Source organism: Neoarius graeffei, chromosome 10, assembly GCF_027579695.1.
Source record: "Neoarius graeffei isolate fNeoGra1 chromosome 10, fNeoGra1.pri, whole genome shotgun sequence".
NCBI classification, from domain to species: Eukaryota; Metazoa; Chordata; class Actinopteri; order Siluriformes; family Ariidae; genus Neoarius; species Neoarius graeffei.
The window spans coordinates 85,682,047-85,814,584 of NC_083578.1; the positions used below are offsets into that span (position 1 = coordinate 85,682,047).

Here is a 132,538-nt window from a genome sequence, read left to right on the forward strand (position 1 = left end):
GAATAGTCATTTACCACATTAGCAATGTATAGAGTGGATTTCTGATTAGTTTAAAGTGATCTTTAAACTAATTGAAAAGAACAGTGCTTTTCTTTCAAAAATAAAGAAATTTCAAAGTGACCCCAAACTTTTGAACGGTAGTGTACAAGCTATATATAGGAGCGATATCCACCCTAGGAATACCGACCTATTTACCAGAATCCAAAATGGTGAGGAATTGACTGAGAAAAAGCGGTTTTTCTTTGTTGAACTGCTCATTAAGGCTTACAGTAATTAGTCCATAACTTCATTAATAATTGTAATTATGCAAATCGGGGTAGAAGTTCTATGCACCCTCGGTACCCCTACCTTCATGCCAGAAAGAATCAAAATCGAAGGAATGAAGAATTGAGGGAGAAAAAGGGTTATTAATTTGTGTGGAAACTGCTTGTTATGGATTGATTAATTATACCATATCGTCATTATTAATTGCAATTATGCAAATCTGGGTTGATGTTATATGCACCCCAGGCAGACCCACCTTCCTGCCAAAGAGAATAAAAATCGGTGAAGAATTGAGAGAGAAGAAGCAATTTTCGTGAAATGTGGACGACGGATGACAGACAGGACAATGAACAATGGATAACATATAATAGCGTAAGGTCATCGCCTGTCACCTGGATGAGCAAATAACCAATACGTTGGAGTTTAGTACCACACACGTACTCACTTCAAGGGTTCTTTAAGGGTTCTTGTGCTAATTAAAGGTTTTTAGCTTCAACAAAGGGATTAACATTGAACCTTTTCTCCAAGATGGACAACTGAAGAAGCTTAAAAATTTTTTTTTTTTAAAGTGTAATGGCATGCACAAAAAATAAAAAATTCAAGATGACCAGTTTCATCTCAAGGGTTCTTCAAGGGTTCTTGGGCTAATTAAAGGTTCTTAGCTTCAACAAAAGGATCTACATTAAACCTTTTCTCCAAGTTGGACAAATAAAGAAGCTTTAAGATTTTTTTTTTTTTAAAAAGTGTAATGGCATGCACAAAAAAAAAAATTCAAGATGACCAGTTTCATCTCAAAGGTTCTTTAAGGGTTCTTGGGCTAATTAAAGGTTCTTAGCTTCAACAAAGGGATCTACATTGAACCTTTTCTCCAAGATGGACAACTGAAGAAGCTTTAACCTCCTAAGGCCCAAGCTGTTTTTTTTACATGCATTTTTTATTTCTCTTTGCTATTTGGGCTTATTAGAACCTGATTAGAATAAAAACTAAGCATCATCTTTTGATAAGATGTACTTTTAGAGAAAAAGTATGTCCACATATGTGGATTCTTGTTCCGAATTTCCATAAAGTGCTGTCCACGCATGTGACCGCTAAGCCCTAGGAGGTTAAGATTAAAAAAAAAAAGCGTAATGGCATGAACAAAAAAGAAAAAAAATCAAGATGACCAGTTTCATCTCAAGGGTTCCTTAAGGGTTCTTGTGCTAATTAAAGGTTCTTAGCTTCAACAAAGGGTTCTACATTGAACCTTTTCTCCAAGATGGACAACTGAAGAAGCTTTAAGAATTAAAACTTAAAAAAAAAAAAGTATAATGGCATGCACCAAAACATTCAAGATGACCAGTTTCATCTCATCTGGTTTGATTCCAGCCAAGACGTTTCAATGTTTGGATTTCTTTCACAACAGTTCAGACAAACTCCAGAACCTGTTAGCAGAGTAAAGTGTTCAGGAACATGCTGCACAGCACCGGGGTGAGGACCAGCAGAAAAGCCTGCAGACAGAAAGCAGTCAAAAAGGCCAGTTTAATGTTATTATAACGAGGCCAGCTCCAGAGATTATCTCAGCACATTGTATTAATTGTTTGAACAGAGAAGCGCAGTGCTTTTGGAGACCAGATCCTTTACTGAAATCTCTCAAGTTCAATAGTTTCAGGGGGGAAAAAAATCCAAGCCCTCCAAATCTCCTTCTTCTTCCTCCTCCTCCTCCTCCTTCGTCTGCTCTCTAATCCGAGCTAATGCCTTTCTCTCTATTGGCTAATGGCCGAGGGAGGACAGAGTGCCGCGTCTTAAATAGTGTGGCTGCTGTTTGGGCTTTACAGACTTTATCCAGAAACACACACTCAGGAGTGTCGGATTATTGAGAGTGAGATTATTTTTCAAGCCTTTTTTAACTCCTTCTCCAGGTAAATGTTTATTAATATTATATTATATTATATTATATTATATTATATTATATTATATTATATTATATTATATTATATTATATTATATTATATTATATTATATATTTAGTGATGTACTGTATACAGCATCCTTGAACTACAAGCTCTGAAAGAAACTCAATAATGTGCTGTCATTATTTTGTTATTTATTTGCTATATATGACATAATAACTCAGTATTTCAATGATATGTTCTTACAGTATATCAGTGTAATATCTTATTTTGATATTAAGTCTTTTTTTTTCAAAGTATTATCTCCTAATTTTGACTTAATAACTTATTTCAAGAGATTATCTTGTTGTTGCAGCTTATTAACCCAACTGTTATTACGACTTAATAACTCATTATTTGGATCGTTATTGTCCCTGAATCTGCAAATTGAATGGAAATAAAGTTTTATTATACAATAACAGATAACAAATAATAATTTGCAATTTTAAGCTATTATGTACAGTAGTCATGTTATCTTAGTATCTTGTTATTATCTCATTATTAAAAGAAATTACACCATTCTTTTTGCCTTAATCCCTTCATTTCAGCGTATTAACCAGATATATTTGGTTTCTTTAAGTAACAGAGTTCATTTTTGAATTATCTTGTTATTATCTTGTCATTGTAATATTATAAACTTAACATTTAACACAAGCTCACAGTCTCACAGCAGGCTGTCTCAGAGTCAGAAGCTTTAAACCACAAGAAAAAAAGTAGTGTTTCAGTTTCAAGTTTGGGTTTCAGGGCAAAAGAACAACCTTAGGAGCATCTCACGTCTAAATCTTTGTCTTAGAACGTTTTAATGAATTAATGAAACATTTTTCTGTCATTTCTTTACTCTGACTTTATAACTGGAGGTTAACTTGTGATGTTGGGATGTGTTGACAGTCAGGAGTGATGAATTCTGCGTATTTTTGTGCTCTTCACCCTGCGCTGTGTTTGGACCTTCACCAGCAGATGGCTCAGCAGTACCAGCTTCACACTAACACCGTCACCATAGCTGAGAGACTGGCAGGTAAAAAAATTTAAATAAATAAATTAAAAAAAAACCACACACACAACCTTGTTTTACATTTTACACTTCTATAACAGAAACATAGTGCAGGTGAGGCTGTGGTTGAGTGCAAAAGTTTGTACACCCATAGGGCAAAATAATAAAACACACATTAAACAGTATCTACATTAATGCTAAGAAAAACACAATTATATTAGTTTAAAAGTTTCCAAATGTGACAAAGTTCTTGAATAAATAATTAACATTATTATGTTATCTTTTGGACTTTTTTTTTAAGCTTTTTTTTTTTTAAACCCAAATGTTAGAGGGTTTTTTTTCCCCATTGGTTCATACCAAGCTCTATTTTTTGTGATAGAACTTTTTATAAATGCAAACTATTTTTAAAAACTATTACGTTTATTAAATTTAACATTTGGTTTTAAACACGTTTTAAAAAGTCCAAAAGATAAGATAAGAATGTTAATTATAAGAATGTTAATTGTTTTTAAAAGGGGAAGCCATGGCCTAATGGTTAGAGAAGCAGCTTTGGGATCAAAAGGTCATTGGTTCAATTCCCTGGACTGGACTGGCAAGGCAAGAATGGCTGAGCTGCGCTTGAGCAAGGCACTGAACCCCAGGCTGGTCTGGGTGTGTTGTATGTTGCTCTGGATAAGAGTGTCTGCTAAGACTTTTTCTAATAAATGTAAAAAAAAAAAAAAAAGCTTCTATACTTTTATTAATTATATAATTTTAATGATACAATAAACAGCTGTGATTTGCAAAAAATACATGCAATGGATCTAGTTTACTAAGAAAAAAATAAAATATCAGTTCAAAGGTATTTCAGTACATTAACGTTGCTACAATAAACATACAAATCGATTTTTATTTCTAAAAAAATGATCTTTATATATAGTCTAGGTATCGAGACAGACTTCTTTTTTTAATTTAAGACTTTTTAATTTTAGTTCTACATATATATTTGAAGAATCCTTATTTATTATTTATTTATCAGATGTATTTTATTAGTTTTTAAACACAATTTGCCTCAGTCAGTGGCAAGCTTTTTTTAATTAAAGACTCAATTTATAATTTTTTAAAGGTTTCTGTGCATATATTAATCTCAGGATTTTGCATATATGTTAAACAATTGTTATTCATAATAATATTATTCAATAGCTCAAAGTTTTATTTTTGGTTTTTTTATTTTATTTTAAATTTAGGCTTCTGTTGGCAGTTTTCTGGCCCAGAATAATTAGCCCCACCTCCAGCTGGTATTTAGCTTAACTATTAGTTGCCTATTTCTAATTAATTAATTAATGATTGTTGAAAAAACCCAAATAATTGCAAAAAAAAAACAACAAACAAATGAAAAGTGAAAAAGCAAGTGAAAAAGTGATTAAAAAAACAAATTAAAAAAGAAACAAATAAAAAATAAATCATTGCAAAAAAACAAAAAAATGAAAATTGAAAAAAACCCAAGTGAAAAAAAGAAAAAAATGAAACAAACGAAAAAAAAACAAATCATTGCAAAAAAAACAACCAGACAAATGAAAAGTGAAAAGCAAGTGAAAAAGTGAACAAAAAACAAATGAAAAAAAATGAAACAAATGAAAAAAAACCATTGCAGTGAAACCTTGCAGTTTGCCTCACAGGCAGCAGAGGGCTCTAAAAATCCAAACATTACAAATGGCACCTTTAAGAAACCTCAGAAGAACTAAAAATCATCATCAAGTGTCACATTATTAGATTTCATCATATAACACACAGAGGCACGCACTCAGAAAGTCTCCATTTTTCTGTTTAGCATCAGTGAAAGTCTAATCAGTGTGTCTGTGTGCACTTCAGAGCTGATCCTCGAGGCACGTGATGGGGGTCAGCAGAAGCAGCGGAGGAGCAGGACGGCGTTCAGCGTGTCCCAGCTGCAGGCTCTGGAGAAAGCTTTCCAACAAACCCAGTATCCTGATGTGGCCATGAGGGAGAGGCTGGCCGTCTGTATCAACCTCCCTGAAGCTCGCATTCAGGTGAGAACACTGTCCACAACACTGCAAGCTTCCTGCATGTTCTTCATGTTCTTCATGTTCTTAGACACAGCATATTCCTGCGAGTCCAGACTGCAAAAGTCTGATGTGAACACATTTCTTCACTCTGTTTGGCATCTTAAAGCTCACTCTCTTTGAGTTACTCTTATAGCTCCTAAACATTCTGGCCGATATGACAAAAATATCACATCGCGATACTTGAACAAATTTCTACGATCCAGGACTGCTAACAAACCTCAAGCAAAACAATAGCATTTAAAAAAAACTATAGAACTGAGTCTGATTTCGTTTAATGTTTGTAAAATAAAATTATTAAAATGGAAAAGGTGAAAAATAATATTTGATTGTTATAAATCAAATATTTAACAGTTATTCCACGAAATCGAGTCGTACATGAGCTGATAGCTGATGAGGCGCGTAGCACCGAGCTGGCTATAATCCATGTACAACGAGATTGAATGGAATAACTGTTTTATTCTATCCACATTCACTGGATTTTGAGAAACAGAGTGTTTTTATTTTTTGCAAATTCATTCATCTCATCTCATCTCATCTCATCTCATCTCATTATCTGTAGCCGCTTTATCCTTCTACAGGGTCGCAGGCAAGCTGGAGCCTATCCCAGCTGACTATGGGTGAAAGGCGGGGTACACCCTGGACAAGTCGCCAGGTCATCACAGGGCTGACACATAGACACAGACAACCATTCACACTCACATTCACACCTACGGTCAATTTAGAGTCACCAGTTAACCTAACCTGCATGTCTTTGGACTGTGGGGGAAACCGGAGCACCCGGAGGAAACCCACGCGGACACAGGGAGAACATGCAAACTCCACACAGAAAGGCCCTCGCCGGCCACGGGGCTCGAACCCAGGACCTTCTTGCTGTGAGGCGACAGCGCTAACCACTACACCACCGTGCCGCCCAAATTCATTCAATAAATAAAATATTTATACAAAACATCCGACAAAATCATTTACGCTTAGAATGTAAACAAACCGGTGAAATGACAGGAGCAATTTATGTAAAATGCTATAATAATAATAATAATAATAATAATAATAATAATTCTTGAAAAATAAAAAAAGATACGTTCTTACCATCAAATACTTTCATTCCAAATTTCGCTACATTTTTATTGTATTTTTTGAAGTTTTGTTTTCGAGTCGAGTTTTTATTTCGTCCTCGGTTGATTGAGCAACACGCTCCGCCATTTTGTTTTTCTCTCCTCATAGTATATGAGCTGATATCTTCGTAGTAGAGGAGCCAATCAGAGCGTGCGATTGCTCATATCCAGTGAACATGGCTAGAATAATATAATAATATCAACAACTATGTTTTAGACCAGAATTATAATGGCATAAAGGCTATCAGATTCAAATATTCTGAATCATTGGAGAGTTAATCCCATAACACTGAGCTGCTACCTGTTCTATCACTGTATTCCATCTGTCACTGACGAAAAGCCTAAATGTTGCTATGCTTGTTTTTTTCCAGGTGTGGTTCAAGAACAGGCGTGCAAAGTTCCGCAAAGGACAGCGATTCACTCCTTTCCCGAAAAGACGTACTCCAGAAGACACCAAACAAGCGAAAGCTGAGCTCTCAGAAGAAGAGAAAAGCAACAAGCAAGAAACAAGACTTTCAGACAACAATCAATGCTCACGTGCTAATTGTGTCAGCACTTCCACAGACAACATGGCTCGTTTCCAGACTCCGTGTCGGCTAAGTTCTCTATCTTCTCTCCAACCGTTCGTATTTGGAGAACAGCACAAGCATCCAAGCCTTGTCTCTACTAGTCTGCCTCTGCCGTTCTCTGCTTCCTTCTTACCCTTCATGCAGCCTCACAGCAGTACACCAGATGTCATGCCAATGCATAAATGCAGCAGCCTTGGGCTATACATTAAATCTATGGCACATCCATGTCTGGACTTGTAGCTGCACCACCCAAAAAAAAAAGAAAACCCAAAACACAAACCTTGTTGAGCCAGTTATTGGCATGAGGAGAGGAACAGGTGCTCCTGGGCTGTAAGAAAGTTCACGTTAGGGCTGTAGTGTTCAAAACCGCTGTTAAACGACCCCTTGACTCAAACGTTTACACGTCTGCCAACATGACATGATTTTTTAAAAGCATTTTTTATACAGTGCTCAGCGTAAATGAGTATACCCCCTTTGAAAAGTAACATTTTAAACAATATCTCGATGAACACAAACAATTTCCAAAATGTTGACAAGACAAAGCTTAATATAACATCTGTTTAACTTATAATGTGAAAGTAAGGTTAATAATATAAACTTAGATTACGCATTTTTCAGTTTTACTCAAATTAGGGTGGTGCAAAAATGAGTACACCCCACAACAAAAACTACTACATCTAGTACTTTGTATGGCCTCCATGATTTTTAATGACAGCACCAAGTCTTCTAGGCATGGAATGAACAAGTTGGTGACATTTTGCAACATCAGTCTTTTTCCATTCTTCAACAACGACCTCTTTTAGTGACTGGATGCTGGATGGAGAGCGATGCTCAACTTGTCTCTTCAGAATTCCCCATAGGTGTTCGACTGGGTTCAGATCAGGAGACATACTTGGCCACTGAATCACTTTCACCCTGTTCTTCTTCAGAAATCCAACAGTGGCCTTAGATGTGTGTTTAGGATCATTATCATGTTGGAAAAATGCATGACAACCAAGGGCATGGAGTGATGGTAGCATCTTCTCTTTCAGTATAGAGCAATGCATCATCTGTGAATTCATGATGCCATCAATGAAATGCAGCTCCCCGACACCAGCAGCACTCATGCAGCCCCACATAAGGACACTGCCACCACCATGTTTCACTGTAGGCACCAGGCATTTTTCTTTGTATTCCTCACCTTTGTGACACCATACAGTTTTGAAGCCATCAGTTCCAAAAACATTTATCTTGGTCTCATCACTCCAGAATATAGAGTCCCAGTAGTCTTCATCTTTGTCAGCATGGGCCCTGGCAAACTCTAGGCGGGCTTTTTTGTGCCTGGGCTTTAGGAGAGGCTTCTTTCGTGGACGGCATCCATGCATGCCATTCCTCTGCAGTGTACGCCGTATTGTGTCACGGGAAATAGTCACCCCAGTTTGGCTTTCTACTTCTTTAGATAACTGCAGTGAACTTGCATGCCGATTTTCTTCAACCCTTCTCATCAGAAGACGCTCCTGTCGAGGTGTTAACTTCCGTGGACAACCTAGACGTCTCTGTGAGATGGTTGCAGTTCCAACTTTCTGAAATTTTTGTACCACTTTTGCAGCAGTATTCTGACTGATAAGTAAAGCTTTGCTGATCTTCTTGTAGCCTTCACCTTTGTGGTGTAAAGAAATTATTTTCTTTGGGGAATTCTGAAGAGACAAGTTGAGCATCGCTCTCCATCCAGCATCCAGTCACTAAATGAGGTCATTGTTGAAGAATGGAAAAAGATTGATGTTGCAAAATGTCGCCAACTTGTTCATTCCATGCCTAGAAGACTTGGTGCTGTCAGCGAAAATCATGGAGGCCATACAAAGTACTAGATGTAGTAGTTTTTGTTGTGGGGTGTACTCATTTTTGCACCACCCTAATTTGAGTAAAACTGAAAAAATGTGTAATCTAAGTGATATTATTAACCTTACTTTCACATTATAAGTTAAACAGACGTTATATTAAACTTTGTCTTGTCAGCATTTTGGAAATTCTTTGTGTTTATTGAGATATTGTTTAAAATGTTACTTTTCAAAGGGGGTGTACTCATTTACGCTGAGCACTGTAAATACAAACCTCATTTTGCAAATTGCAAAGAAAAAAAAAGCACTGTAGGTATAACATCCCGTTGTTCTCATTATGCTGGAAAGTATTGGCACCTTACAAAACTGGTGCAACTTGATCAAATGTTTGCCTGGGCATCTGCTGCTGATGTAATAATGTAATAACCAGACTGATTGTGTTCATGAAATAAAGTTTACCCAAATCCTAGCCACAAACAGGAGCCAGTCCTTGGATATGTGTTTGAACAAACTTAAACACCACAAAGTGCTGATCATTATATATACATTCATTTTCAATGCCATTGAGCTACTCCGATGACTGATATTCCTATTGTGTGGTGACGCACATAAAGCTGGGTATTACAATACATGCAAACTCTTCCTGCGTCAACAGGCTGCTGGACACCATGACATCATCACAGGTGGGTAAAAAAAAAGAAAAGAAAAAGATGATCTGTGTTTGAGCACTTGCTCACTGGTTGCCACATAATAAGTACACACAAGTAGAGGCAATGAGTCATCGTTTTTATGCAGGCAGTTGTTTTGTTTATATGACACTAATTGCAGAAAGAAGATTTCTTTTGCATGCTCATCTCATCTCATCTCATCTCATCTCATCTCATCTCATCTCATCTCATCTCATCTCATTATCTCTAGCCGCTTTATCCTGTTCTACAGGCAAGCTGGAGCCTATCCCAGCTTACTACGGGGGAAAGGCGGGGTACACCCTGGACAAGTCGCCAGGTCATCACAGGGCTGCACATAGACACAGACAACCATTCACACTCACATTCACACCTACGGTCAATTTAGAGCCACCAATTAGCCTAACCTGCATGTCTTTGGACTGTGGGGTAAACCAGAGCACCCCCATGCAGACACGGGGAGAACATGCAAACTCCATCCAGAAAGGCCCCCATTGGCCACTGGGCTCAAACCCAGAACCTTCTTGCTGTGAGGTGACAGTGCTAACCACTACACCACCGTGCTGCCCTGGAGCAAAAATGGATTTCTTAAAATATTCAGATTACTGTCTGTCGGCAAAACCAAAGTTTTAGGTTTTAAGACAGATATATAGGGCGGCACGGTGGTGCAGTGGTTAGCACTGTTGCCTCACAGCAAGAAGGTTCTGGGTTTGAGCCCAGTGGCCAATGGGGGCCTTTCTGTGTAGAGTTTGTATGTTTTCCCTGTGTCTGCATGGGGTTGCTCCGGTTTCCCCCACAGTCCAAAGACATGCAGGTTAGGCTAATTGGTGGCTCTAAATTGACCGTAGGTGTGAATGGTTGTTTGTCTCTGTGTGTCAGCCCTGTAATGACCTGGCAACTTGTACCCCGCCTCTTGCCCATAGTCAGCTGGGATAGGCTCCAGCTTGCCTGCGACCCTGCACTGAATAAGCGGTTATGGATAATGGATGGAGGGGCGGCACGGTGGTGTAGTGGTTAGCACTGTCGCCTCACAGCAAGAAGGTCCTGGGTTCAAGCCCAGTGGCCGATGAGGGCCTTTCTGTGTGGAGTTTGCATGCTCTCCCCGTGTCTGCGTGGGTTTCCTCCGGGTGCTCCGGTTTCCCCCACAGCCCAAAGGCATGCAGGTTAGGCTAATTGGTGGCCCTAAATTGACCGTGAGTGTGAATGGTTGTCTGTGTCAGCCCTGTGATGACCTGACGACTTGTCCAGGGTGTACCCCGCCTCTTGCCCATTGTCAGCTGGGATAGGCTCCAGCTTGCCTGCGACCCTGTAGGACAAGATAAGTGGCTGCAGATAATGGATAGATGGATGGACAGATATATAACTTACAATAGTATTATTATTAGTATTACTTTTCTATCATTTATTTACAAATTGATGCATTTTAATTGCTTGTCAATCAAATAAACCACACCCATAGTTCATAGAGATGTCACAACACATGTAGATCTTAACCCGTGCTTATACTTGCTGCTAATTATGGATACGCAAAATGGTAGCTGTATATAATACCCCATGTTTATTTGGAGCCTTGACTGCATTTCTGGAAAAATTCACACAGTTTTTCAGTATTTATGCAAAGCGATTTCCCACGTTAGGGTTAGTGTTTGCATTTCAAAACCACTCATGTAGCTTTCAAACCAACCTGATGATGATGATGATGCTCATCCTGCGGGGTCAAAGATGACCATGACTTTAATTTGGTGGGTGGTGGTTGTGGGTCTGGAGGTGACTGATGAGGCCAATCTGGGCTTTGAAGGTATGCCCACATGCCAGCGTTCCATGTGCCATGGTTGAGTCCCTTCATTATCTTTTTGTTGTATTTTGACTGCTGAGTGGGATCCCCTCCAGCCTTGGTGTACTGGCCAGGGTGAGGTGAAGGTGAGGTGCTACATTTGAGGCACCTCTTCTAGCCCCTTCCTCCATGGAGGTGAGCAGAGCAAATCCTAAACAGGGCTGCTCAAACACCCAGGGGGCTTCTGAACTCCGCTGCTGCTTTGTTCCAGCAGAGAGCAACCCTATGCCCTGGGCTGCCTGTGTGCAGGTTCACAACTACAGCTTCCAGTGTTTCTGCACCTGCTGCTTCATCACTTGTCCATCACCACAGGACTTGAATTTGAAGTCATGACTTGCGCATAACTTGGATTCGAGTGAGGGAGAGTCACACAGCCGTCAGCCTCACTCTCTTGTCCCAACCTAACTGGGGCAAGACAGATTCAAGATGGCTGGAGCTAGGTCAGGATGCAGTGGATGGCCAACAGTGTTCTAAGTGTTGCACTGTGCCCTGATTGCACTCTACAAATGCTTTGCTGGGTCCTCCTTCCTGCCCGTTGAACCACCAGGTGACGGTCTCCTCGGCGCAGTCTGCCAAGTCCAGTCTTCGGTCGTAACCATGACCAGGGGGAGCGAGGGGTTGCTAGTGCTTGCTCAAGGCACTACCCCAGGCTAGTGGAGGGAAGAAGACACCTTACTACTCCATTGCATGGCGGTCAAGGACGACACATGCCCACTGCCCAAACCGACCTAAAAGTGTTCTGGGCACCAAATACTCTGGATCCTGCATATTTGTAAATACATTTCAATGTAAAATCAAGGGTTTCAATTCAAGACAAAGTTCATGGCAACTATCATGACAGCAGCAAAATGTTTTAAAGAGACTGCTGTTAATTCTTAAATGTACAAAAGGTATGCAGGTACCTTTTGTACTACCTCACAGCTCCAGGGTCACGGGTTTAATCTTGAGGTCAGGTTAATGTCTGTGTGGAGTTTTGCATGTCTCCCCATGAGGTTTCTTCCTCTCCTGGTTCACTGGTTTCCTCCTCCTCCACAAAACATGCCAGTAGGTGGATTGGTGGAGCTAAATTAGCCCAAAGTATCAATGTGTGTGTGTGTGTGTGTGTGTGCATGGTACCATGAGTTGAACTGTCATTACATCTAGGGTGTATTCCTTCCTTATGCCCAGTGTTCCCAGGAATTATAGTGAATCCACTGTGAGCCTGACCAGGAAAAAGTGATTACCAAGAATGAATGAATGAATGAACCAGACCGTCAATGACAGTGTAGCTCACTCTGGCCCTGTCTAGTCCAGAAGGAACAATCTAAAGTGGGCCACCTTGTGCAATAAATGTTACAAGCTAATTACACTATATACAAGCTATACAGGGGGCTGCAAAAGTAGGTATACAGTAAGGATTATTCCAGTATTATAATAGTGGTGCTAGGTTTCATTTAATACTAACGTTTTATGCAAATGGTTTGTTTTTCATTACTGTATACCTACTTTTGCAGCCCCCCTCTATATACACCCTAGGGATACAGACCTATTTGCCAGAAAGAATCCGAAATGGCAAGGAACTGACTGAGAATAAGTGATTTTTGTTGAACTGCTCATTAAGGCTTAATTAGTCCATAACTTCATTAATAATTATAATTAAGCAATTCTGGGTAGAAGTTATATGCACCCTAGGGACTCCTACCTTCATGCCAGAAAGAATCAAAATCGGTGAAGAATTGAGGGAGAAGAAGCAATTTGTGTGGAAACTGCTCGTTAGGGCTTAATTAGTCCATAACTTCATTAATAATTATAATTAAGCAAATCTGGGTATAAGTTATATGCACCCCAAGCAGACCTACCTTCCTGCCAAAAAGAATAAAAATTGGTGAAGAATTGAGAGAGAAGAAGCAATTTTCATGAAATGTGGACAGTGCCGGACGGACAATGGATGACGGACAACACATGATGGCATAAGCTCATCGCCTGTTGGCCAAAGGAACTAATAATGGTACTCGCTGTTGCTCCCACCCACAGATGGAGCCCTATGTCACTCTTCACAATTCAAGTTTTCTCAAAACTAGAACCATTAAAGGTTATTTATTGGAGGAACCCTCAGCACTTCCCTATCACCAGTTGGCTTTTTTTTGGGGAGCTAAGAATCTTGAACAATGGATAACAGTGAACCCTTATTTTAAAAAAATATAGATGTATATCAGTGTCATTGATTGTTCGCATGGTATATTTATACTATAAACATTTAGAAACTTTACACCTCCAAGAACCTGTGAAGAGACTATATAGAACCGTACAAGAGAATGAGTTCCAATCAGAACTTATTTTGAAAGGTACAGTACTGTGCAAAAGTCTTAGGCACCCTATTTTTTCATACAAACTTTGTTATTGATTTCTATTTTATGACTTCTATGTTCGGCGGCACGGTGGTGTAGTGGTTAGCACTGTCGCCTCACAGCAAGAACGTCCTGGGTTTAAGCCCAGCGGCCGGCGAGGGCCTTTCTGTGTGGAGTTTGCATGTTCTTCCCGTGTCCGCGTGGGTTTCCTCCAGGTGCTCCGGTTTCCCCCACAGTCCAAAGACATGCAGGTTAGGCTAATTGGTGGCTCTAAATCAACCGCAGGTGTGAATGGGAGTGTGAATGGTTGTTTGTCTATGTGTCAGCCCTGTGATGATCTGGTGACTTATCCAGGGTGTACCCCGCCTCTCGCTCATAGTCAGCTGGGATAGGCTCCAGCTTGCCTGTGACCCTGTAGAACAGGATAAGCAGCTAATGGATGGATGGACTTCTACATTCTCGAGTCAGTACAAAGAAAGAAAGAAAGCACAACTTTATTCATCACACACTTGTGAAATTTCCTTTCTGCATTTAACCCATCTGACGCAGTGAACAGACACATGCACACAAACGTGAGCAATGAGCACACACACATACCCAGAGCAGTGGGCAGCCATGCTAACAGTGCCCAGGGAGCAGTTGGGAGTTCAGTGCCTCACTCAAGGGCACCTCAGCCCAAGGCCGTCCCATATTAACATGTCTTTGGATTGTGGGGAAAACCGGAGCACCTGGAGGAAACCCATGCAGACACGGGGAGAACATGCAAACTCCACACAGAAAGGCCCTTGCTGGCTGCTGGGTTCGAACCCAGAACCTTCTTGCTGTGAGGCAACCGTGTTAACCACTACACCACCGTGCCACCCTATTTTTAGGAGTTCCAAATGTTCATTTTCCAGCACAAAATTAAATGTTCCAGAAAAAAATGTTTGTATCTGAGCAGCATATTCCAAAAGAGAGCATTTTTCAGATTAAAAAAGAAAACATAATGAAGGCTGCTGGGTTTTGGTGCAAAATTAAGAAGCAAGTGTGACAGTCAAAGTGTCCAGAAGAACTGTGGCTGGTTCTGGAAGATGCTCAGTAAAACCTCCAGCTCATTTCCTTATAAAATGGCACTAACTGTACCCGGGACTACTTTTTTTTTAAAGCAAAGGGTCGTCTCACATCAAATATTGACTTTGTTTCATTTATTATGGCTTACTGATTATAGTATTTTTTTCATGTTGAAACATTTCACTTCATTTCATTCTTATTTTTTAGTCTCTTTACATGTGCCTAAGACTTTTCAACAGTACTGTCAACGCATTAAACACCTCCATAAAGAACTCTCAAGGAGAACTATTTGGACGGTAAAGAAAGAAAGCACAACTTTATTCATCACACACTTGTGAAATTCCTCTCTGCATTTAACCCATCTGAAGCAGTGAACACACACATACCCAGAACAGTGGGCAGCCATGCTAACAGGGCCCAGGGAGCAACGTACCTCGCTCAAGGGCACCTCAGCCCAAGGCTGTCCCATATTAACCTAACCGCATGTCTTTGGACTGTGGGGGAAATCGGAGCAAACCCACGTAGACATGACAGAACATGCAAACTCCACACAGAAAGGCCCTCGCCGGCCGTGAACCCAGAACCTTCTTGCTGTGAGGCGACCGTGCTAAACACTTACACCACTGTGCCGGTACAGCAATGGACTCAGGGATTCCTGGTTTGAACCTAAGTTCAGGGTTTCACATCTTGTTCTCTCTCCATATCTGTTTCTTCCAGGTTCCCTTCCAAAAGCATGCTGGTAGGTGGACTGGTGTGAAAGTGTGTGATGTAGATTGGTGTCCCATGGGCGTACCTTGCACCCAGCATTCCCAGGATAGACTTTGGATCCACCACAACCCTGACCTGAAGATGAGAGAACATGCAAACTCCACACAGAAAGGCCCCTGCCGGCCACGAACCCAGAACTTTCTTGCTATGAGGCGACCGTGCTAACCACTTACACCACTGTGCCGGTACAGCAATGGACTCTGGGATTCCTGGTTTGAACCTAAGTTCAGGGTTTCACATCTTGTTCTCTCTCCATATCTGTTTCTTCCAGGTTCCTTTCCAAAAGCATGCTGGTAGGTGGACTGGGGAATGGTGTGAAAGTGTGTGATGTAGATCGGCATCCCACGTGCCCAGGATCCACCACAACCCTGACCTGAAGATGACAGAACATGCAAACTCCACACAGAAAGGCCCCTGCCAGCCACGAACCCAGAACTTTCTTGCTATGAGGCGACCGTGCTAACCACTTACACTACTGTGCCAGTACAGCAATGGACTCTGGGATTCCTGGTTTGAACCTAAGTTCAGGGTTTCACATCTTGTTCTCTCTCCATATCTGTTTCTTCCAGGTTCCTTTCCAAAAGCATGCTGGTAGGTGGACTGGGGAATGGTGTGAAAGTGTGTGATGTAGATCGGCATCCCACGCGCCCAGGATCCACCACAACCCTGACCTGAAGATGACAGAACATGCAAACTCCACACAGAATGGCCCCTGCCAGCCACGAACCCAGAACTTTCTTGCTATGAGGCGACCGTGCTAACCACTTACACTACTGTGCCAGTACAGCAATGGACTCTGGGATTCCTGGTTTGAACCTAAGTTCAGGGTTTCACATCTTGTTCTCTCTCCATATCTGTTTCTTCCAGGTTCCTTTCCAAAAGCATGCTGGTAGGTGGACTGGGGAATGGTGTGAAAGTGTGTGATGTAGATCGGCATCCCACGCGCCCAGGATCCACCACAACCCTGACCTGAAGATGACAGAACATGCAAACTCCACACAGAAAGGCCCCTGCCGGCCACGAACCCAGAACCTTCTTGCTGTGAGGTGACCGTGCTAACCACTTACACTACTGTGCCAGTACAGCAATGGACTCTGGGATTCCTGGTTTGAACCTCAGTTCAGGGTTTCACATCTTGTTCTCTCTCCATATCTGTTTCTTCCAGGTTCCTTTCCAAAAGCATGCTGGTAGGTGGACTGGGGAATGGTGTGAAAGTGTGTGATGTAGATCGACATCCCACGCGCCCAGGATCCACCACAACCCTGACCTGAAGATGACAGAACATGCAAACTCCACACAGAAAGGTCCCTGCCGGCTACGAACCCAGAACCTTCTTGCTATGAGGCAACCGTGCTAACCACTTACACCACTGTGCCAGTACAGCAATGGACTCTGGGATTCCTGGTTTGAACCTAAGTTCAGGGTTTCACATCTTGTTCTCTCTCCATATCTGTTTCTTCCAGGTTCCTTTCCAAAAGCATGCTGGTAGGTGGACTGCGGAATGGTGTGAAAGTGTGTGATGTAGATCGGCATCCCACGTGCCCAGGATCCACCACAACCCTGACCTGAAGATGACAGAACATGCAAACTCCACACAGAAAGGCCCCTGCCGGCCACGAACCCAGAACCTTCTTGCTATGAGGCGACCGTGCTAACCACTTACACCACTGTGCCAGTACAGCAATGGACTCTGGGATTCCTGGTTTGAACCTCAGTTCAGGGTTTCACATCTTGTTCTCTCTCCATATCTGTTTCTTCCAGGTTCCTTTCCAAAAGCATGCTGGTAGGTGGACTGGGGAATGGTGTGAAAGTGTGTGATGTAGATCGACATCCCACGCGCCCAGGATCCACCACAACCCTGACCTGAAGATGACAGAACATGCAAACTCCACACAGAAAGGTCCCTGCCGGCTACGAACCCAGAACCTTCTTGCTATGAGGCAACCGTGCTAACCACTTACACCACTGTGCCAGTACAGCAATGGACTCTGGGATTCCTGGTTTGAACCTAAGTTCAGGGTTTCACATCTTGTTCTCTCTCCATATCTGTTTCTTCCAGGTTCCTTTCCAAAAGCATGCTGGTAGGTGGACTGGGGAATGGTGTGAAAGTGTGTGATGTAGATCGACATCCCACGCGCCCAGGATCCACCACAACCCTGACCTGAAGATGACAGAACATGCAAACTCCACACAGAAAGGTCCCTGCCGGCTACGAACCCAGAACCTTCTTGCTATGAGGCAACCGTGCTAACCACTTACACCACTGTGCCAGTACAGCAATGGACTCTGGGATTCCTGGTTTGAACCTAAGTTCAGGGTTTCACATCTTGTTCTCTCTCCATATCTGTTTCTTCCAGGTTCCTTTCCAAAAGCATGCTGGTAGGTGGACTGCGGAATGGTGTGAAAGTGTGTGATGTAGATCGGCATCCCACGTGCCCAGGATCCACCACAACCCTGACCTGAAGATGACAGAACATGCAAACTCCACACAGAAAGGCCCCTGCCGGCCACGAACCCAGAACCTTCTTGCTATGAGGCGACCGTGCTAACCACTTACACCACTGTGCCAGTACAGCAATGGACTCTGGGATTCCTGGTTTGAACCTCAGTTCAGGGTTTCACATCTTGTTCTCTCTCCATATCTGTTTCTTCCAGGTTCCTTTCCAAAAGCATGCTGGTAGGTGGACTGGGGAATGGTGTGAAAGTGTGTGATGTAGATCGACATCCCACGCGCCCAGGATCCACCACAACCCTGACCTGAAGATGACAGAACATGCAAACTCCACACAGAAAGGTCCCTGCCGGCTACGAACCCAGAACCTTCTTGCTATGAGGCAACCGTGCTAACCACTTACACCACTGTGCCAGTACAGCAATGGACTCTGGGATTCCTGGTTTGAACCTAAGTTCAGGGTTTCACATCTTGTTCTCTCTCCATATCTGTTTCTTCCAGGTTCCTTTCCAAAAGCATGCTGGTAGGTGGACTGGGGAATGGTGTGAAAGTGTGTGATGTAGATCGGCGTCCCATTGGCGTACCTCGCGCCCAGTGTTCCCAGGATAGACTTTGGATCCACTACGACCCTGACCTGAAGATGGATGAATGAATGACTGCTTAGTTTTGTGTAGACTCACTATAGATAAGTGGTAATTAAGGTTCTGATCATGTTCTTGTCATGTTTATTTTGCCTGGACCAGTGAATTAAACTCAATCTGCAGGGTCATGTGGAGGATACATCATTACTCCAAATAGCCTAAGGTTCTGTCATTAAGGTGTAATGACTTTAAGTGTTTAATTAATGCTACAGGACACACAAAAACATGGTTCTTTCTTTGGGCTGTGTGTAATAGAGACATGTTGGTAAGAGCTGAGCCTCCAGTCCGGATGTGTTTGGTCTGATGGGGACTGACTGACTCTCTCACTGCTGACGCCTCGCGCTCACCGACTTCACCAGGCTTAAAGAAAATAAATAAAACACAATTTAAAGCTATGAATACAGGAATATACGCGCTGGCGCCATCCAAACTCGAAACCTCAGGTAAACTCGTCTTTATTCTATCCGTTTCCTGAACAGACTAGTCAGAATATTACCAGAAAATACTTCAATCGAAATGCTAGCTAATTAGCTTGCTAGCCAACCCAGGTAGCTAAGTAGCTAAAAACTAACGATGCAACCATTTCGTTTCATGTAATTCCCGCCCCTTTCACTTTCGCGCCCTAGGATTGGCTAGTTGTACTCGGAATATATTCTCTCAACCAATTAAACGCGGTTAGCTGATATGACTAGCCAATCGCAGCATAGCAGGTGGGACTGCCAGCGACCTAGCCGTATGAGCTTAGCTGCTATTACCACCAGTGCTATAAGAAATGGATTATTATTATTAGCTAGCATGCTAAGTTTTTAGGCTTAATTTGTTAGTTTTATTTTTAATTATTTGCAAATAAATTAGGATTAGGTTTTAATTCACCACGACGGGCGTTTAGAAGGCGAGAAATATGTTTAAGAGCTGAGGTAAATTTTTTTTTTTTTTTAATTTCTGTAAAATTCGTTCTGCTAGCATTTTAGCGCTAACTAAAATGACAAGCCCACTAAGTTAGCTAGCTAATGGAGTCCTATGTTATGGTAGATACCAAAATACTGTAGATATTAAGACATGTTTTTATTCATCTTTGTGTGTTAACTTTTTTTTTTTAAATCTTGTGCGTCATTAAATCCTGAAAGAAGTGCACACTTGTAAGCTAGAGGCTTAGCTGTTAATATTATCTCTGTTATTAGTGTTGTTGTGAGTGACGTTGTTTAATTACACAGAAACCGGAATGACTTCTCTCGTTATTGGTTCTAATAATGCAGGTCCAGTAATACTCATTTCATGCTTTTGCCTTTTTTAACCGTTTGTTAATGATTTTAACATTGTTTGGAAATGTTAGTCAGGTTGCTAGGCTCCTTGCTAGGTTGGATAGCCAGCAAGCTAACTGCTATCTTGCTAGCAAACCTGCCTAGGATTTAGTCTTGACAAGTAACGCTGTTTTTAAAGCCTTGTCTTGTCTTGTTAGAATAGAATATAATATAATAATGCATACAATACAGTGCAAAAGTTTTTGGCACATACAAATAAATACTGTAGACCAAACAATAAGCCATAATAAATGAAACAAAGTCAGTATTTGGTATGAGACGACTCTGCTTTAAAAAAAAAAAAAAGTCTGAGGTCCAGTGAGTGCAGTTTTATGCGGAAATGAGCTGTAGGTTTTACTGAGCATCTTCCAGAACCAGCCACAGTTCTTCTGAACACTTTGACTGTCATACTCGCTTCTTCTTTTTGCACCAAAACCCAGCAGCCTTCATTGTGTTTTTTTTTTTTTTTTTATAATCTGAAAAGTGCTCTCTTATAAATAATGTTGAGTGGTAGATCACTTTCACTACGTTCACACTGCAGGCTGAAGTGACTCAAATCCGATTTTTTCGCCCATACGTGACCTGTATCCGATCTTTTATTGACAATATGAACGACACATCCGATTTTTTTCAAATCCGACCCAGGCCGTTTGGATATGTGGTCCTAATTCCGATTCCTATCCGATCTTTTCATATGCGACTTCAGTCTGAACCGCCAGGTCGCATTCATCCGACTTACACGTCATCAACAAGCCACAAACGTCACTATTCTGCGCTGAAGTAGGCGGCGGGTCTATCAAAAAAAGTTACAACAACATGGCGCATGACATCAATGCGACTCCGCACCCACACGTTCCTTTGAACGGAGGTTGCAGTCACTACCCCACAGAACGCCTGAGCCAGAACCCTTGCCCTCTTCCTTCTCAACCTCCTCCTTAACATCAGGCTATTGTGCATGTTCTGGCTCCGTCGCAACAACAACTGCATCATCGCCAGGTACTCCATGCTGGCTACTGTCATACACAGGAAACTTTAGGTTACTTCCGTAAACACTGGCCATGCTCAGTGCGTGTGACGTCGTCGTATCCTGCAATGTGCATGCGGAACACTTTTAGGTCGCTTTTCGTTCATACTGAGGATCACATACAAGTCGCATATATTTGTTAATGTGAACGACCTCACAAAAAAATCGGAATTGAGCATTAAGCCTTGCAGTGTGAACGTAGTGTTTGACTCGTTCAGGATCATGCTAGCTGAATGGAATATATCTGATATACCATGAAAAAAGCCAGCCAATATTATCCTTTTTGTACATACACATTCCTTTCAGCTGTTCAACACGTCTTTCGCTTTCAAAATTCTCTCAATGTTACGTATTTAATGAAGCAAACCCGGTGGCCATGTTTGTTTTGTTTGTTTGTGTACAAATCGTCCCAGTTGCTCACTAGCATGGAAGTTTTGCGTCTCCGACACGTCTCTTTTCCAGTTTTTCAATGTCCGTTGTTATGTTTTTCTTGTGTAAGTATGCATGAAGAATATCTAATGAAATTTTGATAGCCTTTCGGGTGTTCAATGCATCCTTCTCTTTGGAAATGCTTCTGCAGAAAACTTTCTCGTTGGATATTCACATCAGCTCCAATGTGTGACATGTTGTCTTGACAACCATGCAATATCGTAAACCATATTCAATGCTCATTCTCCATTGGGTAGCGTGATGTAATACATGTAGGATAAGTGATATGCTAAGAATATTGCATGCTATCAAACTAAATGGATGAAACCTGCTAGAAGGGAATAGAACGCATGTTTTTATTCCATCGAAAAAGTGTCCTGTATGTACGATAGTAATATATAATATGTTGCTTGGAGAAAAAAAAATTATGTAACGTTTTTAATTTAATTAAATAAAATGAATGTTTGGAGCGCTAAAATGTTTTTGTAGTGACTTGATAATGTAGAAGCAGGCTTTTAGGCAGGATTTTTTTTTAGGGAGTCTAACTTTTTTGCAGGTGTCACTGTATGTGGCGAGGTGTAGCGGCGCGTTGAGCGCCGCTGGCACGAGTGTTTTAGGGGGTTCCGGGGGTACTCCCCCGGAAAATTTTGAAATTTCTAATGCTCTCAAATGCTATTTCCTTCATTTTGACAGCAAATTTTGAGCAATACAGCCAAGTGTTTTTGCCTTTGTTACAACATTCTTGTATCAATAGTAAGGCTGGACTGGGGGGAGGCATGTGTGCATGGAAAAATTCAAGCCAGATTCATTTTAGGTAAAACAACTTTCTTTAATGTCTTAATGTAAACAAAATGGTTTCACTGCAACAGTCCACTGGCAACAATATGTTTACAACCGCCTGGGGGCCTTGAGGTACAACTTTCTGGCGGCAGCGAAGTCGAATTCCGGCATGGGAATTCGGGCATAGCTGAGCCTGATGAGCCGATCCAGCTGCTCAATGCAGAGGAGAGTGCGTGCTATAGGGTTGGTTGTCACAATGTTATTTCAATGGGGCGGTACAGGAACCGAAAATACATACATATTTTTGAGAATTATGTAAAAATGTTAAAGAAAATGTATTCAAAATACATGTAGGTATAACAGATTGGTAATACAATATCAACTTTGGGAACACCAAAACAAAATACACTGCAAACTGCATATATTTTTAATGAATATTATTATTAAAATGGGTATATTTCTGGGATTTTTTGAGCTGGAGTTGCATATTAAGCATGACAAATTAGCTATAAAGCTTTCTGATCGCAGAATACTACATAAATAAAGCTTGTTGTAGCTGTGTTTGTCTCAGTCAGTAGTGCACCTATTGCAATTGCATTACATGTGACAACCAACCCCGAACACAGTGTGACAACCAACCCCGGCTGACCAGTTTTGCTTTCAAAGCCGCTAGCGTCCAAAGATTTAGTATAACAAAGAAAAAAACACACAGGAAATACACCAAATTTATTTAATAACCCATTTATTTATAACGAGGGCTCTCACAACTTTGAAATTAGTGCAGCCATAGAAACGCGTGTTTCTGTAGCTCTGCGGCGGGTGCCTATATTTTGTACTCTGGGCTCGTGCTGTTGCTATGGTAACCCTGGGCGTCTTCGGGAAAGACAGCTGTCAAAGCGAGACTTCTGAAATTTCCAAAATGGCGGTGTCAACAAAGCTTGTAGATCCTCGGAAAGCTCAGACTCGGCGATTTTTTAACATATTCAGCTAAGTTACCGGACATAACACGGGCGGAAATATTAGGGCGTCTTTAGGGCGTCGTACTAAAAAGTAGGGCGTCCAATTTCTTGTTTTTTTCAGTACAGGGCGTCGAAAAGACGCCCAGACGCCCCTCTATCTAAAAGCCTGTGTAGAAGTCATACGGGGAAGGGATGCCTAAGATTTTTGCATAGTTGTGTGTAATTTCTGATGCCTAGCTGAATTAAAGAATACTACCGCACGTTTTAGCAATCCAGTTTAAAACTACTCTTATAGTCCAGTCAAATGTCTGTATAGAGCACATTAAAAAGATTCTTTACATAGTAGAGAAGAGAATAAAAACCTTGAAGGAAGGACAACCGAATCAGCCAGATTCAAAAACGTTTCTCAAAAATGTTTTCAACTTTGATTGATTTTACCAATCTGTGTCCATGTTGTAAGACCTGTTTTGTCTCCATCACCAAGATATGGCTTGTAAAGCTGTTTTATGGCCCATGTACAGTTGATTTATTAAATAATTCCATGCTTGCTATTATATTTACTTTGCTCAATCAGGATTACTTGCGTTTATCCTCGTGTTTGACATTTAAAGCTCTTTGTAGTTTAAATTGTGTTCGAGTCGTTTGTGCTTCCTGTTTGGCAGCTCGCCATAAAGGCCAGAACAAACTTCTCGTAGTTCTTCTACAGTATGTTGTAGTCTAAGCTTTGATTTTTCTTTTTTTGTTTGTAGTGACTATGAATCCTAGCTGGCAAACCCGTTTTGTTTTGCTTCCTCGTTAGACTCGTTAGTCAACACAAACGGACAGCTTGAGTCGTGCTTTTGAGACGGCTTTATAGTTTTGTACACAGAATTTGAAAATCACGTCTTAAGCTTGTTTTTTTTTTTTCTTCTTTTAGGAAGCTTTGTTTTTGAGCCATAATTGGGATAAAGGTTTAAGAGTCAAGTTGTTTTTGCTGTTTTCATATGGACCGTTGAGTCTGATCTCAGGCTGTTTGATGACGTGTAAATGCTGCTTTTCGTTCAGATCCATGGTGGTCTGGAGTTCTTGTCAATCGAGCCGTGGTATGACGTGGAAGTTATTCGTACTCTGGGACGTGTGCCGAGTGATGTGATTGGTTCAACTTGTCACATTACTTCCTGGGTCGACTTTCATGCTGCTAAAGTTATTGATATACACTGTACAGCCAAAAATCTGTAGACATCTGACCATCACAGACGTATGTTCTTGGTGAACAACATCTTAGTGTAGGTATTTGTGTTCATTCAGCTACAAGAGCGTTAATGAGATCAGGCACTGATGTTGGGCAGGACGACAGTCAGAGTTCCAGTTCTTCATAAATGTGCTCATTGGGGTTGAGGTCCAGGCTCTGTGCAGGACATTTCAAGTTCTTTCCCTCCAGCTTCAGCAAACCATGGAGCAAATCATGAAGCTCACTTTGTGCACAGGGGCTTCTTGGTTCCAGTGAAGGGAAATTGTAATGCATAGAAGGATATTCTATACAATTGTGTGCTCCTGACTTTGTGGAAAGAGTTTGGGGAAGAACCACATGCCCTGCATCTGGGAAAACTCGACCTATCATTTTGGAAACTTGCATGGAATTGTGAATTGAGCTACGGTTCTGAGTCAGAGTTCTCCTATATGAACGCAAACCTGTGATTATAAGCCCCGCCCACAAAACGAAACCCAGAAGTGCAGTCGGTCCATTTTTTTCAAGCAGTGCTTCATCATGTGCATGGATTGGTCCATCTGAATCAAACCGTGGCGTGCTTGGTTTGTTTTTTGAGTCCGGTCTGAACACGGCGATTGTTTTGCGTCCAAGAGCGTCTGAGTGAAGTGATCTCGGTCTGCTTCTGATCAAACTCGAGCTTGGTTTGATTGCATTGACAAACTGAGTCACCTCTGATTCTCATGCTACGTATTAAACATTGATGCATACAGTTCATTTGAGCATTTCGTCTGTACCATGCAAGAAAGAAAGAAGGTTGTGGTGTTTGTTGTCCATGTCGTCCCGACAGAGCTACGTGTCTGCAGTATATTTCGAATGCACGTATGCAGTCGTATCCAGACAGCAGAAAGATGTCTTTTTCCTGGTTGGTTCTCTCTACGTGGCTTTCGAGTGCTGCTGTTGTCTCTCGTGGGTGTGTACCGTATGTCCATGGTACGTACAGTGCCCTCCACAATTATTGGCACCCTTCGTTAAGATATGTTCTTAGGCTTCTAATAAATTCATTTTAAAAAAAAAAGGACAACAATACAAAAAAAGAGAGAAATCCAACCTTTTATTTCAAGTGCATTTATTCAGTGGGAAAAACCCCACATTAAGAAATGATTCTTTTACATGAAATCGTGTACCACAATTATTGGCACCCCTGATGTTAATACTTTGTACAACCCCCTTTTGCCAACAAGACAGCACTTAATCTTCTCCTATAACATTTCACAAGATGGGAGAATACAGAGAGAGGGATATTCGACCATTCCTCTTTGCACAATCTCTCTAAATCGTCCAGAGTCCTGGGTCCTCTCCGATGCACTCTCCTTTTCAGCTCACCCCACAGGTTTTCAATTGGGTTGAGGTCTGGGGACTGAGATGGCCATGGGAGGAGCTTGATTTTGTGTCTGGTGAACCATTTTTGTGTAGATTTGGCCACATGTTTAGGGTCATTATCTTGCTGAAAGACCCAGTGATGACCCATCTTCAGCTTTCGGGCAGAGGCCACCAGATTTTGATTTAAAATGGCCTGGTATTTCAAAGAGTTCATGATGCCATGCACCCTAACAAGGTTCCTGGGGCCTTTGGAAGAGAAACGGGCCCACAGCATCACCGATCCTCCCCCATACTTCACAGTGGGCATGAGGTGCTTTTCCGCATACTCATCTTTTGTGATGTATTAGGCTACGTTCACACTGCAGGCTGAAGTGACTCAAATCCGATCTTTTCGCCCATATGTGACCTGTATCCGATCTTTTATTGACAATATGAACGACACAGATCCGATTTTTTCAAATCCGACCCAGGCCGTTTGGATATGTGGTGCTAATTCCGATTCCTATCCGCTCTTTTCATATGCGACTTCAGTCTGAACCGCCAGGTCGCATTCATCCGACTTACACGTCATCAACAAGCCACAAACGTCACTATTCTGCGCTGAAGTAGGCGGCGGGTCTCTCAAAAAAGTTACAACAACATGGCGCATAATCACGGGCGCAGATAGAGGGAGGGACGGGTCATATTTAAATTCACCTCGTTCGGTCCCCCCTACTTATAGGGAGGAAAAAACGTCTATGCTGTCTTTCTTTGCATAAGGCAAACCTCACGGAAAAATCAAAAGACTAATTACCATTCGGTTTATTGAGGTGCACGGCAGTGTATACATAGTTGCAACAACTCACATAAAACAAAACAAAGACTGATATTCGGTTGGTTGAGCTGCGCAGACTGCACAGGTTGCGAGCTCGAGCTTGGTTGCTATGGTTACTAACAACAAGTTTGACAGGCATATCGGGGTTGGGGTTGGTTTGCTGGCAGCTTTGTCCCCCCCCCAGTTCAAAAAACGTATCTGCGCCCCTGCGCATGACATCAATGCGAGGGACGCTTCGGGCTGTGAAGGTTCTGAATCTTCTCAATGGAAGGACGCAGAGGTTAGGGAGCTGATTTCCATTTGGGGGGATGCAGCTATTCAAGCTAGATTGGATGAGTCATACTGCAACCGGGCGGTTTTACTTCCATAAACACTGGCCATGCTCAGTGCGTGTGACGTCGTCGTATCCTGCAATGCGCATGCGGAACACTTTTAGGTCGCTTTTCATTCATACTGAGGATCACATACAAGTCGCATATATTTGTTAATGTGAACGACCTCACAAAAAAATCGGATTTCACAAAAAAATCGGAATTGAGCATTAAGCCTTGCAGTGTGAACATAGCGTTAGTGTTTGTTGCCAAAAAGCTCTATCTTGGTCTCATCTGACCAAAGCACGCGGTCCCAGTTGAAGTCCAAGTACTGCTTAGCGAACTCCAGACGTTTACATTTATGCTTGTAATTGAGAAAAGGCTTTTCCCGTGCATGCCTCCCAAACAGCTTGTTGGCATGTAGATAGCGCCTGATGGTTGTTATGGAGACTTTGTGACCCCAAGATGCTACTCTTTGATGCAATTCTCGAACAGTGAGCTTTGGAGAACTTTTTACTTCTCTTTCCATCCTCCTCACTGTGCGTGGTGGCAAGATAAACTTGCATCCTCGTCCAGGCTTGTTTGCCACTGTTCCAGTTGTTTTAAACTACTTGATGATTCCTCTGACTGTAGACATGGGCCGGCGTAGGCGAGCGGCTATTTTCTTGTAGCCATTGCCTGAGTTATGAAGGTCGACGCACATCTGCTTTACTTGAGTGGTGTGTTCTCTTGTCTTTCCCATGTTGAAGAGTGGATAAGAGAAATAGGCCTCTGTGTCGCATCATATTTATACCCCAGGGAAGCAGGATGTGATGAATTACTAATTAAAGGTTCCTAGATACTCTGATCAACTTTATAAACTACAGTAGAAATGACAGAAATGCTTCATTACATTTATTTTCTAGGAATTATGGGTGCCGATAATTGTGGAACAGGTGATTTTTATGAAATTATTTCTTAGTCAGGGATTTTTAATTTTTTTTAAAATTCGCTCGAGTTAAAGGTTAAATTTTTCTACAATTTTCAGTGTGAGATTATGCTTCTGCAATAAAAATTGAATTTATTTTAAGGCTTTTAACACATCTTAACTGGGGTGCCAATAATTGTGGCGCGCTGTATATCTGTTCGTGTGTGTATATGTATACTGGTATTCATGGCTGAATACCAGTATATTGAGCAAGCTATCTGTACTTGCTATATATGCTCACTAGAGGCGCCAGTGCTACTCTTTCGACTTCCTTCCAAGATTTGTGTAACATCTCTGTACACCTTAATGAGACGTCATACATGATAATGGGATAAAATATTTATTCGCTAATCTGTCCATACGGCCGATGAGTTATTGCTACGGCGTGGCGTCCGTCATCCTTCGTCCACAATTCAGTTAAATTGTATCTCCTCCGTCAGTTCTCCTCGGATTTCCGTTCCGATAATTTTGTTTGAAATAACTCATCACTTCGTACAAAACTTGGTCATTGTTTTGTCAATATTATTTATTTATTTATTTAGCTAATGAGTTACTAATTAGGCCAAATTAACACATTTTCCAGGCCTCTCACTAGAATTAAAAAAAAAAAATTATCTTCTCTCTGATTTCTCATCCGATTCCAGTTCTGATCGATGTTTTGGGTCGATCTTCCCTCAAGGAACAAAACTTGGTTGTTTGTTGAGTTTCCTGTTTGTTTACAACTTTTGTTTATTTTCTGTTAAATCATATCCCCTCCCTCCCTCCCTCCCTCCCTCCCTCAGTTCTCAATGGATTTCAGTTCTGATTATTTTATTTGAAAGAACTAGACCTTCTGCACAATACTTGGATTCATTAGATTGTCAATTGTTAATTAGCTCAACTTAAGAGATTTTCTTCTGACTAGAATTGTATCTCCTCTCATTTATCATGCGAATTCAGTTCTGATCAGTGTTTTGGGTCGATCTTTTCTCGGAGAGCAAAATTTAGGTAATCCTTTGTTTGATTTTCCTGTTGTAAACAATTAGTTGTGAAGGTTGGTCCTCTTTCACATTGTCACATTTCAGTTCTGTTTGATCTTTTGGTCATCATGGTGGTTTTGATGGCAGGCCAGATGAGCGACTACGTCCTTCTGTGTTTTTTTTCCAATGGTGTGTGTCAAACAGTATATGGGAACTAATTGGAGGAAGGAACTAAGGCTACATCCACACGACAATGGCAGCGAGATGTTATTTAAAAATATATCGCGTCCAAATGGGCAACAATCAGTAAAATATCAGGTCCATATGGCAACGCAACGCTTGCTGAAAACGATGCAATACACATGCCACACCTCTAGGGGCGCTGTAAGACGGTCCCTTCGGAGACACCAGAACAATAGAAGAAGGAAGGACGCATGCGCATAAACTATTATGCGCGAGACTTCATATTAGCCACAAAGTCAGGAAAATCTGTTTGTAAAATTACATTATAATGACCAAATACAATGAAAAGTATTTTTCCAGACTCACCTGTGAAAGGTAATCCCATGTGATCTCGTTTGGACAGCAAACCTGTTGGTACAGTTAAACGCAGTTAATCTTTATTCTTCACTTTGACCTCTCCAAAATGGCGGCGAGGATGACGTGATTCTACGCGGAAGGTGGCGTCTTTAATGGTCCGGAATAAATTGAATGATACACGTTGATGGATTAATTTGTTGTTTCTCACCCGTGAAAGGTAATCCCATATGATCTCGTTTGGACGGTAAACCTGTTGGTACAGTTAAACGCAGCACATGAATCTTTATTCTCCGCTTTGACCTATCCAATATGGCGACGAGGATGACGTATGATTCTACGCGGAAGGCGGCGTCTTTAATGGTCCAGAATAAATTGAATGATACACGTTGATGGATTAATTTCTTCTACGCCCTTTTTGAGGAATGTATTGTAGGACTTAAACCCACATCTGAAGAGGTGAGATCGCTCCTTTTTTTTTTTCCTTATTTTTGCTGGCGGGATTGACTCTGCCCTAAGGGCAGAGTCTCTCTCTCTCTCTCTCACTTTGCACCATTACACAATAAATATTCACAGTGAAAATATTTTGTAAGCGCGTTTCATGAACCAAGTTATAGGATTTGTTGACAACTCGCATCGAGTTCGTTACACTTCTACCCGGCGTGAAGCACTCACAGTCATGTGGTTGTGACGTCATCGTAAACAAATCCGTTCTACTCATCCAGACGACTTCACAACGGCAACGTTGCCAGATCTTTCCACTCTGGAGCCCGTTCTTAAAAAGATTGCGTTTTGGGCACCCAAAACGCCAGTGCCGTGTGGACGCCAGGCCTAAACGATAAGCAATTGTATCGGAGTCACCTGAATCCGTTGCCGTGTGAACAGGGCCTTAAGCTGGGGGGAGAACTGAAGGAACAACGGGCCGCTCGCGTTGTAGGATTGGGCCGAGGAATCGTCCGAGCAGTTGATATGGATTTTCAGAAAATAAACGGTCACTTTGTCTCTCGCAAGGATAAGGAGGAAAATCGGATTTATAGCACTTCGGTCTTGAACCGTGAACATGGTTACGTTTCCTGACGTGGGGTCTGTTGTAGTTAAGGGTAGAGCAAGTTGTTTATTAGGTATGTATATTTTTGCATTCTGGACATGCTTCTTTAATCAACGTCTCGATTGCTCTCTTGCCGAGAAACTTCCATCACATTCTTCATCACCTGGCGTTGGGTGAAGGGGCGCAAAAGGCACATGACGTAAACACACCTGAAGCGTGGCTGTGTACTTGAGACCGTCAAATAAAGAAAATAATTACCTCAAAATTTGCCTTAATTGCTGCTTGGCCGAGCAATGTCATTTTGTCGTTGATTAATATTTCAGAAACCCCGAGTGGTGTTAAATATTACATGACTCACGATCACGCAGGAAGACTTCAGGCACACACATGCCGTCTCCTACGAAAGTATTGGAACAGCAGGGTTCATTCTTTTGTTTTTGCTACACACTGACGACTTTTGGGTTTGAGATCAAAAGATGAATGAGGTGATGGATCAGAATTTCAGCTTTCATTTCCTGATATTGACATCTGGATGTTTTAAACAACTTGGAACGTGGCATCTTTGGTTGCAGACCCCACACTTAAAAAAAATTCTATCCACATTCACTGGATATGAGTGATTGTGCGCTTTTGATTGGCTATTCTGCTACTAGGATATCAGCTTGTATATCATGAGTAGAGAAAAACAAAATGGCGGAGCATGTTGCTGAACCAACCGAAGATGAAATAAAAACTGTACTCGAAATGTATTTTTTTTTTTCCCCAATAAATGTATTATTATTATAATTATTATTATTATTTATTATTATGGCATTTTTCACAAATTGTTACTGTCACTTTGCCGGTTTCTTTACATTCTTCATCTTTGAGCATTAAAATTTGTTGAATATTTTTAGACTGGTTCAAAAGCTCAAAGTTGTTTGAAAATTACAGAACTGAAATGTCCAAGGAAGAATTAAATAAATGTCTAAATTTGTTCTATACCTCAGCAAGACAGCACTTTTCTACAAAAAAAACAACACTCAAGTCAATTCATGCAGCCATCGATAGGTTTTTAAGACGTCCGTCTAAGTGGAAATGATTTTGTCGGATGCTTTGCATAAAGGTTTTTATTGATCGGATTTGCAAAAAAATAAAAATAGATATGCTGTTTCAAAATCTACTGAATGTGGATAGAATAAAAGTTATTCCACTCAGTCTCGTTGTACATGGATTATGGTTTCTTCCTTCAGTCTCCTTTTCAGGAGAGCTCAGCGGGAATACTGGTTTACCTCAGTCCATCTGCATCTCCGTCCATCTGAAACACCCTTTTTCTCAGCAACCACAAATCGTAGCCTAGCCACTTGGTACCAAACTTCAGCTTGGGGTTCTGTACCGTGTTTACTGTTTTTAGGTCCGTCGCACATCGACTTCCTGTTTACCAACTGAATGTATTTGGGTCCGTCTCAGAAGCTGGTCTCTCATTTGGGTTGTTATGGTCAAAAATTTTTTTTCTAAATTTACTTCTTTTTTTTTTTTGCATTTACCTAACACTCAATGTTTCTTTTGTTATGTTTAATAAGAATAAAAATAGCATCTTGCTTTATCTGGCCTCCACTGTGGAAATTTTTTTTTTGATTACAATTCAAATGCTTTTATAAAATTGATGTTATTTTATATGAAAAATCAATCATGAAGAATTAAAGCCCCTCCTTCACAGATGAGTGAAAATATTGAATAAATTTCCTCTTTTTGATTGCTTGGGTTAAAAATGCCAAGTTATGATGACTGAATTGATTATTCACTTGAATATGAATAATATGATACATTTTGGGTATTTGATATGGCGAAATAGGACACGATGGAAAAATCAAGAACACACTGGAAAGATGAGAATAACAGCGGTGGTAAAAAAAAAAACGGCGACTGTACCGGCTGAAGGTCGCGCGGGTCTCTGCTGTGGCGTGCGAGCAACTGGACATCACTACCGCACCAGACGGAGCGCGAGGCAGGGGCGGGGCAAAATGACTGGCCGTAGATTCTATCAAAAGTTTGATCTAAATTGACCATGGTTGCAAAATATTGGCCAAAAATACGCAAACACCACGAAATATGAAAGTAAGATGAAAAAGAAACATTCTATTGCTTTATACTGCAAGACTAAAACAAAATAAAACTCTCAAAACTCACCTTTTCAGCGATAACGTCCGAACAGATCACCCGCGTAACAGAAAGACCGCAAATGGAAGCACGATCAACTTCTACCTGTTGGAGTGGAAAATTCCATTCTACACATGCAAATTGTTAATGTGTGTCCTTCCCGGCACACACATAACACGCTACGGTAAAAAATAGACCACGACTCATTTTATAGCTCAGAAATTCATACAAGACCAGCTACCATCGTAACATATTCTGTAAGAAACATTTTCTATACCTAACTTTCAGCTTTTCATTTTAAAAAAACAAAATCGCAGATTTATAACTAAATTTTTATACGGCGTAGTGATTTTAAGTTACTACTTTTGGTGAGGTAGTGACCTTGACCCTGAGGCTTTCCGTTTAGATCAAAACACACGATCGTATTGGTTTTGGGTATGTGGAAAACGGAGTTACAACGGTGATCAAATATTCTGCATGATGTTTTATTACGGTTATGATTATTCTGTGAGCGCACCAATCCTTAGGTGTATAAAGTTACAACTTAAAATACAATTAGTGATAACTGTAGACTTTTCAGTGGACTACAATCTTTTTAAGGGAATGTGATGATGTCAGCCATTTATCATGTCCCGGATCAAGCCGCCATTTTTCCACAAATTTGCAGGATTTTTGCCAAATTCTGAATATTCACATCAAAGATTTAGTTTTATCTGTATTATTTCTTTCATCATTTTATTTCAAATTCAAACCAACATCACCATTCAAAACCGTATAGTTTATTGACTGAGTGTATTTAGTGGGGTTCCCCCACAGTACCCAGTTTCTGAGACGGACCTATTTACGAAACATGTAGGGTGGATTTTGACACTGTTTCAAGAAGCAAAATGCTATTTCAAAACGACAGTTTACCAGGATGCTATTTGAAATCCCTGGGGAGAGACACTGCTCTTTACTTAATTGTTTCAGGGTTCATTATTTGTTGAAGTCAACATTCATAATAAGTGTTCTGTTCCTTCGATTGCTTGCATTTTGATATAAGCGAGAGCGGGGTTGATCTTGTTTCCACTGATGAAGTCCTTTGTTATATCGGCAGTATGTTTTTGTTCCTTGTTCTGCTGCATGATAAAGTTCTTCCAAATTGGATTGGATGCGTTTCTCTGTAAATTGGCAGACAGTGTTTCTGCAAACTTCTTCTGAATTCATTCTGATGCTACCATCATCAGTAAAGATTAGTGATTCCGTTCCATAAACAGCCCCTACCTCCAGCATGCTGGATGATTATTTTTTTTCCATCTTTTTCTCAGCTTCAGAATGGTTTGCTTTCTCCCGTAGACATCTCTCTACTCTTCATGTTGGTTTATCCTTTTAAACAACAAATACAGTTTTCACAGGTGAAACCCAGGGCTGAAACTATGAATAAACCTTCAGAGGTATTAAGTGTTTAAACAGTCACTCGAACAGGACACACCTGGCAACAGGAAACACCTGTTAGTTTCGTGTTGCAAGGTTTTTGATTGCTTGAAAAATGGTGCCGTGTTTTAAGTTAATGTAATCTAAATTCTGAGTCATGATCTCCGATGTAGAGGAAAAACAAGCAAGCTGGCCTTGCCGTTCCAATACTTTCGGAGGAGACCGTGCTTTTCGTTGGGAAGGTTGCGAAGCCTAACCCTAGTGGCTGTTGGTCATTTATTATGAAACTGAAGCCATGTTGCAAGTTCGAAGAGTTCCTGCATTACCTGTTTCACTTCTTTTCTTCAGGAATCTTCTATACCTTTTGCTTGAACATCTAGAGATGCGTGTTAATTATTAGAACAGTCAAAACCTGATTTTAGGTGTGTGTGTGTAGCAAAAACTTAGTCATCTACAGAGGTGAGCCTTGTGTTTTTATTCCTTTTGTCGTTTTATATGTAGGGTATTTTGTGTGTGTGTGTCTTGTTTAATCAGAAATTAACCTCGGAGTATTTTGCGTCCAAATAGTTATGGAAGATACAATGCATTTTGACGATCTGGCAGAACTAATTAAACAAAGTATGTCACAGTGTCAGAAGAAATTTTCCAACGTGTATATATGATCATGATCTGGATAATGAGATTTAAAAAAAAAACCCACACAGTGTTTAACAGGTTATACATTTCAGGTCTATAAATCTGGATTATCTAACATTTTAAAGAAAAAAAATCTGATCAGTAATTAGTTATTTGCGTATGACCGGAGTAACGCCGGATATGTTCTGTTGTAATGATCATCCCTGTGATACTGTCAGTAAGGAATAAAACGCATGAGGTAGTGCTGTTATAGGAAACTAATCAACATTGTGATTTGTGAAGTGTTTCCACCTCAGCAGTGTCTTGAAGTGTTTTATTCCTCTTACACTATTAGCAATTTGCCAATGATTCTGCAAACTGTATTTATTAATGGACAGGGTCATACTTTTTATCCCTTTATAGCTACCTTTAATGCCATGAAACAAGTTGGTTCCTTTTCATGGCGACGATAACGTAACTGAGAAGAGTCGTTCCATCACCAGCCTGGCTGTTAGAAAGCGCCGACACTGGAGACTCCTTCCGTAACTCTTAAATGAAGGTTTCCTTACAGAAAGTGATTTTACTTTGTTAAAGATGAGCACTGTCCCTGTGTAATTTATTACTCTAGAAGAAACACTCCCGTATTAGATTATGACCTGTGATTTGAATCGCAGTCCGTTACTGTTATTTAACAATTATTTGCTGAAGGTGAAGGGAATATCGGGAAATATTATTATACATCTAGGACACTTTTTTTTCGATGGAATAAAAACGTGTTCTATTCCCTTCTAGCAAGTTTCATTCATTTGGTTTGATAGCATGCTATATTGTTACTGTAGCATATCGCTTATCCTACGTGTATTACATCACTCTACCCAATGGAGAATGAGCGTTGAAATATGGTTTACGATATTGCATGGTTGTCAAGACAACGTGACGTCAGAAACGTAAAACTTCCATGCTAGCCAGTGGGCGACTATGACGATTTGTAAACAAACATGGCCGCCAGGTTTTAGACCAAACTTCGCAGCATCTTTAGTGCTTTTAGGAACAGCGTGTTCTTTCAAAATGTATAATTCTTCCTCGCTTACGGTGCCGAAGCGACTGGCCGCCATTTTGCCGAGATGGTTATCAAGAAATAATCCGAATCTCTCAATCAGTGCGCAATTTTCTGTAATCGCCTACATATTTTCAGACATTCAACAGCACTGTAAACTCTAAATGGATAAAAAGTACGACACGTTTGTTATTAAATCACAAATTGTAATCAGTGGTAATAAGCTGCAGTGATGGAATAAAACACTTCAGGATGCGTAGGTATTGGAAAATAATCAACATGCGAGTGATAATATTAACTCTGGTTCATATCCAGCCATTTCACACCATGCAGTTGTTGATTGAGTGTTTTCCTTCGGCAGCATGCCCTCATTGGCTTCATTTCTCAGCTAAGATGGGAATAGAGTAGAATAGAGAATCACCTCCATGGTTTATACTAAAGAAAATTAATCAATAGTGTGGAGAATGAAGAGTTAAACGGTGCTGTGGTGTAACTCGGTTTATCGGAATATCCAATATTGAAAAAGAAGTCCTGATTAAAATGCTTGGCAGTACTCCTCATTTGAAGGTTTATGCGCACTTTGTGTGTGTGTGTGTGTGTGTGTGTATATATACTGACTAATACATGAAGTTCCTGTTGAGAATTGTGTGTGGTCTTTGGGTGAGCCGCAGAGCGATGAAAGCTGAAAACTGATACCTACACTGGTTACTGTTACAATTCGCTTTCACATGTGCAGCATGGTGTTCATTCGAAATGAACCTTGCTGTGTTTTCCTTCTGAACGCAGGTCAGAACGCACTTGTGTGCAGGCCGAAACAACCGGTCCGAGAAAGCCAGTCTTGTTCTGATTCTTGGTGAACTCTGGCATAGTTGAATCACAGTGAGAAAGCGATGTGATTCGAAGTGAATCAATGTGCGCGTTGGGTTGCAGGCAGGGCTTTGAACCAGAATTTTTTTTCCTATTGGTTCGTTCCGAACAGAAACAGAATTTTAACGTTTCCGGTTTTGGGTTCCACCATTAAATAGACGTTCCCGAACCGGTTAGAACAAAAAAATGTCGTTCCCGGAACGGTTAATTACGTTCCCTGTCAGCTGTTTAACAAATGGCTATAAAATTATGTCTCTGTCTCATCCAGCTTAAGCCAAATGTAGGCTAATTCTATTACAACCTTCATTAAATAAGACGAAATAATTCAAAACAATTATTATTTCAAATGTTGGCGATTTGGATTCTCAGTATGTCTTCCCATCTACACAAACAGAAAAAGTGCCAAAAATGAAAGATAATTCGTTTAGTGTGTTACCAAAGGCTAGTCAGGCCCTATAGAGGGCTACCGCATGATGTCACCGCGCCGCGAGATTTTGTTAGGCGCCATATTGGAAGACCAAGTACACATCTATGCAAGTACATACATACACTCACCGGCCACTTTATTAGGTACACCTGTCCAACTGCTCGTTAACACTTAATTTCTAATCAGCCAATCACATGGCGGCAACTCAGTGCATTTAGGCATGTAGACATGGTCAAGACAATCTCCTGCAGTTCAAACCGAGCATCAGTATGGGGAAGAAAGGTGATTTGAGTGACTTTGAACGTGGCATGGTTGTTGGTGCCAGAAGGGCTGGTCTGAGTATTTCAGAAACTGCTGATCTACTGGGATTTTCACGCACAACCATCTCTAGGGTTTACAGAGAATGGTCCGAAAAAGAAAAAATATCCAGTGAGCGGCAGTTCTGTGGGCGGAAATGCCTTGTTGATGCCAGAGGTCAGAGGAGAATGGCCAGACTGGTTCGAGCTGATAGAAAGGCAACAGTGACTCAAATAACCACCCGTTACAACCAAGGTAGGCAGAAGAGCATCTCTGAACGCACAGTCCGTCGAACTTTGAGGCAGATGGGCTACAGCAGCAGAAGACCACGCCGGGTGCCACTCCTTTCAGCTAAGAACAGGAAACTGAGGCTACAATTTGCACAAGCTCATCGAAATTGGACAATAGAAGATTGGAAAAACGTTGCCTGGTCTGATGAGTCTCGATTTCTGCTGCGACATTCGAATGGTAGGGTCAGAATTTGGCGTCAACAACATGAAAGCATGGATCCATCCTGCCTTGTATCAACGGTTCAGGCTGATGGTGGTGGTGTAATGGTGTGGGGAATATTTTCTTGGCACTCTTTGGGCCCCTTGGTACCAATTGAGCATCGTTGCAACGCCACAGCCTACCTGAGTATTGTTGCTGACCATGTCCATCCCTTTATGACCACAATGTACCCAACTTCTGATGGCTACTTTCAGCAGGATAATGCGCCATGTCATAAAGCTGGAATCATCTCAGACTGGTTTCTTGAACATGACAATGAGTTCACTGTACTCAAATGGCCTCCACAGTCACCAGATCTCAATCCAATAGAGCATCTTTGGGATGTGGTGGAACGGGAGATTCGCATCATGGATGTGCAGCCGACAAATCTGCGCCAACTGTGTGATGCCATCATGTCAATATGGACCAAACTCTCTGAGGAATGCTTCCAGCACCTTGTTGAATCTATGCCACGAAGAATTGAGGCAGTTCTGAAGGCAAAAGGGGGTCCAACCCATTACTAGCATGGTGTACCTAATAAAGTGGCCGGTGAGTGTACATACCTGAAATGTAGCCAGGGCCGGTTCTGCCCTAATCTGGACCCGGGTGCAACATCACGCAAACCCCCCCCCCCCCCCCCCCCCCCCCCCCCCAAAAAAAAAAAAAAAACACCAGTCTAAATCAGGACAACCATCACATAAGGGTCAGTCCATGAAATGGGGTTACCAAAATGTGACATAGAGGGAGTCACTTAAAACAATTTACAACTGAAAACAACTTTTATTTCCATGAAGCATTGACCATATAAGAAAATATAACATAGTTGTTAAGATAACTCCTGCTCTACAATGTATGATAAAATCCATAAATATTTACCTGGTTGCTAATGTAACAAGGACACGAACAAGCTTTTAAAAATAAAGGAAAAATATTGATAAAATCAATTTTTTGCGTTTATTTGCTTACTTTAAACATTAACACTGAATAAGAATTCATTAGAAATATTAGTTCAACATCATAAACACTGAAAATATGAAATACCAGTATTTCACAAACTTCATAAAATCTCTAAGATTTGAACAATAACAACAGTCATTAACAGGAAACAGTTTCATCCTATATGGGGTAAATGAGATTATTGAATTCATTACTTTACTTAGTCACACTTATATCTGCACTTCTCTAGAGCACGTGTTGTGGTGTGTGAGATCCCGCGAGAAGTTATCTCACGTCAGTTCAGCTGACCTAGATTGAGTAAATAGGTCTCGCAGGTTGTGAACGAACCAGGAAGTGAGTGGACGCTAAGTTAGGATGTGAGAAAAAACATCGATAATTTCTTTTATTGCCGTTTGTTTAAATTTCTTTCTACCTACATCGTTTTATAGTATATTCTTCTTTATATTAAAAACATCAATCATGATTTCAACTCGTTTTATCATTTTTTATAAGCCTGGTTTCTAACGTAACACGGTAGGACATCACAATGTTATGTTCACAACCTATTTTTAGTGGATGAATTTGAAGCTAAATAGTTTATAGAACCTTCTTAACTTTATTATGTGAGTGTAAAACTAAATTGCAAGTACCATGAAACTAATTTTATTGAAATTCTCAGAAAGTAATGAAGGTTTATTTAAGCTCAAAGTCAGCAAATATTCCATGTCACAAAAAACGTGTCATCCGTGTCCAGTCACAGGGGAAGAAAATGTTTCACATTTCTTTATTTCAAAAGAAAACTTCATTTTTTTAATTTATTTTATTTCTTCAAACAATATTTATGGATAATCTGCTAAATATTTCTTTAAATCCTGGAAATTAAAGATGAAATGATTATGTAAACCCGGACCAATGAAAAGTAACATCATTTCATGGACTGACCCATAACTATAACTATAAACATTTTAGATCAACTATTTTAACTAAATGGGCTATAATAAATAAGCCTGCAGGCAGCCACGGCGGGCTGCCTCAGAAAAGTAACCATTCAATGACACAACCGAAAGCCTGCAGCCACGGCGGGCTGCCTTAAAAAGTAACCATTTGTCCTACCTTAAAACTCGTTTTGCATTTTCTGCCTCCTTTTTTGTATTTTTGACCCTCCGTTTATTTTCTTTCCTTTTCTGAAAACCCGATTTGTGTCCAGACATTTTGTTCTGCTACTAACGAACTAACTCGTCAGGTCTCGTCTCTCGACCCCGCGATGATTCCCGTGGGAAGGGCAACAATTGATACATTTTTACAAACAGCCAATAGGGAGGTTGCAACGTTCAGGCTCTTCTTTGCTCAGACACTCAGTAATGCACTTACTCACTTATTATCACGTGGAGACGTGATAGTAGTCCACCTTCCCGCTCTCTCCATTCAGTCAGCGAACGTCACACAGGAAGTGAACCCCAGCGGGTCATAGAAACTTGCGCAGGAGAAGAATGATTTTTTTTTTATTTGTAGGCTACGGAAACTTTGAGGAATGAAATAAAAACCGGTATTAACCGGTTACCATTATTTTTAATAAGCGTTTCTGTTCCGGAACATAAAAAATAATAAAGTTTCTGGTTTCGTTTCTGTTCCATGTGAAATAGAAAAAGTTCCCGGTTTTCGTTCCTTGAACCGGTTCAAAGCCCTGGTTGCAGGACTGTGGTGTTTTTCTTTTTTTTTTTTCCTTCTTTAAAGTTGGTGTGAGCTGCTACACTGAGCCAAAGTACAGAAGAAGAAACCTTTGTCACATGCACACTTCAAGCACAGTGAAATTCATCCTCTGTATTTAACCCATCTGAAGCAGTGAACACACATGCACGCGCACCCAGAGCAGTGGGCAGCCACACTACAGCGCCCGGGGATCAGTCAGGGGTTCGGTACCTCGCTCAGGGCACTTCAGCCCAAGGCCGCCCGTCAACGTAACTGCATGTCTTTGGACTGTGGGGGGAAACCGGAGCACCCGGAGGAAACCCACGGGGAGAACATGCAAACTCCACACAGAAAGGCCCTCGCCAGCCGCTGGGTTCAAACCTGGAACCTTCTTGCTGTGAGGCGACCGTGCTAACCACTACACCACCGTGCCGCCCTAACGTAATTGAATAATGTTAATTAAGAAATAAAGCAAGTTTAAAAATGACTTCAGTTCTCCTTTAAAATGATCAAATCCAACACACCCTTCTACAGAGCTTGCTTTATTTCTTAATTATCGTGGTGTTCAATCACGTTTTCGGTTTTAGTAACCTTATATTGTGACTCGTATTGGCAACTAATTGCAGTTAAATATTATACTTATCGGCCTATTCGGTTTTTAGCCATGTTGAATTTAGTTCGTTCGGTCCACGGCAGGCGTCGCTTATCCACGCGATCTTCACGAGACTTGTGCGAGATTTCGAAACGTCAAGTGTCAGCCAGGTGTCCGTGCAGCCATTTTGAAAACTGTTTTCCAAACGAAGTATTGCACAAAAACGAGTTTAAATGACAATTACTGGCTACTTTTTCAAACTTTTCTGATTGCTATCAAAACAAACAAAACTTCCAGCTTGATTACGTCAGCATTCGAAAGAGGGCGCTCGCGTCTTTTGGCAATGTTGGCAGATGTCGGTCACTTTGATTTCCGCTGTACGTTTTACTTCCGTCCTACGATGTCTCGCACAGGTCTCAACGAGTCTCGTTTACGGCCATCGCTTTGACGTATGGACTGATATATTACAGAGCGTATTTCACTCATAACTTGCTATCGCAGTGACAAAATAGCGATCAAAAATGCATTCCTATATTTAATAAAATGAGAGAAATAGAATTTTGATTAAAAAAAACTTGCCTTCAGTTCTCCTTTTAAATTAGTCGTTTATGTTGTATGTAAATTGAGGTCATTTATTGTGCTTGGACACTGTTCTCGATGCTTGGGTGATGGTTTTGAGGTCCCCCCCAAATCACCACATTTCTAACCAATGAAATAAAGTTTTGCTTTATTTTTTTAAGTTAATTAACATCCAGTGGGTGAAATGTGAACGCTCTTGTAGATAGTAAACATTCGTTACTATCTACATCAGTCACAGTTTTGTCAACAGGACATCAGGAGCTCGTTGTAGCTCTTATGTGAAATTTGTGCAAACCCATGACCCACTGCGATAAGTACAGGCTCTACTCCAGGACTTTGGTAGTATAGTGAGGTTGTTGAACCCGATACGAGCGTTGCTTGGCTTGTAATTTGCAACCCTTCTGTTCCACGCTGTAAAATCCCGTGACCGGTATGCACCTCGTTTTCAGTTTGTCTCGTCCCAGACTAATAAATGCTTCCATCCCTGAGACGTGTTGTGTTTTTCTTAGACAGCGCAGCTGCTACTCGGTCACTTCAGCCTTTTATTCTCGCTTGACTTCATGTAAACAGTTTAAATCTGTTTAATGTTTTCTCTGGCGAGTATTAATCAGCAATGCTAATATCTTCCTCAGGCTAGTCTGAACGCTCCAGTGGATTAGCGTCCGTGCAGAGGTGATTTATTTATCAGGTTTATGTAACGGCTGTGGATTTAATATTTTGTATAGAGTTGTAGTTGGCGGTGTGTACTTTGGACTCTGTATGCAAATCTGTACTCTAGGCAAGAAATGCATTTCTTCTATTAATTCTACTAATGTAAAGTTTTGTTTTCAATGTCTTCCAGATATCTAGTGGAGAAAGAGTACGTGTTTATCGCATGAACCATCGCATGAACCATCCCTGTCACCGTTGCTGCTCTCTGACGTGCACACGAAGATGGTTTTTTCAATCGAATGACTCAGAGGAAACCATGTGGAGTCCAAGTGGACGTTCAGCGGTGGCTGATTGGATCCAGTAGCAGGAGTTGTGTGTGTGTGTGTGTTTGCATGAGTGAGTGTGTGTGTGAGAGAGTGTGTGTGTGTGTGTGTGAGTGAGTGTGGTGTGTGTGTGTGTGTGCTTGTACATGTCTCAATCAGGCAGTAACGTGCTACACACACCAATGAGAGGAGCCGTGAAGGATTAATGTGTGACGCGTACACGCCGTTCTGGATTCGGCGTGATTTGTGTACAGATTCGTATCTCTGCTAGACCTCTGGCCCTTGTTTTGACGCCTCTGTGCTTTGCATGGCCGGCGAGTAACCGTGGAGAGGCCAGGGTACCACAAGCTTATGGATTTTGATAAGAGAGGCGGGAGGGCAGACGCCGACGAGGCTAGGAGGATGTCCAAGCCGGGCGGGGGGAGGCCTGGGCACACGAGCCGGGGCACGGGTGGGAACTCCGGCGTCCTCATGGTCGGACCCAACTTCCGCGTGGGAAAGAAGATCGGATGCGGGAACTTCGGAGAGCTGCGGCTCGGCAAGAACCTCTACACCAACGAATACGTGGCGATTAAACTGGTAAGAGAACGTAACCTCCGTCTCATTTTCAGTCTCTACTCGACTCCAAGCGAGTGGTTTCTATCCTGACAGCATGTTAACCACATTCGCAGTCAAACAGGACTCCAGTCAGGTTTCTGTTATTATACATAATGTGCAAAATACTTGACAAGCAACTTCTCGCATGCCTTTCCAGGTCACTGTGCAAGACGACTTCCTGATAAACACACTCGTGGTCGTGATAAAGCTTACACCCTGACAGAAGTGCTGGTTGGTCAGTTTGTCGTTTCAGCCACAGCAAGCATTCGTGTCGTGTTTCAGGCCTCAGCGTTAACTTTTGACACCTTCAAATGGCCTCAAAAATTTTGCGGTATTTCGGCAAGTTTTCAAGGCAATACTGATATGTTTTCTAGGGGTATGACTGAGTTATTTAGACAAAAGTGCATGTTTTTTAAAGAAAAAAAAAATTTGTTTCTGCAACAGAAGAACAAGACAAGCCCTGAAAACATGAAGGATAATATTTATCTATGGGAGACACAAAAACATGCCTTTCCGTTCATTGAATGTGCTTACCACTAGCTTTTTTTTTTGTGTGTGTGTGTGTGTGTGTGTGTGTGTGTGTGTGGACGTCCTGAAGTCAACCCAGGAAAACATAGAGGGCACCAGTGACCACTCGTAGTGATGAAAAGCACAAGTGCGCCTGAAGCGAGCCAATCAGAATCGCTGTAACAAATCAGGAAGAAAAAAAATCAAACCGGCGATCACGGGGGAGGCGAGGATAGTGGTTAATACATCTTGGTTTTTTTGTAAAGTACTCGCTCAAATCATTTTTGTGCTTAAAGAAGCCGACCATAGGTGTGCCCAAGTGTGTCTAACTCGCTAAAATATTTGCCCAAGCATCTTGGTCGGGCAAATCGGGCATTCGGGCAACACCTGGCATTGAGGCTTGTGTTATGTTGTTCAGTATGACCGCTCACACCATCAACAGGAAAGAAAACCTTGTTTCACTGGTTTTAAAGGTTCGTTAGTGTTCGTATAGACACGTGACTTGGTGGAATGGATAACCTTGAATAAATCCTCTGAGAGACCTGAATCTCGCCAGATGCATGTGTTCAAACTGCTGCTCATGCTGCATCACGGGCGATGGAACACACTCTGAGGAAAGACCTACCTGTCTGTCTGTCTACCGTCTTCCTTGTACATGAGCTCAGAGAGGCTCACAATTGGCTAGAGAAACAGGATGTGTTTTACGCTAGGGATGTTAACCGATGGTTGACCGACTCAACGTCAACCGGTTAATTTTTTTTGGTTGTCGGTGAAAAAAAAAAAATCAATCGTTTTGAAGCTGCTGATTTTGGAGCGGAGAACCTGGAATTCTGTGTTGTAAACGCTTGGGGCATGCCATGCGGTGTAAGGACGACAGCTGACAAATCAGAAACACCCATTCAGTCATGTCCCGCCCTCCCGCCCCAGTTGAAGACAGCTGCCACTCGGCGAAAGAAAAGTCTCAAAGTATCAGGCTAGACTTTTTAGCTTACAAATTACTATTGTTTTTGTTTTATTATTATTAGAAGGCGGGGCGGCACGGTGGTGTAGTGGTTAGCGCTGTCGCCTCACAGCAAGAAGGTCCGGGTTCGAGCCCCGTGGCCGGCGAGGGCCTTTCTGTGCGGAGTTTGCATGTTCTCCCCGTGTCCGCGTGGGTTTCCTCCGGGTGCTCCGGTTTCCCCCACAGTCCAAAGACATGCAGGTTAGGTTAACTGGTGACTCTAAATTGAGCGTAGGTGTGAATGTGAGTGTGAATGGTTGTCTGTGTCTATGTGTCGGCCCTGTGATGACCTGGCGACTTGTCCAGGGTGTACCCCGCCTTTCGCCCGTAGTCAGCTGGGATAGGCTCCAGCTTGCCTGCGACCCTGTAGAAGGATAAAGCGGCTAGAGATGATATGAGATGAGATGAGATTATTAGAAGGCACATCGAGTTTAGTCCTGCCTTGGCCAGTGCATTCTGAAAGTATGTTTCGGTCTGTAGCCAACAATGCATGTTATTGCAGATCATATCTCTCCACACGAACTAAAGGCGCAGATGCCGACTTTTGGAGGGAAGGGGAGAGAATGAAATGACAGCGGTGTCTGGAGGGGGAGTGACAAACATAGCTTTAATGTCTGTGAGCCAAGTCAGTGACGGCTTCAGAGCAACTTCAATACCATGCAGTAATGGCGTGTTGGTATTGGTAACGGCGTTATAACGATTGTAGCTAATTAATTAGATTACCTGGCGTTATAACAGCCTTTATTTTAACGCTGTTATTCCCATCACTGAATGTTATGTACTACTTCTAGCACTTGACTTTATTTTCATGGCCAACTGAAACTGTCTCTAAGCTGGAGCCATTTGTCCTCCGCTCCAATACAAACCCCTCGACATCAGTGCCGCGTTTGACTAAATGTTTCGCGCTGTAGAAAAGGTAATGTGAGTGGAGGGGAGCGACTGGGACTGAATGTGAGGATGCTCGTGGTTAGATTTAGAATAGATTCTAATAATTCCAATTCTAGAATTTTAAACTCATAGGTTAACTGACTTTAACCGGCTAATGAGGCTCGGTGGTCGGTCAAGATTTTTTTTTTTAGTTTTCGCCATCCCTATTTTACGCTTTCGCTTGTCTTCATGGATGGGATCAACTTTCGACTTAGCTGTACATACACATGCATAAAACAAAGTGTGTGCGTATAATGTAAAATGTCCTATATAGACCATCCTAAGATAATTAAAATAAAGAACCATGTTATAAATCATAAGCTAACCTGAATAAATGCATCTTTAAAGGAGAACTGAAGGCAAATTTTATCATTAAAATTCAATTTCTCTCATCTTATTAAATATCGGAATGCATTTTTGATGGCTATTTTGTTACTGCGATAGCAAGTTGAGTGTTTGAAATATGCTCTGAAATATCAGTCCATATGTCAAAGCAATGGCTGTAATCGAGAGTCGTTGAGACGTGTGCGAGATATCGTAGGATGGAAGTAAAATGTACAGTGGAAATCAAAGTGACCAACGTTGCCAAAAGACGCGCGCCCTCTTTCGAATGCTGATGTAATCAAGCTGGAAGTTTTGTTTGTTTTGATAGCAATCAGGAAAGTTTTTGAAAAAAGTCGGCAGTAATCGTCATTTAAACTAAATTTTTGTGCAAAATTTCGTTTGGAAAACGGTTTTCAAAATGGCGGCACTGACACCTGGCTGACACGTGACGTTTCGAAGTCTCGCACAAGTCTCGTGAAGATCGCGCGGATAAGCGACGCCTGCCGTGGACCAAACGAACTAAATTCAACACGGCTAAAAACCGAATAGGCCTATAAGTATAATATTTAATTGCAATTAGTTGCCAATGGAGCACTTGCATGTGACGTCACAGCCGATCCAGATTGTGACAGACGCCATCTTGTCGGTCAAACGCCATATTTCCGCCTTCTACTTCTGGTTCTACTTCTACCTTTTCTTCTGGAAAACCCTACTATATACAATTCTACTACAACGGCTGCGGCTACAAGCTCTCCCTACCTGTGCACGTTTTTTATGTTTTTTGTGTGTATTTTTGCGTGTTGTTCGTCTGTACCGGACTTCAATATCCACTACAACCGTATGGACTTACCGGACATTGGTTTCCAGCAGAAAATGACGGTTTGTAGTGATTTCCATCGCATGCACAACATTCCAGATGAGATAGCGAGACCAGCGGGGTCTCCGTGGATTGTTATCGGAAGCAAAGCGAAGGAGGCGGCGCCGGGAGCGGAAGCAAAAGCGAGGCTGCAGAGCGGCCTGTTGACTAAGCTCAGAAAACAGCCACTCAAACCTCCACTGCTAAGCCTCTACCTCTCCAACGCCAGATCCATGGTAAACAAGACGGACGATTTGGAATTACAGCTGGAATTACCTTATTCTATTCTATAATCGGCTGGTCAGTGCAGTACTAGATACTGATATAAATAGTGTTAGTACTCAATACTTAAGTGACTTACCCGTCCAATGAGGATAGTTATTTTCTTGTTTACAAGATGCCACATCTGAGTCGCTGACAAATCCTGAATTTCTGTAAAGATAACTGTCCAGAGATTTATAAGCATGCAGTGCTTCACCACTGAACAGCGAGGGAAAGTTAATGAGGTAATTGTACACGTCTGGGTATTCCGCTGGCAGTTCAACATCCACTGACACGGTCGTGAGAACTACGTCCGGAAAGCCATAAGGGTCACTAATCTGTAGATCGTTTATTTTAGACATGTATCTCGTTATCTGTTCATTAGAAAAATGAGCCGTGTAGTCCGTCAGTTGAAATTGATCCATTCTGTACACGAGTGCAGCAGTATTCAGCGGTGTTTTTTACCAACAAGATGGCGGCTGTGTACTTTCCGGTCACGTGACTGCAAGATCTCTATACGAGTCACGATATAAGGTTACTAAAACCGAAAACGTAATTGAATAACACGTTAATTAAGAAATAAAGCAAGTTTAAAAATGACTTCAGTTCTCCTTTAAAATGATCTAAACTAGTATCAGCTCTAAGCTGGCTGAGTAATGAATTCCACAAAACTGGCGCAGTCGCACCAAAAGCCCCGTCGTCTTAGTCCTCAGCGCAGGAGGTGCAAGTAACCGTTCGTTATTTGAGCCTAGTTCATAGGTTGTTGCTACTTTCAGGCATAAAAGGTCAGTAATTTATGACGTAAAGCGTTAAAAGCAGTGTTTTCCTCAGAAAAAAATTAAAGCCCTAAATTCTGGCATGATAATACACAGACAGTTGAGCGCCAAAGGCGCGAAGCGAAACTAGGGGTGCGGGGGCATGCCCCGCCCCCCGGAAAATGTTTTGAAAATCGATGCTCTCAGGTGCATTTTCAGGGTCTCCGAGGTTTTAGATCCATGATTATAGGATCGATTTTACCAGTGTTTCAATGATTTCTGACCTAAATAGTATTAATGTATACACATTTGAAATTTCACCTTAAAGTTCAACATGCAAGTTAAACTGTTTTGTTATAGATTACTGAGGTCTATGATCGATTGAAGATCTACGGGGATCCCTTAATTATCTCTGATCAAGTCGTGTTGTAACAAAAATGCACATGAAAATATGATCAGTGGTTTGCGCCATCTTGCAATCCAGTGAAGAGAATCGATCATCATGACCTCCTGTTGATCACAAAGGGATCTGAACCTAAGACCTGCCACCTTAAAATAAGTTGCTGTATTACTATAACTGTAATGATTTAGAATGTTTCTGATGTTTCTGACCGTAATATATGTATAACTAAGATACACTGAAAAGAAAAGTAAGGCAGCTGCATGTTATAAAGTTTAAATTTTGGCACTTTATTAAATGGACTAGATTAAGATTAAAACATTATATTTAAAGGAAAAGAAAACTTAATTCATACATTTAAGTTTGCAGAAAGATTATGACGAGAATTTAAGTGTCAAATGTAGCATAATTTCGAATAATAATGATAAGCGTATTTGGCAGTGTGATGTCACGGTGAGCCTTTAACAAAAGAATAATCCGGAGCCGTCTTTTGTTAAATGGATCCCAGTGATTTTGGATCACACTGCCAAAAATGCTTATGATTATTATTTGAAATTATGCTATATTTGACACATTTGGACAACTTCACTTCGTGAGTGTGTTTATAAAGTACATAATCTTTCTGCAAACCCAAACTAATGAATTAAGTTTTCGACTCCTTTAAAGCAGATTAATTCTCCTTGGCTTTTGCTTGGCCCAATGTTGGGCGACCCTCTCATCGTCCATCTTGCTGCCATCCATGCTGATGTGGATCAGATTGTCCAGCGAGTGCTTTTTGAGCCAGATCAGAATTGACAACGTTTTCGTTGTCGTGACAGTTGTCTGGTTTTGTGCGCCATCACTCATGTGGGTTTGTTGACATTTAGTCAACCGATCTTGGATCGAAGCCATAATGATAAGACTACCGTATTTTCTGGACTATAGAGCGCACCTGTATATAAGCCGCATCCGTCTCGTCTCGTCTCGTCTTCTTCCGCTTATCCAGGACCGGGTCGCGGAGGCAGCAGTCTAAGCATGGAAGCCCAAACTTCCCTTTCCCCAGACACCTCGGCCAGCTCCTCGGGAAGAACACCGAGGCGTTCCCAGGCCAGCCGAGAGACATAGTCCCTCCAGCGTGTCCTGGGTCTTCCCCGGGGCCTCCTCCCGGGGGGACATGCCTGGAACACCTCCCCAGGGAGGCGTCCAGGAGGCATCCGAAAAAGATGCCCGAGCCACCTCAGCTGGTTCCTCTCGATGTGGAGGAGCAGCGGCTCTACTCCGAGCTCCTCCCGAGTGACTGTGCTTCTCACCCTATCTCTAAGGGAGCGCCCAGCCACCCTGCGAAGGAAACTCATTTCAGCCGCTTGTATCCGCGATCTTTTTCTTTCTGTCATTACCCAAAGCTCATGACCATAGGTGAGAGTCGGAACGTAGATCGACCGGTAAATTGAGAGCTTCGCCTTTTGGCTCAGCTCCTTCTTCACCACGACGGACCGGTAAAGCGACCGCATCACTGCGGAGGCTGCACCGATCCGCCTGTCGATCTCACGCTCCATCCTTCCCTCACTCGTGAACAAGATCCCGAGATACTTAAACTCCTCCACTTGAGGCAGGACTTCTCCACCAACCTGGAGAGGGCAAGCCACCCTTTTCCGGTCGAGAACCATGGCCTCGGACTTGGAGGTGCTGATTCTCATCCCAGCCGCTTCACACTCGACTGCAAACCGCCCCAGTACATGCTGAAGGTCCTGGTTTGAAGAAGCCAACAGGACAACATCATCCGCAAAAAGCAGAGATGAAATCCTGTGGTTCCCAAACAGGATTCCTTCCGGCCCCTGGCTGCGCCTAGAAATTCTGTCCATAAAAATTATGAACAGAACCGGTGACAAAGGGCAGCCCTGACGGAGTCCAACATGCACTGGGAACAGGTCTGACTTACTGCCGGCAATGCGAACCAGACTCCTGCTCCGTTCGTACAGGGACCGGACAGCCCTTAGCAAAGAGCCCCGAACCCCATACTCCCGAAGCACCCCCCACAGAATACCACGGGGGACACGGTCGAATGCCTTCTCCAGATCCACAAAGCACATGTGGACTGGTTGGGCAAACTCCCATGAACCCTCGAGCACCCTATGAAGGGTATAGAGCTGGTCCAGTGTTCCGCGACCAGGACGAAAACCGCATTGTTCCTCCTGGATCCGAGGTTCGACTATCGGTCGAATTCTCCTCTCCAGTACCCTGGAGTAAACTTTCCCTGGGAGGCTGAGAAGTGTGATTCCCCTATAATTGGAGCACACTCTCCGGTCCCCTTTCTTAAAAAGAGGGACCACCACCCCAGTCTGCCACTCCAGAGGCACTGTCCCCGACCGCCACGCGATGTTGCAGAGGCGTGTCAACCAAGACAGCCCCACAACATCCAGAGACTTGAGATACTCAGGGCGGATCTCATCCACCCCCGGTGCCTTGCCACCGAGGAGCTTGCAAACCACCTCAGTGACTTCGGCTTGGGTAATGGACGAGTCCACCTCTGAGTCATCAGCCTCAGTCTCCTCAGTGGAAGACATGACGGTGGGATTGAGGAGATCCTCAAAGTATTCCTTCCACCGCCCGACAATGTCCCCAGTCGAGGTCAACAGCTCCCCACCCGCACTGTAAACAGTGTTGGCAGAGTACTGCTTCCCCCTCCTGAGGCGCCGGACGGTTTGCCAGAATTTCTTCGAGGCCGACCGATAGTCCTTCTCCATGGCCTCCCCGAACTCCTCCCAGTTCCGAGTTTTTGCCTCCGCAACTGCCCGAGCTGCAGCACGCCTGGCCTGCCGATACCCGTCGGCTGCCTCAGGAGTCCCGGAGGTCAACATGGCCCGATAGGACTCCTTCTTCAGCTTGACGGCATCCCTTACTTCCGGTGTCCACCACCGGGTTCGGGGATTGCCGCCACGACAGGCACCGGAGACCTTGCGGCCACAGCTCCGAACAGCTGCGTCCACAATGGAGGTAGAGAACATGGTCCACTCAGACTCAATGTCCCCCACCTCCCTCGGAAGCTGGGAAAAGCTCTCCCGGAGGTGGGAGTTAAAGACCTCCCCAACAGAGTGCTCGGCCAGACGTTCCCAGCAGACCCTCACCATACGTTTGGGCCTGCCAGGTCTGTCCAGCTTCCTCCTCCGCCAGCGGATCCAACTCACCACCAGGTGGTGATCAGTTGACAACTCGGCCCCTCTCTTCACCCGAGTGTCCAAGACATAGGGTCGGAGATCAGATGACACGACTACAAAGTCGATCATCGACCTCCGACCTAAGGTGTCCTGGTGCCACGTGCACTTATGGACACCCCTATGCTCGAACATGGTGTTCGTTATGGACAAACTGTGACTAGCACAGAAGTCCAATAACAAAACACCACTCGGGTTCAGATCGGGGAGGCCGTTCCTCCCAACCACGCCCCTCCAGGTGTCACTGTCATCGCCCACGTGAGCATTGAAGTCCCCCAGTAGCACAATGGAGTCCCCAGTCTGAGCACCCCTCAGTACCTCTCCCAGGGACTCCAAGAAGGCCGGATACTCTATACTGCTATTTGGCCCGTAGGCACAAACAACAGCAAGAGCCCTCTCCCCAATCCGAAGGCGCAGAGAGGCGACCCTCTCGTTCACTGGGGTAAACTCCAACACATGGCGGCTGAGCTGGGGAGCTATAAGGAAGCCCACACCAGCCCGCCGCCGCTCACCATGGGCGACTCCAGAGAAGTGGAAAGTCCAGCCCCTCTCGAGGAGCTGGGTTCCAGAGCCCAAGCTGTGCGTGGAGGTGAGCCCGACTATCTCTAGCCGGTACCTCTCAACCTCCCGCACAAGCTCAGGCTCCTTCCCCCCCAGCGAAGTGACATTCCATGTCCCAACAGCCAGCCGCTGTGTCCGGGGGTCAGGTCGTCGAGGCCCCTGCCTTCGACTGCCACCCAATCCACACTGCACCAAACCCCTACTGCTACCTCTGTGGGTGGTGAACCCACAGGAGGTCGGGCCCACGTCGCCTCTTCGGGCTGAGCCCGGCCGGGCCCCATGGGCAAAGGCCCGACCACCAAGCGCTCGCATACGAGCCCCAACCCCGGGCCTGGCTCCAGGGTGGGGCCCCGGCTGCGTCCTACCGGGCGACGTCACGGTCCTGGATTTTTTCTCCATAGGGGTTTTTTGGTGAACTGCTCTTGGTCTGGCCTGTCACCTAGGACCTGTCTGCCTTGGGAAACCCTAACAGGGGCATAATGCCCCCGACAACATAGCTCCTAGGATCATTCAAGCACACAAACCCCTCCACCACAATAAGGTGGCAGTTCTAGGAGGGGTAAGCCGCATCCGCTCTATTTAAAAAATAAAAAAATAAAAAATAAATAAAAAAAAGATATACAAGCCGCACCGGGCTATAAGCCGCAGATATCTATGTTGAAAAATTAGATATTTACTGCATGTACAGAACGATTTTGTACTGTAAATGTACATGTATGTACCTGAACAGATTCTTTCCGAACAGTGCCTTTTAACACGGCAGCAACTTTGCTGATTAAAACGGAACAGAACCAAGAGAAAATAACCGGTATTTATTTACCTTCATTTCTCCTGTGTTTGAAACCACAAGTCACTTTAATCATCTTCGCTGGATTTGAAAATAATTACCAGTTAGTAATTTGTCGTGCGTATTCTATCTGCTAAAGATCTGCTAATTCTTCTTTGCATTGATTTTTCGTTTATCTTATTTTTGATTCTACTTCCGGTTAGAGCGCCCCTAGCGGTGGAAGAAAAATCCACAGAATAGCCGCACCTTTGTATAAGCCGCATGGTTCAAAACCTAGGAAAAAAGTAGCGGCTTATAGTCCAGAAAATACGGTGAGTCAAACTTTTGTGATTAAAGTCAGTCGGCTTTGCCTGTCTGGTAGGGGACAACATCGGCAGCCAATGAGATCGCTTGTAATGAATCGGAAAATTCCGGGACGTCTGATGTTTTCTTTCGATATTTTTCTTGGACGGTTTGAACACGTGATCTTGACATAGCCAACAGATTACAATTTGTTTACATCATACCACGTGGACATATTACTTTGACAGAATCAACACAACCATTGGAAAAAAGAGCGTTTGTTAACACAAATATCAATCAGTATGTAAATGGACCTGTTATTTGCTCTCCTATGTATCTAGTTACTTGTAGGTAGGAAATTTAACGTATCGGTATAAATCTAAGCGTATCGGATTTTAACTAAAGCGACTATTGCCGCTTTTCCACTACCAACGCGGCTGAGTTGGGCTGAGCCGTGCTGTGCCGAGTTGAGCTGAGCGGGGCTGTTGGAGTTGCATTTCGACTACAACTGCGCTGAACCATGCTGGCTGGAAGTGGGTGGACACGTTGGGTGGAGTTAGCGAAAGTGGGTGGACGTCACGTGATGTCGTTAGGCGGCGCAAACAGTGACATCAGTGATCTTTTAAGCGGTAGTCTCACGACCCGGATAGTAAACAATAAACATGGAGGACATGGAGTCGTTAGTGTTGCTGGTCTTGGTGCTGTGGCTTGTTGTCACCGACAACGCCAACAGATACTGGCAAGAGCGTATAGATGAAGCGAGGCGCATAAGGCTTCAGAAATTCTCGTAATTCTTCTTCTTCCGGGTTTACGGCGTTTACAGATCCCAGTGTGCTCGTGGGGCGTGTGTGGGCATGTGAGGACACTCCTCCTCACCAGTCAGTGCACAGGGGAGTGTCTCCTCACGCCCCTAGCCCCACTCGGCTCGGTTTGGCTCGCTTCAGCCCCACTCCAAAACCGTGCGAGTTTTGGGTGCTGAGCAGGGCTGAAGCGAGCTGAGTCGTGCTGCTCTAAGGTAGTCGAAACGCGAGCCGTGTCGGGCTGAAGTGAGCCGAAAAAGGGTAGTGGAAAAGGGCCATAAGCGTGTCGGCAGGCAGAGCAAGCGTATCGGGCCCGATACGTTAAAACGCTTTGGGGAAAACCATGTTAAAAGTAACTAAAAGGGATTCGAACTTGCAATCTTCTGGCGATAGGGTGAACACCACCCCCAGTGAGCCACTCGGGAGCCTTGAAGAATCTCGCTGAAATGTTTGCCAACAACTTGCTGAATTTTTTTTTAAAACTTATTAGATCCAAACACTAATCAAAAACTTTTTTTTTTTTGGTCTGTGTTAACATGCTTAACTAGCTTGTCGGAATTATTTTACGTTAGCTACCGTGTTTTTTTTTTGTTTTTTTTTTGTTTTTTTTTTAGCCCAGTCAGTGTGTACACTTGAGCTTTTACTTGCTCAGTGGATCGTTAATAATTTGTCCATCCTTTTCCACTGGTTTGGTCCTCCTCCAGTGATCCACGTCTGTCTTGATTACTATTTTAAAAGGATTTGAGTCGGCAAATTTGGCTCCGAGTGACGCCTGATTTTACTCTTGTCTATGATCTGACAATAACATAAATAATACTCTCACCTGCTGCAGCTGGGTTTGTTTTAAGTGCATTCAAAAATGCAGCGTGTCCATTTTGTTTTGAACTTCCATGATGGACAAATATAGACACTGTGTGTGTGTATATATTTTTATACATCATAGTTTCCTTTTAATTATAGATCTGCTATGTTCTGGTGCATAATCGAGTTTCTTTTGGAGGAATAAAAGTGCATAGTGTTGTGATTTGATGAAACACCTCTGTTATTGCGTAGACGAGCAGGTCTCAGGGAAGACAGCAGGTTTTTATTTAAGACTCAAGTGCTATTTGAAAATGTAAACGGACAGGAGAAACCACATTTACTGCACGAGTGACTCACTGATTGATTTTCTTTCCTCTTGTCATGTAAATCGGTGAGGTCGGAGGAATGGAGGTAAAGTTCAGCAACATGTTAGTGGGCGATTGCAAACCTTGCAATAAATTACCTGCATGCCTGTCAGGGGTTGAGTAGGAGTTGAGACTGAATTTTGTGTGTGTGTTTTGTAGCCGGACCGATTGATAGTGCATCACTTGTAATCGGTGAAAGAGTTACAGCAGTCTGTTGTAAGTGGAAGTGCTGATGGTCAGCTGAGTTCTAACGAAAAGGGATCTGTGTATAGAACAGTACTGCATTGACTAACCGGTAGATGCTAGAACGGCTGTCGTTGTTCATGTACTCTTCCCGTTTCTGAATATTTATGTATTTAAATTACTCGAGCGTGCCTTTCTAAACGACTCTTGTAGCTTGATTTAGGACGAGGCCTCTAAATATATCCATGCCGTGTCCGTGTTTAATTTTTAGATGAATTGAGAGACTTTCGTAAAACGTTTCATTTTACATGCATGGCCTAGGATGTTGCCGAATTGTTTTTGGAGTATTGAAAATGGTGACTCGGCACAAAGGATTCCAAGTAGGTTGAGCCGGCCCCGTTAACGTTCGCATCAAACATCATGCCAAGAATGGCGGGGGGAAAAACTTTTGGCTGGTTTGAGTATTTCAGAAATCTCTTGGGCGTTTCACATAGGACAGTCTCTAGAATTTGTATAGAATGGCGTGAAGAAAAACAAAAAACATCCACTGATTGATTGATTGATTGATTGGTATTTCCTCTGTGCGGAAACGCTGAGCAAGGTCGGAGGAGAATGGTCAGACTGGTTCGAGATAAGCTCGCACGTAACCACTCTGTACAACCGTGGTGAGGAGAAAAGCATGTCCGAATGCACAAGCTTGAGCTGGATGAACTAAAACGCAGAACAATGCACCAGATTGAGATCCCGTTGACTAAAACCAGGAATCTGTCTCCATTCTGATTGGCTAATGACTTCCTACGTTGGAAAAGTGAATAATAAATGTGTCCACCACTGCGTTATGTAACATATATAAGATGATCTTCAGTGGTGTCGCAGATGGGATGCCTTGTAATTGTAGTCATTTCAGTTCCATATGACAGCTTTGTGATCATTAGTAATGGCCCGTGCCTGGTGGTGTTCGCTTGATCATGCTGACAAAGAAAGCGCCGTCCTTCAGTCGTAAACTTGTCCTCTGAAACATGAGCGTCGGTCTCCAAAATCCATTTTTATCTCCAGGAACCTTTGCTCCGCAACTGAACACGGCTGCGAGATGTTGAATTTGGTATCGTCACCTCCAGTTGTGCTCAGAAGTTTACGTACAGTGACGTGAATGTCATCTTGGATATGAATGTCATGGCAATATTTGGGCTTTCAGTAATTTCTTTGAACTGTTCTTTTTCTGTGGCAGAATGATTGTACAGCAAACATCTTTAATTAAAAAAAAGACTAGAATTTGGTGAACAAGTTTTAATTTTCTTTGGGTTTTCTGAAATCAACACAGGGTCAAAATTATACATATAGCACATCTAATACTTTTGGGTAAAATGCCTTTTTGCAAGACTCACCTTGAACAGACATTTTTGTTTCCCGTGAACAAGCTTCTGGCAGAATTCTGGTTGGATATTTCACGACTCTTCATGGTAGGATTGGTAGAGTTCAGTGGACTCGGCTTATAAGCACGGTCCATATACAGTATTTTCAATAGGGTTGAAGTCAGGACTTGTTTTAAGCTTTAATATTAGCCTGCTTTATCCTCCGCAACCAGCTCTGATGCGTGTTTGGGTTCATTGTCCTGTTGTAACTCCCAAGTCGTGTTCAAGTTTCTGATGGTTTATGCTGAAGAATTCTGAGGTAGTCCTCCTCCTTCATTATTCCATCCACTTTGTGCAATCAACCAATTCCACTGGCAGCAAAACAGCCCCAGAGCATGATGATTCTACCACCACCACCAGCTGGTACAGTGTTCCTCTGTACATGGTGGTCATTGTGGCCAAACAACTCAATCTTTGTCTCATCTGACTATACAGCTTTCCTCCAGAAGGCTTTTTCTTTGTCCGTGTGGTCAGCTTCAAACTTCAGTTAAGCTTGAAGGTGTCAGTTTTGGAGCAGGAGGTTATTTCTTGGATAGTAGCCTCTTAAGGCCTCTGCATGCTCTTGCGACAAGGCTTTCGCAGATAGCTTTTCGCAGACAGTTGTAATTTATCGTTGAGCGGGGGGTAATAGGCGTGCGCGATGTTATTCACCGCCACAATGCAAGGGAGCGCGAAGTCGCGAAATCGCTAGGAGTAGTTGGTGGGTGTGGTTAGTGGAGTGTTTATCCTCCGGTTACTTATAATGACTAGAACTGGAGTCGTATAGATGTACGTACTTCCTCACTTCCTCGATCAACCGCTGTTCATGCTGCTCCATCTTCGCTCGTGTTTTTAAAAATGGAGGTAGTGAAAACAAAACAAACCGGGAAAGTAGGGAAGCGGAAGTGCGTGTACAGCGGATGTAGAGTGGACCAATCGGAGCCCTCTTGTCTGCGAGGCTTCTGCAATGGTCACAATTTTTGGGAGGTGCGCGCAGAGCGTCTGCGAAGGTGGGGGGGCTACGCAGACGCTGTCTGCGACGCTATCTGCGAGGACTGGGTTGTCAGCATAAATTGGCCTTTAGTCCATGGTGATCTGAACTGTAGACAGTGATCCGTCAGCTTCCAGTTCATGGCAGGGCTGTGCCATGGTGGTTCCCAGGTTGTTCCTAACCATCCAAACCAATTTCCTTTCAGCTCAGGGTGACAGTTTGGGTTTTCTTGAAGCAAAGTGGCTTGGCAAAGTGACTACACCTCACAATAACTTGGATACAATTGTGTGAACTGATCTTGGAATTTGCAGTAGTTTAGAAATGGCTCCAAGAGACATTCCAGAGTTGTGTATATCTGCGATCCTCTTTCTCAGATCTGCACTGAGCTCCTTGGACTTCCCCATTCTACTGTGCATTGGTCAATCCAATGAGTGCTGTAAACAAACCCTTTTTATGAAGGCACAGAGAAGCTACCAGCTGTAGTCAATCATGATCATTAACAGGAAGTTAAGAGGCCTTGAGCGACATTGTGGAAGTTTCAGCACCTCTGAGTTAATAATCTAAGTGAGTGTATGTATAATTTTGACCCTGTGTTGTTCAGAAAACCCAAAGGAAATTAAAACTTGTTCACCAAATTCTATTGTTTGTACAGCATACTCCTTGGTTTTTTTTTTTTTTTATTAAATCATTCTGCAACAGAAAAGAACAGTTCAAAGAAATTACTGAAAGCCCAAATGTTGCCATGATATTCATATCCAAGATGACATTCATGTATGTAAACTTCTGACCACAACTGTATCTAGTGAGCTTCACTCACCGCTCTCTTGCAGTGTGTGTTAGTGTTAAGGGTTTGAGTTCTGATATTCCTCCTGATTTTTCCCAACAGTTCATGTAGTTTAAAAGGCTGCTTAATATTTTATCGCCTGGCGAGTTTTTTATTGTCGTCATATAAAAAAAGCTGTGTGTGTTGTGGGAAACCGTCGTCAGGGAACTTGGCATCGGAGCGGGATTTTCACTGATGGGGTGTTCTCTGATGCACACTCTCACGCACTCTTACACACTTGGAGACCTCGCCTGATGGAGGAGGATATGAGTGTTGTTCCTGTGTCATGCTTCAGTATCTGTGTGTGTGAGAGAGAAATTTTTTTGTTTGTCCCCCCCCCCCAAAGGCTGGAATTGTACCTGCTTTTAAATACGTAGCTATACGAACTAGGGATGTTAACTGATGACCGTTTGACCGGTGGTTGACCGAATCAACGTCAACCGGTTAATTTTTTTTTTTTTGGTTGTCGGTTAAAAAAAAAAATCAATCGTTTTGAAGCTGCCGATTTTGGAGCGGAGAACCTGGAATTCTGTGTTGTAAACGCTTGGGGCATGCCATGCGGTGTAAGGATGACAGCTGACAAATCAGAAACACCCATTCAGTCATGTCCCGCCCCAGTTGAAGACAGCTGACAAATCAGAAACGCCCATTCAGTCATGTCCTGCCCTCCTGCCCCAGTTGAAGACAGCTGCCACTCGGCGAGAGAAAAGTGTAGACACAGGCTTTTTAGCTTACAAATTACTATTCTGTTTTTTTTTTAATTATTATTAGAAGGCACATGGAGTTTAGTCCTGCCTTGGCCAGTGCATTCTGAAAGTATGTTTCGGTCTGTAGCCAACAATGCATGTTACTGCAGATCATATCTCTCCACACAAACTAAAGGCGCAGATGCCGACTTTTTCACTGCTGAATCGTGCAGATCCGATTTATTTATTTATTTTTTAGGGGGGCGTTGGAGTGTCTGAATAATTTCATCAGAGTAAATTCTGTACTAAAATTACTAAATAAGCAAATGCTGTTACAGTCCATGGAACATAGGAAGTATGAGAAGAAAACGTGCGCAGCTTTCTGATTTACTGTTTTCTTCTCATACTTGTACTTCCTATGTTTCATGGACTGTAACTGCATTTGCTTATTTAGTAATTTTAGTACAGAATTTACTCTGATGAAATTATTCAGACACTCCAACGCCCCCCCTAAAAAAAAAAATCGGATCTGCACGATTCAGCCGTGAAAAAGGCGGCATCTGCCAAAAGGCGCGCCATTTGCATCCCTGTTTAAACTCCTAGGTTAACCGACTTTAACCGGCTAATGAGGCTCGGTGGTCGGTCAAGAATTTTTTTTTTTTTTAGTTTTCACCATCCCTAATACGAACACATTTTTTGTATAAACACTGGATTTTGTTTTTTTCCTTTTCAATAATGGTGGGTATAGAATAGAATGCCTTTGTCACTATACACATGTACAATGAGATTAAAGCATCTCCAATAACAGTGCAAACAACGTGTAGAGAGGGAGAGAGAGAGGAAGGGGGGGGAAGGGAAAAGAGAGAAAAGGGGAAAAAAATGGGGGGGGTAAGGTGCACAGTCTGAGGTGTATGTGTTGTGTTATGGCCAATTTATGCTGACAACGCAGTCCTCACAGATGGCGTCGCAGATGGCGTCTGCATACCCCCCCCTTCGCAGACGCTCTGCATACCCCCCCCCTTCGCAGACGCTCTGCGCGCACCTCCCAAAAATTGTGACCACTGCAGAAGCCTCGCAGACAGTGTCGCAGACGAGGGCTCTGATTGGTCCACTCTACATCCGCTGTACACGCACTTCCGCTTCCCTATTTTCCCGGTTTGGTTTGTTTTCACTACCGCCATTTTTAAAAACACGAGTGAAGATTATAAGTAACTGGAGGATAAACACTCCACTAACCACACCCACCAACTACTCCTAGCGACTTCGCGCCCCCTTGCATTGTGGCGGTGAGTAACATCGCGCACGCCTATTACTCCCCGCTCAACGATAAATTACAACTGTCTGCGAAAAGCTATCTGCGAAAGCCTTGTCGCAAGAGCATTCAGAGGCCCTTGCACATTATGGAGTGAGGTATTGCACATATAAAGTATTGCACAGTGACAGTCACATTGTAAATTATTGTATCTTCTAGTGTTGGGAATCTACTCTTGCATCATAATTCGATTCCAGTTCAGACGGCTGTGATTCAATTATAAAATGATTCCTGATTCATCTCGATGAATGAATGAGTCGTTTATGTGAAGAAATGCCAGGGTAGGGTATCGCGTCTCCGGTGCAGCGAGCGCGCTTCATTAAAACGAATGCATCGTGCTCTGAATTGCGAGTGTTGAATGAGCAGTTCAGTTATGCGAGCACTGAGACCCACGTGTATCCTCTGTTCTCGTGAGTCAGAGAGATTTCCGGAGACCTTAATGGCGGAGATGAGACCTACGGTCCTACAGCATCTCAACCAATCACCTTTCGATCGCATTCAAAATGGCCCGGTGTCCGAACTGACGTAGAGCCGTTCCTTTAAGGTGCCAGGTGAAGTTAAGCTGATGTTCTTGCTACATGGAGCGCGTTTCCTGAGCGCGGCGTTCGAACAGCCGGACCCATGTTTGTATCACGCTCCTCGTATAGCAAGCTCGGAACCTTAAAGAAGCTGCAAGGGTACTGCAGTAAGAGCAAAGGTGAGCGTCGGTGTCACGCAACGCTTATCTCTCGCACATGAGCTAGTGTCACACTCGTCTCACACCCACTTGTGTGAAATAAGGAAGAAAAGAGGCACAGTCTGCAGCCGGCGCGAGAAGCATAGCTGAAAGGTCGTCTTTGTTTTCCATTTCTCATCAAGTTTGGGTTCAGCTGCGTTCGTTCTCACAGTGAGAGACTGAGTGCGGAGGACGACAGGAAATTGTGTGTGTGTGTGCATTACACCCACTTAAACAGAAGATCCCAGTTGTGTAATACTTCCAAAGAGCTACTTTGTTGTAATGTGAGTGTGTTGCTTTGTTTTGGTGTGTGTGTGTAGGACCCAGAGATCCTACCCTTGCTCTTTGTTAGCTTGCTAATCTCTCTTCCAGGCTTGTGACACACACACATTCAGTATGTACTAAACCCTCTCTCCCTTCATTAGTCTTTCACTCCTCCTTATTAACGAAGTTTGGCGGGGGATATAGAAACGGATTCCGTCCATCCGGTCACGTTTTCTTTTCCAGGTCGTATATTTTAAAACTACTGAAAATATCTTCATGAAACTTTGTATACATATCAAGCAACATGTGAACTGGTGCCTTTTGCTATTTTGGATTTTTGAAAAACAGCATTTTTAAAAAAATTTTACACAACAAATAGATTTTGACTTGGTTTCTAAGAGCACCGTTCGTTTCCGCAGCATATATCCAAAACTATTCATGATACGGATGCGAAACTTGGTATACATGTTAACAAGGTGATGTAGATGTGCCTTTTTATACTATAAGAAATTTTAATTTTTCATGTTTTCATGGAGGTGTAGTGGTTAGCGCTGTCGCCTCACAGCAAGAAGGTCTGGGTTCGAGCCCCGTGGCCGGCGAGGGCCTTTCTGTGCGGAGTTTGCATGTTCTCCCCGTGTCCGCGTGGGTTTCCTCCGGGTGCTCCGGTTTCCCCCACAGTCCAAAGACATGCAGGTTAGGTTAACCGGTGACTCTAAATTGACCGTAGATGTGAGTGTGAATGGTTGTCTGTGTCTATGTGTCAGCCCTGTGATGACCTGGCGACTTGTCCAGGGTGTACCCCGCCTTTCGCCCGTAGTCAGCTGGGATAGGCTCCAGCTTGCCTGCGACCCTGTAGAACAGGATAAAGCAGCTACAGATGATGAGATGAGATGAGTCTTTCAGGTTAGTTTTAGGGGTAGGTTTTGTTTCCGAAGCAGAACTTGAAAACGAAGAGCGGTCCGGTCTTGAAAGTTGGTATATGTGTTGATTAAGTAATGTGTATATGTGCCTTTTGATACTAAGAAATGTGAGATTTTAATTTTTAGTTCCGCTGGACCAAAGGTCCGGTGGGTTTATGCCATGGGTCAGTGTAGAGAGGTAGGGCTGGTTTCCTGCAGCACAACTTGGAAAAATGTGACACATAATATCTTGGTATATAGTTAGTATATAGGGCGGGGGATTATAGATGACTCGGTCTTCTTGTTCCTTATGTTTCTTCCCTTCCCTTTCCTTCCCCGTATCTCTTTTTATTGATTTCATTCTCTACTGCGTTAGATGGATAGAAGCCTAGATGACCAGATTAGACGCGGCCAGTCAGACATCAGAGATGAAGCGCTGACCTGATGGACAGCGTCTGGTCTGAAACCGAAAATAAACGTGGGAAAATGGAAGAAATATATCGCACTTTGATTTTTCTCTCTTAGCATGATATAAAGAAACGTCGTGATGGTAGTCATCAGGATCATAACTAGTTACAGTATACACGCACACGTGCACGCACGCAATAAAAAAAATTTTTTTCCAGAAAAGATTTGTTTGCGGAAACAGGAATCCATACCAGCTGAAAATACCGAGGATGCCAATAATTCTGGAAATAGCTGAAAGGAAACTCGTGATCGAATTTTTTTTTCTCTTGCTTTTTCTTTTCAGCGTTCTCAGCCGATTCAGATTTGTTCAGTGACGTGTTTAAATGGAACGCTGAGGAAACGTCGGCCGTGTGAACGTTAGACAGCTGATTTGCATAAGGACTCGATGGAAACGTTGTGTAATGTCAGGAATGAGAGCAAGTGCAAACTCGCACTGGAATTCAGGAGTCGAATGTGGAGCTGTAATCGTGATTCAGCATTATATGATAAAACTTTACACTATAGGGTGGAGCACTGTTAGCATTGTAAACGCTATTTATAACTGCAAACTTTTTTTTTGTGTGTGTGTGTGTGACATCAAGCTTTACTGAGTCACTGGAGTTTTACAGTATTACAGGAACTTCTTAACCAAAAGCCCTTTTTACAGTTATCTTGGAAAGAAAGGCGTGACTCAAAGACGGCAGGTCTGATCACGGTCTAGTACTTTATGGTTGCTATAGTAACAGTGGACACAGGGATACTTGACGTAATCGGATTAAAAAAAATAAATGGAGTGGTTTTGGTATCTGTAAGGAGACGTTTAACGTTTACAGAAGGAGGCTCTAGGAACGATCACTGATCTTTCAGCTTTGCGGGTTCTCGGTAACATGACAGGTTTGTGTGTCATCATTAAAAGTGAAATAAAAAAAAGAGAGATGCTGATGAAGAAACGATTGCTTGTTTATAACAGGAGCTAACTTGTGAACAGCATTATACCTAACTATAAACGGGTAAAAAGTATGACTTTAAGAGAAAAATGTTTTGTTTTGTTTTTTTCATCCGATTGTGCTTATTTTCCTTTTCGTGCATGCCCTATAGAGGTGTGATGATTTAATTGATCCCTGATCTATTGATCCATTTCAATCCATGATTGAAAAATCGATTAAAATTTAATGAATCATGATTCATTGATTAACTAACAGTACCGAATTTCATCCCGATAACCCTCGATGCATAACAAATTTTGACAAAGTGCATCATTTTGATCTTAAAAATCCGATTCGGTATACGGAGCTGTACATGGGTGCAGCCATGTTTGTGGTTGCTATAGCAATCTCAGAAGATCACACGTTGCTTTGTGAACAACGTGGCGGACGACTCGGAATTCCTGAAGCCACCGGCTTTTAAAAGCCCAGTTTGGCGACATTTCTTTCTGTCTCGTGACAGAAAACAAGTCTTGTGAAAACTGTGAGAGTCTTAAGTTTCCTCATCATGACAATACCACTGACATGCAGAATCGTATTCGGCGGCATCATCCAACAGTTCAGATCAATGTGAAACCGAAGTTTCGCAAAGAATCTGCATCTAAACGTCAACGAGTTGAATCTGGGACGACTCCGTCTGTACCGGACGTGTTTTAAGAAGCAGAAACCATTTCCGCGTGGAAGTCTGAGATTGACTGGAGTCTGAATAAAGACCACAAAGACACCACTACTTGTTTTGTTTGTACGGAGAAGGTACATCGCTCTCATGAAAAATGCCTTGCGCTGCGTTGTTTTAGGTTGTTCGAATCGATCAAACCGTGAAACTGATAAACGTTTCTTTAGGGTTCGCTGTGAATTAATAAAAAAGGGTGAACGAACACAGGATTTCACAAAAAGAAGTGGAGAAAGGTGGCTTTCGAACCTTTCAGTGAAATCGAAGGGAGTCGAGTCGAAGCATGCTCGAGTTTGCAGTGATCACTTGGTGAAAGGTTTGTATTTCCCTCTCAGCTACGTCCTTACTGTCCTCCAAGTACTTTTCTTGCTGTGTGTCGTTTATTTTACGCTACTTATTTTTCACGAAGCGCTAAAGTCCCCAGCTGTTTTTTTGTTTCCTCCTCACAAAGTCCGTTTGCATGAAGGCCGCGATGAAATTCTTCCCCAGCTGTACAGTTACAATGCGCCGTGATCACTTCTCCGACTTGTTTAACTAGGATCCAGGTCTTTAAAGGGGTTTCTGATTATCTTTGATTTAGTTGAGAGATAAGAGCCAACACAAGTCAGAATCAAGCCAACTGTTGTTTGTTTAAACTTCAACTTGCAGCACTTCGTTGTAAAGACGCAAGCAAAAAGCTTAAAAAAAAAAAAAAACTTACACGGGCAAAAACAATCCAGGATTCATTCGGCAGCGACTTGATACCGAAGTCCTTTACCCAGCCACGTACAAAAAAAGTAGTAAGCCTCCATACTCTTCCACACTTTCATCTGTTTTGCGGTGTAGAAGGACGTCTGCAACACCAGAGAGTTGGAGATGTCGGGGAACTCGACTGAAAGGTAGTTTTCGAGATCGTATGACAAATCCTTCTTTCCCAGACTGTAGGGGTCGATTCCATTGCACATAGCAATCTTCTGACTATATCTAAAGCCACCAGTGACTTCTAGATTATGAGTGTACTCTGATGACTTATCGCTAGTTGTTTGCACTACAGCAGCCGTTTAGACCACCAGCTATTTCACTTCTGGTAGAACTTTTCCGCTAATGCCTCGGTCACAACCGGCCGTACGTGCTCCTATGGCCGGTCTACGTGCAAGAAACGCACGGAGGGCGCGCGTGAAATGCACGGAGGGCGCGCGTGTGACGTGCTGATTTTCGAGCCGTAGACTGGCCGCAGAGGTTCTTTGTCGTGTCAAACAAACACTACGGGCGCTTACATTTTTTTCAGGTTGCAAGACAAACTTACAGCCAACGTGCGTCTTTCTCCACGAACAAAAAAACCCCGCAATGATTTGGGAAACGCCAAAAATCGCACGGCCAAAAAAATCGTACGTCCAGTTGTGACCTAGGCTTAAGAAAAGTCACGTGACTGAAACCCAGCAATTGCTCTACGTTTCTAGACTGACAGTAGAGCTGGGCGATTATGGCCTAAAAAATAAAAAGATGATTTTTTTTTTCACAAAAAATTCGATTTTAATCTTTTTTTTCTTTCCCCCTACTAAAAATCAAACTACAGATGACAAAGAAATGGTTCAAAACAAGTTTTACCTTTATTTTGTTTTCACTTAAATTTCCCATTTGGGGTTAAAGTGCAACCAGAAACCAAAAAGAAGCCAAAAAACAAGCTTGTAGATGAGATGGCAGACCGTGCTACTGTAAACGGTGAGAACATACAGTAACTTTCTTTAAAAAAAAAAAAGCTTTCTCCAACATCACTTATGGCCCTTTTCCACTACCCTTTTTCAGCTCACTTCAGCTCGCTTCAGCTCACTTCAGCCCGACACGGCTCGCGTTTCGACTACCAAAAACCAGCACGACTCAGCTCGTTTCAGCCCTGCTTAGCCCCTAAAACTCGCACCGTTTTGGAGTGGGGCTGAAGCGAGCCAAACCGTGCCGACTGAGGCTGGGGGCGTGAGCAGACACTCCCCTGTGCACTGATTGGTAAGGAGGCGTGTCCTCACATGCCCACACGCCCCGCGAGCGCGCTGGGATCTGTAAACACCGTAAACCCGGAAGAAGAATAATTACGAATTACGAGAATTTCTGAAGCCTTATGCGCCTCGCCTCATCTATACGCTCTTGCCAGTATCTGTTGGCGTTGTCGGTGACAACAAGCCACAGCACCAAGACCAGCAACACTAACGACTCCATGTCCTCCATGTTTATTGTTTACTATTCGGGTCGTGAGACTACCGCTTAAAAGCTCACTGAATCAGTGACATACAGAGCATCGTGGACGAGTTCGCGGAGCGCAAGGCTCGTCGTATGCCCTTCAAATAATGCGCGCAGTAGGCTACTGATGTTTTATTATGAGCCATGTACAGTATGTCGCCTAATGTTTTTTTGTTTCTGAGTTACATGTTCGTTTGAAGGACTTAATGTACAAAATAACATGGTTGCACCCCGTAGTGTTGAAATTGGTAAACACAGTGCATTCAGTGAGGTTTGCACCGCCCTCCTTTTATTTCTGACTCTTCCTGTCACCGTTGCAACCTCTGAGCGCTCATTCGTATGCCCTTCAAATAATGTGCGCAGTATAGGCTATTGATGTTTTATTATGAGCCATGTACAGTATCCTAATGTTTTTTGTTTCTGAGTTACATGTTCGTTTGAAGGACTTGATGTACTAAATAACATAGTTGCACCCGGTAGTGTTGAAATTGGTAAACACCGCAGTTGCGGACATTTTGTAGCCTAAAATGATGTTATGATAAGCTTTAATAAAGGGCCCGGTCATTTGCCCCGCCCCCGGCCCGGCTCTGACTTGTTCCGCCACTGTCACTGATGTCACTGTTTGCGCTGCTTAACGACATCACGTGACGTCCACCCACTTTCGCTAACTCCACCCAATGTGTCCACCCACTTCCAGCCAGCACGGTTCAGCGCGGTTGTAGTCGAAATGCAACTCCAACAGCCCCGCTCAGCCCGACTCAGCTCGACTCGGCACGGCACGGCTCAGCCGCGTTTGTAGTGGAAAAGCGGCATTAGTCTCAAACTGACACAATGCACCCTCAAACTTAATAAATAAATAAATGCCCCCTCAAAAAAAATAAGCAAAAAATAATAAAAAAAATTGTGTCCTTTTCGATAAAACTGACCAAATAGGAAAAGAATCCCGACTTTTCCACCGTATGTATGGGCACCATGTCTTTTGCAATAAACGTCGCGATAGCATCTGTGATTGCCTTCCACCGTGCCGCGTTCTTATCATAAGGCACACGGTTCACAAATGTGTCCGGGACGGTCGCTTGCTTTACTTTGGATGGTGCGCGCGTGCTGCGGCTGTGTTCATTCCGCTGGGAGCAGCACTTCTCCCGCTCCGCTGCAGGCTTCTGTTTAAGGTGTTGGAATAAATTCGTCATGCTGCAACCATTTTCAAACACACAACGAGGACTTGTTTGGTCTGCGTCCGACGCCGCAAAACCGAGCCAATTCCAGATCACGGAGGAAGTTATTCCTTTCTTGGGCACAAGTTGCGGCTTTCCCCCAATCGCTGCCATGTTTTGTGTGTGTCTATGGCAAGCGCGCGGGAGGAGGGCTATCGTGCCAGTGCCCGATCCGTCCCTGCTGCCCGATCCGTTCTGTACATGCGCAGAGGGGAGTGTCGGGGGCGGAGGCTAAAACTGAGAGAAAACCGATTTTTCATAAAAACACATCGCAGGGGTGATAGCGTTCCGGCGCCGCGCTGGATTTCCGGCATACCGTGGCTGGGGGGGAAAAAAAAAAATCTAGTTCGCCCATTGTCCTGTATTATTCTGAGATGCGCAGATAGACAGTAAAGGGAATTCCGAATTCCCTTTACTGTCTATCTGCGCATCTCAGAATGACACAGGACAATGGGCGAACTAGATTTATTTATTTTTTTCCCCCCCAGCCACGGTACGCCGGAAATCCGGCGCGGCGCCGGAACGCTATCACCCCTGACATCGTCCTTAACTGTAAATTCAAATTAATCGATTTATCGCCCAGCTCTAGCTGACAGTTAACAGAATATTGGCAATGATTTGCATCAGTTATAAAATGGAGGACAAAAAAAGTAAATTGTGATTCGAATTGAATCGGAAGGTCAAAATCATGATTCGAATCAAATCGTGAGAAAACTGAATCGTCACACCTCTAATGCCCTGGAGTGTTTTAATCTTTTTATTAAAAGGTGCATTAGGTAAGATTTATTTAAAAAAAAAAGTCTCGAATAGCTAAATGGATGGAGCTGAATAAGATTATTTGTTTATTTTTAATAAAGCTCATCCAGCTGTAGGCCAGGCCGGATGACCTTGTGCGATCACGCGCTGTTCGTCATTGTCCGTCCACTATTTTATAAAAATCGCTGCTCCTCCTACAGGATTGATCTGATTTGGATCAAACTCGCATACGATGTTCCCTAGGTGGATGTGTGTAAAAGTTGTCAAGACGGTGTCGCCACCTGTCATATTTACGATTTTATGGGCGTTTTTAAAATTTTGGGTGACTCGTCACATTAAACGCTCCTCTTCGTAAACTGCTGGGATGTTTTCACTGAAACTCACTCAGAAGACTCTAAAGACACACGTATATTTATTTCATATTCCAACTAGAATTGTTCACCAGGTGGCGCCACCTACTACGTAGGCGGCTACACGGGGTCACGTGCAATTTCATGAAAATCGCTAGTCCTGCTACAGAAGTGATCAGATTTCAAACTCGCACACAGCAACATTGGCCAGTATGAGCTCCAGCCTCACTGAGGCTATTGTTTTTTTTCCCCATTCGTTGAGCCCGCCCCTATTTCCAGCCATGTCCACTAAGCTCCACCCACACCACTTATGGTGGTTCAGCTCAAGTTAGCATTAGCAAGGATAAGGCTTGTCCTGATATCAGTTTCAGGTGCACTCGTTGGAGGCGTGTCTGTAAAGTGATGGATGAGAATCCAAACTGACCTGATTTTGACTCTTGCACCTTTTTAATAGACGCTGTGAGTTCAGCTTTGACATATATTTGTTTAAAAAAAAAATTGAGTTGATTTTGTAAAGATTAGTAGGTTTTTTTTTTTTTCTATAAATATGTGGCTTGCTTTCAGGTGAAGGCCATTTCGCCCTCGTAAGACGGACAAAAGCACAAAGCTGAGCTCAGCGCTGTGATTTTAATAAAACATGCTGATGGTCATCGTGTGAATCAGTGGATCAGGTTCTGGATCGGGTTCTGCTGCTCCAGTGACGAATCACCTGGCTGGAGGAAAACATCAGCAAAAAAAAAAACCCGCACATAAAAGCAGTACTGTGCGTTTTTGCTACACTTCTCCAGCCAGCTTTTCATAAAGTAATCCGTTTAAATGTTTACAGTTTAAACTCGTCCTGAACGAGCGAGGAGGTCGTTTTTGAACGTGACTGAAAGCAGCACGCCCCGCCCTTGCTGTACGTCAAGACAACGCTGCAGCGGCGCTTTAGTCCTCTTATCTGCGTTCAGCTTCCAGAGCTTCAACTTTCACGTTAATACTGAAATCGATGCCATCACTCTCATCATCCCATAGCTCATTAGATGAGTCTGCGATCTTGGCATTGCATTCTGGGACTTTGAGTCCAATGTTTGCTCCAGCGTCTCCGCTGGATTTCTCAATAATATGACGTCGAACATCACGGGAACACGGTGATGGAGTAAAGATGTTTGGGTGAATGAGGAAGGAGAGTCGTATTGTAGCGGTAGGTGAGGCACTGAGCCGCTTTGTTGCACTGAAGGAACCGTGGCTCCAGGAAAGGTCAGAGGCATAGGTCGCGTTAACCGACAATTGTCCATCATTGACGGATTTTTTTTTAGCTATGACGGAGAAATCTGAAGGCCGTCGGTCATTTTGACGGATGTTTAGGCCCCGGTCACACCGCCCGAACTTTGCTGGAGCGTTCCTGGAGCGGTGAAAAAAATTCATCACCGCTCGTAACTGTTCACCACCGTTTAACAAAAGTTGGCCCCCGTTAAAGCAATGCCGTATACGCTCGGCCACCGCTGATGTTTCTCGAGGGGCCCTCCTACCGCTCCGAAAGTTTTGAGCTGCACAAAATATTGCGAGCGGTGAGGAGGGGGCAATTTTCCGCCCCGGCAAAGTTCACCCCCGCTCCACCAACGCCCAGTCAAAGTTTGGCACCGCTAGACGCAAGTTCGTGGACGCTTGGGTCCGCTAGGCCAACGCGGAAATCTTGAACGCTGGACCACCGCTGCTTCGCCAGCGTTGCCCGGGCGGCGATTAAATGTTGCACAAACTTCGGTGGAGCGGTTGTAAGCGTTTTACGAGCGGACACGGGGTTGCTGGAACGGTGTCGGGCGTTGAAGCAGCTATCCATGGCGGCGATGAACTTTGGTTTGGCGTTGGTATAGAGGTGTCGGAGCGGGACCAGAATTTGGCTATAAATACGGGGAGAAATGGACCAGGAGCTCATTTGGAATCGAGCTGCCGTTGAGTTCAGACCTCATCTATATCGAATTTGCTCAAAGTTACAGTAAAACTGTATCACCATGGATGCAGAGAGACTTGCTATGATTGGTGCACTAGTCCAGCAGCAGAATCAGAACCTCCTCAGATTGCAACAAGCTGTTGACAGAAGGAGAAGAGAGAGAAGAAGGAGAGACAGAGTTGTGTGGGTCAGACAGTGGATACTGAGAAGGCCTGAACATGGACTGTATGACAAGCTGATGGTGGAGCTTCTATCAAAAATCTATCAGAACTTGTATCAAAACGATCCGTTCAGCTCCGTAGTCACAAGCGGTATGCCGCTAAACCAACTTTATACCCCCGCCGAGCCAAAGCCCGCATGCGCAGAATGCCGCTAAACCAACGCTCGCGTCACCGCTAAACCAACGCTCGCTACCGCTAAACCAACGCTAAAGCAACGCCAGCTTCAGCGGTGCACCGCTAAGCCAACGCCCGTGTTTTTCGATTTTTTTTCCCATTTTGTGCGCGGTGACGAGCGTTGTCGAAATTCGGCCCCCCCTCCCTACCGTTCAAGGAACGCTCCAGCAAAGTTCGGGCGGTGTGACCGGGGCCTTACCGTTACCATTACCAATAACAATAATAGCCTAATAATAAAACATAATGAAACACAATTGAAATGATTGGCAAGTTGTGGCAGAGTTTTCTTGCATACAGTATACATAGTCGTCACTGCCGTCACTTTCAGTCTGAGCCGACGTTGCGGCATCTTGGTGTTCAGTGCATGGGATACTCATGTATACATTGCAGCCACTGCGCAAGGCTGTTCCCCCCATCGCGCTCCTGACCGCGCTCTGACTTTTCTAACCACTAGCACAGTGAGATGTATTAATGTTTCCCTTCTCTGCAGAAGACACGTCATTTTTGCTATTAAAAAAAGAGATGCATTGGGTTGTTTGTGTCGTTTCCCTGCCTGTACGTCTTAATGCAATAGCGCTCATTTAGGCTAGTTGTTTTCTTGTTTTTAAAATGAAACAAATGTCGATTTATTGTATTCTTCCCCAGCAAGCTTAGGAACATCACTGCTCGAATATCTGCTAAACTATCATTTTAATGAGAGCACGGGTAGACAAACTAACATTTAAACATAACTTCGTTTTATTTAAGACCTTCCGTGTCAGCCCACTACGGGTCACCGCGGGGTGCAGCTGCACCACTGATGCAGAAAGACCGCATGCTGCAGGATTTCCTCCCTATGAAGAGAGTACTAGCAGGGTCGGGAAATCCAACTTTCAGAGGCTCTTGCCGGCTTCTGATCACTTCCCTGGGAGAAATGTTTCCCGACTTCAGAACTTTGGCTGAAGTGGCGCTGGTTATTCCAGTCTCCAGTGTCGCAGCAGAGCGCGGGTTCAGCCTTCAGAATAAAATTAAAACGTCAATGAGAAGTCGTCTGTCCGAGGCAAAGACGCAAAATTTAATGACAATTGCCTCGGCAGCAGTCTCCATCGACGACTTTGATTATGCACAAGCGAGCTCCCAATTTAAATCCATGCGGGCCAGAAGGAAGGTTTGAGCTCACGCAAACAGGTCAAATTAGATTGTCACTTAAACCGTTGTAGTGGACTGTTCATATTTTAACTGCAATTGTCTTGCTACGTTGTAAAATAACATTGTTCATATGCCCGTTAAGGCACAACAGCCGCAATGTTTTTAGCGGAGGGAAAATGGGTTCACAAGTGACCGAACGTCAGAATCTCTGTTCATCTTTTTGCATCATAAATACATAAATAAATGATTAAATAATACAAGCTTGTTCTGTGAATTAATTTTTAAATGAAAATGAGTCCATGAAAACACAAGTTATTAAATATATAGCATTTATAGCCTATATACATTGTCATTTAAAAGTTAAAATAAAATGACAGCTAATAATGGACAATGACGGAATTTTTACGACCCTGTCCGTCAAAATGACGGACACTGAAAAAGTCTAACGTAACCACTGGTCAGAGGTCACTCAGACAGGGTAGAGAGAATGTTTGTTTGGTGAGGTGGGTGGGTGGAACTTATTTTAGTGTTTTTAAGCCTTGGGTTAAATTACTGGGTTGTGATTATAATCCTGTTTTAGGTTCGCTCTGGGTGTGAGCGTGGGCCTCGTGTGTGTGCACGCTCTCTCGCTCGCGCACACATGGATGCACCTGAGGAATTTAAGATTTTTTTTTTTCATTTCTAGTTTACGTTGTGTTTCGTGTACGTCATGAATAAATTTATTTGCTAGCCTTTATGTCCGACATAATTTCGGACATCAAGGTTTCCCGGGAAACATTGGTTTTCGTGACGTCACGTGCGGGACGCCTCCTTCTGAATCCTACGTCAGCGCTGGTTTGTTTATGAGAAAACGACCTGGTGGTTTTCTGCAAATTTCTTCCATGTTATCGCGTAATTATTAAAATGGTTAACAGATGTATCGTAGGAGGGTGGAGCAACACCAATCTTGATGGGATTAGTACTCATCGTTTTCCAAAAGACCGGACAATGAGAGAGAAATGGGAGCGCTTGGTCTACACAGGCTGTGCACTGAAACCGTGCAAAGCTCGCATGGCCTGCTGGGATTTTTCCAGAAGCGTTTTGTTATTTTATATTTTTCTGCTGTAAACAGATGGCCTTGTGCAGAATTACCCTTCTGGATGAATGTGTAAAGGGACATACTTTCATATTAAAAAAAAAAAATTGGTCCAGAATGTGCACTTTAAGGTGTCGTCGTATTTCCGAGCCTGACCGGAAACCAAAAAAAAAGTGATATGAAGTGAGCCGATACTTCAGAAGACTTCAGGTTTAAGATCATTTATCTTCTTTCATTTCCCTGCGCTTCCTCAGAACTGCGCTTTCTTTTAGCTTCTGACAGCAACGTCCGATGACATCTCTGATGATGATGTAAGATACTTTGAAAACAAAAACATTGCATTACACATCGGGTGTTTAGCAGACGCTGTTATCCAGAACAACATACAGCATACACCCAGAGCGGCCTGGGGAGCAGCTGGGGGTTAGATGCCTTGCTCAAGGGCACTTCAGCCATTCCTGCTGGTCTAGGGAATTGAACTGTTGACCTTTTGGTCCTAGAGCTGCTGCTGCTTTAACCGTTAGGGCATGGCTTCCCAAAATATCGTTCTGATTTTATCCAGTGAAACCGTAAACACATTTTAAAACTGATTGAGCTCTAAAGGGATGTGAACCTCTGGTTGGAGGTTACTGTAAAATACCAAATAATAGCCCGGGCTATTATTTGTCTCAATCGCGTAAGAGACCCGGCGCGTATTAGAGACTAGGCGGCTATTTGGAACAGGCGATTAATTCCTTCTTCACAAACACCTTCCCCAAAATCTACCTCAAAACGGGGAAAAAATCATTCTCAGATAGGCCTACTTTTAACCAGTATAACTTACAGTTTGTTTAGAGTTAGATTACAGATAGCACGGTGCCGACTTCGGGGAATTTTGAAGACGCAGAATGCATCTTCGCATGGCACAGTCGGGGTGGATAAAGGATAAATCACACACCTTTTCCTGTTAATGACTAGTTAAGTGCATGCTTTACAAAATAATCAAGAAACCACACCATTGTCTGTGCGCAGCACTGTGATTTAATTACTCTGTAAAGTTATGGTCACTTGCTCTCACCCTCACCCATGCAGCCTCCACCCTTTGCGCTTCGCGATGTCTGTCAATCTGAAATTGCATGGAGGGCGCGACGTTGAAGCAACATAATTAGGGTGCGAAGTGTCAAACCAAAGGGTTTTTTCTTATGCTGAAAAATAAGTGACCTGCAGTGGCTACATACTGTCATCTTGCATTCTCACGTTTCTCTCCAAGACGTCTCCCTATTTGGCCGATATGAGCCTATTCCCCGAGTGAGTTGGTACGGTGGCTCGACCCCGTAGAAAACTTAAAGTTCGGATGAAAGTTAGTTGAATAGGTTACTGACTTGTAGGCCTACATGTTGCCTGCCTGACGCGTGCTTCTGCCCAACTTGCACGACAGATTACTTGTTGAAAAGGCCCCTTGGATTAGATTGGCCGCGAGCAGACTGAAATGCATGTTAGAACGCTCTCACCTTTTTTGTAAAGCGTCTTCCAGATCCGAATGGGTAAGGGCAAGTGAAATGGTATAAGGTCTTTAATAAAACTGTGTGCTTTGACGCATGCATTCGGCAATTTAGGTCGTTTAACAGAAGCAGCAGTCCAACCTTGGAAACCCGCAGTCCTCAATGTCACCACACACGCTGGCTTTCGTTGGGTGAATACCCCAAAGGGGTATTCCTCATTCGATGACGTAAGTGATATCCCACACACCCATGTCAAACGTAATTGGCTAAGACATCTGTCAAAAGTTACGGAGTTGCATTCCTCAAGAAATATTACGGTAGACCAAGATTATAACATTAAACATGCCATTTCATTATCACGTAACAAAATGTTGTAAACAGTATTATAGAAATAATTTCATTTTGCATTCATTCATTCATATTGTTTCGGTAGAAAACTATGCAATGCAAAATCGTTTAAACACCAGAAAACCAGAAAAGTGCTGGGCCTCAAGATTCTAGATAGAACGTTCGGACGCTTTTTTTTTTTTTTAGACCCCGGCGAGTATTCGGAACCGGCCTTTATTTGTCACAACACACGCGTACACCCGGCCGTTAAAGGGAACTCAGCGGTTAATTGGAACTCGGCTATTATTTGGTATTTTATGGTATACATATCTTCAAGTGGAGTTCGGACGGACGGACGGATGGATGGATGGATGGATAGATAGATAGATGTTGCCATGTTTTCAGTCCCAGTACAGGGACATGTTGGTGCCGAGCAGCTGATCGTGTGTAACCGAAGACCCTGTGCAGCTGCTTGAAGCATTGCACAGTGTGTTTCGTGATACACTCCATTAACTGCTGGAATGCTTTTAAAAAAAAAAAAGTTCTGAGACAAATAAAGGGAGGCCACCACCACCACCTCCTCCTCCTCCTTCACCACCAGCACTGCTGTTGCACCATTAGAGCTTTGCCATGGTGCTGCTGTGTGAGTCAGTTCCTGTCTGCCAGCGTGTTTGACATTAATGCGCCTGTATTGATTTAATGTAATTAGAGCGCTGGAAATAGCTTTATTCGCTTGCCTCACGGACGTCACCGCCCGACGCACAGCGTGTTGGATCATCTCAGTGTTGCTTATCAGGATTTCCACGTATCCACTCAAACGTCTTGGTCGTTCCGGCCTCTTGGTGTTCGACAACAGCATCCAGTTAGGAGCGATGTGGAAAGTGTGTGACGTTTCTTTAAACACTGCTGTCGAGAGCATGTGAATGAGTGCCTGGAAACAATCGGTCTGTCTGAATAACTTCCTGCAAGATGGGTTTTCGAAAAGAAAACGAAACGTCTTCCGTCACTTCTCGTTCAGCAGCAGGAGGTGGGATCTGCTCGACTCTGCTTTGGATAAAGACGACTTCTGTTTCTTTCTCTTTAATGCTGAAGTCTTTTCATGATGGAAAGCATGATAAATACATAATCGCTGCACCGTGCTGGCTGTAGACTTTTTATAAAATGAATGAGAGAGGGATGGATGGATAGATAGACGCAGCTAAACCACATGAAGCTCATGATTGATTGATTCAAACGCCAATATGGTGCTTTTTTATCCAGTCAAAAAAAAACAAAACAACTAGCTGAATTCATTAATCAATAAAACACGAGGAAACTAATCAACAGCAGGGCGAAATGATGTGGCCTCACGCCAAGCTGAGTTACTGTTCACACCAGGAAGTTGATTATTTTCCTGTAACATCGTGTCTGAAGTGTTTTATTGGCTCATCTAGCCATAAGGCCGATGAGCAGATGGCATGGCGTGGTGTCTGTCGTCTACAATTCAGTTAAGGGTAGTATCTCACTGGGCTGCGACAGCCCGCGACTAGCTGGAGACTCAACAATTGTGATAAATATACGCGAATTAGCGACAATTTTCACTTGGAATCACACTGAATTGATATTCGCATATTTTACCGCAATTGTGTCTCCAACTAGTCGCAGGCTGTCACAGTAGAGGAAGCCTCACGGAAACTGACTCGAGAAGGGTTTGCGACGCATTTGCGGCCATTTTGAGAGAAATTTTGTCGCGCAAATTTTTTGAACATGTTCAAAATTTCAGCGACGAAGGAGCGACACTTTGCGACTCGTGCGAGGAAATTGAGAAGCCCCGCGAATGTTTCAAGACACTTTTGAAACTCTCTTGCGAATGACGTTCGCAAGCTGTCGCAGCCCAGTGAGATACTGGCTTAAATCATATCTCCTCCGTCAGTTCTCCATGGATTTCTGTTCCTGTTTTGTTTGAAAGAACACATCACTCTGCACAAAACTTGGTTGTTGTTTTCAGTTTTTTTTTTTTGGCTAATGATTTAGTAATTAGGCCAAATTAACGAATTTTCCAGGCCTCTCACTAGAATTGTATCTCCTCTTTGATTTCTGATCGATGTTTTGGGTTGAGCGTTCCTCGTGGAACAAAATTTAGTCCTTTTGTTGATTTTCCTGTTTGTAAACAATTTTTTTGATGGCAGGTCAGATGAGCGACTACGTCCTCGACGTTCTGGTTCCTCTACAACTACAACAATTTTTTTACTATACCAACGTTTACTATCTTTAACTAATTAAATAATGACACATACTTTTATCCATTTATTATCCCCCGCCACGAAGTACGCAGGGGGATATAGGAATGGAGTCTGTCCATCCATCCGTCCGTCCATTTCAATCTGGACATGTTTTCTCAGAAACTACATAAGCTACATGAATGAAACTGTGCGTGCTCATATTACTATTCATGATCTAACTTGAGTTCGAAAATAATTTGATGAATTATTAATTTCAGAGTTATGGCCCTTGATTTTCGTTATTGGACTTTTGTACAAGTGGACTCAATCTGGACAAGTTTTCTCAGACACTACATCACTGAAACTTTGCGTGCTCGTATTACTGAAAAAAGCTGGGTAGCGTTTTATGCCGGTGTCCTAGCACTTACGACATCATAAGTCAATATTAATGCAATGGGCTTATAAGGGTGTAAGTGTTTAGAGGTCTTCATAAAATGCTCATGGCGGGGATAGTGATGATCAGGTCTTCGTGTGTTTTTTAACACAACACTTTTTAGTTCCTGTTACTACTTGCGTAGTAGTAGCTATAAACACTACTCTGTACTGAAAATTAAGGAAAAAAGCATGCCGTTTTGGTGCCACTTAGACACCATTATCAAGCAAGTGTTCGTAAGCTAAGGTAATGTCAAAACGTGTATAAAAATAGATTAGCATAATGCTAAACAAAAGGTTTGGCCTGTAAGGAGTCTGATTGCACGGTGAGAGTTGGTCTTCTTTCTCTAACATGGAGCATTTCGTACAACAAGCGGTCAAATTTACTCTAACTCTCACCACGCAGTTGGACTCCTTACAGGTCAAACTTTTTGTTTAGCATTATGCTAATCTATTTTTATACGCTTTGACTTGCGCGCACTTGCTTGATAATAGTGTCCGAGCAGCACCGAAATGTCGTGCTCGGGGATTTTTTCCTTTCATTTTTAGTACACTTTTGTTTTTCTAAATATTCACTTATAAACAGCACACTTTTTTATTTTTTATTTTATTTTTTTTTCTCGTTCTCTTTTTCCTGAAGTTAATAAGTTCCTTTTGAAATCAACTCCTCTCAGCATTTTTGGATGAATTTCTCAAAGCTTGGCAGAAGGTCTTGTTATATGACGGTAATACGCGGATTGCGATTTAAATTTCGTTTGTGAAAATTTTACCGGGGTTTTGACCCTTGATTAAATAACTTTGACAATTTCATGAGGGTGTACGTTCTTCTGAAATCAACTCCTCTCACGATTTGTGGAGGAATTTCACCAAACTTGGCAAAAGACTTTGTTATATGACAGTTATACACAGATTGAAATTTCGTTTAATTTGGGCAAATTTTACCAGAGTTATGCCCTTGATTGCCAAAGTTTGTTAATAAGTTCATCAAGGTGCGCTTGCTTTCTGAAATCAACTCCTCTCACAATTTTTATCCCCTGCTGGCTGAAAGGCCCGAAGAGGGGATTATGTCGTGGCGATGTCCCCCTCAGGAAGGGTACTCGCCTTCTGAAATCAACTCCTCTCTCAATTTTTGGAGGAATTTCATGAAACTTGACCGGATTTTTTGTGGCGGTAATACACATATTGCAGTTTCATTAAATTCAGTCACATTTTACCAGAGTTATGGCAGAGTTGCCAGCGGGGGACACTGTGCTCTCAGAGCACTCTTGTTACTATAGACACGATAACGTGTGTGTGTGTGTGTGTGTATATAAACCGTGCAAGTGGGAATACTCACTGAAGTGAGATGCTGTTAGAGGAAATGAATCAACAACTTCTGCCCAATCAGATTTGAGAATTCAACACCGAACTAGTAAAGCCAAGGCAAGTCTGCTTTACTCGTGTAGCACATTTCATACACTAAGGCAACTCGGTGTTTTACGGAGCAGTAAGATGGAGAACATGATAAATAAAGGAAACGGATTTACAATAAAAGTAAAAATATATTAAAGGTAAAATTGAGTTCCAGAATGAGTTGCAATTTAAAATTCATTTAAAAAAATGGCAAATGTGCAGACAAGAGGTGCAAGAATAAGATTTAAAATGTTAAGAATTTGAGTTTTAAAAGCCAAAAATCATGATTGTGGTTAAACTATTAATTGGTTAGATGTATTGAACGTTGTTGTTGGGGTTTTTTTTTTTCGGCATCCTTTTTTTAATGAGAGTTTTGTGTTGTATTTCAGGAACCGGTTAAGTCCAGGGCACCGCAGCTTCACTTGGAGTACAGATTTTATAAACAGTTGGGAAGCTCAGGTAAGCATTTTGACTCCTCGATGTTCTGAATTTTATTCACAGCCGGGGACACACACACACTAGGGATGTTAACCGATGACCGTTTGACCGGTGGTTGACCGAATCAACGTCAACCAGTTAATTTTTTTTGGTTGTCGGTGAAAAAAAAAAAAAATCAATCGTTTTGAAGCTGCCGATTTTGGAGCGGAGAACCTGGAATTCTGTGTTGTAAACGCTTGGGGCATGCCATGCAGTGTAAGGACGACAGCTGACAAATCAGAAACACCCATTCAGTCATGTCCCGCCCTCCCGCTGCCACTCGGCGAAAGAAAAAAGTGTAGACACAGGCTTTTTAGCTTACAAATTACTAATCTTTTTATTTTTTATTTTTAATTATTATTAGAAGGCACATTGAGTTTAGTCCTGCCTTGGCCAGTGCATTCTGAAAGTATGTTTCGGTCTGTAGCTAACAATGCATGTTATTGCAGATCATATCTCTCCACACAGACTAAAGGCGCAGATGCCGACTTTTTCACGGCTTTTTCATGGACTGTAACGGCATTTGCTTATGTAGTAATTTTAATACAGAATTTACTCTGATGAAATTATTCAGACACTCCAACGCCCCCCCCCCCCCCCCCCCCCAAAAAAAAAATCGGATCTGCACGAGCCGTGAAAAAGGCGTGCCGTTTGCATCCCTGTTTAAACTCATAGGTTAACCGACTTTAACCGGCTAATGAGGCTCGGTGGTCGGTCAAGATTTTTTTTTTTTAAGTTTTCGCCATCCCTAACACACACACACACACACACACACACACACTCTTTCAGATGTGGCTTGAAGTGATATTTTTTTTCCTCCCCTCCCAGCCTGTGTGCTGTGAGAATCATGGGGGTGGTGAAGGCTGATGTTTCTGATGTGGTGATGCTACCTCTCTGATAAGACACAGAACATGAAAAAATAAGGGTAGAGGTGTTCTCTCTCTCTCTCTCTCTCTCTCTCTCTCTCTCTCTCTCTCTCTCTCTCTCTCTCTCTCTATGCTAGGGGTTTGCAAAGTCCAGACTCGCCCTGAATTACACTACAGGAACCTCGGTTTCACGGCAGAGGCGATGTGACTCTCTCTCTCTCTCTCTCTCTACCTGTTCCTGAACCAGGCAGCTCCTCCTCCTCTTTGATCCTCTTTAACTTGTAAATAAAACAGAGGAGCTGTCTGGACCATGATCAGGAGCCGCAGTGGACTGGGAGGTTGACTTTCAAGAAAAACTCTTCCCCACACACACACACACACACACACACACACTATGAAGAAGCACTCGCTGATCTCATTCACGGGATCCTGAGAGCGAGCACCAGCTGTGAGGGTGTTAAGAGCAAGTGGAGTGCAAGCCAACAGGGCTCTCCTGCAGTATTCATAGCTGTAGCTCTTCCCAAATCAGGTCGCCATTATCGAATATCCACCACAACGGCACGTCGCTGGAGCTCGTCCAGCAATCCATCTGCTGACATCCTTCCTTCAGCAGCGGGAAAGGGATCACGGCAGGGTCACGTTTATTGCTGTTGTCATTTAAGCCGCCCTCAAATGACCAGGTGACACGTGTTGTACCCCTTTTTCCACATGTTGAGACAGTTCCTTGAGGTCCTAATGAAATGTCTGTGGTGTGTTTTGGTCAAAATACTACAAGGATGAAGGACCACAGCGTTCCTTCTCACCCTGTCGAAACGGCTCTGTTCGGCACGACCTGTCCCTTTTAAATAATAATAATGAGCCACTTCTCACCCCACCCTCCTCCACCTCATGAATATTTATTTATTCAGAAAGGCACTTCTCAAACCGTAAGAGGAGAGACTCTGACGAGTGGGCGGTGTTTATTCTAATGAGCTGTACTTGCGATATAGAAAGTGGAGTTGAATCTGAACAGCTTGAAGCACAGGTTTTCTCAAATGGGCAGAAGAAAAGAATTTGACAGGGTTGCGTTATTTCATAATGTCACTTTTTTTTTTTTTTTTTCCCCAATGGACAACCCCCCACCACCACCACCACCAAAAATATCGAAATTTGAAATTTCCCTCAACACTCGTCCGCTAGCTAGGTTTGGAGTGCGTGGGAATGAGTTCTCGTATCTGCTGATGTAATCGGATAGAAAATGTCAACTAATGTCATTGGTACTAATCCTTGGCAGGTGTTGATCACCCATTATGACAAGGAAAACGGAAATAAAACTGACGAGGCATCATTTTTTAAACAGCTTTTAGAAAATGGGTTAATATTATTTGCAGTTAGTTTTGTTGTCCTACTCATCCAATTTTCCTTCTGCATAAAACATTCAGCTCTCTCATAGTTGCCGAGGAAATGACCGATCTTGCCAGCTAGCTTGAGCGAACGCTAATAGGTGCTATGATGATAAAGCACGAGCTTATTGAGCTAACTTGGCTCAAAATTACCAAAGTTTTATAAGCTTACAAGCCAGCATTCTCTTCTTGTACTGCAGGCGGTGTTGTGGAAAAAAAAAAAAGACAACATCCACAAATATAAGATGATTACAGCTCCTTCAAGTCATCCAGTTTGGAGCTTGAACATAGCCTGGCAAGCCAGACTAAATGTGAATATTTAGTCTGGCCTCGATCCATAGACATTTCCGAAGGGTGGGGGTGGAACAACCCGCTGTCTTTCAAACTGTCTCTGTGCGTATAGGCCAACGCTCTGACCAATCAGCGCAACAGTGACTGTGACGTAGTCAGAGCGACAGAAAGCAGTGGGGGAGGCCTTGAAATAAATAATCTTTCAAAATGCGTATTAATTAATAAACAGGTTCTAGATATTAAGAAGTTTGGAGATAATGACCACAAGTTTGGAGTCTGTACCACATACACATTTTTTTCCAAGTGTTTTTCAAGGGTTTGCTTAAACTGTTTTTGAGAGTTTTTATTTAGTGGTGTTTGGTGAAATAATTTCCCTTAAATTTAAAATAACGGGAAAATAAGAAACAATCAAAAAGTAATGTTTCAAAGCTGTTTATTAATTCTTCGTACTGCACAAACTAGCCCCATCCTTTTGGCTACGAGCGGAGCCAGCTGGTAGATCAGACTTTTGCCATAGCCGGTCGGCAAAACAGCGAAAACGTCCTTCTTGAAAAGGAATGAGCGGAGAGCCTCTTCCTGCTCATGTTTCAACGAAAACTCCAAGTCTAATTCTTCTAAAACTGATTCCAAAGCGGAGTCAAACGCGCGCTGTTCACTAGCCGTAGCCATCTTTCCTGTTGCGCTTTCTCCAGCGTCGCACAGCCTTGTTGTCACTCCTGCAAAAGCCCGGCCAAAGAATCCAAACAAAAACCTTGCGTTGTGATTGGCGGGCACGATTTGATGCCCGGGGTGTTTTTGTTTATATGGTGCGAGGCTAGACCCACTCGCTAGGCAAAAATATTTTTGGCCGCTAGGCGGGTGGGTCTAGTTTACTAGGCTACATCTGAGGTATTTTCAAAGCAACAGGTTGTGAAACTTTTTTTTTTTTAATAATATATTAAGAGTTTTCTAGACAAATCGTGTCCATGTTTTTCAGCTTGACAAAGTTGGGCTCCTTTCCAAGCCCCTCCCTGCTAAAATACAAACCTTAATTTTCTCCACAACATCCCTGACCACTAATTCCAGCTATCAGCCCTTACATAGAGTCTTGGGAATGTTTCCCTGACCACCATCTCTCTCTCTCGCTCACACGTCTCGGGTCTGATGCCGAGAAGATCGGGTGTGTCTGAACAAGACGATCCCTATCCTTGTTTTGTTTTTGGGTTTTTTATTTTCCTTCCGCGCGAAACTTCAGTGTCGATTATTGAAAGCTTGAACCTTTCCTCAGCGTGTGCTCAACAAGGTTTCGGTCAAATAGGCGTCGTTTTAAACGTTGAGTTTTGTGTGTGTGTTTAGTGGGTTGCTTCTTTGAGAACACTCAGCAGCATGTGCAGATGTTTCTAGCCAGTGTGTCTCACTGCGGTCGTGTTTCAGTTATTTCTCGGTGTCGTACAGGCTAATGGGAGCAGGAAGCCGTGTGCGTGTGTGCACGCGCTCGTGCCGTGCTCAATGTTTAATTCACAGGCTCGCTTAGACCTGCACTTTGGCTTCCCATTGTGCCCGTTGCTGTGGCCTGAGAGAGACACAGAGACTTGTTTGCAACACAATGAGTCCAATTGTTTGGCTTCCTTTTCTGGAAAGTTTCCGAGTGAGGCATGGGAGAAATGGCAAAAAGAAAGACCTATAAAAGTGTGCTCGTGTTTGTTTTAAATAGATTTTCTGCAAACTGAAGGGTGAGCGCGTGGGTTGAGGCTCAAAGCCTCCCAAAAGGAAATGACTACCTACATAATGACTGTTCATTACAGGTCCCCGGATTGTCTAGCTTGATTTTTGTTTTTACTTCATACTCGATCAAAGTATCAATCTGAAGCTTAGACGTGTTCGGCTGGTTTATAATTATCGCGCTCGGCTAGTCCTGGTTCGCATTTATCGGGTCTGAACAGCTGCGATGACCTGCGCAGCGCTGCCGGGAAGAGGAAGTGTCGCACAGTGTGAGGTTTTCAGTTTTCTTCCTGCTCCTAACTGGGTTCATGTTGTGCTCAGACTCCAGGTTTGGGCTTTGGTGAGTCACTGCTGTGGACACATCCTTCATCGCTGGGTTAAAGCGTGTGTGTGTGTGCGCCTATGGGAATGACACAGGTCTAATAGGTAAATCCTTCCATAAGCCCTTCTGGATTGTACATGAGGAATGATTTGTGAAACAGCTATGAATAATCGTGCCAAAAAGAAAGCTCTGGGGAAATTTTTTTTTTTAAGAGCTATAAAGTATTTGTTGTTGATATCAGAACAGCATGACACAATAAATGTAATTTACAGCTTGCCTTATTAGGATGGGGTTCGTTTTTCAGCAGAGTGTCTGGAGCAAAATGTGAATAAAATATCCGTTTAAAATGAAACGAGCATCTGAATCTGAGCATTTGTGTCACACATGGTGACCACATTCACGTGAAGGGATCGCAAGCTCATACATGTCAACCTATACGGAATGTTCGTATTTTATACGGATATGATTCAATAAACGTAGTATACGGGCGTATAAATAGTTATACGGATTCTTTAAAAAAACTTCTATATTTTTATTTAGCTATAATCAATTCCCACGATGATGAGAGCGCATAACATTTACAAATAGGGCTGGGTATCACCAGATACCTCACGATACGATACTATGGCGATATTTTGCCCACGATAACGATAATATCACAGTACAGCGATTCTGCGATAATCGATATATTGCAAGAAATTTCAACCACATCATGATATCTGTGTCACTGAAGAAAATCAGAATTTATTGACCACTGTAAAATTACATTTCACATACATAACTACACACTCTTGCCAGACATATTTGTCTCTATTCCACTGCTGGCAAAACCAAGAGTTGCTTCACTACAACATACAGAAAATTCCCATTTCTGTGCTAGTATTCTCAACTTTTCTGTAAGCATGGACACATCAGTGCTGCTTAACAAGCAGAATCAAATTGTTTTATGAAAACTTAAAACTTGCACTGCAGACTGCACATACATTTCAGTGCTAACACTAATATCAATTTGTTCTTTGTAAACTTGAGAACGTATACCTGAGAACATTTAACTTGTGCTTATTTTGCAGGAACAACACGCTGTCTGAAACACATTGAAAAGTGCAGTGGGCATCTTAGTCTCCCTGAGCACAATTATGAAACAAAGTGCAGTGTGGGTCAGTGTCCACACACTGAAACTGAACTGAAACCTCAGTGAATCACGTTTCTTCTGAACTTTGAGTAAATACTCAAAATAAAATGCAGTCTCTCACACACACTAAAATTGAAAATGCAAGATAAAGTGCAGCTTCTTGCCTTTGGCCTTAAATGACAAAATTAAGTTCACAGTTACAGTAAGTCACACATCACTGAAGTAGACGGGAGGACTTTGGCGCTGTCCAGTGTAGTTTGCTTCGGGTCGGGTTTCAGCGGCTCCGGCTGAGCTAATATGTCGGGGTGGTGTCGTGCTAAGTAAGTTCGCAAGTTTGTTGTGTTACCTGAATATCTAATTGGAGCGAAACAGGTTTTGCAGAGTGCGTACTCTTTGTCCGGCTCACTGTTTTTTCTCCTTTCCTTTGGAATCCAAAGTGCCTCCAAACATCTGCCTTAAAGTTCGGCGGCATCTCTAGGTTTACGTTAACAGCCATGCTTGCTTGTTTTTTTTCCTCACTGCAACCGCCGGGGGAAAAAAGAGAAGATGAAGAGTGCCTTGCAGTGAGGGAGCGGCACAGCGACACCTCGCGGAGCGGAGGTGCGGAAGTCGTACTGGATTTACAACCCGTCTGAAACATGATTTATTATTTGAAAAAATATCGATATTCAAATTTTGAGTATCGATATTGAATCGGAAGACAAAGTATCGCGATATATCGCCGTATCGATATTTTTGCACACCCCTATTTACAAACGTACTGTACACCACAGCCAGCCAGTAAAGAGTCGTATGAAATCGCGCGTTATCTTGTGGTAGCGAGACTTCGTTCCACTTTTGATCATGCGCACACCGCATTGCGAGAATCCCGCCAACCGTGAAGTCATAGACATATAAACATAGACGCCGCCTTCTGCGTAGAATCATACGTCATCCTCGCCGCCATATTGGATGTGGCAAAGTGGAGATTCTTCAACCGTCTCTGGTATAGCGTCTAGACAGTAGCCGAGAATAAAGATGCCTCATTCATGTGCTGCGTTTAACTGTACCAACAGGTTTACCGTCCAAACGAGATCGCATGGGATTACCTTTCACAGGTGAGACTGGAAAAATACTTTTCATTGTATTTGGTCATTATAACGTAATTTTACGACCAGATTTTCCTGACTTTGTGGCTAATATGAAGTCTCGCGCATAATAGCCGCTCGGTGAAACCTGTCTCCAAACAACGAAGTATTTCCTTCGTTACTATGCTGATAACACTTTTGTGTTTTTGTCAAACATTGGAGCTTTGTATTCATTCTGAAAGTTTGTTATTAATATTGAATAAAAAGTAACTGGGATATATCATTGTTAATTATCATTCAAATTTTAGGTAAATTATTTTAATTTGCATCTTATACGGATTTTATAAGGGAAATACAGATTTTGGAGGTTGGTTATATAGGTTTGATTGACCAAAGGTTGACATGTATGCAAGCTCCAATTTGAAATTTCATGAGTCCAGTGTCACAAAACTTCATTGTGAGAGACAGCGATTTGAAATGAGTGCGTCAAAAAAAAAAAATCACCCTTTTATTTTTAATTTTCCCTAAATAAATTCCTTGATCTGTAATGGAGCCACCACCAAAATATTATACTGTAAAACAACCTATAACTATGACTCTGTAGGCCAAATAAATGTGCGCTATGCGTTAATTTCAATTTTTACCTCACAAAGTTTACAGCTGATTTCATCCAAACTTGATTTCTGTTAAAATGATTTTTTTTTTTCCCTCATTTCTCTGGATTGGCTGCACTGAATTTAACACACGATCCCTTATCTTAAAGATAATTAACTGTAGATTTAAAATATCCAATAACACCCCCCCCCTTTTTTTTTTTTTGGTCCAGCTGGACTCATTTTGATGCACTTCACTCCAAATATTGTTCTTAAAGTGCATATCACGGGTAAATTCAGGAGCAAGATCAATGTCTCATCTCATTATCTGTAGCCGCTTTATCCTTCTGCAAGGTCGCAGGCAAGCTGGAGCCTATCCCAGCTGACTACGGGCGAAAGGCGGGGTTCACCCTGGACAAGTCGCCAGGTCATCACAGGGCTGACACATAGACACAGACAACCATTCACACTCACATTCACACCTACGGTCAATTTAGAGTCACCAGTTAACCTAACCTGCATGTCTTTGGACTGTGGGGGAAACCGGAGCACCCGGAGGAAACCCACACGGACACGGGGAGAACATGCAAACTCCGCACAGAAAGGCCCTCGCCGGCCACGGGGCTCGAACCCGGAACTTCTTGCTGTGAGGTGACAGTGCTAACCACTATACCACCGTGCCGCCCAAGATCAATGTGATTCTCCTATTTTATATTAAACTTTGGTCAAATATCTGTCACATTTTTACTTTTTTTTTTTTTGTGCAGTTTTTTTTTCCCTTGCGCAATACCAGAAAAATTCAGTTGAAATCAAGCCATTTGAGGCGAATTGGTCTGCCTCTGAACAAACTTGGCGTTTGGATTTCCCGGGAAATCCAGCACTGGTTTGTTTATGAGAAAACACCCTGGTGGTAAATTTCTTCAACGTTATCGCGTAATTGTTAAAATGGTTAACAGATGTATTGTAGGAGGGTGTAGCAACACCAATCTTGATGGGATTAGTGCTCATTGTTTCCCAAAAGACCGGACAGTGAGAGAGAAACGGGAGCGCTTGGTTTACACAGGCTGTGCACTGAAACCGTGCAAAGCTCGCGCAGCCTGCTGGCGCTTCCGCAGGTGACGTCATGAATCTGGCTCCAGACTCCCTCGGGATTTTTCCAGACATGTTTTTTTTTTTTCTGCTGTAGACAGATGGCCTTGTGCAAAATTACCCTTCTGGATGAGTGTGTAAAGGGACATACTTTTCATATAAAAAAAAAACGAAATTGGTCCAGAATGTGCACTTTAATCTACAGGTTAAAGGAACAGTCCACCATACTTCCATAATGAAATATGTTGTTCTCTGAATTGAGACGAGCTGATCCGTACCTCTCCGAGCTTTGTGCGACCTCCCAGTCAGTCAGACACGCTGTCACTCCTGTTAGCAATGTAGCTAGGCTCAGCATGGCCAGTGGTATTTTTTGGGGCTGTAGTTAGATGTGACCAAACTCTTCCGCGTTTTTCCTGTTTACATAGGTTTATATGACCAGTGACATGAAACAAGTTCAGTTACACAAATTGAAACGTGGCGATTTTCTATGCTATGGAAAGTCCGCACTATAATGACAGGCGTACTAACACCTTCTGCACGCTTCGGCAGCGCATTGATACCTTCACTCCTCTTCGGGCACGGCCAGGCGGGCGAATGCCCTGGTCTGTCCGCCCTGTCTAAAAAAAAAAAAAATGGTACAACTCGAGCCCCATGGTAAAATTGGGACTTTGTCATTTTTCCACATGAGGCCCATGGTAAAACCACACTTCCAGGAGGGGCTGCCGTCTGCCTCCCAAGCCGGCCGAGAGCGCTCCTTGTCGGGCACGGCCAGGCGGGCGAATGCCCTGGTCCGTCCGCCCTGTCTAAAAAAAAAAAATGGTGCAACTCCGAGTGAAGGTATCAATGCGCTGTTGAAGCGCGCAGAAGGTGTTAGTACGCCTGTCATTATAGTGTGGACTTTCCATAGCATAGAAAATCGCTACGTTTCAATTTGTGTAACTGAACTTTGTTTCATGTCACTGGTCATATAAACCTATGTAAACAGGAAAAACGTGGAAGAGTTTGGTCGCATCTAACTACAGCCCCAAAAAATACCGTTGGCCATACTGAGCCTAGCTACATTGCTAACAGGAGTAACAGTGCGTCTGACTGACTGGGAGGTCGCACAAAGCTCGGAGAGGTACGGATCAGCTCGTCTCAATTCAGAGAAGAACATATTTCATTATGGAAGTACGGTGGACTGTTCCTTTAAGATGAATTAATACCAGGGCTTTGAACCAGAATTTTTTTCCTATTGGTTCGTTCCGAACAGAAACGGAATTTTAACGTTTCCGGTTTTGGGTTCCACCATTAAATAGACGTTCCCGAACCGGTTAGAACAAAAAAATTTCGTTCCCGGAACGGTTAATTACGTTCCCTGTCAGCTGTTTAACAAATGGCTATAAAGTTATGTCTCTGTCTCATCCAGCTTAAGCCAAATGTAGGCTAATTCTGTTACAACCTTCATTAAATAAGACAAGAAATAATTCAAAACAATTATTATTTCAAATGTTGGTGATTTGGATTCTCAGTATGTCTTCCCATCTACACAAACAGAAAAAGTGCCAAAAATGAAAGAGAATTCGTTTAGTGTGTTACCAAAGGCTAGTCAGGCCCTATACAGGGCTACCGCATGACGTCACCGCGCCGCGAGATTTTGTTAGGCGCCATATTGGAAGACCAAGTACACATCTATGCAAGTACATACATACATAAAACAAACTACACCTGAAATGTAGCCAGGGCCGGTTCTGCCCTAATCTGGACCCGGGTGCAACATCGCGCAACCCCCCCCCAAAAAAAAACACCAGTCTAAATCAGGACAACCATCACATAACTATAACTATAAACATTTTATATCAACTATTTTAACTAAATGGGCTATAATAAATAAGCCTGCAGGCAGCCACGGCGGGCTGCCTCAGAAAAGTAACCATTCAATGACAACTGAAAGCCTGCAGCCACAGCGGGCTGCCTTAAAAAGTAACCATTTGTCCTACCTTAAAACTCGTTTTGCATTTTCTGCCTCCTTTTTTGTATTTTCAACCCTCCGTTTATTTTCTTTCCTTTTCTGAAAACCCGATTTGTGTCCAGACATTTTGTTCTGCTACCAACGAACTAACTCGTCAGGTCTCGTCTCTCGAGCCCGCGATGATTCCCGTGGGAAGGGCAACAACTGATACATTTTTACAAACAGCCAATAGGGAGGTTGCAACATTCAGGCTCTTCTTTGCTCAGACACTCAGTAATTCACTTATCACATGGAGACGTGATAGCAGTCCACCTTCCCGCGCTCTCCATTCAGTCAGCGAACGTCACACAGGAAGTGAACCCCAGCGGGTCATAGAAACTTGCACAGGAGGAGAATGGCTTTTTTATTTGTAGGCTACGGAAACTTTGAGGAACGAAATAAAAACCGGTATTAACCGGTTACCATTATTTTTAATAAGCGTTTCTGTTCCGGAACATAAAAAATAATAAAGTTTCTGGTTTCGTTTCTGTTCCATGTGAAATAGAAAAAGTTCCCGGTTTTCGTTTTCGTTCCTTGAACCGGTTCAAAGCCCTGATTAATACAGAGAGTAGGAGCCCCACCTCCACACGCAATGCAAGAGATGACGTCTTAACATGGTTTCATAAACAAATAGTCAGTCTGTGTGGGTTTGTTTTTTTCAGTGTTTGCTTAATTGGAAACACCTGTATACTCGTGCAAGCTGAGGAGCTTTCTGATTTGACTGGCACCGTGACGCATGCGTGCGTCACACACACACACACACACACACACACACACACACACACACTTGGAGTGAAAAGTAAATGTTGATCTCTGTCTGCTAGAAAATGGCTAGTTTAAGAATGTCAGAAATAAAATCTAAGAAATGAATACTTCTCAGAAGCAGGCCATTCATGTAGTAAATATTATTTGGATACGATTTGGATGAGATTTAAACACCTCACTTGTAATGAAGGCTCTAGATTTGTTTACATGGATCTGCAGTGTTTCCCCTACCATTATATTGGGAGGTCGTGTCGTGTCCCCACCCCCAACACACACATGCGCTTTAAGGTCCAAAAAACAAATACATAGGGACAGGCACTAGGACCACTCGGAAAGTGTGCCTGCTCAAAAACATGGGAAGGTAGTATGTAGGCACTAGGACCATGCAGAAACAACTGCACTGTCCTCTCGTGCACTCAAAAATGATCGTTCAAACAATAGTTAGCAATGTCGGAACTCCCCAAGCGGCAAAAGATGGAGGGCGTATGACTTATCTCACCCACTCCCCCCAAAAAAAGGGAAAAAAAAAGTATTCGTGATTGTCTTCAGACACACTCTATATTAAGTTGGCTAACATATTATGTTACAAATATTCATAGTGTGATCATATTGGAATATTAGCTTGCTATAAAAAATGGGGGGGGTTCAATTGTAAAAATTGTTCTAAAATAAATGTCAAGACTTGAAGGCTGTTTGTTCAGGTCCATGTAATGGGGGCCATGGGGAGGGGTCCTGCAGGTGACCATCCTCATCCAGCAACCCCCCCGAGCCAGTTAAACTTGGGGGGGGGGGCACTGTTCTGGATTATACCGTTCCGCCTGTGTGTGGCTCGTCTTGAATGGTACGTGTTGTATAAAGGTGACGTGATCCTTGATTTGTCTTGTGTTTTTGTTTCCTGCAGAAGGGATTCCTCAGGTGTTTTACTTCGGGCCATGCGGGAAGTACAACGCCATGGTGCTGGAGCTTCTCGGCCCCAGTCTGGAGGATCTGTTTGACCTCTGCGACCGCACTTTCTCCCTGAAGACCGTCCTCATGATAGCCATACAGCTGGTGAGTCTGCACTGCCGCTGACCTACAGAGGCAGGAATGAATTAGTTTCGAATTAAGATGATGGATATGTCTCAAGAATCACAAACTTTTTTTTTTCCCCGTTACTATAAATTAATGTAGGATATCCTGTTCACTACAGTCTTGCTATGATTTTCGTGAAAATCAGTAATTGAATGTTGTATTAACCAGTGGTGATCACTTATTGTCACGTATGCATCGTTACCATGGTAACCGTTAACTTTCACTGGTCGCTGTGAATTCTGCTGTTATAATTGCTTGTGTGTGTTGCAGAGAAATAGTAAACAAGATTGCAGCCCTTAATTGCGATTGATGATTTGTATTAAAGTTTATGTATTATGTGTTAAATATATTAATTTTATTGCGATGATTGTATCATCGAGGATTATTGCTCACATCTCGTCCTTCGTTTTTTTTTCTCATCGTTCTCAGATCACGCGCATGGAGTACGTCCACACCAGGAGCTTGATCTATCGAGATGTGAAGCCGGAGAACTTCCTGGTTGGGCGGCCGGGCAGTAAAAGGCAGCACACCATCCATATAATCGACTTTGGGCTTGCCAAAGAGTACATCGACCCAGAGACCAAAAAACACATCCCGTACCGGGAACACAAGAGCCTCACGGGAACGGCCCGCTACATGAGCATCAACACACACCTGGGCAAAGGTGAGGCCTGTTCACACTCTTCTCTTACAGTAGCAATGACAGGCCTTTTTTTTAATATATATATATATATATATATATATATATATATATATATTAGTGCTGTCAAAAATGTCGCGTTATTAACGCGTTAACTTGACTCAATTTTAACGGCGATAATTTTTTTATCGCGAGATTAACGCTCTGTGACATGATGTAGGTTTTTCATAAGCTTTTGAAACTGCCAGGAACTTGGAACAGACACTTTGCTTAGAAAACCGATAGCAGCTAGACTGTAATGCCACGCCCCGCACAACCAGAGTCCTCTGCCTCCCCCCCCCCCCCCCCCCCCCCCCCAAAAAAAAAAAACCCGGCGCGGGCAGGGCGCGCTAGTAGAGATGGGATTTATGGCTCTTTGATGGGATCCGCATCTTTGTGATCCGTTCTTTGAAAAGAGCCGTTCAAAAGACTGGCTCATTTGGCTCTGTTTAAATATTTATTCAGTTTTAAGAAGACAGCGTCTAAAGAAGCCAGATCCCTCTGAACTGTAAACTCAATGCTATCCCAGAAATCCTTCCTGTAATATGCAAATTTGGCCGCCTCTGATTGGACAGCGCGACGCATCAACAGGCAGAAAGTGTAAAAGTACAAAATGTGTTAAGTGAGCTGAAACAGTAAAGATCAGATTCAATGCAATATTTATCAACGAACAACTTAGTATAATAGTGTACTTTATATTATAATCAAGCATGTCAAGCCTACCGTCACTGTGTAACCTGTCTCTCTTTAGTTGTAGACTAACTCAAGCAGTAGATCATTTCACTCATGGTTCTTTTGCTAGCCCCGCGCCGGTGCTCGACTTAGGTTTCACTTTGCAGTGGCTGTGTCAAGACGTGTTATGCTTTGCAATAAAAAAAAAACAAAAACATTGGTACAAAGCAAGCCCATTCACTTTTTTATGCTGATAAGAGAATTACAATGGTTTTTTATGTGACAAAAATGTGCGATTAATCGCGAGTTAACTATGACTTTCACGACATTAATCGCGATTAAATATTTTAATCGCTTGACAGCACTTATATATGTGTGTGTGTATATATGTGTGTGTGTGTGTGTATATATATATATATATATATATATATATATATAAGTAGTCATCATTGTGTTGTGTGATGAATGAATCAAATTAAAGAGCATGAAGATCTGAATTGAAAACTTGTTTAATTTTGTAAATATGTCTTAAAGTTATGAACATTTGGAAAATCCAGTGTCTTATGAAATTTCCATTTCCGTCTGTTGCCCTGGTCACAAACCAGCAAACGTTTTCCACTGGTTTAATTTTCCATTCATGAGGAAAAAAAACCTCGATCAGAAATGAACAGACCAAAAAGCCAAAAATAGAGATTTTAGAATTTTGAGTGTCAGGGTAAGAATTACAGATAAAGGCGGCTGCTTCTTCTTCTTGTAGATCACAATTATGCACCTAGCAGGCTTAAAAGTAATACATCAATGAAATTGGTCCGTCTTTTGTGTTTAAACGTAAAAGCCAGAATTTAGCAGGTGTGTTCATTTTAAACGGCGGTGCGCGAATACGCTGTATATAAATGAGAGGGTCAAACTTTTTTGTTCATTCTCTTCAAAACAGTATCACTGATATTTATACACCCTCATAGATATATATATATTTTTTTCCTCCATGAAAAAAATATTAGGAAAATCTTTTTTTTTTTTTTTTCTTTTTTTTCCCCCCCCGGAAGGATACAAAATTTTCCTCGGTGATCGGATCTTTCGCGGGCGCTAGACAGCAAAGTGTTCAGTCGATTTTTATTGGAAAAACAAGTCACCATGAGAGATTCGACCACTAGGTAGGAATCATGAGTTTCAAGCTGATTGAACCAACAGTCAGCGAGCTGGAAGGAACAACCAAACTCTCAGCTCGGTGATGAATATCAGTAAAAAAAAACCAAGATGGCGGCGCTCGTGAGTTTGGTGTATTGCGTCACACAACGTTAAACGCTTAAAGTAAAAGGTCATCACAGCGCTGTACAAAATTAATAATATATTCCATAAATATGGTATTTATTCTTGAATTGACACTAGTTCTATGTAGATTAAACTTTCTTTTTTTTAAATGTCTTTAAAAGCCAAACGAAAATATATGCTGTTCGGTTCGTCAGTGCAGCGGCGTGCTGTCAAGCCTACTTGCAGGACATTTTAACCCTCTGTTCACACGAAGCACCAAAACAGGATGAAAACGTAGATTTATTACATACGTCCGAAACACCGAGCAGCAATATCAACAAAATGAGTCATTGTGATTTAGGTGTAGGTATGATTACTCGATCCTATGCACATGTGGGCCTTTGTTTCTTCACTTCTCCCCTCAGTCACTCCATGAAAATTGAAAAAGAGCAGTAGTTTCATCTTATCCTGTCATATACATTAAACATCCATAGAGACATGGCGAAGAAAAATAAAGCTCGGAAGAAAGTAGCAGAGACTGTGGTCTCCATGGCTGTGGTCTCTTGTGAGTGGGCGGAGCTAGAGCTGTTGACTCACTTTGCTAATCTGATAGTAGCGCAAGTTCAAATCCCACCCCGTACCTAAATGAAAATCAAACCTGAATACGTTTTATACAGACGTCCTGTGTATGACTCGTAGTGCTCTGTATATAGGCTTCATAGTTTAGCCATAATTATTTCCCAGACCACGCCCGCCCACAAGAGACAACAAACTACAAGTGACTTTGATTCGTGTGTGGAGAGTAGAATGGGTTCATTCAGATGGCTCACCGAAAAAATTCAATAGAAGCCGGGGACACGTCTTGACTGGGGTTAAAATATAAAAGTAAAATCGCGTCGTTGGTGTTCGAGTTGAAAGTTTGTGGTTGTTCTGGTCCACAGAGCAAAGCAGGCGAGACGACCTGGAAGCACTGGGACACATGTTCATGTACTTTTTGCGAGGCAGCCTGCCCTGGCAGGGGCTAAAGGTAAACACACACCCCACACACGCATCGTTTTATACGCCTTCGATATGCTAAACATGGGCTTATCTCCTGATTGGCTGCAGCACGCAGCAGTTCAGTGACTCAGTCGTGCCAGTGAGAATACCCAAGGCCAGAGATACTGATAATGTCACCATGATGAAAAATTACATCGTGATGAATTTTAAAACCTGTGGTTTGATTGATGACGGTGGCATTTTTAAGAACAGTACTGACGCACTAAAGGCCCTCGTTAAAGTCCGCGCACACAAGATCAGGCAACAAACGCATTGCATCATTTTGACATTTGATTTGTTTTTGTATTAAATATTTAATTTTAGATTTAATCATTTTCTTCTCAACTCCAGTTCCTTGCTTCACCCAAATTATTTTTATTATTTTGTCTTAATTTTATTTATTAGTGGTATCATTTTAACATTTGTTTGTTCATATTATTTATTTTAAGTTATTTTGGACTCCATTCAATTATTATTTTTATTTTTTTTTTCTGAGCCATCATTCTTTGCTTTACCCAGTTCATCCCAATTCATTATTACTGTTTTATCTTAATGACTTCTTTTTCTTTCTTTTTTCTTCTGTTTTTCTTCTGTTTTCCTTATTTTTTCCTCTTTCTTTATTTTATCTTGTGGGCGGTACGGTGGTGTAGCGGTTAGCGCTGTCGCCTCACAGCAAGAAGGTCCGGGTTCGAGCCCCGTGGCCGGCGAGGGCCTTTCTGTGTGGAGTTTGCATGTTCTCCCCATGTCCGCATGGGTTTCCTCCGGGTGCTCCGGTTTCCCCCACAGTCCAAAGACATGCAGTTAGGTTAACGTGGGGCGGCCTTGGGCTGAGGTGCCCTTGAGCGAGGTACCCAACCCCTGACTGCTCCCCGGGCGCTCTGGTGTGTCTGCCCACTGCTCCGTGTGCGTGTGTTCACTGCTTCAGATGGGTTAAATGCAGAGGATGCATTTCACTGTGCTTGAAGTGTGCATGTGACGAATAAAGGTTTCTTCTTATCTTCTTTCCTTCCTTTTTTGTTTTTTTTTCTTCTTTGAGACCATTTTATTCTTAGAATTGCTGTTACAAAATTCTTGACTCTATTTTAAACATTCTCTATTTTATTTATTTATTTATGATAGATCGTTAAATGTAAACATTTAATTTCTTAACCTGGTGGTTTATTTATTTTATTTATTTTTTAAAAAATGGTCATATGTGCTGTGTTTGAGTCTTTCCATATTGTGTGCGCGCCCCTGTGCTGAATGGACACCGAAGGAAGCCGTATATTCCTGTTTGCAGCAGTTTGGTGTTTATTGATGTATAATTTATTTAATTGTGTGTTTTTAGTTTGATAAATGTGCACATATTCGTTGTCAGAAATGTACTCCTGGAGTAAAACCGTGGTTTAATGTTGTGTGCCATGCAGGCCGACACGCTGAAGGAGCGCTATCAGAAAATCGGAGACACCAAGCGAGCGACGCCGATCGAAGTGCTCTGTGAGAGTTTCCCAGGTTCGTTCAGACGTGCTGCTTTTACTTCTGGAGTAGTTTTGTACAAGCATCAGGATAAATGAAACTGTAAAATGTTCTTCGAATTCATGCAGAAGAGTTGGCGACGTACCTGCGCTACGTCCGGAGGCTGGACTTCTTCGAGAAGCCTGACTACGACTACCTGAGGAAGCTCTTCACTGACCTGTTTGACCGAAACGGATACATCTTTGATTATGAGTACGACTGGGTTGGCAAGCCTCTGGTGAGTTTCAGTTTTGTACTTTTAACCAGTCGCTCATGTGGTCTCTCCCTCCCTCCCTCCCTCCACCACTTCCTCTTCGCAGTCTCCGGTCCTCTGAGTGACACCATAGCACAAGCATTTTTTTTTTCCCTCCTGTTGCTTTTACTGCATGATGCAGATGCATTTTTGGATCAAAGGTGTGATTTTATATATACATTTCTCTCTCTCTCTCTCTCTCTCTCTCTCTCTCTCTCCTAGCCCACACCCATCGGCCCCATCCCCAGCGATACGCCACAACCAACCAGCCGGGATAAAACACAGCAGCAGACCAAAGCCCAGGTGTGTGATTGTTTCACTGATTCATACAGCTGTCTGTGTCTCTCTCTTCTCTGTCTGTCAGTCTGGTGCTCGCTCTCTCTCTCTCTCTCTCTCTCTCTCTCTCTCTCTCTCTCTCTCTCTCTCTCTCTGCATGTCTGTTTCTTTCTTTCCATGTTTGTGTGCGTCTCTCTTTCACTGCATGTCTGTCCCTTTGTGTGCATGTCTGTCTCTCTCTGCACGTCTGTTTCTCTCTTTCTGTGTTTGTCTCTCTCCCCCTTCATGTCTGTCCCTCTCTCTGTGGGTCTTTCACATTTTCTGTTTGTCCCTCCCTTTGTTTTTGTCCCTCTCTTTCCGTGTACGTGTTTCTCTCTCGCTTTCTCACTGCATGTCTGTCTCATGCACTCTCTCTCTGCATGTTTGTCCCTCTCTGTGTGTGTCTCTGCATGTCTCACTCTTTCCATGTTTGTGTGTGTGTCTCTCTCTCTCTGGCACTGCATGTCTGTGTCACGCATGCTCTCTCTCTGCATATCTGTCCCTCTCCGTGTGTGTGCGTCTCTCTCTCTCTCTCTCTCTTCGTGTGTCATACTTACTTTCTAGCTATTTTTCTCTCTCTCACTTACTTGCTTTCGTTCTTTGTCCTCTCCATTAATCTCTCTCTTTCACTCATTCTGTCTGTCTGTGTCTAAGGTGTGTGTTTTTTCTTTCTTTTCCCCTCTCTGTCCTCTCAGTATCTCTCTCCATCTTTGTCTTGCTTTCTGTTTCTTTTTTATCTATGTCTTTCTCTTTTTTTATACACACACACACACACACACACACACACACACACACACACACACTAGTGCACTGACCCCTTTTCCTCTGGCACGGTGCTGGTGTTAGAGCTGATGCCTTTTCAGGGAGCCAGCAAACTTTTTTTTTTTTTTTCTCTAAACTAAATCCATGAAGATGTGGAGTTTTTCTGATCCACGGTATAAAAATATAATCAGCTGTTGGATCCTTTCGAAGTTGTAGCTGCCTTTGACTTTCAGGTCATACAGTACTGTGCTAAAGTCTTGGCACATGTAAAGAAATGCTATAGACCAAAAACGGCTTAAAAATAATGAAATGAAATCTTTCAACATTACAAATTACTATAAACGGCAGTAAGCCATAATAAATGAAGGTCAATATTTGGTGTGAGACGGCCCTTTTCCCAACTCTCTTACTGGAAACGTTGCACATTTTTAACTGTCAGGCACCTGCTGTGGAACCTGCACCGCACCTTGTTTTTGGAAAAGAACTAAAAATGTGCCAAAAACATCCCTCCTCCTCTCATATGCAGTACATGCGCAGAGATTGTGTTTGTGTCCTGTGTAATGATTTCATTGTCCATGACTAGGGAGGTCTCTTTAATGACCACAAACTCTCGTCATATAATAGTCTTTAAATGGAACAGACTCTCATGAAAGAAAATAATTTTCTCGTTCAGCCCTTAATCATGACGTCTCCCATCGCACGAGTTTAACATCTTCATTTGTCGTCATGTAGATGTTCTCTCACAGGCTGTGTGCTAGAGCCCTGCACATTTCTGCATGATCACTGCTTGTGTGGGTTTTTTTTTTTGGTTTGTTTGTTTTGTTTCCCACTTCCTGGTGTTTTTTAACTTTCTCAAATTTTTCATTTTCTATTTTAAGTTGCTTCACACTTTTTCAGTCCTGCTTCTGCATGTGAAAAGTCTCCTGACATTGTCTTTGTTGTCTTCTATTATTTTAATCATTTGCTTTTTCACTCACTGCTTTCTTTCCCATCAACCCTCACACCCACCCCGTCTGTGTCACACACGTGTCCACTCCGCTGTGTGTCCCCGTCGGCTTGTTTGCTCAGTCGCCCGAGCCCAAGCGGAGCGAGTCCCAGCCCACTCCCGTCAATATGGAGACGCTGGGGTCACATCTCACAGCTGAGGGGCTGGGGGGCTCAGTTCAGGTACCGCTTTTGCATGGCTGTGTGTGTGTGTGTATGTCAGTTCTTGCTTTCTATACTTGTCTTTCTCACCTGCAGCTCTGAACGCTTCTAACATCCACACCTCTTTTTACATCACGTGGTGTGGTGTAGTATGTACAACCCCGATTCCAAAAAAGTTGGGACAAAGTACAAATTGTAAATAAAAACGGAATGCAATAATTTACAAATCTCAAACTGATATTGTATTCACAATAGAACATAGACAACATATCAAATGTCGAAAGTGAGACATTTTGAAATTTCATGCCAAATATTGGCTCATTTGAAATTTCATGACAGCAACACATCTCAAAAAAAGTTGGGACAGGGGCAATAAGAGGCTGGAAAAGTTAAAGGTACAAAAAAGGAACAGCTGGAGGACCAAATTGCAACTCATTAGGTCAATTGGCAATAGGTCATTAACATGACTGGTTATAAAAAGAGCATCTTGGAGTGGTAGCGGCTCTCAGAAGTAAAGATGGGAAGAGGATCACCAATCCCCCTAATTCTGCGCCGACAAATAGTGGAGCAATATCAGAAAGGAGTTCGACAGTGTAAAATTGCAAAGAGTTTGAACATATCATCAACTACAGTGCATAATATGATCAAAAGATTCAGAGAATCTGGAAGAATCTCTGTGTGTAAGGGTCAAGGCCGGAAAACCATACCGGGTGCCCGTGATCTTCGGGCCCTTAGACGGCACTGCATCTAGGGCTGTGCGATGTCCCCTTAATTGGCATCGACGATGTTTACAGTGCAAACATCGTGATGGACGATTATATCGTGGGCGGGGGGATTTTAATACCACGTTATTAAATATATTATTATTATTATTATTATTATTAAAAGTATTAGATACTCATCCGAGGCTTTGGCACGTAAAGGAAAAAAAAAGCGCTAGGTGATGTGGAATATTTGGCCTTGACAACGGATATGTGGTCCAGCTGCAACATGATGCCCTATATGTCAGCTACCGTACATTATGTGGACCGAGAGTGGGCAATGCAGTCCAAATGCCTGCAGACGAGTTTCATGCCAGAGACGCATTCAGCGGACAATTTAGAAGACGCATTGCGCGAGACACTTGCCGAATGGAAAATAGAGAAAAAAATCGCCTGCATAACAACAGGGCGAATATTGTCGCAGCCATCAGGCAATTGAAATGGCCGTGGTTAAGTTGTTTTGGGCACAATTTGAACCTGGCCATAACCAACTCGCTTGCGCAACAGAGGGCCAGCACAGACCGAGCGTTTGGAGTTTGCCGAGCAGTCAACACTGCGTTTGCGCACAGCTGGCTTCGGAGAAATGAGCTGCGCAAAGCGCAGGTGGAAATGAACCTCCCCGAGCACTCACTGATCACGGCAAGATATTAATCTGCTCTAACAATGAAAGACTAGTATTCAAATTATGAGAAGAAACTACACTTAAGCTATTACTCATTGTTTATTTATACCATATCAATTGAAGATGCGTTTCGGCCTTTAGTGCGCACTTGAACGCGCTAATTTTTCCAATTTATTAGTGTTTGAATTATTGCACCAGCTTTTAAAATCATGATTTAATATTGTTTTTTTTAACTGTCTTTACATTTATCAGAATCACCTTCATTCTTCCATTTGGTTTGACATTATGGCTTAGAGTGGACCATTTTGAGTCTGAAAGTAGGCCTATTTACCAGATTAAAGTTATTTGACTTCTGCCGAAGTCTGCGCTTCACTGCCGTTTGATAAGGTGCAATATTTCCGGACTGAAGTCGTTAATAGTGGCTATTTGTTTGAACAACATGACAAATTTTACATTAAAAGTATTGTAGGCTAAAAAATGAAGTCAAAATTTATTATTAGTAGCATACTGTATTTGTGTAACCACGTTATGTTCACTAGCACGTCCCTGCACCATAGCCTACGTGAACAAGCGGTAATAGGATATTACTTTATAATGATTTATATAATTATGTATTTATATATATATATATATATATATATATATATATATATATATATATATATATATATATGTGTGTATGTTATATAATATATTTATATATTAAACAAAACTAACTAACTAAACTAACAAAAAACTAACTTTTTAGGTTAAATAGGCCCAGATGATACCGTATATGCATGTTTATGACAGGAGGGGGCGTGGTATCACGAGGGTGGCTCTCCATCGTGATGGATGACCACCATCGTCGATGGACGATGGCATCGTCTATCGGCACAGCCCTAACTGCATCACATACAGGCATGCTTCCGTATTGGAAATCACAAAATGGGCTCAGGAATATTTCCAGAGAACATTATCTGTGAACACAATTCACCGTGCCATCCGCCGTTGCCAGCTAAAACTCTATAGTTCAAAGAAGAAGCCGTATCTAAACATGATCCAGACGCGCAGACGTCTTCTCTGGGCCAAGGCTCATTTAAAATGGACTGTGGCAAAGTGGAAAACTGTTCTGTGGTCAGACGAATCAAAATTTGAAGTTCTTTATGGAAATCAGGGACGCCGTGTCATTCGGACTAGAGAGGAGAAGGACGACCCAAGTTATCAGCACTCAGTTCAGAAGCCTGCATCTCTGATGGTATGGGGCTGCATTAGTGCTTGTGGCATGGGCAGCTTACACATCTGGAAAGACACCAATGCTGAAAGGTATATCCAGGTTCTAGAGCAACATATGCTCCCATCCAGACGACGTCTCTTTCAGGGAAGACCTTGCATTTTCCAACATGACAATGCCAAACCACATACTGCATCAATTACAGCATCATGGCTGCGTAGAAGAAGGGTCCGGGTACTGAACTGGCCAGCCTGCAGTCCAGATCTTTCACCCATAGAAAACATTTGGCGCATCATAAAACGGAAGAGACGACAAAAAAGACCTAAGACAGTTGAGCAACTAGAATCCTACATTAGACAAGAATGGGTTAACATTCCTATCCCTAAACTTGAGCAACTTGTCTCCTCAGTCCCCAGACGTTTACAGACTGTTGTAAAGAGAAAAGGGGATGTCTCACAGTGGTAAACATGGCCTTGTCCCAACTTTTTTGAGATGTGTTGTTGTCATGAAATTTAAAATCACCTAATTTGTCTCTTTAAATGATACATTTTCTCAGTTTAAACATTTGATACGTCATCTATGTTCTATTCTGAATAAAATATGGAATTTTGAAACTTCCACATCATTGCATTCCGTTTTTATTTACAATTTGTACTTTGTCCCAACTCTTTTGGAATCGGGGTTGTATTTGGTCCTTACTACCTCAGTACTTTTCCTCTGTACATGATTTAAAACTGACATTGGGTTTCATTTATCAATCTTTTGAGTCAAGTCGTGTGTGAATGTTTCCATAGGCCAAACCGAGCATAAAATCCTGCCACGTTTACAAAAGCAACCCAGATTTCCTTCCTAATTGTGTGCGTCTGTTGATAAATCATCCAAGCGTGTTCATAGCACAGCTGCTTTGCATTTTGTCAATACCAGGCTCACAGAGAGCCGCAAACAACAAAACGTCGACAAAACGATGAACCAGGCTCATCTTGAGCAGCTCAGTTATTGTTACAGTGCCAAGCGTCAGTAACAATAGGCACGCGCTAATGCGTCTTTCTTTGAGAGGGTGCCATTAATTTTCTTGGCGTAATTGAAATTCTTGTTACGGAATGCTTTTTTCAATTCAGAGGTGAGTGATGTGAACCTCGACTGACTGGTCAAATTTAAAATGATTTTAAATCTCTACCCAGTCTCGCAGGACGTGAACGTTTCTACCAAACAAACTGGATTTTCATCAACACCAGGTTCCTCATGTAAATCCTCCTGCTAGCAATTTATGAATAAATCCGTTTGTATCCAGCTTCATAAACGATGCCCAATGAATCAGTACAGTGCTATATCTGATACATCATCGTGTGGAGCAGGCCACGCCTCCTTATTAAGGCCTTGATTAACGAACAGCAGCATGGTGTATTTAGGTGACTTAGGTTTTTATTGTATTTTGAGTTGGATTTGTATTTACTGTAGATCTAATGGTTCTATAGATCAGAGTGCTGTTCAGGGAAGTGTAGTGTACTACCACTGGTAGTAACACACAATTATATCAGTATTACTATGCCAAAACTGTGATACAAAATAATGACCTTTATTATGAAAATGGGTTCTGTGAGTGGAAATTTATTAAATTTCAGTGTTTCCCCTACTGTTATATTGGGGGAGGACCTGAAAGTCCTCCCACACATGCACACATTTTAAAGGCTGATTAAAAAAAAAAAAGTGTGCAGGCACTAGGACCATGCGGAAAATGTGCCTGCTCAAAAACAGGGAAGGTGGGGCTGCAAGCACTAGGACCATGCAGAAACATCCCCTGCTTAAGCTGCGCTGTCCTCTTGTGTGCTCAGAAACAATTCAGTCTAAATGATAATTAGCAATGTCAGAAGCGGCTTAAGATGGAGGAGACACAACTATATATATATATATATATATATATACACACACACACACACACACACACACATATATATATATATATATATATATATATATATATATATATATATATATATATTTGTGTGTGTGTGTGTGTGTATATATATATATATATATATATATATATATATATATATATATATATATATATACACACGTGTGTGTATGAATGAGTGATTCCACGCTTATGGGGACATGAACTTATTCACCTAAAACCATTTCTGTTTTTACCATCAGGTCACAAAACATGTAATCTTTAATGAATGATATGTTAAAAGATAACTTTAATTTTCTGAGATGTAATAAAAACATATTTATATGCCAAAGTTAAGCCTATGAGTTCCAAAATGATGTCTGTTACATTACTTCTGTTACGATTGTCCATCTCGCGTCTGTTACAAATTAATTACAATCTAGCTATATACCATGTTAATCTTATTGAAAGAATGTGTATGTTTATTCTACTACACATGTTTATTAATTATATTTGCTAAAACATCACCTTCCTATGTTTCAAAAAGTAATTCTACATTGTTAAAATTGAGAATATATATGTCCACAACACTTCTGTTACGTTCTGACTTTGGCATATAAATATGTTATTACATCTCAGAAAATTAAAGTTATCTTTTAACATATTCATTGAAGATTACATGTTTTGTGACCTGATGGTAAAAAAAGAAATGGTTTTAGGTGAATTTTTAAAAATAAGTTCATGTCCCCATTTCAGTACCCATAAGCGTGGAGATATATAATATTTTTTTTCCCCCTTTCTAAAAAAGGGTGTGAGTGATTTTCTTCAGACACAATCTGTATCAAGTTCGTTAATATTATGAATATTCATATGCCCCTTTTCCACCAAAGCTGGTTTGGGGCCAGTGCTTAGTTTGGAACCGGGTTTTCTGTTTCCACTGACAAGGAACTGGCTCTGGGGCCAGAAAAACCGGTTCCAGGCTAGCACCAACTCTCTGCTGGGCCAGAGGAAAGAACCGCTTACGTCAGCGGAGGGGGCGGAGTTGTTAAGACCAACAACAATAAAAAGACCACGAAAGATCGCCATTTTTAATGTTTTCCGTTTCCGGTCGAAAGTACGTCGTGCGCATTCTGGCTGCCGCTTCTCACCGGAGCTTTTTTTATTTTATTTTCTTTCTTTTTCAATTTTCATTTTTTTTTCCTCTGTGTGTTTGTGTAGTTTGATGTTTGTTTGAGTGTTTTGTCCGCCAGTGGTGGTGTAGCTCCGGACCCAGTTTGGGCGTCGGTTCCCTCTAGGCTTTGGTTCGCTGTGGGTGATGCCTGCGCTCCCAGCTGTGGACTGTAGTGAGCTTGTTGCTCATTTAACATCATGGTTGTCCAGCGCTCTGCGCTTTAACGCTTGGCGTGATGTTCCGAGCGATGTGGCTGGCGGCGGCGCGGCGGCTGTGCTGGAAATGTGGGACTTGTTTTCATGCGCCTTTTGGTGGGACTGTGGCTGCTACACCACAGGAATTACATCCTGACCCCTACTTGGTGGACTTCTTACTTTTTATTATTTATTCATTTATTTATTTATTTATTTATTTATTATTTTTCCCCCTTTTTTTCCTCCTTTATTTTTTATTTATTTTTTTTCTTTGTCTATAATTGTAAAGCGTCCTTGGGTTTCTTGAAAGGCGCTATATAAATTCAACTTATTATTTTTAAGCAACGAGAAGCAGCAGCTGTACAAACGCGAAGTCATCCATTATTATTATTGTTGTTGCTGCTGCTTCTTCCGTGTTGTTTTTGCTTCGATATTCGCGCCAAGGTTTAAGCAAACGTAGCGACGTAACCTGACGTATACAGCGACGTAATGACGTGGCACCGCGAGCTATGGAAAAGCAAACTGGTTCTCAGCTGGCTCGCAAGTTGAACGAGTTGTGAACCAGCACCAGCACTGGCCCCGAACCAGCCCTGGAACTGATTTGGTGGAAAAGGGCTAATAGTGAGGACAGCGGTGACGGGTGCAGAGCAGGGGCGACCACGCCGAGTGACAGGCAGGGACAGTATGTAGAAAGAGGAGAGGTAATCAAATTACAGAATCAAACAATAAGGTATGAGAGGCTGTGGAACTGTACATTCCCTCATTTATATACAACCTTTATTTAATCAAGTAATTTAACTGAGATCAATATTTCTTTTGCAAGAGAGATCAGAGTACAGCAGAGAGACCTCAAGTAGGGGTAACTGAAAAACTTAAGCCCTTCTGAAGATTTGTTCCTGTACTTTGCGGCGTTACACCCCCCCCCACACACACACACACACACACCTTTCAAATCAAAATTCAGCCTGAATAGAACATGACCAGCTCTCCTGCTGAGACTGCATCCCCTCAGCACAGGACTCACCACAGGATCAGTGGCTTTGATTCAACTTGGATTTAAAAAAAAAAAAGTTCTATTGTAAAATAGTTCTAAAATAAATGTGAAGGCTTCAATATGACTCCTTTAACTGCGTATGTTCAGGTCCAAATGCTGTGTAATAGGAGCTGCAGGGAAGGGTCCTGTAGGAGACCATCCTCCCCCCCCCCCCAAAAAAAAGGAAGCTTGGGGGAAACACTGAAATTTCTGTCTTCATTTAAATGTGCTTAATTTGAGTTTATTTGTAAACTAAATCTGTATTGAGGAGTCCAAGGGTTGTGTTTTTTTGTTGTTGTTGTTTTTTTTTAAATTTAAAATACAGGTCAAAGCTGTTTCACTGATTTTCCTAAACTTGTAATGCAGTTCACAGTAGAATTATAGTGGGTGAACCATTAACCATTTAATGTATGCACACCTCACGTTTTAATATATATATATTTTTTAATAATATTTTCATTGGTGGGCGGCACGGTGGTGTAGTGGTTAGCGCTGTCGCCTCACAGCAAGAAGGTCCGGGTTCGAGCCCCGTGGCCGGCGAGGGCCTTTCTGTGCGGAGTTTGCATGTTCTCCCCATGTCCGCATGGGTTTCGTCCGGGTGCTCCGGTTTCCCCCACAGTCCAAAGACATGCAGGTTAGGTTAACTGGTGACTCTAAATTGACCGTAGGTGTGAATGTGAGTGTGAATGGTTGTCTGTGTCTATGTGTCAGCCCTGTGATGACCTGGCGACTTGTCCAGGGTGTACCCCGCCTTTCACCCGTAGTCAGCTGGGATAGGCTCCAGCTTGTCTGCGACCCTGTAGAACAGGATAAAGCGGCTACAGACAATGAGATGAGATTTTCATTGGTATAAATTCCCAAACGCCTCATTTCCATAATCACTCATTCCGCCCTGTGTATTTATTCTAAACAGACTGTAGTGTCGTCCGTTAGGATGAGCTTTATGGCTAAATTTGGGTCTTTTATCATCTCGTCATTCACGCTGATTTTAAGATCATTTTCAGTTCATTTGAAAATATTTATGTTCAGTTTTGTAGAGGAGATAAAGATGGAAGGGACTTGGTGAGACTATGCCACCTAGTGGCAGTTTTGTTCATTACAGCTCATTAAGTTGAAATTAAAATAATAAGAGGCATATTTTAAGGGACACGGATGTAAACGTGTGCGTGTGAAAGCAGTACTGGTGGTGTGGATATATTTTTATATATAGATTTTATACTGTGTGTGTGTAACATCCAGCTGATGTGCATGTCTGTATGTGTGTGCACGCGTGCGATGCCTCCCTGACTGACTGTGTGTGCTTTTATACAGATAATGAGTTCGACCAATGGAGAGCTGAACACGGACGACCCGACTGCAGGACACTCCAACGCTCCGATCACAGCTGCCACAGAGGTGGAAGTCGCAGACGACACAAAGTAAGAGTCGCTCTCTCATACGGTCACATTTTACGACCTTCCACAGCACTATGCACCCGTAAGAGCTGATTGAAACTTCTGAGAGCACGCCAGGACGTGAACAACTATAATCCAAGTGATTTCTCACTGGAAACTTTTCTGAATTAAACAATATTCTGTATTTGTTTAAATATTCAGAAGAAATGGCGCAACATCTGAAACGTTTCTGGGTGCGCTACCGGACACCACCAACCAATCAGTCTTCTCACTACGCATAGCACCACAGATGCACACGTTTACTCACAAGCCTGCACTGTGACCTATATTCAATTGAAATGCAATACAAAGACAAGATGTTTAATGTTCAAAGTAGTAAAAAAAATTTCTTTGGGGGGGGTTGATGACCTGAGGACGCTATTTGTTGACGTTTTGAATGTGAAATTCTTTCCCATTCGTGCTTGATGTACATCTCCAGCTGCTCAACAGTCTAGTCTTCGTTGTCGTATTTTGTGCTTCCTAATACACCACACGTTTTCAATGTGAGGCAGGCAGGTCAGTTTAGCACCTTCACTTTTTTTTTTAAACTGCAAAGCCACACTGCTCCAAAACCTATATGCATCTTTCAGCATTAATGTTGCCTTCACAGACATGCAAGTTACCATGCCATGGGCACGAACACCCCCCGTACCATCGCAGTTGCTGGCTTTTGAACTTTGTTCTGGTTACAATCTGGATGGTCCTTTTCCTCTTTATCCCAGACAACACAACGTAAAAATTCGGGGACAATTTGAAATGTGGACTCGTCGGACCACAACGCACCTTTTCCACTTTTCGTCAGTCCATCTCAGATGAGCTCTGGTCTAGAGAATTCAGCAGCGTTTCTGGATGTTGTTGATATTTGGCTTTCACGTTGCATGGTTGATGCGGCGGTGAACCGTATTTACTGATGACCTTTTTCCGAAGTGTTCCCGAGCCCGTGTAGTCACATCCTTTATACAGTCGTCAGTTTTTAATGCAGTGCTGCTTGAGGGACCAAAGGTTACAAGCGTTCATTGTTGGTTTTCAGCCTTGCCCCTTATGTACAGAGATTTCTCTGGATTAACTGCATCTTTTGATGATATGGATTGTTGATGGTGAAATCTGTAAATGCCTTGCAGTTGTGCATTCAGAGACACTGTTCTTCAATAGTTTTCTCACAAAGTGATGAACCTCACCCCATCCTTGGTTGTGAACACCTGAGACTTTCCAATTACCAGTTAACCTGTTTACCTGTAGAATGTTCCAAGCAGGGTTGGTTGTTTTTGAGCATCCCGCAACTCTTTTTTTTTTTTTTTTTTTTTTTTTTTTTTTTTTTTTGCTCCTGTTGTGACTTTTTTGGAACGTGTTGCAGGCATCAAATTCCCAATGACTGTATGTTTACTAAATAAATAATAATAATAATAAAGCTCATCAGTTTGAACATTAAATAGCTTGTTTGTATTGTTTTCAGTTGAATATAGGTCAAATGAATTGCAAATCATTGTGTTCTATTTTACCCAGCATCCCAAACAGGGTTCCCGCTGGCGCTCGTCATTGACCAACATAATCCATCAGTGACAGAGAAAGTTACTAGCAGTCATCACAGTGACAAATGTATTTATCATCATTAGCATAAGTCAACTTTTATAGAAATCCCTCCGTTTGCCGAAATCCAACCCCAGTGAAGAGACGGCTGGAAGTCAGAGTGTAAACAATGAGCACGTGCTTATGATCAATAAAAATCAACTACACATAATGACCAAATAAGCACCAAGCTTTTGACCAATTGCAGTGTGTCTTAATCAACCTGGTGTGGTGGTGTAATAATCTCTTCATGAAATAAACAATGGTACAGTCTAAAATAACGGTTTTTGGGCGGGGCTTCTTCAACCACTAATGATGATTTAAGGGCTGAGACAGCCATGGGGGAGGAGAGACATTCAGAGCCCCGACTGTCCCCGAGCACATTGGACAGTGTCAGTAATACAGGGGTCAGTAAAACACACTCGGAGCCCGGACAGTGTCCGTAATACAGGGGTCGGTAAAACGCACTCGGAGCCCCGACCGTCCCCGAGCACATCGGACAGTGTCCGTAATACAGGGGTCGGTAAAATGCACTCGGAGCCCCGACCGTCCCCGAGCACATCGGACGGTGTCAGTAATACAGGGGTCGGTAAAACGCACTCGGAGCCCCGACCGTCCCCGAGCACATCGGACAGTGTCCGTAATACAGGGGTCGGTAAAACGCACTCGGAGCCCCGACCGTCCCCGAGCACATCGGACGGTGTCAGTAATACAGGGGTCGGTAAAACGTACTCGGAGCCCCGACCGTCCCCGAGCACATCGGACGGTGTCCGTAATACAGGGGTCGGTAAAACGCACTCGGAGCCCCGACCGTCCCCGAGCACATCGGACGGTGTCAGTAATACAGGGGTCGGTAAAACGCACTCGGAGCCCCGACCGTCCCCAAGCACATCGGACGGTGTCCGTAATACAGGGGTCGGTAAAACGCACTCGGAGCCCCGACCGTCCCCGAGCACATCGGACGGTGTCTGTAATACAGGGGTCAGTAAAAACAAAAAGTGAAAGTGCAGTCAGCCGGCAAGCGACTGAAGGAAGCTATGTTTCAGAGGTGTGGTTTGTTGAGTCCCCATGGCAAACTAACGTATGATGAAAAACGTGAGGTCATTCTGTGTTCGGTTCATAGATCGACAGGAAATTAGAATTCCTTCACTGTTCCAAGATTCTTCTCAACTCTATTTAATTGTAAATCAAGTTTTGTGTTAAAATAAATGCTAAACTGAGTCCTAATACCTCTTTTGAATAATTCCCTGCTAAAATAACCTTCAGTAAGCGCAAACTAAAGCGGTTTATTTTAACTTGATAGTGCACAGGGCGCCCAAAATCAAGTCTTTCTTATCAGAGGCTGGAGTGGAGCCCAAATTTTTAAATGGAGAGGCTGAGTTGTATCTGTACAAATATTTGAATTGTGCCAGTTTGGTTGGTATAAACCTGCATTAGTCCACTTTGATATATAGCCTAAGACTATTTGACTTTTATTTTTCAAGGAAAAAAAAAGTGGAGAATACTTTTCAGAACCCAGGGGGAACCCTGCCCGAATGTTTTTGGATTTGGGGTTGTACAAGCTGCTAAATTTGAAACAGGATATTGTGGGAAGGTACAAACAAAAGTGGTGTGAGCAGGATTAAAAAGATACAAGTCCTGTGCTTATCTCTGAGTTTGAAGAATGGTCAGAGCTAGAATTCGCACACGATGCTGACTTTTCTACACCTGAATATGTGTTTTTATTTTTTTTGGAAAACCCTTTAGGGTTTAAATACAAATATTTAGAGCACGGAGAGCGGCATTGTAATACTCTGGGCACAAATCTGGGCTGCCGGAAGGTGTGTAAGCTCTGGTGACGGAACATTTTGATTGTTAATGAGAGCAGTATTTTAATTGTGCCTCCTGCTGTTTGTGTTTTCGCTTCAGGTGCTGCTGTTTCTTCAAACGGAGAAAGAGGAAAACCCTCCAGAGACACAAGTGAACAGCATTCTTGGAAGAGAACTTGAATCGTTCGGATCACTGTCGAGTTTTAAACGGAAGCGAACACACTGCTCACTCCTTCCTCCCTTCTTTTCTCTTCGTCACTTTCCCCCTGCTCTCGTTCTCATTCTCCACCCCGTGTTTATCACTCGGAACCCTGCTGCACCCCGCCCGACGCTCCTCTTCTGTCGGAGCGGTAAAGGAACGTTGCTGACTTCACAACAGACTCGCTTTTGTTTTTTCCTTTGAAATAACAAAAATAGAACATGTAAAGAAAACTGTGCTCCCACTGAAGGGGTGATGGAGAACTGTATAAAAACGAATGGCGATAAATGAGCACCGTGATGTGAAACTGAAAAACATGATGCTGTCGTCGTAATCTAGATTCCATGCAGAACATTTTGTCATTCAGTGGCTGTCGATCTGAGGACTTGATCTTGATGGATCGGATTCTTTGAGTTTTTCTTAGCTGTAGATCTTTGTTTCAAATCAGAGGGCAAAACCTGCAAAGGAAGAAAGATTTGGTTCATCTCAAGCATACTTTTTTTTTTTTTCCGTTGTTATTGAGATAAAAGTGGCTTCAGCTGCTTTCACAGCTGAATAACTGGGTTGACCATGTTTTATGTTGTAGTGACCTGGGATTTTTTTTTAATGCTTTTTCTGTGTGTATGTGAGGTGAGAAAGAGTGTGTGTGTGTGGCTTTTTTTTTTTTCTTTTTTCTTCTTTCCCCTTTTGTTCTATTGATGCGGACTGTAGCACAGTGACTGGTCTCAGGTACTGTGGGTCATGGGGAGATGAATGAATTGTAAGCTCTCTGCTTATTATTGCACTTTTGAGAGGCAAAAAGAGACGACGAAATCTAAGAGACTGCCCCGGGATGGATCCCACGCATAGCCGAGGGCCGAAATTCACAGGCGACATGAACGCCCTCCTCTTTTATGTTTCACGTTAGATTTATTTACCAGGAAATCATAGTTTGTGCCTTTCCAAGTAAAATGTTTAAAGTTAAAACGTGTGTGTCCTGCAGTGTCCTGAAATTTTATTCAAATGAAGGATTTGGGGTCCCCCCCCCCCCTCCATTTTCAATCAAATGGGATTGAGAACATGGGGAAGTATCATCCTACATTTCACACAAGCAAGTAACAAGTCACCCATGTCTCTTGTGGGCGTGGCCTGTCCAGTGTCCACATCCACTCACCAGAAACACCAACTCTCTCTCTGTCCTTCTAAGCTTGTTTATGTATATATGTTTTAATGAAAAGTCTTGAATGACATTATGAATAGAAACACTAGTTTGAATATTTTCTTCCATTTTTGTGCATCAAATAGTAACTCTAAGAACAAACAGTGAAGCTAGGAACTAAAGTTGTGAGCGGGGAAGTGAAGAAACATCAGCTCACATGCCACAGGGAGGAATCATTCGTGCAACAGTTTGGTTTATTTCTTTACAATATCATACCTAATTTGTCTAGAATCAATTTTAAAAATAATTTGTCACTGACACGCCCATCTGTTTATATGCTAATAATGGTAACGGAGCAATACGCCCATCTGATTGCTCACCAATAACGGTAACTGAGTGACACGTCCATCTGATTGCATGCCAAAAGCGGTAACGGAGCGACGCGGTAACAGAGCGACACGCTCCTCTTATTGTTCGCCAATAACGGTAACGGAGCGACACGCCCATCTGATTGCATGCCAGTAATGGTAACGGGGCGACACGCCCATCTGATTGCATGCCAAAAGCGGTAACGGAGCGACACGCTCCTCTTATTGTTCGCCGGTAACAGCATGACACGCTCATCTGATTGCTCACCAATAGTGGTAACAGGGTGACGCCCTTCTGATTGCTCGCCAATAACGGTGCGACACGTCCTTCTGATAGCTCGCCGATAGGGGTAACAGAGCGACATGCCCTTCTGAGTGCTTGCCGGTAATGGTAACGGAGCGACACGCCCATCCAATTGCTCGCTGGTAACGGAGCGGCATGCCCATCCGATTGCTCGCTGGTAACGGAGCGACATGCCCATCCGATCGCCCGCCGGTAATGGAGCGACACGCCCGTTTGATGATTGCAAGGACCTGTGTGGGGTCTGGGGGTTTGATGGGCCCCGTCTGTATCATTTTTCTTCATTGTGGGCATCCAGTTTCACCTATTCCATGTGCACCAAATTTGGTAAGTATACTGGTGTTAGCCAAATTTCAGTCATATCAGTTATCTCCCCAAACAAAACGGCAGCCATTTTTTTTATTGTATGTTTTGAAAGATTCCAAATTTTAAGTGAGTCATGAGATTACATCAACATTTTATATTATCCAAGATGCTAAGCTATGAAGTAATATTTGCTGTCTGAAAGTGACACAATTGCACTGTACGTTATGCGATGTTACTCAACATTGATGCAGAACAATCACATGCCAATACTATCTCATTAGATCTAAACATTAGATATCCAGCAAGTCAAAAAAGTAAAATAAATTTTAACAAATATAAAATATGCACTTCTACAAATGAAGCATTTCCATAGATTGTAATATGTATAGCACCATAAAAGTCTGTGTTTCTCTTTAGTCATAGAAAGTCATGTGATTACTTTAGAGCACCACATACTCTGTCAGATAAGTTTGTAGGTGCATCAGCGTGACCAAGCAACTATGTCTGATGTATGATTGTACACCGGAGCCTTTTCCATCAGCGTTTCATAAGATGTGGTTTAGTTACAACATAATTGTTGAAATGCAGAAAATGGCACAAAAGAAGAACATGATTTGATTCGGGTTCATGATGAGGTACATTGTGTGAAATGGAGGACGTTCGTACACAAACGCTGGAGGCCAAGTTTATGATGGGATGCTATTTCTTTCATGCAGTATTTGATGGTTCTAAAATGAAGTGTGACCTAAAGTGGTTCAAAGCTTGCAGACAAAGAAAAATAATCAGTAAAACAATACCACCATTTAGAAAATAAATGATCAAGATCTTAAGCAGTCTAGCCTCCAGAAACTGCTCTTGGAGACAGCAATATTAATCAGGTCATATGGAAGGGATGCACATCTGGATTTCTCCACTGGTGTCCGCAAGGCTCAGTCCTGGGTCCCCTCTATACCTGCTTTCTGAATGAGGAAATATCCTCATGTGGTTGTGTGACCCTGTACAGGATAAGCGGCTACGGATAATAGATGGATGGACGGGTTATTCATGCCACTGCTATGCTGATGATGCACAACTCATAGTCTCCTTTCCACGCTCAGTAATAGCTATCAGCATGCTTGGCAGACTTGCCATTTCCTCATGGATGACAGACAACTCATCTGCAACTAAACCCCAGCAAGTTTGAGCTGTTGTAGATTTCTGGAAACATAGCCTTATGTCAAGATCTTGTGATCTACCTTGAGAAATCTCAACTCATGCAATTTGGCAATGTGCACATCCTTGGAAGGTCTGGCCAAGCATCTATCCTTTTCACCTCACAATGCTAACCTGACTAACCTGTCCTTTAAAACAGTACAGCCTTTTTTTTTTTTAATTCACGGAAGTCTTGTAGTTGCTCGTTCGGTCCCTTGTCATCTCAGGTATTCTAATTTCATGGCATCAAGGAATGATGCCAAGGGAAAAAGTCAATCTGCTTGTCCAAGATGGCCCCAGAAACAGAAGCGCACAATTGTATAAGATGTCTTTGCATGCTATAGAATTAGTTTCCCTTCGCTGGAACTAAAAGGTCCAGACTTGTTCCAGCACAACAGTGCCCCTGTGCACAAAGCAAGCTCCATGAACACATGGTTTACCAGTGCTGGACTGGAAGATTCTCAGGTGGCCAACACAGAACCCTGCCCTCAACCCCACTGAACACCTTTGGGATGAACTGGAACGCTGACTACACCCCGGACCTCTTCACCCAACATCAGTACCTCTTATGGTTGAAAGAAGACAAATCCCCACGGCCACACCCCAAAATCTAGTGGAAAGCCTTCCCAGAAGAGTGACTCTTATTATAACAGTTAACAGGGAGTAAATCTGGAATGAGATGTTCAACAAGCACACATGGGTCTGATGGTTAGGGGTGTATATACTTTTGGCCCATACATTTGAAAGGGAATAATAATTTCCAGGCCTGCTTGTGGAAAACCCCTGCATTGTTTTGATGGTTTTCTTTTTTGCCATGGCCATGAGGAAGTGATCCTTATCTGAACAAATGAGGAAAATCGGACAAGGAAATACTGCAGAGTGTAGAGGGTTCTGTTTTATGTCAACACTACCACTGATTTTCACTTATTGATTCTGTACTGAGTGACCACTTGCAGGACAAGGGGAGGATTGTGACCTAAGCAGCCAGAACACATTCTTGTCTCCTTCAAGGTCATGTTGTATCGGTTATGAGCAGTGTCGAGATCAGAGAATTTTGACTGATGTATCAATCTAAACACCAATTGTTCTCTTGATCATCTGTGGTTGGTAGAAGAGAGCAACTGGACTTGCTTGAAAAATCTTGACGTTTCGCCTCTCATCTGAAAGGCATCCTCAGTTCTGTCTGACTAATAGGGAGTATCAGGTATTCATCCTCTCATGGATCATCATAGAATCAGAATGCTGATGGCTGCATTGTAGGTGGCTGATGACACCCACCTCTGTTCAGTGATGGTCGTTCCAGGTTGACAAAAATGAACGATCCTCTCTGGCTAAGATGTCTGCCAGTTTTCTGGAAGTCCTCTCATACTCCCACACCAGTCGAAGGGATCTCATCCCAAAGTGCGTAGAAACATATCTGTGAAGATACTCAGTCATCCAGGTACATAGTAATCTGTGGTTGGTAGAAGAGAGCAACTGGACTTGCTTGAATACTTGATACTCCCTATTAGTCAGACAGAACTGAGGATGCCTTTCAGATGAGAGGTGAAACATCTTCAAGATTTTTCAAGCAAGTCCAGTTGCTCTCTTCTACCAACCACAGATTACTATGTACCTGGATGACTATCTTCACAAATGTGTTCTCTCGATCATCAATTTCATTTAGCAGACGTTCTTATCCAGAGTGACGTACAACATACCTAGAGCAGCCTGAGGAGCAGTTGGGGGGGGTGTTGGTGCCTTGCTCAAGGGCACTTCAGTCGTTCCTGCTGGTCCAGGGAATCAAACCGGCTTCTCTACCCATTAGGCTTTGGCTTCCCTGTTTTGCACATCATGTTTTGACTGCTGTACAATACCAGTCAATATAAAAAGCCTCAATATAAAAAATGTTTGTCCTTTCGCTGAGCCAGCTTTTTAGGGGGGAAAAGTCTTTCACAGAAAACGGGGTGGGGGTGGTAACTAGGAAGAGAGGAGTGAAGAGACTCGTGCAAGCAATATGTTTGTGGATCAGAAATGTGCTGAGACAGTGAAGATGAAGTGTTTTGAGGCCAAACGGCATGTGGACCTTGGATGCCACAGACGTTTCTGCAAACAGTATCCTCTGTCCACAGAGAAGGAAGAGAGGCTCTCTGAAGTAATCTTTTTTTCTCTTCACTCTTGATTCAAGGAGTCATCGTTCCAACCACATCTCCTTAGAACACATCTGTTAATTCAGGAAGAAACCCAGGATGCTACATGTTTGAATTGAGACGTTGGTCTTGGGAAGAAGAATGTCAAAAACATTACACCCCTGTCCCGCTGTGCCAACTGTCCCTTTTACATGGACATTGCTTCTGACTTGGTTACTACCATTACATTAATGCCATTTAGCAGAGTCTTATCCAGAATGAAGTACAGCAAACCCTGGGGAGCAGGTTGGGGGTTAGGTAATCCTGGGGGTTAGATACCTTGCTCAAGGGCATTTCAGCCATTCCTGCTGGTCCAGGGAATCAAACCAGTGACCAATTGTTCCCAAAGCTGCTTCTCTAACCATTAGGCCATGGCTTCCCCAGCAATGAGGTTGGCTTAGTTCAATGCCTTCCTTATCATGCTCAGTTTAAGACTAATGAACCTGTTTTCTGCAAACAATATCCTTTATCCACAGAGAAGGAAGAGAGGATCTCTGAAGTAATCTCTTCTCCTCACTCTTGATTCAAGGGGTCATGATTCCAACCACGTCTCCTTACAACACATCTGTTAATCCAGGAAGAAACCCAGGAGGTAAAGTTTGCCATTTCAAACAAGATCTGAGACGTATAAATGACCTCAAAATTCTTGTTGTGTCAGGTGTGCCTTCTGTTCTTGCCCCTATTCCATCGTATCGTATGCATTTTACTGGTCTGGACCGGTGTTCTGCCTTTTTTCAGCATCCCTTTGCGAGTGTTTTCGAAGGAGCAGTGAACTTTCCAGGTCACTTCGTTATCAGGAGAGAGGCGGAGGTCGTCTGCGTATTGAAGCAGAACACAGCCAGCAGGGGCTGTAAATCCAGTCGCTGCATCTCCTTATGGTGAACAGCAGCAGGGAAGTTGATAAGCCTTGTGCCCTGTTCGCGTGATCACCTTTGTATAAATATTGTTCAATGATTTTATTCAGTCCCAAGTTAATAAAGCCTGGCCTCTATTTTGTCTTGTTTTCTTTCTCCAAGCGCACTGGGGACCAAGGACAGAGTTCTGGTTTTGAGCTAAAGAGATTTGAACCCAACACCAATGAAAACATTCAGTGGTATCACCAAGTATCAAATTGCCTTGAACTGATAGTGTCATAACATGCCTCATAATGTACCAAAAATTATATTTTAAAATTATTATAAGCAGAACACTAATATTTTTATAATGGTCATTAAGATGACATCAGGGGTTTGAGCAAAAAGGAAATTGGTGAGCAACAAGGGTGTGCTCAAAATGTCAGAGCTGACTAATGGAAACCCTGATCAAAGAGGAAGTGAAAACAATAATAGTTCACAAAGACCATCAAATACTAGTAAATGTCATGAGTGTTGCACATTTGATCATCTGACCCGGTCTGTGCACATATGCAACATGTAGCTATGTGTCACAGTGGTGTAGTGGTTAGCGCTGTCGCCTCACAGCAAGAAGGTCCGGGTTCGAGCCCCGTGGCCGGCGAAGGCCTTTCTGTGCGGAGTTTGCATGTTCTCCCCATGTCCGCGTGGGTTTCCTCCGGGTGCTCCGGTTTCCCCCACAGTCCAAAGACATGCAGGTTAGGTTAACTGGTGACTCTAAATTGACCATAGGTGTGAATGAGAGTGTGAATGGTTGTCTGTGTCTGTCAGCCCTGTGATGACCTGGCAACTTGTCCAGGGTGTACCCCGCCTTTCGCCCGTAGTCAGCTGGGATAGGCTCCAGCTTGCCTGCGACCCTGTAGAACAGGATAAAGCAGCTAGAGATAATGAGATGAGATAATGTGTCATGCTTTAAAATATGGTTAGTGTTGGCAAAACTTTTAAAACTAAACCCTGAATCTCTGAAAAGTAGGTGAGGCAGCCTACAGGTCTCCAACAGAAGTCCTCCATCAGCCTCTGGAAAAGTAAATATGATCCATCTACCCTCAGCGGGCCCAGTGTTTTGTTTGTCTGGTTAGATGTCTGTTTAATTTTTTCATTTACAGTTTTTCTCAATTGGAGGAGCACATTCTCAAAACAGCTAAGATTTCTCAGAACTTCGTTGTATAATGCAAGACAGTAAATTAATTTTGCTTCCTTTCAAAGCAGGCATTTTGTCAAAATTATAAGTACACGTCTTTATGTTTAAGCACAAAACTCAACCATTTCAGTCTCAATAAGCAAAACGCCAGCAGTGATTCCCAATAGGAGGAGATCATCCCAAAATTTGTCACCTAACTACCACATGTGCAAATCATCACAGCAGTTTACGGTGGTTTAGCCCCCAGTGTATTAACCCCATCTTCCAGTGTTTTGCACAATCACCGGACACCGAGCCCCATCACTGACTTGAACAGAGGGAAACCGTCTGGGCTTTCTAAGCCTTCAGAGAAGCCAAACATACCAGCATTTCAAATGTTATATTTAATTTTTCATTCTTTCATAATTAAATTATTCTCTTCTAAATCTAATTTGCCCTTATTTTCTATCAAATTTGCTTCAGAAATGAAAGGGTTACTGTCCTGAAGACATTAGTTATCCAATGAAATGTGTTTTTTATTTTTTTTTATTTTTTTATTTTTTTTTGGTGTGTGTTTAGGCTGAGAAGAGTTTAGAGCTGCTCACTCATTGGTTCGGACTTCATGGCCGGGACAGAATGCTATGGCAGTGTATGTTTATGTAGGAGGTGACGTGAATTAACTAATCAGATTTTGATTTATAGTGAGAGCGAGGGACCAAAAAATGATCACCCTCAGCCTTCTTGAAAGCCAGCGCAAGCTTAACCACGGCTCTGCGCCGTCAGCGCGGCAGTGAAGTCACCTTCCAGCCGGTGTAGCGTTCATCAGTAGTGTTAGCGAATGCTAATAAAGCGATCAGTGCTATCTATCGAGAGCAAGTAGCACAGGCTAACGACAAGAAACTAAGATTTCTGTCTCCAGACTCTTCTTCCACGCTGCACTCGGTGCAGTATTTTTCACTCAGACTTAAGTATTCATTTCCCTGTGTAATTTACTTTTAAAATCGACAGTGACGCACAACAGAGCGACCTGGCAGCCTGCTGCTGATCCCTTGCAAAATCCTTTGCCCTGTTGCTTTTTTGGTGTCTGGCAAAGTTTTGGCTGAGCTCAAGTCCCTGCTGTAGTAGTAACGGTTCACCACTGGAATTGAGCCAAGTTTGATCATAATTTTGCTCTCAAAGACACAAATAAGTGGGTTTTTTTTTTTTTTTTTAAATCAGCTTTGAGTTAAGAATCAGAAATAATATAGTCTGCAGCCATATACTGATTGGCGGACATTTTGCTGTGACCACTAACCTGTTTGAACGTTCAAGTGGTTTAGCGCAGTCATTGAATTGAACGGAGTTTGACTGTAATTTTACCTTCTAAGACACCAATAAGTCATTTATGAGAGCTTTTAGAATTGTCAAAAAAAACCTATATAAATATTGATTGGCAGCCATATTGCTGTGACTGAACATCTGACCATAGTTGTGAAAACAACTTTGTCAACTTTTTTTTAGCAGTACAAACTAATCAATAGCTCCAGGCATAACGACAGGCACATGCCTCTGTCGTACAGATAGACTTGACGTTCTTGGGCCTGCTGCAAATTCTCCTGGGTTAGGTGCATGAGTGTGTGGAGTTTGGCGCACAGGTCGATAACGTATTGAATTTCATTTTTATTTGTTGAAGGTCCCTCCTCCCAGTTTTCACGCAGCACATCTAGAATGCCACGCAGCTTACGCCCGTATAATAATTCGAACAGGGAGAATCCCGTGGAGGCTTGTGGGACCTCTTGCACTGCAAATAACAGAGGCTCGAGCCATTTATCCCAGTTGCGTGCGTCCTCGCTTACAAATTTCCGAATTATGTTCTTGAGAGGGCGGTTGAACCGTTTGACTAAGCCATCTGTTTGAGGGTGATAAATGCTGGTGCGGATAGGCTTAATTCCTAGTAACCCATACAGTTCGTGCAGTGTGCATGACCTAAATGTAGTGCCTTGATCAGTCTGGAGATTCCGACCCGGGAGATTATGCGGAAGAGCGCTTCTGCAATACTACGTGCTGAGATATTGCGAAGAGGCACTGCTTCCGGATATCGCGTTGCATAGTCCACCAGGACTAAAATAAAGTGATCTCCTCGTGTTGACCAATCTAATGGCCTGACGAGATCCATCCCAATTCTTTCGAATGGGGTCTCTATTAATGGCAGAGGGCGCAAAGGCGCTTTTGGAATGGCCGTGGGATTTACTAACTGGCATTCGCAGCACACTGTACACCACCTACGGACATCGCCGCGAATCCCTGGCCAATAGAACCAGGCCATTATTGGGGCTAGTGTCTTAACCTGCCCCAAGTGTCCGGCCATGGGATTAAAGTGAGCCGCCTGGAATATAAATTCCCGGCGGCTCTTTGGGATTAAAAGCTGTGTTATTGGTTCCTTAGTCTGAGTGTCCTGCGTCACTCGGTATAATCTATCCTTAATAATGGAAAAATAGGGGAAGGACGGGGTGGCGTTTGATTGGAGAGTTTGACCATCGATTACTCTCACTTGGTCAAACGCATGCCGCAGAGTTTCATCTCGTGACTGCTCCAACAGGAAATCCGCAAGGGATTCCCCGCGAGAGGGAGGAGGAGCCTGCTGCTCCTCACCAACCAACCTCCTACAGGCGCAGCGCGCTGAAGCACTGCCGTTGCTGCTCCAGGGTGCGCCCCACGCGTTGGAGGACGGCTCTGTGGAGGTTGGCATAGACCAGCCGGCTATTGGCGGAGAGTTGTAGCGCGGCCAGCTGTGCCTCACCCGTTAGCAGGGGGAGGAGGCGCACCACGCGCTGTTCCACCGGCCAACCCCATGCCTCTGCTGCCTGCTCAAAAAGAGTGAGGAAGGCTTTGGGGTCGTCCTGCAGACCCATCTTCATTAGGGTGAGGTGGGGAGGGTCTGTGGTGGTGGACCCTGCCGACATGAGGAGGTGCCAGAATGCCTGGCGCTCTTCCTGCTGCGCCAGCACCAGGGCTTCAAACCGTTGTTCCTGCTCCTTCTGGAGGGTGACCAGCGCCTGGTGCTGGCTCTGTTGGGCCGTGGCGAAGGCATGGACCAGGTCCTTGAAGGGGGAGGACTCCATGGGGCTGTTCTCTTCTGTACTCCGTTCCGGGTTTCGGCACCACTGTAAGAATTGTTGAAGGTGGGTGGAGCACAGAAGCACGGCAGGCCAGAACTGAGTGTTACAAAACCTTTTTTTATTCTAGCTTTTCAGCTTTCCCTTTCACACTCTCCCAGTTAGACGCGCGCACACAAGTGTCCAGGCTGGGGAGAGCTCTCTCCCTCCCTCCCTCCCTCCCTCCTTTTATAGGGCATGGTTACTGGGGGAGACACAAACACAGTCAGGTGCAGTGATTCTGCCACTTACCTTCCCTGACTCCGCCCTCCATTCACAGACCGACGCTTGACCATGCCCCCGCTGCCACAGACGTCATCACTTGTTTACCGCAATGCATTATGGGGGATGTCGGATTAATTTTGCGTGAAGGGAGAAATTTTGCTGTGCTCTGTCATGGAAGACAATGAAAATGGTGATTTTTAAAAGAGGCACATAGCATGTCAAAGGTTTACAGCAGGAAAATCGGAATTCAAATCAAGCTTGGTGAGAAGGTAAGAAGGGTGTTTTTTTTTTTTTTTTAAACCCACCCCCAGCACATTAAGAGGCTAAAAGAATGCTTCTGTTTTTTACAGGCTTTGGAAGATCACTAGTTTCAGACAATGAACAGTGTCCAATTGTTATAATCTTCTATAACCGAAGGCCGTTCCGCAGACCATGGAAATATTTCTGGGTCATGGTTTAAGTACGTCTTTTTCCCACCAGAGAAATGTAAGCTACAAACTTGTCCATTTCGATTCAGTATGAAGGTTTTTATTGTAGATTAAACTTATCCATTTCTTTCTTCTTTTCAACTGGCAACTGATAAAAGCTCAAATTCGGTGTTCTCTTTGTTGTGGAGAGGCAGTAAGATACGCAACAATTCACTTTAGGCATGGTTAAAGCTGGTTAGACAGAACAATGCAGTGTTTAACAAAGACCAAAGTAAGGCTACGTTTACATTAGACCGTATCTGTCTCGTTTTCTTCGTGGATGCACTGTCCGTTTTTACATTAAACCGCCTGGAAACGCCGGGAAACGGGAATCCGCCAGGGTCCACGTATTCAATCTAGATCGTGTCTGGTCCGGTGCTGTGTAAACATTGAGATACGCGAATACGCAGTGCTGAGCTCTAGCTGGCGTCGTCATTGGACAACGTCACTGTGACATCCACCTTCCTGATTCGCTGGCGTTGGTCATGTGACGCGACTGCTGAAAAACGGCGCGGACTTCCGCCTTGTATCACCTTTCATTAAAGAGTATAAAAGTATGAAAATACTGCAAATACTGATGCAAATACTGCCCACTGTGTAGTTATGATTGTCTTTAGGCTTGCCATCCTTCCACTTGCAAGTGTTAAGTGATATGCGCTGGGATCACACACACAGCGGCTCAGTCCCGAAAACACTGCTAGTGTGCTTCACTCGCGCGATCTGTGAGCTGCGCAGGGCCAGAGTGCGCACCCTCCAGAGGGCACTCGCTGTTCAGGGCGGAGTGATTTGGAGCGCAGGATGCCTGCGGAGCCGAGCATATCCGCGTATTGGTATTGTTGTGTGCACGCGAATCGTGTATTGGTGTTGCTGTGTGCACACTAATCGTTTTAAAAACGTTAATCTGATGATCCGCTGATACGGTCTAATGTAAATATAGCGGCGCTGACCCTGGATATGCCCTATAACGCATTGCAGTGAACAAGCAATGACCTGGTTATGTGTTAGGGTTATTAACCAGCACAACAGAATGATGATTGCATCTTTAGTATGTCCTTTGAACCTGCTCTGTTGAGCTAGCATATACTGAAACATGCAAACTCTTGATTTGATTCATCTTGCTAGTCAGAGTTTCTTCAACCACTCATTGATGGGCTCAATGAGTGGGTTAGAGATTACATCAACTTCCTTGTGGCCTGCATTGTCTTAGAAAAAAACTAATCAAATAACAAGCCATGGAGAACAATAGACATAAAGGACCTTATCAATGCCAAGAAGATGGCAGGAGTTGAGGAGTATCCAAATGGCTCACCATTGTCAAGTGATTGCATTATCCTCCCCTCCACTCACTGTCTCCTGGAGCGATAATCCTGGCCAAACTGACACCACCCCCTCCCCTACCTGAAACCTCCATGATGAGTTTCACTGTTGACCAGGTAAGAAGACAGCGTCCCCTCTCACGCAAGGTGCTGATGGTGTCAGCCCCTGGGTCCTCAAAGGCTGTGTCCCCCAGCTATGTGGAGTGCTTCATCATGTCTTCAACATGAGCCTAATAAGTCTTCAGAAGGTCCCCATGATGTTGAAGATATCATGCTTCAGTGGCTCCAAGGATTACAGGCTGGTGGCTTTGACGTCTCACATCCTGAAGACCCTGGAGAGACTTGCTCTGGAGCTTCTCCGGTTCAATAATTATATGAATGGCTATTCAGTACATCACTCAAGTCAAGTCTATTTGTATAGCGCTTTTAACAATAAACATTGTCGCAAAGTACAGAATTTGAACGACTTTAAACATGAGCTAATTTTATCCCTAATCTATCCCCAATGAGCAAACCTGTGATGACGGTGGCAAGGAAAAACTCCCTCAGACGACATGCGGAAGAAACCTCGCGAGGAACCAGACTCAAAAGGGAACCCATCCTCATTTGGGCAACAACAGACAGCATGACTATTGAGGTATTTCACTTGACGTCACAGGGTCGTGTGACGCCCCAGTGTCCGCCATTTTGAAGATCAAGCTAGCTAATGTCAACAACATAGTAGCTAGTATGTTACTGTAGCAATGTTTACGTTCAGTCATTTGTATGACTGTTAAAACCTTTCAGTCTCAAGTTTTTCCTTTACTGGATTTACTAGTTTACTGTAATTATGATCCGGCAGCTATTTACACCGGATCCAGTGTAAATAGCTGCCGGAGCACGCTCCGGCTTGCTCCCCCTCAAATTAAGCAGCGCGCTCCAGCTTGCTCCCGGAGTGCTCCGGCCAAGGTCCCGGAGCACGCTCCGGCTTGCTCCCCCTCAAATTAAGCAGCACACTCCAGCTTGCTCCCAGAGTGCTCTGGCCGAGGTTCCGGAGCACACTCTGGCTTGCTCCCCCTCAAATTAAGCAGCACACTCCAGCTTGCTCCCAGAGTGCTCTGGCTGAGGTTCCAGAGCGCACTCCGGCTTGCTCCCCCTCAAATTAAGCAGCGCGCTCCGGCTTGCTCCCGGAGTGCGCTGCTTAATTTGAGGGGGAGCAAGCCGGAGCGCGCTCCGGCAGCTATTTACACCGGATCCGGTGTAAATAGCTGCCAGATCATAATTACAGTAAACTAGTAAATACAGTAAAGGAAAAACTTGAGACTGAAAGGTTTTAACAGTCATTCAAATGACTGAACGTAAACATTGCTACAGTAACATACTAGCTACTATGTTGTTGACATTAGCTAGTGCTAACAGCTCGCTGCTAGTACACTGCTACAACAGACACTGACCCTAATAATACAGTTCTTGGTCATTGCCTGGTAACAGCAAATTTATAACGGGCCATGTCTCAACAGACTAAGAAGTTATTTCAATGACATTTAATAACATTTTGTTTATCCTGAGGACCGAAAGTAAATGAAAATGTGAACAAACCTTAGCTGTAATAAGATGGCGACCACCGGCTCCAGGGACGACCCGCTGATGTAGGCATGTTACCCAGCCTGACACAATATTTATAGGCATCCAAACTCTTATACGCTTTCAGATCAATACCTGTGTATGGCAATGGGTTTTTAATGACATAGGTATACAGATCATGTGGGCCGAAGTCAGGTAAAGACGAGGGCTTCGTGTACTTCCGTACGTCAGTGAACAATCCTGGTGGAAGCAGGTAAACGTCGTTCTCTAAGCCTGCTAACCTCAATTTTTGCAAATACCTCTCCCTCTGCTCGCCCTGTAAATGCCCTACGTCGCTGGATAGTGAAGGTGTTTTCTGCATCTCACTCCTTTTTCTTTTGTTTTTCGTTTGTCGCCTTCCTCGCATTCAAACTGATTCGAGCCATGACGTCCAAAATGGCAGCCTAACGATGCATCACATGACTTGGTCACGTGGGTGAAAAACCTCAATAACGTTAACAGTTTTAACATGAAGTCAGTTTCGTTGATGTTATAAACTCATTGATGGAAACTTGAGTGCAAAACTGTTCATGACAACTGCAGTCCTAAAGTCAGCAAGTCAGCTGTAGTCCTCAGCCATAAAAGCATTACTGTAAGAGTCCAGAGCATCTTCCAGGTGTGACTTTCAACTGTCCACATGGGGCCGTCCTCAACAGGAGCGATGCGATGAGACTCCAACCAGACACAGGACACCAGGATGGATCAAGCAGGTCCGAGGGGCAGAAGAGGTCAGGATCTCGATCCCAGGACCGACATGTAACTCAGAGGGAACATAAACTTGTTGCATTCACTGTGCAACACTTATGTAATCACTTTTACATACCATAGGCATTATTTTACTATTTATGTGCAGTAATTGTAACAATAACTGTGCAATGATGTTCTCTTTATTATTATTATTATTATTATTGTTTAACTTTCATCCTTTTGATATCTGGTTTATGTTTTACATGTCTGTTTAATTTGTAATTTCTTGTCTCGTCATGAGTATCAGTAACTGCAGATGAACTCAATTTCCGCTCAGGATTATTAAAGCATTTCTGCTTCTGATGAGTCAACCACTAAACAATTCGGTGCAGGCCGGGTACCGTGTGTACTGGACAATTGGTTCATGGCTGTGGTGTTTTGAAACAGCAAACGACTGACTGATTTGGCTACGTTTACATTAGACCGTATCTGTCTCGTTTTCTTCGCGGATGCACTGTCCGTTTACATTAAAACGCCTGGAAACGCCAGGAAACGGGAATCCGCCAGCGTCCACGTATTCAATCTAGATCGTATCTGGTCCGGTGCTGTGTAAACATTGAGATACGCGAATACGCTGTGCTGAGCTCTAGCTGGCGTCGTCATTGGACAACGTCACTGTGACATCCACCTTCCTGATTCGCTGGCGTTGGTCATGTGACGCGACTGCTGAAAAACGGCGCGGACTTCCGCCTTGTATCACCTTTCATTAAAGAGTATAAAAGTATGAAAATACTGCAAATACTGATGCAAATACTGCCCATTGTGTAGTTATGATTGTCTTTAGGCTTGCCATCCTTCCACTTACAAGTGTTAAGTGATATGCGCTGAGATCACACACACAGCGGCTCAGTCCCGAATCACTGCTAGTGTGCTTCACTCGCGCGCTCTGTGAGCTGCACAGGGCCGGAGTGCGCACTCTCCAGAGGGCACTCGCTGTTCAGGGTGGAGTGATTTGGAGCGCAGGATGCCTGCGGAGCCGAGCGTATCCGCGTATTGGTGGTGTTGTGTGCACGCGAATCGTGTATTGGCGTTGCTGTGTGCACACTAATCGTTTTAAAAACATTAATCTGATGATCCGCTGATACGGTCTAATGTAAACATGGGCTTAGTCTGATTCCTGTCTTACACAGAGAGCTGTGTGCAGTGTGTTACTGCAGAAAGTGTCGTGTTCCGTTGTAAACTGGGTGCAAAAAGAAAATGTCTTCATCGTTTTGGGGACATGAGCTGAGGCTTTGCTTTCTGAGTGTCAGATTCAGTAATTGTGCTTCATGTCTCATTTTAGTGTGATTTTAGCAATTGGGGGGGGGGGGGGAACCAACTGTAAACTAGATCATTAATCTCATCTCATCTCATTATCTCTAGCCGCTTTATCCTTCTACAGGGTCGCAGGCAAGCTGGAGCCTATCCCAGCTGACTACGGGCGAAAGGCAGGGTACACCCTGGACAAGTTGCCAGGTCATCACAGGGCTGACACATAGACACAGACAACCATTCACACTCACATTCACACCTACGCTCAATTTAGAGTCACCAGTTAACCTAACCTGCATGTCTTTGGACTGTGGGGGAAACCGGAGCACCCGGAGGAAACCCACGCGGACACGGGGAGAACATGCAAACTCCGCACAGAAAGGCCCTCGCCGGCCACGGGGCTCGAACCCGGACCTTCTTGCTGTGAGGCGACAGCGCTAACCACTACACCACCGTGCCGCCCATGGGGAAAATATGCCTTTAAAAATTACAAACTTTCTTTAGCCTAATTTACTGTATGTAACTGTCAACATTCAGATATTTATACTGTGATTTCAGCTTTTTCTCCCTCCATTTTTTTTGCTGTCAATCTGCTTCCCTCTTATCTGCTTCCCTCTTTCCTTCTTCCTTTCACGCTTCTCACCATCTCTCTCTCTCTCTCTGCCTGTCTCTCCTTCTGTCTGTCTGTTGCTCCTTCTGTCTGCTTCTCTCCCTCTTTCTTTCCCTCTTCCATTCTCACTACCTCTTTCTATCTGCTTGTGTGTGTCTGCCTGTCTCTCCGTCTGTCTGTCTGTTGCTCTTTATTATTTTTTTTAATTTAACCTTTATTTAACCAGGTAAAACTTATTGAGATATATAAAATCTTTTTCAAAAGCGACCTGGCCAAGAGGCAGCAGATTTTATAGTACAAACAATAATACAAATAACCATCATACAATAAATAAAAATATCAGAGATAGATTAGCATCTGTAACACATTTTAACATCTGAATTAAAAGCAATGACAAGGGGGCGTCGTGGCTCGGGTGGATGGGGCGCCATGCCATGGGATCCGGGGACCCGGGTCCGATTCCGGCCCGGGTCATTTCCCGATCCCTCCCCGTCTCTCTCTCCCACTCGTTTCCTGTCTCTGCACTGTCCTATCCAATGGAGGTGAAAAAAGCCCCCCAAAAATCTTTAAAAAAAAACAATGACAAAGCCTAATGCTTTCGAGTTCCTTAGTTTTAAGAGTTCTAACAAAGCTATCAAGAGGAATCAAATCTGACAATTTTCATTCATCTTGCAGAAAGTTCCATGCAGAGGGCGCAGCAAAGCGAAATGCCTTTTCCCCCAGTTCTGTGAAGACACGAGGGACAGTCAGAATAAAAAAGCCAGTGGATCGTAGGCTATAATGTCCATGATTCCTAACGAGGTAATTTCCGAGATCGGATGGGACCATACCAAGTAGAGCTTATGAATAAAAGTCAACCAATGAGTGAATCTTCTAACAGACAGGGATGACCATTCAGCTTTTTTGTATAAAGTGCAATGGTGGGTCAGATTCTTGCATCCAGTGACAAACCTCAGAGCACAATGATGCACAGTATCCAGAGACCGTAAACATGTAACTGGTGTATGCATGTACAGTACATCACCATAATCAAGCAGTGGATGAAAGGTTGCTGACACGAAGCATTTCCTGGCTCCAAGAGAGAAGCAAGATCTATTCCTAAAGTAAAAGCCCAATTTTACCCTACGTTTAGAAACCAAACTTGAAGTAAAGCCGCTAGCAGCCTTGACGGGCCCTCGCACATGTGGTTCCGCAACGCAGGACATCCCACCACCCAACAAAACAGTCACACGTCATATATTCATCAAATGTTCAAAGGAGATGTGCATGTTGCAAATGCCATGACTGCTTGACGGATGAGAGATGGACGAAGACTGCGTGTGCGTGTGTGTTTCTGTGGTGTGAAAATGTACATTTACAACCCCAATTCCAAAAAAGTTGGGACAAAATACAAATTGTAAATAAAAACAGAATGCAATGATGTGGAAGGTTCAAAATTCCATATTTTATTCAGAATAGAACATAGATGACACATCAAATGTTTAAACTGAGAAAATGTATCATTTAAAGAGAAAAATTAGGTGATTTTAAATTTCATGACAACACATCTCAAAAAAGTTGGGACAAGGCCATGTTTCCCACTGTGAGACATCCCCTTTTCTCTTTACAACAGTCTGTAAACGTCTGGGGACTGAGGAGACAAGTTGCTCAAGTTTAGGGATAGGAATGTTAACCCATTCTTGTCTAATGTAGGATTCTAGTTGCTCAACTGTCTTAGATCTTTTTTGTCGTATCTTCCGTTTTATGATGTGCCAAATGTTTTCTATGGGTGAAAGATCTGGACTGCAGGCTGGCCAGTTCAGTACCCGGACCCTTCTTCTACGCAGCCATGATGCTGTAATTGATGCAGTATGTGGTTTGGCATTGTCATGTTGGAAAATGCAAGGTCTTCCCTGAAAGAGACGTCGTCTGGATGGGAGCATATGTTGCTCTAGAACCTGGATATACCTTTCAGCATTGATGGTGTCTTTCCAGATGTGTAAGCTGCCCATGCCACACGCACTAATGCAACCCCATACCATCAGAGATGCAGGCTTCTGAACTGAGCGCTGATAACAACTTGGGTCGTCCTTCTCCTCTTTAGTCCGAATGACACGGCGTCCCTGATTTCCATAAAGAACTTCAAATTTTGATTCGTCTGACCACAGAACAGTTTTCCACTTTGCCACAGTCCACTTCTGGATCATGTTTAGATACGGCTTCTTCTTTGAACTATAGAGTTTTAGCTGGCAACGGCGGATGGCACGGTGAATTGTGTTCACAGATAATGTTCTCTGGAAATATTCCTGAGCCCATTTTGTGATTTCCAATACAGAAGCATGCCTGTATGTGATGCAGTGCCGTCTAAGGGCCCGAAGATCACGGGCACCCAGTATGGTTTTCTGGCCTTGACCCTTACGCACAGAGATTCTTCCAGATTCTCTGAATCTTTTGATGATATTATGCACTGTAGATGATGATATGTTCAAACTCTTTGCAATTTTACACTGTCGAACTCCTTTCTGATATTGCTCCACTATTTGTCGGCGCAGAATTAGGGGGATTGGTGATCCTCTTCCCATCTTTACTTCTGAGAGCCGCTGCCACTCCAAGATGCTCTTTTTATACCCAGTCATGTTAATGACCTATTGCCAATTGACCTAATGAGTTGCAATTTGGTCCTCCAGCTGTTCCTTTTTTGTACCTTTAACTTTTCCAGCCTCTTATTGCCCCTGTCCCAACTTTTTTGAGATGTGTTGCTGTCATGAAATTTCAAATGAGCCAATATTTGGCATGAAATTTCAAAATGTCTCACTTTCGACATCTGATATGTTGTCTATGTTCTATTGTGAATACAATATCAGTTTTTGAGATTTGTAAATTATTGCATTCCGTTTTTATTTACAATTTGTACTTTGTCCCAACTTTTTTGGAATTGGGGTTGTATATATGTACAAAACTATACGTGTCTCCTCCTTATCTCTATCTCACGCTGTAATCTTAAGTCGTCTTAGCTTTCCTGTGTCTGCAGTGTGTGTGTGTGTACGCAGAGTTTTCATGTGTCTGCAACAAAATGCACAATGATGGCAGGTCACTATTATTGTGTGTGTCTGTTTGTCAGAGGGGGAGAGAGAGAGAGAGGGTATGTGTCCCTTAGCAAAAAGAAATGTATTCAAGTGTACTATGAGTATACTTATTTTTTACTAAAACTGAGGAAGTATACTTGAAGTTGACTTTTTTTATAAACTATATTTTATATACTTAAGAATAGTATAGTGAAGTATACTTGGCTTATACTGAAAAGTATAAACAAAAGTCTAAGTACATTAATACTAAGACGTACACTTATACTTTAATACTAAAACTTATACCGTTCAAAAGTTTGGGTTCACTTTGAAATGTCCTTATTTTTGAAAGAAAAGCACTGTTCTTTTCAATGAAGATCACTTTAAACTAATCAGAAATCCACTCTATACATTGCTAATGTGGTAAATGACTATTCTAGCTGCAAATGTCTGGTTTTTGGTGCAATATCTCCATAGGTGTATAGAGGCCCATTTCCAGCAACTCTCACTCCAGTGTTCTAATGGTGCAATGTGTTTGCTCATTGCCTCAGAAGGCTAATGGATGATTAGAAAACCCTTGTACAATCATGTTAGCACAGCTGAAAACAGTTTAGCTCTTTAGAGAAGCTATAAAACTGACCTTCCTTTGAGCAGATTGAGGCCGTTTACATTATTTCGAATCAGCGGATCATCAGATTAACGTTTTTAAAACGATTCGCGTACACACACAATTTCTGTGCCCGCAACAAAACCGTTCCCCGTGCACACAGCAACGCCAATACACGGATACGCTAATCACATGACTAATTAGACGGCAAGTCATATGATCCCAGTGCATATCGGGCATGCGCAAGTCACTCACCACTTGCAAGCACATAAAGTGTGTGAGAGATTGAGTGAGAGAGAAAGAGAGAGCAAGCGAGCGAGAGAGTGTGAGAGAGCATAAGAATCAAAATTTGAAGTTCTTTATGGAAATCAGGGACGCCGTGTCATTGGGACTAAAGAGGAGAAGGTTTTTCAGCAGTCGCGTCACATGACCAACGTGGCATGACCAACGCCAGCGAATCAGGAAGGTGGATGTCACGGTGACGTCGTCCAATGACGACGTCAGCTAGAGCTTAGCACTGCGTATCCTCGTTCCTCAATGTTTACACAGCACCGGATCAGATACGTACTGGGTTGAATACGTGGGCCCTGGCGGATTCAAACTGTTCCGCCTGTGGAGTCGTTTCCCGGCGTTTTAATGTGCACGGACAGTGCATCCGCGATGACAACAATATGGATACGGTCTAATGTAAACACCACCTGAGTTTCTGGAGCATCACATTTGTGGGGTCGATTAAATGCTCAAAATGGCCAGAAAAATGTCTTGACTATATTTTCTATTCATTTTACAACTTATGGTGGTAAATAAAAGTGACTTTTCATGGAAAACACAAAATTGTCTGGGTGACCCCAAACTT

General features: G+C 42.9%; 2 protein-coding genes across 5 annotated transcripts; both read left to right on the forward strand.

The window, feature by feature from the left end:
* Positions 1-3,089: 3,089 nt before the first annotated feature.
* Positions 3,090-7,339, forward strand: zgc:101100 (uncharacterized protein LOC445169 homolog). The gene is made up of 3 exons (XM_060932753.1): positions 3,090-3,207; positions 4,957-5,210; positions 6,730-7,339. The coding sequence occupies exons 1-3, from the start codon at positions 3,090-3,092 to the stop codon at positions 7,165-7,167; spliced, it is 810 nt and encodes a 269-aa protein (XP_060788736.1). The 3' UTR covers positions 7,168-7,339.
* An 11,438-nt stretch (positions 7,340-18,777) lies between these two features.
* csnk1g2b (casein kinase 1, gamma 2b) lies at positions 18,778-112,163 on the forward strand. Of its 4 annotated transcripts, none has more exons than XM_060932484.1 (12): positions 18,778-18,945; positions 42,142-42,853; positions 79,337-79,406; positions 91,524-91,672; positions 92,123-92,357; positions 95,237-95,322; positions 96,740-96,824; positions 96,917-97,065; positions 97,303-97,383; positions 99,226-99,324; positions 107,503-107,609; positions 111,099-112,163. In XM_060932484.1, the coding sequence occupies exons 2-12, from the start codon at positions 42,626-42,628 to the stop codon at positions 111,151-111,153; spliced, it is 1,344 nt and encodes a 447-aa protein (XP_060788467.1). In that variant the 5' UTR covers positions 18,778-18,945; positions 42,142-42,625; the 3' UTR covers positions 111,154-112,163. The 4 variants fall into 4 exon arrangements, with proteins under 4 accessions (XP_060788467.1, XP_060788470.1, XP_060788468.1 ...); XM_060932485.1 differs by lacking the exon at positions 18,778-18,945 and adding an exon at positions 19,266-19,419; XM_060932486.1 differs by lacking the exon at positions 18,778-18,945 and adding an exon at positions 34,144-34,211.
* Positions 112,164-132,538: the final 20,375 nt, after the last annotated feature.

Excerpts from the sequence above, each read along its gene's own strand:
- csnk1g2b (XM_060932484.1), top strand. The coding sequence starts at position 42,626 with ATGGATTTTGATAAGAGAGGCGGGAGGGCAGACGCCGACGAGGCTAGG. Across the intron at positions 92,358-95,236 it reads CAACACACACCTGGGCAAAG|AGCAAAGCAGGCGAGACGAC; the intron begins GTGAGGCCTGTT and ends TCTGGTCCACAG. Across the intron at positions 96,825-96,916 it reads GCTCTGTGAGAGTTTCCCAG|AAGAGTTGGCGACGTACCTG; the intron begins GTTCGTTCAGAC and ends GAATTCATGCAG.
- zgc:101100 (XM_060932753.1), top strand. The coding sequence starts at position 3,090 with ATGAATTCTGCGTATTTTTGTGCTCTTCACCCTGCGCTGTGTTTGGAC. Across the intron at positions 3,208-4,956 it reads CATAGCTGAGAGACTGGCAG|AGGCACGCACTCAGAAAGTC; the intron begins GTAAAAAAATTT and ends TATAACACACAG. Across the intron at positions 5,211-6,729 it reads TCCCTGAAGCTCGCATTCAG|GTGTGGTTCAAGAACAGGCG; the intron begins GTGAGAACACTG and ends GTTTTTTTCCAG.